Genomic DNA, 123,477 nt, shown 5'->3' on the forward strand with positions numbered 1-123,477 from the left:
GGCATAAGGGGTAGTGGCCAGAGGGTAAAAGATTCCACGAGGGTTCATCAGAGAGAGGCCAGGAGGGTAAAGTGAGCAGGCAGAAACCCGCTAAGACGAATCGAGGGGCTGAAGCGCAATGAATGGGGAGTGAATGCTGGGTAATGGGAAAGGAATGAATGGGCCAAAGATAGAAGCCACAGTGACGCACGGAGCAGACGGCATGATGGGTAGGAAAGGGGGGTTTAAGGCAGCTGTTGGCGTTAAGAGAGCGCGCATTGTGGGTAGCTAGATGCCGGCCAGTTTTCACAGAACTGGTTTGAAACTTTCCCGAGGCACTGTGGGAAGGGGCAGCACTTCCGGTTTTGCAGTGGGAGACCCAGCCTCTCCACCGCGGTGCCTGTTGGGAGGCGAGACCTGACCTTGCTGCCTAGCAGCGTCTGCAGCGCAACGCACCTCTACCAATGTCCTTTGACCCTGGTGCTTTAGCCAATGAGAGAACTATCATAACACGGTCGGCCCATTAGACATACTGTAGCCAATTAGAATGCTTGATGAGCCAAAATCCACCAATGGTCACGGCATTTTCTGGGGCGGGGCTCGCGCCTCCAAGAGGAGGGCGGGGCAATGAGCAAGTAGGCGTTTCAATACGTGTGATATCGACAAATAGCGAACAAGCTCCAGCCCCGCGGCGTCGCGAACCAATGAACACGGGATACACGAGCCAATAGAAAAGTAGAGGAAGCTGCACTGACTGATTTCGACTGATAACCAATAGAAATAAGTGTTTCAACGAGAAGGGTGGAACTTCCTTCCAAATCTCCAATAGAATGTCCTTCTTCTAGGGTGGTGGGCGGACCTCGGAGGACACCGAACCAATAGGTTCCATGGGGCGGGGAAACAGCGGCGGCGGCGGCAGCGGGTTCGGTTGCGCATAGCGCACGGGGTAGGAGCGGAGCCCAGGCCGGGAACAGGCGCCGCAGCCGCCGCCAGTGAGAACCGAGCCCGCGTTGGGTGGGAAGTGCCTGAGGTCGCATCCGGGGGTGTGCGTGTAGCCCCTGACCCCTGCCCTCTGACCTTTCCCCTCGCAGATACCATGGGGAACGTGTTGGCTGCTAGCTCTCCGCCCGCAGGGCCACCGCCGCCTCCTACGCCGTCCCTCGTGGGGCTACCGCCGCCGCCTCCTTCGCCGCCAGGCTTCACGCTGCCGCCGCTCGGGGGCGGCCTGGGCTCTGGGTCAGGTGCTGGCCGCGGTTCGGAACGGACTCCCGGGGCTGCGGCCAGCGGCGCGGCGGCGGCCTCGGACGATGGGAGCTGCGGCTGCCTGCCCAACCCGGGGACGTTCGAGGAGTGCCACCGGAAGTGCAAGGGTGAGGGGCGCCTGGCCCTAATAGCCCCGGGAAAGGGAAAGGACCCCGGAGGATTGGCGCGCATCGTTGCAATCAGTGAACAGAACGTTAGGAGCTGAGGATGGCTTGGGAGGATGGGACCTTGAACTTGGCGCTCACACTGCGATCAGATGATGAACTCCTTGGGGAAGAATGCCACAGCAGGAGAGAGAAGGCTTAGGGTACCGAGGGCCCGGGGACCGACACCACCAAGACTGAATAGTGTGATCAGGAAAGGAATGATTGCCCAAGGTCACGGTGTCAAGAGGTGTCCCCATTCTCCCGAGGGGGTTCAGCCCAAGGATCCTAGCCTAGGATCAGTTTGACACATTGATCGTAAGAGCAGTACGATCATAAGAGCGGTACATTCTTATTCTTGATATCCAAAGTCAGAGTTAACTTACTAAATACTGAGAACAGTTCCGTGTGGTGGGAACTGTAAGCATGAGAAGTTTGGCAAGAAAGGGAGTTTCCCATGTTCAGGTGACTGACTGCAGTGGGTTTAAAACGTTCAAAGGGCCTGGCCCCATTTTGTTCCTCTAGTGGTGGGGTCGGTTAGTTAGTTAGTTAGTGAGATATGGATCTGTGGAGAGAGCTTGGGATGGGAGGAAAAGAATTTGGGGTGTGACACCATCTCTTTTCTGCAGAGCTGTTTCCGGTTCAGATGGAAGGTGTCAAACTTACAGTCAACAAAGGGTTGAGCAACCGTTTCCAGGTGAGCCTTTCTGGTGCCTTGGCCCTCCAGAGGTAACAACAGCAGTACCCCATGCATACAGATCCCCTCACTCTGTGGAAGGCCTGGGCTTTTTGGTAGGTAAAGATTCAGATAGCACTCCAGTGGTGCTGGCCCAAGCAGAGACAGGAAGATCACACTCCCCAGGCCAGCGTGCATGGAAAGACCTTGTATCAAAACATAAAAGGCAAAGTAACACTAAGACTCCCACCTTCCAGGGTGACTACCCAGGGGGGGTGGGAGATCTGGGGGTAGGGGCCCAGAATTCTTACCCTGCAGAGTCAAGCAGGAGTGCAGATGCTGAGTGTGGTGCCCACCCGGGCTCACTTTTCTTACTGGTCACCTTTAATCTTGTCCAGTGCAGCCCTGTGTTTTGTTTGATCCCTGGGCAGTGATGCTGCTAGCCGTGGCCTAACCCAGTGCTCGCTCCCCAGTTCCATGCCAAGACCCCACTGCCCACTCTTCTCTCCCAGGTGACCCACACAGTAGCCCTCGGCACAATTGGGGAGTCCAACTACCACTTCGGGGTCACATACGTGGGGACGAAGCAGCTGAGTCCCACAGAGGTAAGATTTCTTTAGTCATTCTAACATCTGTTAGGAAATCTGGGGGCCAGGTGACAGACAGACGTAAGGGGCTTGGAGGGAGCAAGTAGGGCTGAGGGCTATGGGGTTGGGACTTGGCAACTTCTTCCTGCAGCGATATCCCTAAAATACTGTTCTTTCTCTGATCCTGGGCTGTGTGACACTGTTGACCAGGGCCTGGGGCCGGACAGCTTAGTGATGGCCAGGCTGCTTGAACCAGATGTAGCACTTGGAATGCCAGGCTCTTTGCTTGGGTGCTCGCTAGGGGGCACTAGAGAGCCACAGGAGTTTGCTGAAGGAGATGGTCAGATGGGTGCTTTGGGTGTGTGGGTCAGATTGGTGCTTCGAGTGTGTTCTTCGGGGGATGGGTGGTGGGTGTGGAGCGGGGTGCGAGTGGGAGGTAGAGGTCAGAGCTCTCCTTATGCTGCCTGTGGGTTTTGTTTGTGTTTTTGGAGATACTGAGCTGTGTGGCTGAGGATGATCTTAAGCTGTCAGTCCTCCTGCCTTTACCTCCCACAAGTGCTGGCATTGCAGGCATAAGTCCTCGTCCTCGGTTTCACCTGGTGCCGGAACTCGAACCTGGACACACTAGACAGGCATTCTCACTGACCTCCTTAGCACACAAAGTGTGGAGGGTGTGTGTGTGTGTGTGTGTGTGTGTGTGTGTGTGTGTGTGTGTGTGTAGAGCATGTGTGTGTGGAGAATGCCGTTCGTGTTTGTGTGGAGACTGAGTGGGGGGTGCCTTGGGAAAGCTAGAGGGTGGCATCTGACCCTAAGCTCACTGTTCCGGCGCAGGCCGTCTCCACAGGGTTAGAGGACAGGCATGTGCAGCCATACAAGACGCATGTGGCAGGGATTTGAACATGGGCGCTCACGCTCGCGTGTGGAGTGCTCTTACCTAGTTCCTGCCTAGCCAAGCCCTGGACTCGAGCTCTATGTAAACCAGGCTGGAATCCAGCTCAGGTCTGTTTGTCCTCCTGCCTGTCTCCCAAGTGCTGGGATTAAAATGTGTGCCACCGTGCCTGCTACTTTGTTGTTTTTAAATCTTTCTCCAGTCTTGCACCTCCACTAGCAGGCAGAGCAGCAAGGAAAGAAAGCCTCCTCGGGCGGGCGCTGCGTTAGAGCAGCGAGGGTGCCTGCCTGGCACTGCCCGTCTGTGTACTGTAGGCCTAGTGTTCAAGGGAGGAAAGGCCTTGCCCTTGGAACTGCATTTGCCTGTGTGGTGAGGCGGCCTGTGGAAGACAGAGGACAGCTTCTTTCTCTCTGCCTTGTGCTCTGCGGCTTGAGCTGCTGTCCTCAGGCTTGGTGACAGCACCTCTACCCTCCATGCCATGCGCCGCATCTCAGTAGCCCCTGAGGTGTGTTTTGAAGAGTCTAAGTCCAGGCTGGGCAGTGGCATAGCTTGGAGATGAAGTGTGGGGCGCAGACGACCTCTTAGCAGTTGGAGAGAAAGTCTGCTGTCCTGGCAGGGAAGACAGGCAGCCCACCCGGAGGTCTTATGTTGTCAACCAGGAAGCAGAGCCTGCCCAAACCCAGCGGACTGTCCTGACACACGCCGCACATCCTAACACTAGGGACAGGAGGACGGGGAGCTCCACCCACATAGCGAGACCAAAGAGCAGGCTGATGGCACATACCTGGAACCCAGCTGTGGGTCCGGGCATCCGCCGTGGCCTACCGGGGTGGTGACTAGCTCGCTCGCGCAGCTGATCAGGGTGATACGAGCTGCAGTTACCTGGGCAGAGGAGGCCAAGGGCAGACTTGGGCGGCTTCTGGGTGCCGATGGATGTGGAGAGCCAGACTCACTGTGCGCAGTGCTGCCTGGGCTGCTGGTGGGCGCTGTGAAAAAGACTGAGCAAGCCAGGGTGTCGCACCCTTCCACCGCCTCAGCACAGCCTCCGCGTTCCTGCCGAGTTCCCTCAGGAATGGACTGTAGTGTGCAACTAAGCCGGAGGAAGTCTTTGCCTCCTCAGTTAGCTTTGATCCTATTGTTTATCCTAGCAATAGGAATCGTAGTTAAGACAGATAGTCTGAGGCTACCCAGAGCTACAGGAAGCCTATCTCAAAAGGGGGGGGGGGGCTGAAGAGATCGCTCAGAGGTCAAGAGCACTTCCAGAGGTCCTGAGTTCAATTCCCAGCACCCACATGGTGGCTCACAGCCATCTGTAATGAGATGCCATCTTCTGGGGTGTCTGAAGACAGCTACAGTGTACTTGTATATTTAAATAAAAATTAGGGGTTGGTGAGATGGCTCAGTGGGTAAGAACACCGACTGCTCTTCCAAAGGTCCTGAGTTCAAATCCCAGCAACCATATGGTAGCTCACAACCATCCATAATGAGATCTGATGCCCTCTTCTGGTGTGTCTGAAGACAGCTACAGTGTACTTACGTATAATAAATAAATAAATCCTTTAAAAAAACTAAAATTATTTGCCAGGTGATGGTGGCGCTCGCCTGTAATGCCAGCACTTGGGAGGCAGAGGCAGGCGGATTTCTGAGTTCGAGGCCAGCCTGGTCTACAGAGTGAGTTCCAGGACAGCCAGGGCTACACAGAGAAACCCTGTCTCGGAAAAAAACAAACAAACAAAAATTTAAAAGAAATAGATAAAAATAAAGGTCACTCAGTGTACCTTGACTGTGCCTAGCTGTGGGGTTCCTAACCCCGTAGCTCCAGGGGCAGGTGTGCTGCTCAAACGATGACCCCCCGTGGTGCGAGCACTGAGGAGGCCTCATGGAGGAGGCAATGCCTCTAACCTGCCTTCTGTCTACCCACAGGCGTTCCCCGTGCTGGTGGGTGACATGGACAACAGCGGCAGCCTCAATGCTCAGGTCATCCACCAGCTGAGTCCGGGCCTCAGGTCCAAAATGGCCATCCAGGTGAGTCACAGTGGATATGGCCTGTCACCCCCACAGGCGCTCCCTCCCCGTGATCCTCACACCGCCCCTCCCCACAGACCCAGCAGTCCAAGTTCGTCAACTGGCAGGTGGACGGAGAGTACCGAGGCTCCGACTTCACGGCTGCCGTCACCCTGGGCAACCCAGATGTCTTGGTGGGTTCAGGTAAGAGGTGGGGGCTCACTGGTGCTCGGGAAGCTGTGATCCACACCCCCTTTCCCTCGAGGCACGTGGCTTTGCCTCTGAGTGGTGGCGGCGTAGGAGTGACGCGAGATCCTGGGACTCTGAGGCAAGCTTGTGGTCCCAGCAGTCACAAGGCCGATGCAGGCCACTTGTCAGTTTCCAGCAGCCGGAGCTGTGAAGCCCTCTCAAAAAAGTCAATAAACTAGAAGCCAAACCACAAAGCCAGGTGTGGCCACACCTGTAATCTCAGGACTGGGGAGGGTCAGGGTAGGTGTGTGTGGGTGTGCACATGCGCACACTTGAAGCATCCTGTTGACTTCAGGGCCAGCAGAGTGTGTCCAGTCCCTAGAGCCTGGAATTACAGGCTGCTGTGTGTCACCTTACGGGTGCTGGTGACGTCTAGACCTTGCGACAGTGCTCCTAACCGCTGAGCCATGGCTCTGGCCTGGCAGAACGCGCCTTTAGCCCTAGCACTAGGGCGGCAGGGCACTGGGCCGCTTGAGTTGGAGGCCAGCCTGTCCTTTCAACACTCAGGAAGATGTGTGCGGGAAGGCCAGCCCGCCCTGTGGGGTGTGGTCAGACTCCCTGCCCAGTGCGATGGAGGGAAGGATTGGATTTGTCTGAGCAAATAGATCCAGAGGGATGAGAGTTTGTCCTCGCGGTGGGGCATGACAGCAAGTGGCGGCCCTCGCAGCAGAAACAGGAGGCAAAGCGAGAGAGGCAATGAGAAACGACATTGGCTTTGAAACGTCAGAGTCTGCCCCAGTGCCGTGCCGCCCACTGGGGTGCCAGTGTTCCGATGCCTGAGAGCGAGCGACTATGGGCGTTTCTCATGCAGACCACCATACCTGCACTGTGTAGGCTGGGAAAGGAAAGTGATAAAATGATGGAGTGCAGAGGTAAATAGAGATGACGTGTGGCACCATGGTAAACTTCCTAGGTTCCTATGATGCCATCCGGCAGTAGCCATCACTGGGGACATAGTTCAGCCCTGGGCTGCTGCTGTCTGCCCAGCCATCTGCACCCTAGTGACACTGGTAAGGCCTGGTGACTGTCGCCCTATAGGGTTAGGCCTGGCCTAAGCAGTACTAGGCGATGGAGCTGTGGTACTCTGACTTGGTTTTGTCATGGACCATGGTGTTCCCATGTGCAGAGAGATGAGACAGGCCAAGATGAGCCCACCCTATACGGTGTACTTAAGCTTTGACAATGAGATAGTGGGCAAAAAAACCCCGAGTCACCGGTAGGGAGTGTCTGTCCCATCGCGAACCTCCAGATAAAAAGCACATAGGGATGTTCCTGTACCGGGGTGAGGCTTGGTGCTGCCTGGAGCCGCCAGCCCTCGAGTTGCTCGTGGAGTGATAGGGTCACAGTCCCAGTGCCAGAAAAGATCGTTTTCTTGTTTTGCAAGATAGAATTTCTCTGTGTAGCCATGGCTGTCCTGGAGCTCACTCTGTAAACCAGGCTGGCCTCAAACTAAAACATATCCGCCTGCCTCTCTGCCTCTGGAGTGCTGGGATTAAAGGTGTGTGCAATACCTGGCAATTGTTTGGGTTTTGAGAACTGGCCTAGAACTCAACTGAGTTCTCGCCTGCCTTCCTACTGAGTGGTACGATTAGAGTATACAACTCTACTTGGAAAGTATACATTTTACCCCCCAAAACAAATATGTGTACAGTACACATGTTACCATCAGGATAAGTCACGCATGAAGTAAGTTCAAATGACTTTGTGGGTGGAGATTTTTCCATTCAGGGTTTCTCTGTGTAGCTGTCCTGGAACTCACTCTGTAGACCTAGCTGGCCTCAAATTCAGCGATTTCACCCTCCCTCTGCCTCCCAAATGCCAGAATTAAAGGTGTGCACCACCACTGCCCAGCAACTGACTGCTGTTTTATTTTTTTACTTTGTTTATCACTGTGTGTCACTGTCTGTGGAGGTCAGAGGACAATTTTGAGGAATGGATTCTCCTTTCCCTGTGGGTCCTGGGATGGCGATCAGCTCTGCGGTGTGCACTGCAGACTCTAGTTAATCTCTAGGATGGCTTCCAGCAAGGAGCCACATCTTTACTGGAGTAAGGCAGACAGCTTCTCCAGAATGCCGGTGCCTCACCCAAGAAGTGAGAAGAGGAAGGGTGGCCTTGGGTGGGGTTTTGTTTTGTTTTTTTTTAAAAGGTATCCCCGATGTGTCTGGGATGGGAAGGTCTCTGCTGGAGCACAGAGCTGCCTGACCTCCTGCGCCCCACCCCCACCCCCAGGGGCCAACCTGCACATCTGCAGAGTGACTGCTAGTCAGTCAAGATGCTGTCAGCTAAACAGGTACTGCTGCACTCGCCTTTAGGACAGCCATGGCTACACAGAGAAAACCCTGACTCAGAAAAAAGAATTAACACTGTCAGCCTTGATCAGGCTGGGGGCTGCTTTCCTCCACCATGGCCCAGCCTGCCTGAGGCCTGCTCTTACCAATCTTGTATCCTCAGTTTCGATGGTTCTAGACCTTTTGAGCCACTTAGGTTCATCCATTTGCTTGAAGAACATGATTTTGTTGATCTCTTCTGAAGTGCCAGGCTTTTTGTTATTTGTTTATCTATTAGCAGTGCTAATAGATGGCACCCAAGGCCTCAGTGTACTTGCTGGGCAGTCTCTCCACCACTGAGCCATGCCCCCAGCCCCTCCCTGGGGGATTCTAGGCAGAAGCTCTTCTACCAATGGGCTGCCTCTCCACTACAAATCAATTCAAATGTTTCTGGGCTTTCAGCCGTAGGACATGACTTTGTGGAGACTGTTCTTGGATAGGTGGTATATAGTCATGTGTAGTCAAGACCTGTGGTGCTAAGCATGGTAGAAAAGGCTGGGCATACAGAGCAGCCTGTGACAGGTTAGGATCCAGCTGTCAGCTGCGGTGGCAGTGCACATGGAGGCCGGGACACGTCTCAGGGATAGAGCCCTACCTGCTGACCTGAGTACCTGCCTAGTGAGAGCAGAGGCAGCACGGCCCAGCCCAGCGCTCAGGAGGTGGGGACCAGGAGGGGTTCACCTGCGGGCTCATCCTGGCTAGTGAGCAGAGTCCACCTCAGCTTTCCTTAGAGACTTGTGGCTTAGCCTCGCTGAGCTTGGTGGCTCACAGGGGCAGAAGAATCCCCGCAAGTTCTGAGCTGTCCAGGATTGCAGAGTGAAAACAGCAGTAACAGCACCAGAACAAGGTGGGCGTGCGGCAGGGCTGAGCAGGTCAGGCACTTGCTGCCAAGCCTCACTTCCTAAATTTGATTCCCTGGGACACATGGAAGGGAGCCAGTTGCATGAGTTGTCCCCTGGCCTATGCACACCTACATGCTTGCACAGCACCTCCACGTGGTTGTGCAATGACTGATGGGAGTGGGTGTGCCATCTTGAATAGAAGACAATGGCACACATCAACAATCAGAAGCACTTGGGAGGCCACTGCAGAAGGCTCGCCCCACCTGACACTAGCTAGGGCCCCAGGGCAAGGTCCTTTACTGTTTATTGAAATGGTGTCCTGGCTTTCCTGGAACAAAGATTGTGGAGAAAGTCGGCCCTAGATTCACAAGGTCCACCTCCTCTACCTCATGCTGGGATGAAGGGCTCACCTGGCATAAGAATATATTTTTGAAAAGACTATAAATAGGTCAGGGGGCCTAGAGAGGTGGCTGGGAGCACCAGCTAGTTTTCCAGAGGACCCATGTTTAATTTCAGGTACCTGTATGTCCGCTCATAACTGCCTGTGTCCAGTTCCAGACAATTTCATATCATCATTCGGCCTCTGTGGGCACCAGGCATCACAGAGACAGGTGCAGGCAAAGCACCCATTTCATTACGCATAAATCCGGAGAAAACTTTAAGACATAATAAGATCAAAGTCGGTCTATGGTGGTACTTCTAAACTGGCTATATGTTGTGCTGGGGCAGGGCCACATAGTGGGATGCTGACTCTGAGAAGTCCCACAAACTCCTAAGAGGAACCATTGGAATTCAGAGCCTTCAAATTCAACCCACTTAGGAGAGGGCTGGATGGGCCAGGTTGACCAGGTGTCCCATGTTGGAGCCCACCCTTAGGCTACCACAGTCTATTTGTAAGGAACCTGGATATTCATTAAACACTGGAAAACTATGGGAGTCCTTAGTTTACTCTTCTGTGAGATGCCCTGTGTGGCTGTGAGGTCTGTGGGAGAGGTTTCACCTTTGTGGGAGGTGTGGAGGATGTGGGTAGATACGAGATGCACTTGGGGTCGGCATGGCCCCTGCAGCTGTGAGTGGGGGGAGGGACTTCTGCCTTGTAGTTGCTATCTGTAGGTGGCCACTCAGAGGACTGTGGCTCTCAGTTTCCTCTTAATTAAATGAGTTGACACTGGTGATGAGAGGTTTGCTAGGATTAACGTGATCCTGTTTTGAAGCTCCTGGCCCCCTGCACACTGAGGGGCCATTCACACTGGCCTTTGAACCTATGAACCCAGGGCAGCTGCCTCTGTCCTAGCTGTACACTTCTGGGAAACTCGGCCCTGCAGGGGGCAGGGAGGACTTAGTTCCTTACACAAGATGGTCCGCATGTAGTCAGTCCTACCCACTCTTCTGCCAGACGTGCCTCAGGAAAGTTTCCAGATGTGGTATCATGGTATCCCCGGCTGGCCTGGCACTCGCTGTCTCCCAAATCCTGGGATCACAGGTGTGCATATTCGCTCCAGTTCTGTTGGAGATCCCCCTCTGCCTCCTGAGCAAGCCTGTCCGCCCTCCGGCCTTGGGGCCTCCCCAGCAACTCCCTGCTCTTTGCTGCCCGTGTAGTCCAGTCTTTTGGTTTTTACTTTTCCTTTTTCTCCCCTCTCCATTCTAGGGGTAGAATTCGGAGGCTTCTCCAGGCCAGGCAGCTCTGCTGTCCAGCCATGCCCCTCTCCCCCCCTCCCCCCCAGCTCCCTGCCCTGCCCTTAAACCTGTAGAGGGCCTGCTTCTCCGTGTTCTGCTGAAGGGTGGCTTGCCTCTGTTCCCTCTAAGTGGTGGCAAGTATGTGCTAGCGCTTTGTGGGTCACAGCCCAGGAGACTCGGCAAGGGAGAAGTGCAAGAACTCTTGCGGGTTGTGGACAAGAGTCACCTGCAGAGGTAAGGCCGGCCTGCGCAAGGCCGGCGAGGCTGAGCACCCTCTCCTCCTGCAGGGATCCTCGTGGCCCACTACCTCCAGAGCATCACCCCGTGTCTGGCCCTAGGTGGAGAGCTCGTCTACCACCGGCGGCCTGGAGAGGAGGGCACTGTCATGTCTCTAGCTGGGAAATACACACGTGAGCCTGGGGTGCACTTAGGGAGGTGGCTGTGGCTGTACCTCAGGGTGAGGGAGGAGAGTGGGGTTTTCAGATGTCCACATCCCTTGATCCCTAGTCCTCACCCAACTCTGCTCTCCTAGTGAACAACTGGTTGGCTACAGTAACGCTGGGCCAGGCAGGCATGCATGCGACGTATTACCACAAAGCCAGTGACCAGGTGAGTTGGAGGGAGTGCCTGGCTGTGACCCCGGGCGGAGTCCCAGGCTGGGTTTGCTGGTGGTGTTGGTATGTGCAGGGGTCCTAATGGGCAGCTCACGTGTGCCGGGCCTGCCCTCCCCCAGCTGCAGGTGGGTGTGGAGTTTGAGGCTAGCACCAGGATGCAGGACACCAGTGCCTCCTTTGGGTATCAGCTGGACCTGCCCAAGGCCAACTTCCTCTTCAAAGGTAAGGAAGGCCCCAGTTTCCCTGGGGAACAGCTATGACTGGGCTGTGTCTGTGGTAGAGGCCATGGGAGTGGGGAGGTTGGAAGTGTGGGGGAGGGGTGGGGCTTTATCCACTCCACTCAGGGCAGCTTGGGGGGGGGGGCTCCTACCCTGCCACATGGAGTAGATGTATGGGCCATGCTTTAAGCCCTCTTCCCATTCCCATCTAGCGAGCTCTCTGGCCCTCCCCACTCACTCTTGCCTTACTTGGGGTTCTTCTGTTGCTATGATGAAACACCATTATGGTAAACAGCTTGGGGAGCAGAGTTTCTGTTGGGTTCCAACTCTGAGATCACATGCCTATCTATCACTGAGAAGATAGGGCAGGACTCAGCAGGAGACTGAAGGCCACAGAGGACTTCTGCTTGCTGTTGGCCTGCTCCTCGGGCCTTCCGCAGCCTGCCCCCCCTGCAAACAATAGGGGTGCTTCCACATCAGTCACTAATTAAGAAGATGCCCTACAGGCTTGCCTGCTGCCCTAGCTAACAGAGGCATGTCCGTTGAGGTTCCCTCAGGTGGAGCTCTTGAGTTCGAGGCCAGCCTGGTCTACAGAGCAAGTTCTGGGGCAGCCAGGGCTACACAGAGAAACCCTGTCTTGGAAAAAGAAAAAGGCAGGGAGACGACTAGCTTGTATAAAAGTAGCCAGCACAACTTGGGAAACTGAGGCTGCAGGAGCATGTGGGTAGTGACAGCCAGGTTCAGAACCTCATTCTGGGCAATGATGTGGGTGTGTTAAACCTGGGTGGTGTCTTTTTTTTAAGATTTATTTATTGTTATATGTAAGTACACTGTAGCTATCTTCAGACACAGCAGAAGAGGGGGTCAGATCCCATTACGGATGGTTGTGAGCCACCATGTGGGTGCTGGGATTTGAACTCAGGACCTCGGGAAGAGCAGCCAGTGCCAAGCCGTCTCTGCAGCCCAGTGTTGACACTGCAGGGGCTGCTGTGATGTCTGTAGCAGCCTTCCCTGCGGTTGGACCAGGCGAGGAGCCCAACCCAAGCGACACTAGCCCTGTGTTCATGGAGCCACCACTGCAGGGTCCCCCGAGTTAGAGAGAAACAGGCCCAAGCAGCTGCCTCTCAAGTGACAGCACGTAGACTTCTGTGTGGTGGCCACTGTAGAGGCGGGCGAGCAGGCGCACTGGGCCACCCCGTCTCTCTCTGCCCCACTCTTGGCCCACAGGCTCAGTGAACAGTAACTGGATCGTGGGAGCCACGCTGGAGAAGAAGCTCCCGCCCTTGCCTCTGACACTGTCCCTCTGCGCCTTCCTGAACCACCGCAAGAATAAGTTCCTGTGTGGCTTTGGTCTCACCATCGGCTGAGCCCTCCCGCCCTTCCTCTGCAGACCACCGCTGGGCCGGCTGCCCTCCCCTCCCCTCCTCTCCCTCTCTCTTGGGGTTGGGGCAGTGGGAAGGAGGGGACCTACCCCATGTCCGACGATCCCCAGCGCCAGGGGACAGTGTGCAGGGAGCCTGCGGTCCCGGAGGGAGTTCTGGGATCTGAAGGGCGCCCAGGCAGAGGCGCAGAGGCGGCTACACAGGCTCAGGGAGGAAAGACTTGATGTCCCTGTCCTCCTGAGGGCAGCAGAGGAGCGCCAGGCCGCCTGTCGCTTTCCCCTCCACCCCTCCATAGAAATCATGTTTATAAGTTATGGAAAACGGGACATTTTACAGAAAAAAAAACTTAAAAAACAAAAAATACACATGGAAAAAAATAGGATGTGGGAGGCCTCGGTTTTCTCCAGCTGTTGACACGGTCGCCAGCAGGTGGCGCCCAGGGTCGGAGAGCACGCCTGGCCCAGCTTGGTCACACCCTCTGCTCTTGGGGACACAGCCGGGACATCATAGGCCTGGCCTCACCGGGAGGGTAGCTCCAGGTCATTCGCCCGTGTGGCCCGGCCCTGAGAGCTGGCAGAGGACTTTGTCTCTGCAAACAGGGTGGGGGCAGGGAGTCGGGGATCAGGAGCCTCCCTGTCCCAAAAAGGGCTGACTTTCTCCCAGCGGGAAGGTCAGAGGTCTCAGAACCTTCAGGAAGAAACCAAGTTCCTGGAGGTGGAGCACAATAAGGAAAGTAACTGAGGGGAAGAGGCCTAGGACCTTCCAGCCTGAGACAGGAAACGCAAAGTTTTGTTTTTCATTTTGTTGAAGCTGTGACTTGGCCTCACATGTCAGCAGGTGCTGGATCACTGAAGTGCTTTTCTGTGGGGCAACAGCCTCAGGCTGGGCCCTGCACTCTCACCTGCACCCCAGCACCCCACGGGAAACAAAGACTCACTGTCCCTCTAGACATCAACACTGAAATCTCCTGCTGAGGCTGGAGACGGGGCTGGCCCTTAATACCCGGTGAACATCAGCTCACCACACCCAGTCTTTGCCAGTGTTTTCTGAAGCCAAACCTAACAGGCCTGGGCCTGGCCTGGCCCCCTGTACCCTTGAAACTAGGTGTTCCGCCTCTTCCCATCCTGCACAATCATGTGTGGCATCTGGTTGCCAAACCTTGCTATGTGGCCTTGTCTCCGTCCTCCCCTGCAGCAGGACGCCTTGTGCAGGGCAGGCAGTGCTCCTAGCAAGCCTGCTGTGCTCTGGGAACCCTGTGCCCCACCTGACTTCCAGGGACCGTGGCTTTCCCACTTTTTAGCCTGGACTTTGTTCTATTACTTGAGCTCAGGGGATCCTCCTGCCTCAGCTTTGCAAGTGGCTAGGACTATAGGCACATAAATAGCTTCTGGCTTCTCTCTCTCTCTCTCTCTCTTTTTTTTTTTTTTTACCATGTGCATTGGTGTTTTGCCTGCATGTCTATGTGAGGGTGTCAGATCTTGGTGTTAAGGTTGTGAGCTGCTATGTGGGTGCCGCGATTTGAACCTGGGTCCTGTGGAAAGGCAGTCAGTGCTCTGAGCCATCTCTCCAACCTCTGCTCTTTTGCTTTTATGAAGAAAAAGAAAAGAAATGCTTGAGGAGGGCGAAAGCACACGCAGGGTGCTGCGCGCCTGCGGTCCCAGCATGCCCAGCGGCGGCAGATGAAGGCAGCCTGAGAATCCTATCTCAAAACAACTTTAGAAAATGTGCTCGGTAGGGGTGGGGTGGCCCCTCCCCAAGGTTACACATCTGGCAACCGCCAGAAACAGGACGGAGCATCAACGCCTGGGTTCCCAGGGCCTGGCTTCATGTATGGCTTCGAATGCAGTGGGAGCCACCACTGAACAGCTCCCGAAGAAACGGAGCTTGTCCAGCCCGGGGACGGGGACAGTTCACCGATGGCTGAGGAATCAACACAGAGGGGCCGGGGTTAAAACCCAGGCTTCGCCCCAGAAGCCGAGCCTCTTACCAGCCCCCTACCCAGTCCCATTTAAGCCGCCGGCCCTGTGCCTTACAATGCACCAGAGCCCACGGGGAATGGGAAGAAGCGGTGCCCAGCCCCAGGCCCAAGACCTGGATTATTCTACGCGCTCCCTTTGGGGGGCGGGGGAGGGGGTCACAAGGCATCCAAACTCCACCTCTTTCCTCTGCCCTGCTGTGAAGGGGGGGGAGAGAACATCCCGCCTCGTGACAGGGGGCTGGCCCAGCCCGCCCTAGCCCTGAGGAGGGGGCGGGGCAGGGGGAGCCCTATAATTGGACAGGTCTGGAATCCGGTCCCCTGCTCAGACCCCGGAGGCTAAGGACTTGTTTCGGAAGGAGCTGGTAAGACAAGCGGGGATTCACCCAGGGGCCTTGTTAAGACATGGGCTGGGGACCTCGAGAGCCCCTAGAGTCCAGGAAACAGAATTGGAAAAGTAGGAAGCACGATAGAAGACTTGGGTGACAAACTAAGGACGTGAGGTAACTAGCCTTTGCCAGAGTCAGAACGGATGGAGGGGTCACCTCTGGGAGTACGGGACTGTCGGTGCACGGCGCGCCGGCTCCACTAGGGCCCCTCCTATGGCGAGAGAACCCGGGATGAGCCGTAGGCTGCGTTTATAGAAATACCTACTGATTTCCATCACAGTCCCCAAGTAACCCCGGCTGGTTTCAAACTGGGGATCCTCATGCCTGAGCTACCGAAGTTCTGGGATTGTGGGAGGGTACCACTTCCGCGGGGATGGAAGACGATTAAAAACCGTGTTAAATTAGGGCTTAGCCGGGAAGGTAGAAAGAGGAATGTGAGCTGGACCACCCGCTGTCCCTCTGTGAAGTGGAATTTGAACCCTAGGAAAGGGAGCTGGAATCTTTGGCAGCGGATCTACCCCGGCTTGCCGAGAGAACGAATGCAGGAGAGTGCAGTGCGGGAAACAGACCTTTGGGAAAGGCGGGTGCGCTATTTTAGAGATGTTTGGGATGGCTCACAGATCTGAGAAGGGAGGTCCGGTGGGGCTCTCCGGGTGCCGCGGCTCCCGCAGCCCTGGTGTTCAAAGACAGTTTTTCCTCCGCAGACTGACCAATCACAATTGGGAAGATGAAGGCTCTGTGGGCCGTGCTGTTGGTCACATTGCTGACAGGTATGGGGCAAGGGCTTGCTATGGTGGCTTGTCTGCTCTTCTGTGAACTCCATTCTAGTCCTAGATCTCTTCTGCTGGCGGGTTGGAGCTCTTCTGAGACCTCTCCGAGACTCACCAGCCCCAAGCAGCAGTTTTATATACTCTGTAGGCCCTCATCCCCCCCATCCGTGAGAGTTGACGGCTCAGTGAGTAAAGGAGCTACTCATAAAGCTGAGACCAACATGTGGAAGGAGAGAGCCGAGTCCCTCCAGTTGTCCTCTGACCTCCAAGGGGACACACACATACACACACACCATACACACATGCAAAAAGAAAGTTGAACTGTGTAATTTCTTAGTTGCTTTTAAAAGGGAGGTATTTGTTTTCTAATTCCATACCTGCCTAGTCTCAGCTCTATACTATGTAGGACACAAGACATACTTGTAGTATCTAAACAGACTCCACGGCCTCCAGACCCACTGTTGCTTCAGAGAGACCCAAGAGCACTGTAGGTGACCCAGCCTTAAACTTAAACTTACACAGGATGCCTGGCCGAGGGAGAGCCAGAGGTGACCGATCAGCTCCCTTGGCAAAGCGACCAACCCTGGGAGCAGGCTCTGAACCGCTTCTGGGATTACCTGCGCTGGGTGCAGACGCTGTCTGACCAGGTCCAGGAAGAGCTGCAGACCTCCCAAGTCACACAGGAACTGACGTGAGTGTCCGGTCCCCCCCCCCCCTACCCAGATCCAGGGTCTCTTCCCACCTGGGCACCTACCCACCTCTTGTTTCCTTCCTCGATCAGTGTGTAAGCCAGGTCGACCTTGAACTCGGAATCCTCCTGCCTTCTGGGTGCTGGGATGAACAGGCATTTATTTATATATTTAGTTACTTGGTCAATTGGCTGTTGGCTTTTTGAGACAGGATCCCAATCTGAAACTCAAGCTGGCTTCGAAGGCTCTGCAATTCTCCCTGCCTCAGCTTCTCAACTCCTGGGAATACAAGCGAGCCCCAGCACACCTTGCTCTGTGGTCTCCCTCCCACCCTAGTCTCTGGCCCTTCTGTCTCTGCCTTCATCTCCTTCCCGTGTCTCCTCTGGGCCTGCAGGGTATTGATGGAGGACACTATGACGGAAGTAAAGGCTTACAAAAAGGAGCTGGAGGAACAGCTGGGCCCAGTGGCAGAGGAGACACGGGCCAGGCTGGCCAAAGAGGTGCAGGCGGCACAGGCACGACTCGTGGCCGACATGGAGGATCTACGCAACCGACTCGGCCAGTACCGCAACGAGGTGCACACCATGCTGGGCCAGAGCACGGAGGAGCTGCGGGCGCGCCTCTCTACACACCTGCGCAAGATGCGCAAGCGCTTGATGCGGGATGCCGAGGATCTGCAGAAGCGCCTGGCGGTGTACAAGGCCGGGGCACGCGAGGGCGCCGAGCGCGGTGTGAGTGCCATCCGTGAGCGCCTGGGGCCACTGGTGGAGCAGGGTCGCCAGCGCACAGCCAACCTGGGCGCTGGGGCCGCCCAGCCCCTGCGCGATCGCGCCCAGGCTTTGGGTGACCGCATCCGAGGGCGGCTGGAGGAGGTGGGCAACCAGGCCCGTGACCGCCTAGAGGAGGTGCGTGAGCACATGGAGGAGGTGCGCTCCAAGGTGGAGGAACAGACCCAGCAAATACGCCTGCAGGCCGAGCTCTTCCAGACCCGCCTCAAGGGCTGGTTTGAGCCGCTAGTGGAAGACATGCAGCGCCAGTGGGCAAACCTGATGGAGAAGATACAGGCCTCTGTGGCTACCAACCCTGTCCTCTCCCCCCCAGTGCCCCAGGAGAACCAATGAGTATCCGTCTCCTATCCCCTGCGGCAACATTCACGATCAGCCAGGTGGCTCTGTCCCAAGCACCACTCTGGCCCTCTGGTGGCCTTTGCTTAATAAAGATTCTCCACGCACATGCTGAGTCTCCGTGAGTGATTCCACACAGCTTCAGCCTCTGTTTATTGTTTTTACCTTACATAGCACACATTCCACGCCATGTTACTGTCTGTAAAGGGAGGACCTGATAACGGTTTGATCCTAGGACCTAGCAGTATGAAATGAGAAGGCTCTACCACTGAGCCACGCCCATAGCCCCACCCCCCGGGGATTCTAGGCGGGGCTCTACCACTGAGCCACGCCCCAGCCCCTCACTGGAACAATTCTAATCAGGAGCTTTACCACTGAGCCACGCCCACAACCTCCTCGGGGATTCTAGGCAAGGGCTCTATTTTTTTTTTTTAGATTTACTATTTAGCTATATCCACCCTTCTTTTTAGTCTGAAATGGGTTCTCAACTGATTTTCCTTGCACTTCCTCTAGCCTAGTATGGCCTTGAATATTTGAATCTTTGTCTTCAAATCAATCGCTACAGGAGCTGAGAAGGGTGTGCTCCTTTAGGTCTGTCTGCTGGGCTACTTTTCCCCGACTTAAACGCCTGCTCCGCACTATGCCGTGAATCACCATGTCAGAGAGCAGCGTCGCCAGGCGGTGTTTGCTGTTCTCCTCGCCTTAGCCCTCCCCCGCGCTAGTCTATCTGCACCCTCTCCTCGCTTTGTCCCTCCTCTGTCCTCTGCTCGGACCTCGTTTCTGGCTTCCTGTTTTCCTGCTCCTGTTATCGCGCCCTCCCGCGGTTCCTTTCGCTCTGGGCCTTGGTTGGCTCTCGAGCCTCCCTCCCTCAGCCTGTTCTCCTTACTCTGAAGTCAGCTGGACTTTGGCTCCCTCAGAGTCACGGGGAAAGCCCCATTCCTTCTCTCCCGCCTGTGCTGCGTGCCTTGATTTCCCCAGCAGGTGTATGGGGAGTGAGTTCATGCTGGGGACACAGAGCCATTCCCCCCACGTCCTGGCACTCAAAGGGGTCATGGTAGAAGCTGGAGCCCCTGGCCGGCTTCCCCTCCCACCCCCTCAGTTCTCAGGGACCCAGCAGGGCTCCCAGGAACAGGGCAGGCCAGGGCTTGAGCTGTGTCTTGGGTCAGGCCAATGCTTCAGAACTCAGCTGCCGCTGGGCTGGCGCACCCTGAGCCTGCAACTTTTCCTGGCATCAAACTCAGCATTCTGTGGAGGCAGATGGTTCATCTCCCACAGATGATTCATCAGGCCCAGTGAAAAGATGGGTCAGTGGGCTGAGTGGCAGGGCCGTACACAGCAACACTTCACGCCCAGAGGCTAGGAACACACACACCCCCCAGAGCCTCGTTACCTCAAACATCAACATGCAGAGTCTAGAGGGCATGTCTCCCTCTGAAAACCTCAATTATTGTGCCGTTATTTGAGCCATGCTGGCCTTGAACTCTGAACCCTCCTGAATTTTCCTCAAAGACTGGAATTACAGATTCATTCCACCAGGCCCAGCTGAGAATTCAGTTGTGAATTCTACAGAAAAGGATTTGTTTTCACTGGTTTGAAACAAGGCCTCGGGAACCCAGAGCTGCTCTCCTGCCAACTCACTGTAGAGCCAAGGACGACCTTGAGCCCTGGTCCTCCCAACTCCAAGTCCTCAGTGCTGGGTAGACAATGTGTGATCCTAACCCCCAGTTTTGTTTTATTTATTTATTTATTTATTTATTTATTGTATTTAAGTACACTGTAGCTGTCTTCAGACACCCCAGAAGAGGACATCAGATCCCATGACAGATGTTTGTGAGCCACCATGTGGTTGCTGTGATTTGAACTCACGACCTTCAGAAGAACAGCCGGCGCTCTTAACCACTGAGCCATATCTCCAGCCCAATAAGCCCCTGTTTTATGTGGTGCTAAACAGATGGAGTCTAGGGTCTCCTGCATGCGAGGCAAGTAAGCAACCTGTTGGTATCAGGACCTCTGAGACCTGTGACATAGGCGACAGCGTGACTGATACACCTGTTTCCAAGGCAACAGCCACCATGTTCCCAGAATCCATTGGGTAATACAATTGGAGGGTAATAACATCAGTTTTAAACAGCAACCAATCAATCTAGATAGACATTATGTTTTTCTCACTATCAAATAATTCCCAAGTTCAACAGCCAGTTGGCCTTGGCAAGAGAGTTCATCTGCGGCTGGAAGGTCTCAAGTCTGTAGCGCGTGTCTCTGGATCTCAGCATGTGTCTCGGGAGTCTTCAGTCAGATGAGGCCTCTGGAGGAAGGCAGCTCTGTCGTCTCCTGTAGGTTTCAGGAGGCGGGCGCTGTCTCTGCTGGATCTGTGGCAGCGGGCAAGGTGTAGGTGAAAGGATGCAGACTAACTCTAATGACCCCAAGAAATCAGGAGTTTAAAATGCTATCTCGCTTTGTTAAAAACTAGGTAAAAGGTCACATTCCAGAGCCCGTCCTTTGTTTAGACCTAGCAGAAAGGCCTTGAATAGGTGATCCTGGCCCCCCAAGGTAACTGGAAATGAGCTAAGCTTATCTTGCTTTGGTAAACTTACGCCATTACCCCCTATGCCGGAGTTCACGCAGCTATAGACATTCAAGAAAATAGGAAACTAATTGGTCCACTGAGCTCGGGCTCCCGGTCTCCGATAATTTAAACTGACTGACCTAAAAACTATGGAGTGGTACAAATGGATTGGCTCACATTTCTCGGGCTCTCCATGCTAAGAAATGATTAGTTTGTGATTCGCGGGCTTTGTTGTAAACTTATAAAAGCTGTCCCAATTCTGCACTCGGGATCCACAGTCGTCTACCCCTGCATGGGGTACGGCTATGGAACCCAGAATTCTGGAATAAAGAAATCCTCATGCTATTGCATCGAGACCGTTTCTCACGAGTGATTTGGGTGTCGCCTTCCGGGGCATGGGGTGCTGGGGCACCCTCAGTTTTTGGGGGTCTTACATAGGGATAAACCTGTAGAGGAACAACAGAGGAGCAGAACCCCGGCGGCGGGGGATGTCTGCATAGGTGGATGACAATGCTGAGCCTGTAATAGTCCTGGAAGCCATCTTTACGCCTGCTCTGGGAGGCTAAAAAAGAAAATATTATGTTAGGCCTGAGAAGGGAAACTGGTTGTTATCTAGCGGAATTCATCTGACCTGTGGAAGCATATTAGGTGGCTTTAGGACCTTAAAAGAAATTTTTAAACAAGTTGAAAATTTAGGGCGTGTAACAAGAATGCTAGAAAGAGAAATAAGCATTTAAATAAAGAAGAGAGAAAATCTTAGGTTGAAAAGCATGGTTTAGCCGGGCGGTGGTGGCACACGCCTGTAATCCCAAGCACTCTGGGAGGCAGAGGCAGGAGGATTTCTGAGTTCGAGGCCAGCCTGGTCTACAGAGTGAGTTCCAGGACAGCCAGGGCTACACAGAGAAACCCTGTCTCGGAAAGAAACCAATCCAAAAAAAAGAGAGAGAGAGAGAGAGAGAAGAAAAGCATTATTTAGGCTTTCTCAGCCTTTCTCAGGCTTAGGTGGATTAGATTGGGGAGGGGCCTGCCTTGCCACGAGGCGGCTGCACTCCTAGCAGACAGGTGTCCTTATGTTTTCCCCGTTTATTTTTTCTTGGAAAGGAGTTGAAAGGCCAACCTTAAAAACAAAACAAACAACAACAACAACAACAACAAAAAACTTTAGTCAGGGAAAGGAAAAATGAGAGGCTTCCGAGCAAAAGTAGCGGCAGCTGGACGGCTATTGTAAGAGGCAGAAAGAACTCAGCCCTCTTCAGAGCCAGCACCTGAGGGAGGGCAGGGGAAGAGCCGGCCAGGGCGCAGGACGTGGGGAAATAGGGGGCTGGGGAACCGGTGTCCCGCCAGGGTTCACGGACACGGGAGACTGCAGCGTGACTTCAAGTGGGGTGTCGCTGGATCCCGCCCCAGGGGGTGAAGAGAGTGCAGTTCTGGGGGTTCAGTGAGAAACTGAACGTCTCCCATCCTCAAGGACAACACAGGGGTACCTTCAAGCTCAAGAAATACCTAGGACCATGCCCATGGCTCTAACCAGTGGGGGCGGGGGCTTACCGGCCCAGGGCTAGCGAGCCTGGTTGTAGCTGAAATGGCTTGCGAACCTGCAGAGTTTCTGGATCCGAGTCATGGCGGCAATGTTGTGATCACAAAAAGAGAAAGAGGTTTGAGACTATGTTCTGTGGGGGAAGGGGGTGCCTCAGCGGGCCCATGCTGAGAGACCAGCCACACCCCACACCGGCATGGCACACAACAGAGTTTACTCAGGGCATGGGGAAGGGAGTTAAAGGGGTAGTAGAGGCAGAGAAAGGCAGAGAAGGGGAGAGAGGAGAGAAGCAGAGGCCGGCCATGACCGCGTGGAGAGAGGAGGGAGGGGAGGAGAGCCCAAGAGGGGCAAAAGGGAAGCTGAGAGAGGTAAGAGAGAGAGAAGAGGGGGAAGAGAGCGAGGAGGGGGTGAGCAGACCCCTTTACATTAGGCCAGGCCTGCCTGGCTATTGCCAGGTGACTGTGAGGAGGGGCCTACTGGCTGTTACCAGGTAACTGTGGGAGGGGCCTACTGGCTGTTGCCAGGTAACTGGGGGAAGGGCCTACTGGCTGTTGCCAGGTAACTGGGGGAGGGGGGCCTACTGGCTGTTACCAGGTAACTGTGGGAGGGGCCTACTGGCTGTTGCTAGGTAACTGTGAGGCGGAGCTTAGACAGAACCCTAACTCAGCCCCATCCTCCTGAGCATTTACTTACTTGTTAGTTTTCAATTCAGATCTCATGTAGCCCAGGCTGGCCTCACTCGCACTCTATAATCAAGACTATGCTCGGTCTTGCTGTCTACCTAACAAGTGATGGTGGGATACCAGGACATACAACCAGGAGCAGAACCTCACTTCTAAACAAAGGCAGAGCCCCCCTCCCATGGCCAGACCCAGAGGTGGGGCAGGGGCCACAGAAAGACACTAGACAACCAGGATTGTGAAGGGAGCCGTGGAGCACTGGGCTGACCCTACTAAAAATTAGAGAGTCAGCCAGGAATGGTGGCGCACGCATTTCATCCCAGCACTTGGGAGGCAGAGGCAGGCAGATTTCTGAGTTCGAGGCCAGCCTGGTCTACAGAGTGAGTTCCAGGACAGCCAGGGCTACACAGAGAAACCCTGTCTCGGAAAAAACCAAATCCAAAAAAACAAACAAAGAGGAGGATGAAGTCGGAAGCACCAGGCAGAGAAAGGGGGAAGTCTGAAGTCTGTCACATTGTTCAGATGGGTGCTTGAGGACGGACAGACGGACAGACGGAGCAGGACTCCTTTCAAGAAGGAAAAGGGCCAGGGCTGGCGCCCACGGGGACTGGAAGCTGTGAGTTGGCCCCAGAGATGTCGCAACACAGCCAGGGTCGACTCTGTTTCACCCCTTTCACCACCATGCCCCTGTTGTCCACCCCCACCCCCACCCCGGCTAACACGTGGGTCGCAGGGGCACCAGGCCAGCCAACCTAGAGTCTGGGCCTCTTAGCCACCCGCTGCCAAGGGGTCACTGGCGGTCAGTGACAGCTCTGGGGGAGAGGGAAGGACCTTGGACTCTAGCCTGAGGGAAGGAAAGGATGTGGTGGAAGGAGGGGCAGGCAGAGAGGCGGGCTTGGGGCCTGCAGGGGCCTAGGAGCTAAGCAAGAGCTAATAATGGCGGGTGTGCTGGTCGGGGGCACTGTAGAGCTTTGCAACTGAGAGGCTGCAGTTTTGACTAGCTGAAGAGGCAACTTGTAAAGTAGGGCGATGAGGGGATGTCAGGACCCCAGAGCGCATCAAAGGAGGTCTGAGGGTGTCCAGATGCAAAGGCCTGAGGCGGAGGGAGCCAGAGGGCAGCATCCTGGGCGGAGCGTGAGCTGAGGCTTGTGGGCCACGAGAGGGTAGAGAGGAGGGAACCTGAGGTGTGAGCAAGGGGTGAGGTGGGGAGGGGGTTGTTTGTAAGACCCCCCTAAGGTGGGGCAGCCTCAGAGAGACGGTGAATAGGCGGAGGGGTGAAGATCAATGAGATCTGGGGGTGAGGCTACTGATCAGTAGGGAGCCTTAGGCTAAATAAAATGCCTGGATGTGGGATCTGGCTCCCAGTATCCACCAGTATGGCAGAAGAGACCAGGCTGGTGGTGCTGGTGCATGCTGTCACCCCAGCACTCACTAGAGAAGCAGAGGCAGGAGGATCACAAATTCCAGGCCAACCAAAAATCCTGTGTCAAAAAAATAAAAAAGTAGGTGGGCAGAGACAAGGGGGAGGCCCAGGGGGAGGGCGATCAGTCTGCCCCGCCCCCCCCCCAACCGGTTAAACCTCTGTGCGGGATCCTCCCACCCCTGTGGGCCTCCTGAAAGGTCTTTAGATCCTGAAAGGTCTTTAGATCCAGGTTGGTGCATGGGAAAGTGTTGCCCCACTTCCAACAGCTAAGGGATTGCGGTGGCGGGATGATGGTGGTGGGCGGTGGTGGATACTAGCGACGCCCCCCTAACCCGCCCGCGCGCTTCTGCCTCCAGGGTGCCCCTCCAGCCAGCCAGGATGAGGCTCTTCGTCGCACTTCCTGTCCTGATTGTGGTCGTAGCCATGGCTTTGGAAGGTAAGAAAGAGGCTTGAAGTGTGAGGCTGGTCCTGGGCCCGCGGCCCAGGCTGAGAGGACCCTGGAGGGAAAGCGCTGAGGTCCCTTTCTGTGTCACCATTGCACTACCGCCCTCCGATCGTCCCCCACCCCAGATGCCAGGTGCCTTCCTTTTCTGTCAAGGTGGGTGCTGCAGGAGGCAATTCTGCCAGAAAAGACCTGGTAACCAATGACCTCGGATACCACCCTCTGGGATTGGCTAATCTTCCTAGAAGGGGCGGGGCATAATAACAGGGAGGTGGGCTGTGCGGTGCAAGTGTCCAATGCCCTCCCTGACGCTAACTGGGTGGCTTGCCACCGTCTCGCTGCAGGCCCAGCCCCCGCCCAGGCGGCCCCTGAATTGTCCAGCACACTGGAGAGCTTACCGGATAAAGTGAAGGAGTTTGGGAACACGCTGGAAGACAAGGCCCGGGAAGCCATTGAATATATCAAACAGAAGGAAATTGTGAACAAGACCCGGTTAGGACCTTTCAGGGCACGGACGGGCGTGTGTGTGTGTGTGTGTGTGTGTGTGTGTGTGTGGTGTGTGCACGCGCGTGCGTGTGTGTAAAAGGCCTAGCTGACACAATGGGGAAATTGCAACAGAGTGGTTGACGTTTTTTTCCCTGAAGTCATAGAACTGCATCTTAACGCGCTTGGAGGTTGGGGACAGGCTGTGTCCTTGCAGCCTGCCGACTGTTAGAGGTGTTTCCAGGCAGTGAAGGGCCAGGATTGGCCGCTGACCCTGACCCCTCCCTGTGTACTCTTGAGAGACAGGACATGACCTCGAGTCTCTGGGACAGAGAAAGAATGTAGAAGAGTTGGGTCATCCGAAGCTGTGCAGGTCTGGGCTCTGCAGGTTACACTGGCTACGAAGAGAGATTAGGGCATGCTGGTTTAGGAGCCCAGCAGCTGGCCGGGCAGTGGTGGCCCACACCTTTAATCCCAGCATCCGGGAGGCAGAGACAGGCGGATCTCTTTGAGGCCAGCCTGGTCTATAGAACTAGTTCTAGGAAAGCCAGGATTACACAGAAAAGCCCTGTCTCAACACCCCCCTCCCCCGAAAAGAAAAGGGCCCCAGTGAAATGGGAGGCTAAGAAACACAAATAGGAGTTTGAGACCAGCCTGGGGTACAGGCAAGCTCTCCCTCAAAATGAAAACAACAACAACAAAAAAAGCAGGCGGTGAAGACACCTGGGAGACACCTGGTATGTTGTAAACAGGTTGGTTAGGCAATCTGGCAAGTAGACAAATCATTCATTTAAAGTGAGGTCTGAGTTTAATTACAAATACCCAGCCAGGCCTAAACTTGGCAAAGCAAGCTTCCTGTGGAAAGTGCAAAGGCCCTGGGGCGGGAAGATCTGTAGATAAGAGAGAACAGCCTTCTCCAGGGGGTGGGGGTGGAGGACTTGGGCCAAGGATGGAGGCCAGAGAGCGGTGACAGCTTGGGCAAGCACAGGCTAGAGAGGGGTGGGCAGGAAGCCAGAGACAGCAAGCCCTGTGGGGTGCAGCTGCACAAGGTTTTAACCCCAGCCAGCAAAAAATAAAAACAAACAAGATTTTTTAAAAACTTAAAAAAAAAAAAAGTGCCGGGCAGTAGTGGTGCTCGCCTGTAGTCCCAGCACTTGGGAGGCAGAGGCAGGCGGATTTCTGAGTTCGAGGCCAGCCTGGTCTACAGAGTGAGTTCCAGGACAGCCAGGGCTACACAGAGAAACCCTGTCTCAGAAAACCAAAAAAAAAAGAAAAGTGCCAAGAAGATGGAGGGAGACCGAGGGAAGATTGCGTGGTGCTTAAATGCCTGTGAGGATTCTGAAGTTGATCCAGAATCCCCATCTTTAAAAGCACTTGTGACACCTGCAGAGGACCAGGGGTCTGTCCATCCTGAGGTTGTCCTTCTTCCCCTCTGGTCACCTGCTAGCCACCTCTCGCCCAGTGAGAGCCAGGTCAAGATGAAGTTCTTCGGGTTCTGGTTTCTCGGTTCTCCGCTATGGGCTGGGGAGGTGGCTGGGTGTTGCCTTGGGTGTGCAAAGCCCACGCTGGGTCTCCAGCCCCACATAAACCACCAGCGTTTGGGAGGTGCAGGCAGGGGGATTTGCAAGTTCAAGGTCATCATCCTTTGCTACATATCAGGATTGAGGCTAGCCTGGGCTACATGAGACCCTGTAGCCCTGTAGTCCCAAAACAAGCACACAAATTCTCTGGTCTTATATGAGGGAATTGGGGCAGAGACACACACTGAGCCCCACAACCCAGGGTTTTCATCCCACAGACCGGATGAGGAAAGTGAGGACGGGAACAGGGAGGGAGGGAGAAGCAGACGTCTGGGTCCCTGGGCCGGCACAGCAAGCGCTGACCCTGCCCGTCTCTCTCCACAGGACCTGGTTTTCAGAGATATTCAGCAAAGTGAAGGAGAAAGTGAAAACCACGTTTGCCTGAGCGCCCTGCGGGCAGCCACCTCGCAGCAGCAAGGACGTCCAAGCCAAGGGCCAGGTCCCTCTTCATCACGCAGAAATAAAAATCCTGTAGAGAGCAAACGCTCCCTGAGTGCTGTGGACTGGGGCGGAGGCGGAGGGGTAATGCGAAGACTGGGTCCATTTGTTAGTTGCTTGTTTTTGTATTTGTATGTGTGTGGAATTTTGCCTGCGTGTTCATGTGTGCAGTACCCACAGAAGCCAGAAGCGGGCCTTCTCCTGAAACTGGGGAAGGTTGTGAGCGGCCGGGTGGGTGCTGGGGTGGAACCGGGGTCCTCTGGGAGAGCAGCCAGTGCTCTAAAGTGCTTCACCGTCTCTCCGGCTCCTCCGGCTCCGGGCCGCCTGCACACTCTCCACTTTATAGTTCCCGGAAGAATCTTCACCCCAAGCATCGACGCTCAGAGAAGGAAAGTTATGGGTGCAAGGCACACAGGCAGCCAGCAGGGAGTGGGTTGAATGCCTAGCCTAGCGTGAGGGCTGGCTTACTCTCTCCTGCTGTGGTGTGATCCAGATGAGGCTGGCTTTGGCTTACCAATGCACACAGTAGGCACTCATTAAACTGCACGTGGATAATAACTCAGAAGACTAGCAAACAGGGCGGACGGGATGCGCAGAGGAGGGAACCAGAAAGACAGTACTCACCTGTAGATCGCCATGTCCCCTTCTCCAGGAAGTCCTCCCAGACTGCCTTCTCCACGGCAGCTTTACCACCTCTCGCTACCGACCTTCTTGGAACTGTTACCATGAGCCCCCAGGTCACCAGTGGGTCTATAGCCAGTGCCCAGTTTCGCTGACCACAGTGCCAGTGCCAGTGTTAAATCATTTACTCAAAACAATGATTCCTTAATTTAAACACGTCAGGTTTTTTGGCTTTGGGGTGTTTTGTTTTGTGGTTTGCTTTGGTTTTTTGAGAAGGGGTTTCAATAATTGGCTGTGGATGGCAAACCTCACCCCAGAGCTTCGCGCCTCAGCTTCTCAGCCTCCAGCATGTTGTGTCTGTAGCCACGCACCGCCATGCTGGGCCCGGTTGTCTTCTCGTTACTGTTTAGTTAGTTGGATAGTTATTAAGACAGGGTTTATCTGTGTAGCCCTGGCTGTCCCAGAACGCTCTGTAAACCAGACTGTCCTACACCATATGCCTCTGCCTCTGCCTCTGCCTCCAGAGGACTAGGATTAAAGGGCTGTGCCACCACCACCTGGCGCTAGGCCTACCTTAACATGCGGCATTCACACAGAAGCCAGGGCCTGATACAGGCTAAGCAAATACTCTCCCACTGAGCCACGTCCCCAGCCCCTCACTGGGGGATTCTAGGTGGGGCTCTCCACTGAGCCACGCCCCCAGCCCCTGGTGGGGGGAATTCTAGGCGGGGCTCTACCACTGAGCCACACCCCCCAGCCCCTCACTGGGGGGATTCTAGGCAGGGGCTCTCCCACTGAGCCACGCCCCCAGCCCCTCACTGGGGGATTCTAGGTGGGGCTCTACCACTGAGCCACGCCCCCAGCCCCTGGGGGGGGGAATTCTAGGCGGGGCTCTACCACTGAGCCACACCCCCCAGCCCCTCACTGGGGGATTCTAGGCAGGGGCTCTCCCACTGAGCCACGCCCCCAGCTCCTCATTGGGGGATTCTAGGCGGGGCTCTACCACTGAGCCACGCCCCCAGCCCCTCACTGGGGGATTCTAGGTGGGGCTTTCCCACTGAGCCACGCCCCCAGCCCCCTCACTGGGGGATTCTAGGCAGGGGCTCTCCCACTGAGCCACGCCCCCAGCCCCTCACTGGGGGATTCTTTTTTACTTTATTTCTTCTTTCTGAGGCTGGGTCTTGCTCTGTATTTCCTACATAAACCAGGCTGGCCTGGAACTCACAGAGACACCCACTCCCCCCCCTCAATTCCAACTGCCAGAATTAAAGGTGTGTGCCACTACCTCTCTTTGGAAATACTATCAAAAAAACACTTTATTGCAGTAACTTTTGGGGGAAACTCTGCTAATTAGAGTTGAAGTCCTGGAAGACAAGATAGCCTGCAGGCCCTGTGCGAGTCTCTCCTCCTTAGCCATCGCCCTTCTTTGACCTTGCCTGGGGAATTCTAGGCTCCCATACTCACCCTCCACAGGAAGAATGCCACACAGCCTCAGTTAGATTAGAGGATCAATTTCCTTTTTCCGGACAAAACCTGTTCAGTCAGCACCTGAGATTACTTTTTTCCCCCCTTTGGGATTACAGGCGTGCGCCACCACCACCGGCCTAGATGGCATTTCTGAGCAACCCGGAAATGCTGCTTTGGGTTGTTTTGAAACAGTCTTATTCAGTAGTCCAGGCTGGTTTCTAAGAACCAGCATCCCCCCAGCCCCAGTTTCCTGAGTACTGGGATTAAAAGTGGGTGCCACAGGCTTTGCTTTGTTTTACAGAATCTTTTTTTTTTCTTTTTTCTTTTTTTAGTTTTTTGGATTTGGATTTTCCGAGACAGGGTTTCTCTGTGTAGCCCTGGCTGTCCTGGAACTCACTCTGTAGGCCAGGTTGGCTGCGAACTCAGAAATCTGCCTGCCTCTGCCTCCCAAGTGCTGGGATTAAAGGCGAGCGCCACCACCTGAGGTTCCTGAAATGCTTCCTCATGCTAATGAGGCATTTTGGAAGCCTAAACCAGTGACCTCTGCCCATCCTGGATGTCTCCACCCTCAGTCTCCCAAAACTTTTAAGCCTTCTATCACCCTAAGTGACGGGTCCAGTGCCTACTGACAGCAGGCCTGGCGTGGTCTTTCACCTTCCATACTCACAGGGCTCTTGACCCCTCCCCAGCCCACCCCACCCCTCTCAGCATCTCTACTTCCTTTGACCTTGTGTTGAGGTCAAAGGACAACTTGTCTGAGAACTCAGGCCTTGGCTCTTGGCAGCAGGCACCTTGGGCTGGAGAGATGGCTCAGTGGTTAAGAGCTCACACTGACTTCAGTTCCAAGCATCCATAGCAGCAGTTCCCAACTCTATAACGCCAGCCAGCTTCCACGGGCACACCTGTGTACAACGCCTGGAGGACTTTGAGCACCATTGAAGGACTTTCGGCAGCAGGATGATGAAGGGGCTTAAAGGGGGGAGTATAGGGGCTTAGGTGAGTGTGGCTAGGCGGCGTGGGGGAAGGTGTCCAGGCGGGCCCTTGCCTGGGCACCTCTGCCCCTGAGGGACCACACACACACAGACATGGTATAGAATAGAGTTTATTCAGAATAGGGGATGGGAGTTAGTGGTAGAGAGAGAGAGGTAGAGAGAGAAAGAGAGAGAGAGAGAGCATTTATACATAATTAATTACGTTTGTTTTTTGTTTTTAAAATTAGTTTTCAGTTGTTTTTTTGTTTTGGTTTGTTTTGTGTTTTTCAAGACAGGGTTTCTCTGTGTAGCCCTAGCTGTCCTGGAACTCACTCTGTAGGCCTCGAACTGCAGACTGGCCTCGAACTCAGAAATCTGCCTGCCTCTGCCTCCTAGAGTGCTGGGATTACAGGCGTGCACCACCACTGCCCAACTAGTTTTCAGCTTTAAGACAGGGTTTCGTTTCTCTATGTAGCTCTGGCTGTCCTGAAACTCTGCAAAACAGGCTGGCCTCGAACTCAGAGATTTGCCTGCCTCTGCAAATTCTGCGTGCTGGGATTAAAAGTGTGTGACACCACTGCTTACCTACATAATTAATTTCTGAAAGATTTTTAAAAAAAAATTTTTTTTTTTTGGTTTTTTTCCGAGACAGGGTTTCTCTGTATAGCTCTGGCTGTCCTAGAACTCACTCTGTAGACCAGGCTGGTCTCGAAGTCAGAAATCCACCTGCCTCTGCCTCCCAGAGTGCTGGGATTACAGGCATGCGCCACCACTGCCCGGCTTAAAATTTTAAGATTTCCAAATTTCCTTGCTAGAGCCCCAAACATCCATCTGGAGAAGTGAGCAGTTAGAGACCTGTAGAAGATGGGAGGAGGAGCCGGGACCAGAGGGGGGTGAGGAGGTGGGGGGTGAGGAGGTGGGGGTGGGGTGTGAGGAGGTGGGGTGGGAATGGGGGGGGTGGGGTGTGAGGAGGTGGGGGCAGTGCTGAGCAATGGTTCATCAGCTTGAGCAAGGATTCTCAATCACGGACGACAAGGTAAAGGACCAAGAGGAGAGAGAAGACACCTGGAAGGTTGAGGCCCCAGGATCTCCAGGAACTTGAGACCAGCCTGGCTGTAGTATAACTGTCTCAAAAACAAAAAGAGAGATCAAAGGAGGGTTAGGGCTGATTTTGCTGGCACTGTCTCTTGAAGACAGTTCAGGGCTGTTCCCAAAACCTCAGACATACACTAGGGTGGCAGGATCGCCAGCCCGTCCAGTCCCATTGTCCTTCCGACCCCTCTTCTTTCTCCCCCAGCTCCCTCCCTGGCAAACTTGTTTTTCAGTTGCCCCTGATGTCCACCCTGAACGACCTTCAGCTTGTCCCTGTCCCCAGGAAGAGCAAACATTGCAGGAGCAAATAGCAAACAGCCCATAGCCACCCTGTATGCTGACTTTGGCTTAAGGGCAAAGGACAGAGACCTTCCTCAGCCCCAGCCCCCCCACCTTAGCCTCCCTCTTGGGCTGTAGGCTTTGCATGAGAAAGGTCATAGGCTGTCCCAGCATGGTGCAAGAGTGAAAGGCAGCTAGATTCAGACCCTGACCTCATCACCAACTACTGTCTCAGTTTCTCTCTCTCTCTCTCTCTCTTTTTCTCTCTCTTTTTTAATGTATTTATTTGTTTGTTTGTTTAATGTATATGAGACACAGTAGCTATCTTCAGATATACCAGAAGAGGGCATTGGATCCCTGATGAGTGGTTATGAGCCATCATGTGGTTGCTAGAAACTGAACTCAGTACCTCTGGAAGAACAGTCAGTGGTCTTAACTACTAAGCTATCTTCCAGCCTTCCATTTTCTTTCATTTGAAAAAGAATGTTAGGTAGGCATGTGGCTTAGAGCTCCGCCTAGAATCCCCCAGTGAGGGGCTGGGTGTGTGGCTCAGTGGTAGAGCCCTAGAATCCCCCAGTGAGGGGCTGGGGGTAAGGCTCAGCGGTAGAGCCCCACCTAGAATCCCCCAGTGAGGGGCCGGGGCGTGGCTCAATGGCAGAGCCCTGCCTAGAATCCCCAGTGAGGGGCTGGGGGCGTGGTTCAGTGGTAAGGTTCTTGCTTAGACACAAAGCCCTCTGTTCAATTCCCGTCAATGGGAAAATTTTTTCTAACCTGTGGAGAACACCAAAGCAACTTGCTCTGCGCCTTGAGCACAGTGTGCCTACGGAAGCCCACACCAAATAATGCCCATCCATCACACGTGGCCTCAGCTGATGGAGTACTAGCTAACTTGCCCTTGGTCCTGCTTTCGATCCCCAGCTGTGCGCCGAGAGCAGGAGGCTTAGGGGGTCTTCAAGACAGGGTGTCTTCGTGGCCTCAGTGGCCCAGAACTCGGTAAACCAGGCTGGTTTCAAACTCACAGTGATTCACCTGCCTCTGCCTCCGGAGCACTGGGATTAAAGGTATGTGCCACTACACTTGGCTTAAAAAAATTTTTGTTTTCAAAAAAGAATAAATAAATAGCAACTGAGAGCTATGGTCTGGCTGCACCCCTTCCCTGTCCTGTCTCAGGTCAGCCTACAGGCCGGGAAATGGGGAATCAGCAAGTCACAGTTTAGCTCAGACTGCAGAGACTCCGCGACTCGCACCGAGTCTCAGTGCTGAAAAGAGACGTCTTTGGCTAGAAACCCCACCTCCCTCCTGAGTGTCTGGGGCTTACCGGTTTTCCAAGTCACCTAAACTCAAAGTCACTAATCCTCTTGTTTTAGCTTCTCAAGTTCTGCGGTCTCAAACATGCTCCCCCCGTGACCCTGTCCTGCAAGAGGTCTTTTTTCATAACCAGACATGGGGATCTATGGTTCGGTGGTTTGTGCTTCTGTTTTCCTTTTTCTGATGTGGAAAAACAAAACAAAACCACAGAACATAAAATTTACCACTTCAGCCAGTTTCAGGTGTCTAGGTCAGCAGTGCTGGGAACATCGACACAGTTGTGCAATAGACCCCAAAATCTATTTCTAAAACGTTTGCATCATGGCAAGCAGAAGCTGTGTGTGATTTTTTTTCCTTCTGTCAGCGAGAAACTGACATGTGAGGAGCCTTGTCAGTGTGAGGCTCAGCCTTCTGAGGCGTCTACAGCGGGATCTCTCTGCACAGTTCCTCCGGCTGCAGCTAAAAGACCATCAGAAACATTTTTTAAAGTTTTATTTATTTATTTATTATTTACATGAGTACACTGTTGCTGTCTTTAGACACACCAGAAGGGCGCATTGGATCCCATTACAGATGGTTGTGAGCCACCATGTGTTTGCTGGGATTTGAACTCAGGACCTCTGGAAGAGCAGTCACCGCTCTTAACCACTGAGCTGTTTCTCCAGCCCCAGGACATTTTTTATATGTATAATTTATTTGTATATCATGTGCATTGGTGTTGTGCCTGATGTATGTTTGTGTGAACGTGTCAGATCCTCTAAAACTGGAGGTACAGGCAGTTTCAAGCTGCCTCAGGGTACTGGGAATCGAACCCAGGTTCTTGACCCCTGAGCCATTTCTCCAAGGCCCCCATCAGGGATTAGCTGCGTGGAAACAAGGTCGGCCTGCCATGCGGGCACTGGAGGCCATCCCAGCACTGGGAAGGCAGCGGCAGGAACACCAGAAATCCAAGGCCAGTCAAGGTTGCCCTGAATTTATGTCTCAGTAGAAGATAAGCAAACAGGTAGCCACAGGGGACCCAGTCACATTTCAACCTCAGAGGGGAAGGCACTGTCTAAATATTGATTTGGTAAAATCCCCAAATCTTGTATGGAACATATTTAAATTAATTTTTCCCATTAATGTGGTTTACACTTGAAACTGTAGATCTCGGGGCTGGAGGGATGGCTCAGTGGTTAAGAGCACTGACTGTTCTTCCGAAGGTCCTGAGTTCAAATCCCAGCAACCACATGGGGACTCACAACCATCTGTAATGAGATCTGTCTCCTTCTTCTGCAGTGTCTGAGGACAGCTACAGTGTACTCACATATAATAAATAAATCTTTAAAAAAAAAAAAGACAGAAAGAAACTGTAGATCTCAAGAGCCTGAGGCAAAAGGTTTATGAGTTCATACTATAATGAGCTATTTAAAGAGAGAGAGAGAGAGAGAGAGAGAGAGAGAGAGAGAGAGAGAGAGAGAGAGGAAGGAATGGAGGGAGGAGGAGGAGGAGGAGGAGAGCGGTGGCAGCCACAGGATTGCTTCACAGGTAAATGTACCTGCGGTGAAACCTCGCTACTGGAGTTTGATCCCTGGATCCACAGTAGAAAGACAGAAGCCACTCCTGAAAATGACACAGCCACACACACACACACACACACACACAGACATAGATATACACAGAGAGATACACATACAAACACAGACACACACACACACTAAATAAACATAGTTTGAAAAGCATTCAAGGGCTGGAGAGTGGCTGACAACCATCTGTACAAACATGAGCTAGAAGGGACCTCACACACACCAGTCTCTCAAGTGTAGATTATGGGCTCAATTCTCACAGGAAGAAACTGAGTCCAGGAAAACTCTGGTGGCCTGTGGAGTCAGTACAGGGGCGTCCTGTCTTCCCTGAGGCCGAGCGAGCGAGCGGCACTCTGTGTGGGAGAGGAGGCAGGCACGGGTGGCATGGCCTCTGACTGTCACTGGCTCCATCACTTTGAAGTCCTGCCAAGAGAGGTCACAAGGGGAGGGCTCTTCCCAGTGCTGCCTGTCCCTTCCCCGGCGGAGCGGGGGACAGAGGGACAGAGTCCCCAGAAATGTCCCTGCTGAGATGCAGGCCGCAGACCCTGCCATCACGCTGCCTTTCTGTGCTGTTCCTGGCCTGCTTTGTAGGTGAGGAGTTGGGGGCCTGCTGTGGGTGGGGGTGTTCCCTGGGTGGGGCACGACTGTGGCTTCACCAGTGGGAAAGTAGCTATGTAAGAGGAGCGCAAAACACACACACACACACACACACACACACACACACGCTCACATGCATACACACGTGTGTGAACACACAAGCACACACATACACACATGTGTGCACACACACGTACACACACTCGCATGCACACACTGGGCCTTCGGATGCTAAGCAAACACTACCCCCGGCTTGGTTTTGTTCTTTGGAGATGTGGGCTCATGTACCCCAGGTTGGCTTTGAACTCCAGATACAGCTAAGGATGATCTTGAATCCCGAACGTTCCTTTCTCCATCCTGGATGTGCTCAGATTACAGGCACGCCTCACCACGCCTGGTTTGTGTGATGTTGGCATTGAACTCTGGGCCTTCCATATGCAAGGGAAGAACCCCTTCCACGAAAGCCTTGGCCGCAGCCCTTGGGCCCCAGCTGCAGTTGTGAAAACTGCATATGTCCCACCATGGCCACAAGTGTGTTCTGTTGCTGTTATTTGACACCGTTTATTGTGGGTGTGCTGCTGTTTGTAGTTTTTGGTTTGGTTTGGTTTTGAGACAGGATCTCAGGTGGCCTAGGCTGGTCTTGAACTCCTGATCTTCCTGATTCTGCCTCCTGGTCACTGGAGTCACAAGCATGCAACACTTCCTGGGTGCACACGTGTGTGCTTGCTCTCTCCAGAGTCCATGTATGAAAAGGTCCTAGTGTGTGGCTACAGAGGAGCCTGCCTCTGTGTGTGTGTGCTCACACACAGCTTTATATTTTGTTCGTGCATTCAAAATTGTATCTCAAAAGCAGAATACCTTGGTGTGGATCTTTAATCCCAATTATTCAAAGGCTGAGGCAGGAGGACTGCAGACTGAGGCTCCTCCTGACAGCTTAGCGACACTCAGATTTTTTGTTTATTTGTTTGTTTTGGGGGTTTTTGTGTTTTTTAAGTGTACATGAGTTCACTGTAGCTGTCTTCACACACACACAGAAGGATGCCATTACAGATAGATGGTTGTGAGCTACCATGTGGTCGCTAGGAATTGAACTCGCGATAGCTCAGATAGCTTAATGCTCTTAACCTCTGAGCCATCTCTCTAGCCCACCCCAGCTCTCAGTTTTTAAAAGTACAGGAAACTGGGACCCATGAGGTGACTCGGTGGGTAAAGGTGCGTGCCACACAAACCTGGGTACCCGAGGTTAGTCCCTGGAACCCATACGGTGGAAGGAAAAAACAGGCTTCTGAAGATTGCCCTCTGACCTCCACACGAGGGTCATGAGACACAGAGGATCTCTCACACAGAAATATCACACACACACACACACACACACACACACACACACACAAATATTTTAAAATTTTTTCTTCTTATTTTATTTTATTTTTATTTTCAGAGCATTGGTGTCTGGCCTACACATGTGTCTGCGTGAGTGTGTCAGACCCCCTGGAACTAAGGTCACAGACAGGTGTGAGCTGCCATGTGGGTGCTGGGAACTGAACCCAGGTCCTCTGGGAGAGCACTGAGTCCTCTGAATGAGCAGCCAGCCAATGGTCTACAAAGCTGAGCTATCTCTCCAGCCCTTTTTTCTTTCAATTTTCAGACAGAATGGCCTGGAGTTATAGCTTAGTGTCATAGCACCTGCTAAGTATGCACGAGGCCTTTGGTTCAACATCCACTCCCATTAAAATAAATAAGTTAATTAAAATGCAATCATCTAACGAGCCATGCCTAAAAGGCACATGTATGCCTAAAGTCCCATACTGGGGACACTGAGACAAAGGGGCTTTTTGAGGCCAGTATGGACTACGTGGGAAGACTCATCGACTAAAGAAAAAAATTAGGAAGCTTAACAGTGGTGGCACACGCCTGTAATGCCAGCACTCGGGAGGCAGAGGCAGCCGGATCTCCGTGTGTTCGAGGCCAGCCTGGTCTACAGAGAGAGAGTTCTAGGATCACCGGGGCTACTCAGAGAAACCCTGTCTTGAAAAACAAAACAGGAGGAGGGGAAGGAGCATGGGGAGGAAAGGAAAGAAGGAAGGCAGGAAGGAAGGAGGAAAGATAAATAAATCAGGATAGGCCAGGTTCTTCAGTGGTTAAGAGCACTGGCTGCTCTTGTGAACGAGGGTTCAGTTCCCAGAACCCATATAGTGGCTCAAAAACATACGCAATTCCAGTCCCAGGGGACTCGGTGCTCCCTGACCTCTGTGGGCACTGGCTACATACACGGTGCACAGACAGACAGACAGACAGATAGACAAACTGAGCACTCATACACACAAAATAATGCCAGTAACTCACGCGGCAGAGGCAGGAGGATCTCTGTGAGTTTGAGGCCAGCCTAGTCTACACAGTGAATTCCAGGTGAGCTGGGCTTTTACAGGGAGGTCCTGTGTTAAAGTGCATAGGCATCTCCCAAGGTAGTGCTGGGGGCCTGGCCAGCGCCTTCTGTGTGCCTCTCATGTTAGCCCAGTGCCCCTTTCCACAGAACAGGAAACGACCTCACGGACGAGGCTTCATAAGGGTCTTGGGACTAGAGTTCATGTGCTATGGGCGTGTTTCCTGGAACCTCAGTGTGTGGGAGGTAGAGGCAGGAGGATCAGGAGTTCAAGGCTAGCCTCAGCTATGTAGGAAGTTTCTGGACAAGCAGAGGATGTGGCCCAGCTGGTAGCAAGCTTAGGTAGCATGCCCGCACCTGAGATCCAGCCCTATCCCGTCATAAAACAGGCAGGAGGTTAGACACCCATCAGCCTGACACTTTGGAGGAAGATCAGCAGTTTGAGGTCAGAGGTCATTCTTGGCTACTTGAGGTCAGCTAGGACTGTAAGAGGCCATGTCTCAAAACAATAACAACAACGATAATAATAACAACAACAACAGTGATCCGAGGCTAGAGGGAGGCTCAGTGGTAGCTCAGTAGTTAAGCGCATGCGCTGCTCTTACTGAGGACCAAAGACCGGAGTTCAGTTCCTGGGCTCCCAGCAGCCTGTCGCCCCAGCTCCAGGGAACCCAACGCCTTTGATCTCCACAGGTGGTGCACTTGTTTATGTGCCCACAGACAGAACCTTACACACAACACAAATAAAATAGTGCTGGAGAGACGGCTCAGCGGGTAAAAGCACCAACGGCTCTCTCCTAGAGGTCCTGAGTTCAAATCCCAGCACCCACATGGTGGCTCACAACCATCTGTAATGAGATCTGGTGCCCTCTTTGGTGTGTCTGAAGACAGCAACAGTGTACTCACACATAATAAATAAATAAATCTTTAAAAAAATAAGTAAATAAATAAATCAATTCAAAAAAATGTTTAAAAAACAAACAATGCAAGTAGTCCTTGTGTGCCAGGTAGTATCTGGGCCTGAGTCTCTACCTAGGTGTGTGTGTGTGTGTATGTGTCCACGGTAGAGGATAAAGTTTAGCAGGCTTTTGCTCCTCAGGGCGAGGAGCAGACAGCTGGTTTTGTGGGGCGGCCTGGTAGGCACGGGCTGTTCTGGGCCAGCTGCTGTCCTTGGACAGGAGGGCTAGGTGGTTAGAGGAGGGAGGCACAGGTGGAAAGCGGAGTTGCAGACAGAGCAGGAAAGTCTCAGGAGACCGAGGAACAGGGGAGGGACAGACAGTGAGGAACAGACAGCTCATGGCAGACAGAAGGCTGTGGTGTCTGTCAGAAGGTCAACAGGCCAGCTTGAGCAAGGTTGTGCAATACCCTGGTGCGTTCCTGGTTACTTGCTCCTAAGTTGTACAATGCCCTCCAAAAAGGACATCATTGTGTCCCCTTCTACAGAATGGGAAACTGAGTCCAGGCCAGGTGAAATCAGGCATGGCCTGTAATAAGGGGTGATGTGGGTGTCTAGGTACAAAGATGAGCTACCTGTCCCCAGGAGTCACATGCAGGGAGAGAGGAACAGGGTTGTGAGATCTCAAGCCCCCCTGTGCTTTCCCCCAGCATCCGTGTCTACAGAAAGCTTAAGCCCCACGCCTAGCCCTGAGAGCAGCCGCTGGAGCCTGGTAAGGGCCAGGGTGATGGAGATGGTGGAGCCGCTGGTGACCAGAACCAGGGATAGATGGCAGTGGTTCTGGTGAGAGAGTTCTGGTGATTGGCTGGAAGGGGACACCAGAGTTAGAGGGGAAAGAGAGTCTGTGGCTAGACCCTGGGTCTGAGGGAAGAGGGCTGGGGCCTGGGCTCCTGGGTCTGAGGGAGGAGGGCTGGGGCCTGGACTCCTGTGTCTGAGGGAGGAGGGCTGGGGCCTGGACCCCTCCCTGGGTCTGAGGGAGGAGGTCTGGGGCCTGAACTCCTGGGTCTGAGGGAGGAGTACAAAGACTCTGGAGTCTTGAGTCTGAAGAAGGTCAGAAGTAAAAGGGCTCGAACCCCTGTAGTATCTGTTTTATCACCTGAGATGTCCCCTTTACACAGGGGCCCTGGAGCTGTCCAGGGCTTTGTGCAGACCTACTATGAAGATCACCTGAAAGACCTGGGTCCCCGAACACAGGCCTGGCTGCAGAGCTCCAGAGACCACCTCCTAAACAAGACTCACAGCTTGTGTCCCAGACTGCTCTGCAGGGCCCGGACCCAGGGTTAAAGTGCCAGGCGCCTCCCTCCCCGGCACCCACAATAAAGGTGTTCGTTCTTGATCTGTGCTGCCGGATGCATGACTCCTCTTGAGGCCAGAGGTCAACCTTCGTCATATCTAGGAGTTAATAAGTAGAAAAGTTGTCACCTGGCTGGGAAGGACACAAGGAAAGCTTTAGGGGAAGGGGCCAAAGTGACAACCCTCCTGCTGCCCACAGGGTTCCGGCTGGAAGCCAACAGGAGACTTCCAGGCGCCAGGTCAGATTCTGGCGGCAAAGCCTTGGAGGCCAGTATGGGTCTGATGACCCACATCCTCACAATGTCCCTCTCTTCCTAGAAATGCAGACCTTACACAGTATTCCAACTGGGTTCCACAAATCCAGGAAGCCCTCCACAACACCCAACCACACCTATCTCTCTCAGGAATTAGGGGATTGTCTCTCTTTTGTGGGAGACAGTAGGGGGAGATTTTAGGGATCGAACCCAGGGCCCAACACAAGAGCCCCAGCTCCCGCCCCAACCCAGTCTTCTTTTTAAAATTACATTTATTGAGGGGATGACAAGGTAGCTGAGAGGTTAATGTGACAGAGTGCCAATTATTACTTGTGTGTATGTGCATGTGTGTGTGTGTGTGCACACGCGCGCACGCACATGACATGTATACGGTGTCAGAAGACAACCTTCAAGTGTTTGTTCTCAGCCGGGTGGTGGTAGTGGTGCACGCCTGTAATCCCAGCACTCTGGGAGGCAGAGGCAGGTGGATTTCTGAGTTCGAGGCCATCCTGGTCTACAGAGTGAGTTCCAGGACAGCCAGGGCTACACAGAGAAACCCTGACTCAAAAAACAAACAAACAAACAAAAAACCAAAAAGCAAAACAAAAGAGTTTGTTCTCTCCCGCTACTTGGGGGACAGAACGCAGGTCATCAGCTTTGGTCGCAAGCTCTGTTACAGGACGGGCCAGCTCTCCAGCTGTCCTGGAACCTCTCTGTAGACCAGGCTGGCCGAGGTGGTACGAACCTGCAATCCCAGCACTTGGAAAATCAGGATACCCTCAGCTACACAGAGCATTCTGGGGGTAGCCTGTGCTACATGAAACCCTGTTTGAATAAAACCATAACAAACCCTTTTCATTTTCAGATAAAAATCTTGCTAAGTTGCCCAGTGGTTCCTGGACTCCCTCTGAACTCTTGATCCCCCTGCCTCAGCCTTCTGAAAGAGCTTGAGGTTACAGCCCTGCTCTGTTTATGGGTGACTTCTCAAAGTGGGACTCCCGTGTGGCTTGACCTGATAGGGAATGTCACTGGCCATTACCCTTCCCAGCCTGCCACCCCACCCCCTCTGCGGCTCTGTTGGCCAGGACTTTGGCCTAGGACGTCGGAGCTGCCTGATATGGAAGGAGGGGGCCCTCCAGAGCTATAAAGGCTGCCAGCCCACTGGAGAGAGTCAGGACAGTCCCTTCCTGCCCACTGCCTGAGGTAAGAGGCGGACCGAGGGTGGGGGCAGAGCACAAGGGGGGCGAAGATTCCTACATCAGAAAATCACAGTAACAGTCGCCTCAGATGTCTGTCTGACAACACGGGCGGCTTTTCACTCTTTCTTTCTTTCTTTCTTTCTTTCTTTCTTTCTTTCTTTCTTTCTTTCTTTCTTTCTTTCTTTCTTTCTTTCTTTCTTTCTTTCTTTCTTTCTTTCTGAGACAAGGTCTCACTATGTAGCCCAGGCTAGCCTTGACCTTCCATCCCTCCTTTCTCAGCTAGGCCAGGCACGTTCTCTTTCGTGTGCCTGACTAAAGCTAAAACCAAGTTGGGAGTCGTGCTCTATTTGTTGTACTTGGCTCTTCTCCCCGGTTTCATCTCTACCTCTTTCTGAGACATCTTTTTTACCCACTTATTTATTTTGTGTGAGTGGATATGTTGCCTGCATTGCGTGTCTGTGCACCACATGCGTGCCTGACTCCCTAGAGGAGCCGGAGGGGGGCACTGGACCCCCTGGGACTGTGCTTACAGCTGCTTGTAGGTAGTGGGAATCGAACCCGGGTCCTCTGGAAGGGCAGTGAGTGCTGTCCCAGCCACTGAAACTCCCCTACCCCATTGCTTTCCCACCTGGATTTCTGCCCCTTGCTGTCTCAGTTTCTCATCCCCAAAATATGGATGATGGTTTTGTGCCCTGATTATACAACCCACGGGATATGGGGGAGGACAGGCCAGCAAAGCAGAGACAAGCTGGGGACGCGAGTCAGAAGCGTCTGCTGTGATCCGTGTCCCAGGGTGCCTCTCTCTGACTCTATTTCTCTGTCTGTCTATCTCTCTCTCACTCTTTCTTTCTCTGTCTCTGTTTCTCTCTCCCTGAGACAGACAGGGTTTCTCTGTCTATGCCCTGGCTGTCTAGACCTTGAATTCACAGAAATCTGCCTGCCTCTACCTCCGGAATGCTGGGTTTGAGGTGTGTGCCACCCCACCTGGTGACCTTGGACTTCTGACCCTCCCGCCTCCACCTCTGAAATACTGGGATTATGGGACAGTGCCACCACTACCGGGCTGACTAAATTACCTTTTCTTTTTTTTGTTATTTATTTATTTGTGTGTGTGTGTCTGTGTGTGTGTGTCTGTGTGTGTCTGTGTGTGTATGTCTGTGTGTGTGTGTGTGTCTGTGTGTGTGTGTCTGTGTGTGTGTCTGTGTGTGCCTGTGTGTGTGTGTCTGTGTGTGTGTGTCTGTGTCTTTGTGTCTCTGTGTGTGTGTTTGCGTGTCTGTGGTGTGTGTGTGTGTGTGCACCATGGCACACGTGTAGAAGTCGGAGGACAACTGTCAGGATTTGAACTCAGGTCCCCTGACTTGGTGGCAGACGCACTTACCAGCTGAACCACCTCACACAGTGTGCCCAGGTTTTAAAAAAGAATTTATTTGTTTTTAAAAGATTTGTTTATATTTCCTACTAGTCCAGGACTGTTTAGGCCTCAGGACAGCTTTCCTGAATGAATGAACGAATGAATGAATGAATTAAAAGATGTGTCTCAGTTTCCTTGTCTGCCTTTCACTAGCATATAGGAGACCTGAGTGACATTCCTATCACTTAAAAAAAAATGTCTGCAGGGTGGTGGCACACACCTGTGATCCCAGCACTCTGGGAGGCAGAGGCAGGCAGATTTCTGAGTTTGAGGTCAGCCTGGTCTACAGAATGAGTTCCAGGACAGCCAGGGCTACACAGAGAAACCCTGTCTCAGAAAAAAAAAACAAATCCAAAAAACCAAAAAAAAAAAAAAAAAAAAAAAAAAAAGTCCCCTGCCATTGTATCACATGACTGTCACCTCAGCACCCCAGGGACAAAGGCAGGGGACTGCTGCGAGTTCAACTCCAGCCTGATCAACTTAGAAAGAATCTAGTTTTGGTTTTTTTTTTCTTGTTCTGCTTTTTTCTTTCTTTCTCTTTCTTTCTTTCTTTCTTTCTTTCTTTCTTTCTTTCTTTCTTTCTTTCTTTATTAGAAAGGCAGGCAGGAGCGCAGGGATTGTCAAAATCTGAAGCGCAGGACCGGAGCTCAGGGGGCAGGGTGCTTGCCTGGGGTGGGTGCTCAGGGTTCTAGGTTCAAGTCTCTCAGTTCCACGAGGAACTAGATATGGCGGCACACACCTGTGGTCCCAGCATTCCCAGCGCGGAGGCAGGGCAATCAGGAGCTCAAGGTGAGCCTGGTCTACTTAGTCAGTTTGAGGCCAGCTTCGGCTATAGGAGACTCCGTGGGTTTTGTCTTTTTGGTTTTGTTTTTTTAAGGTGGGGCCCTGAGACACAGCTCCTGGTTAAGAGGGCTTGTTGCTCCTGCAGAGGACCTGGGGTTTAGCTGGGCTCTGGTGGCACTCACTGTTAATCCCAGCACTGTTCGAGGCCAGCCTGGTCCACAGAGCGAGTTCTAGGACAGCCAAGGCTACAGAGAAACCCTGTCAAAAACAAAAAGCAAGCAAACAAACAAACAAACAAAACCTTTGGGTTTGGTTCACTAACACCTCTCATTCCAGTTTCATGGAATCCAACCCGTTTTCTGGCCTCCACAAGGTCTGGGCCTACTGAGTGCATTTATAAACATGAAGGCAAAACAGCCATATACGTTTATTTTATTGTTTTTTTTTAAAGATTTATTTTATTTATTTATTTTATGTCTATGAGTACACTGTAGCTGTACAGATGTTTGTGAGCCTTCATGTGGTTGCTTGGAATTGAACTTAGAACCTCTGCTCGCTCCGGTCAGTCCCTGCCTGCTCAGGCCCAAAGTTTATGTAACCCGTCCCGCGGGTCAGTTATTCCAGGGTTCCGAAGGGGTGCTACCTGCGGGTCAAAAGGGGTGGGGAGGGAGACGGAGGCCAAGCGCCAAGAAAGACAGAGTCAATCTGGGTTTTGTCAAAGCCTCGTTTAATGTTCTGGGGTACCCAAGTTATAAGGCCTTCAGGAGGGGCGTACCCCAAGGTAGGGACAAAGAGGGGCAGAGGTATTCCTGGCATTTACGACAGGAGATGAGAAGGTCATCTGATGAAGATACCCGGAGTCGGCGATGTTGACGCAGGCAGGATCATTCTGCAGTAATCTCGAGACAATGGCTAAACAAATACCCATTGGAGAGGCTCTTGTTTGCTTTTCTCAGGGCCTTAGCCCTGTCAGCCAAAGTGAGGGTCTCTAATGGCTTCCTACAACTCCTCCTTTTTTCTTTCTTAAGTTGAGGGGTGGCTATGGAAAGAGGGTCGGTGGAGAGCCTGTCTTAGGCTATGTGGTTTTGCCCCCACGTCCAGCACCGCAGTAACTAGGCCTTTTTAGATCCTAGTAGGGCAGGGCCTCTGTCTTAGGCTATGTAAGTTGCATCCACTCCTGGCATCACATCCTACTCCAATGGCTTAATCAGGCCCTTGGTGGGTGTGACGGGCATCCAGGTAGCAGACTCACAATAATCCCGTCATGGAGTCACCCTGCAGCCAAGAGGCGGTGTGCATCTGGCTCGTGGCACCACAATATTTCCCGTCATTGGCTACTCCACAGCTTATGGCCCTCAGCCACTATTAGGAGCTGGAGGTCACCCTCTCTGGCATTGACGTTTCTACTGCTTAGGAACCAAGAAAGCTCTGTGCCTGCAGCAAGGGTAGAAAACTAAAGGCCGATGGTTGCTACCTCCACGTCTGTCAAGGCAGAATCAATCTGTGATTTAACAAAACTGGTTAATCTGTTAAAGGCCCAGGGGCCAAATGACAAAAGAAACAAAAGACCCAGGAGGGGCCCCAAAAGGCTGGAGAGCAAGGTGGAAAGCCAGGGTGAAATCTCAGCATCAGCATACTCTGGCAGCTAGCATGTTCCTTCAGCATCCTGTAGAAAGAACACAAACATACCTCTTCTCTACACTTAGAGTTCCCTGGCATTAAAATTTAAAATTTTTTATGGTATATAGAGATGTTATTCTCCCCTCTTTTATTATAAAAATATTGTAAAGTTATTTTTATTATAAAAATATTGTAAAGTTCTATGGGCTTGTTCTATAATATCTTGTCTTTGCGAATTATGAGGAATCTCAGTAATATGACTAATATCAAATTGTTAATAAGACATCTTAAATGACTGGTTATAATAATCAGTTATAATATTTGTCTTAATCTGATTTGGAACATTTAGTATAAAAAATAACATATGTAATGACTAATTTTATTTTTGTTTCTTATGTTAAAACAGTTATAACTAGAAAGCCTGAAAAGCTGTCAATAGTCGTATGTATATTTTTGATTAATTTTTTGAATTGTATTTGTACAAACAATTGTAAAAGTTAAGAATTAGTATCATTAAAAGGAAACAACTTTAAGCAATTGTAAGCCATGAGCTATATATGTATATTATTAATATAAAAATCAAGTTTGATTTTTAACATTTTAAAAGAACAGCTACAGCACCCAGTTCAATTATCTGTGCTGAAGCAAGGGGACACTCAAAAGAATAAACATGTGATCTAATTATATGAGCTTTACTCCCATAGTAGATGTATTTTTAGGATGTATGTATAAATCTATAACAATATAAAAACATGTATAGAGGCAAATTTTTAACAATTTATCTTTTAGATAACAATTATTAATTTTGTCAAAAAGGCTTGTCATGTAATAGATTAACAATTAATAATAATCAATTTGATTGTTGTTTAAAATAAGGAACAAACATTTTATCATGCTCTTAAAACATTCTTTTTAAAATATTTTTTTTTATTTTATTTTGTAACATTTTATTATTATATCAAATCTTTATTGGAGGATGTCAAAATCGTATTTGGAGAGATTTTACATTAATGTTCTCTTTGTTAAGGAATGGAAGTGAGCATATATCATAAACTGTTGACAAATACTTATGGTAGCTTTCTCCAAGTTATGTCTCTCAGTATTTGTTTTGCATCTATCTTGAGAACATCAGAGACTTAAATGACAAACTTAAAGCAGTGTCTTAGGCAAAATATTTATCTTAACATCTTTTGAAAATCATTTTCTTAAAAAATTTAAAAGCCCAATGTTAAGAGCAAACCATTTCTTGAGGAATAACCTTCTAATGAAAATCTTAAATCTATAATAATTTTGTATGTAGTAGGCAGGCCAAAATTTTAGATCTAAGTTTGAACTTCATTTTGAACCACATCTGTATGGATCTGTTAAAAATGTTCTTTTGGCCAGAAACTCTCTAAGTGAGGCCTGCAAGACAAAACTGCATCTCTCAAGCCTCTGTAGCTTTGAGCAGCTTTGAGGCAGCTCTGAGCTTTGTATTAACTCAAATGTAAAACTCCTGATTTGAGTTTGTTATCTCTAAGGCCAGACCTACACCCACCAGGTCCTGTAAAGAGTAACCTGTAATCAGACCCTATTGTATAGAGGTCAAATAACAAAAGGAACCTGTAATATCAAAACATAACTACAATTTGTTGAAAGCAAAACCCAGTTTTAAACAATCTTTTCTCCTTAAAATTAATGGCAAATATATTTTTATATTGTAAAGTTTGTGCATCATCTTGTGTTTGAATGTATGACTTTGTAACTTATTGAAGAGACATTATTTTAAATCATATTTCTTATAAGTCTAATCTCCAGGCCAAGATTTACACAAAACACCATGTCAATTTAGAAGCATCTTAAACGCCTGTATTTCCTGGGTTGCGTCATGCCACATGTAGCTAGTTAAGATGGCTCTAACGCTGAATCAGCAGTTTTAAACTAACCTTTTTTTTTTTTTTTGTAACATTATACCTTTTAAATCATAACCAATTAATTTATAACTCTATAGTCAAGATATGTAAAACATTTATACCTTTAAGACTAATTAGAAATAAAAATGAAGCGATCATACAAATCTCATAAATTTAAACCAAATATATATTTTTTTCTAGCTGTAACTTCAGAGGAATAAAGCACTTTGAACCCAATCATCATCATGATAGAAATTTTTCTAGGAGAATTAACCATTTCCACTTGTCCAGCTCCTGGCCCTTTAAGAAGCAGCTTTTTTTCCAGCTGTCTTTGACTCTTACCTTAGAATGTGAGGCACCTCAAATTAGCCTCCTCTGTGTAAACTGCAATTGGCAGGACTGCCAGCAAGATAACGCCTTTTTACCATTTTTTTTTTTTTTTTTACATAAAACATAAAAAACAACCAATCATTCAGCCAAACAAAACAATAGACAACATGAATTGACACACATATAGACAAGTTTTGGTGCACCAAAGACGTACAATAGACAGAGAGGGAACTTGATGTCCCCAAAAGATCCAAATATCTTAACCTGAACTAAGGAGATCTCCAGTAGGTTTCAGAGAGAAAACAGGACGTCTCCCATTTTCTTCTCCTTTCCAGGAGAGTTTTGAAATAGCTTCTAACCATTATTATTATTTCTTTTTTTTTTTTTTTGATACCACGTCCTACACATGGAAAAACTGCTTTTCTGTAACCTGCTTTTTCTCTTGTTTAAGATTTAACAAGGGGGAAGGAGGATGCCTAGTTGAACACACACACCTGTGGAGAGGGATGGGAGGAGAGTCCAGGTCTTACATGCTGTCCATGAGCAGTTTTTCTCTGGCCGCCTCAGCAGCAGTCTCTGACTTCTACCTGCATGGGTCTCCCCTGTTCATTTTTGCCTAGTCCCTGTCCATGGAGATAGCCCTGGGAGAGCATTTGTTGAGCAATAACCTCATTGGGACCACACATAAGGACTTTCATTTGAGAGAGAATGTCTCTTCCCTAGAGGTTAACAGGCAGACTAGAGACCATGAAAGGCTGAGTAGAGCCAGTATTTCCCTCACTGTCCTCCCAAGTCAGCAACTGTGAGCTCTGGAGAGTATTTTTTTATTGTCCAATCCCCTGCAGATGGGTCAGAGAGGCTTGCAAAGGCCAAGCAGGGGGCCAAGCACATTGCGAGATCACAGTAGAATCGGCACCTGAGTCTAAGATGCCCTCAAAGCTTTTACCATTTATTTTAAGGCTGAGTATAGGACGATCTCTGGTGATTGCCTGGACCCAGTTAAGGTCTGAGGGATCTGGCTGAGAGGAGCCACGCTGCATGCCTATCACAGGGTATAGGGTGGCAGGCCACGTGGAGGGGCTTGTTTTGGCTCTGGCTTTTTCTAGGCATTTGACTTTGAAATAAATCTTGAAGTTAGAATGACCATTTGTCCCTCGTAGCTCCTTTAAGAGGACTGCTTGCTCTCTGCAGCTTTTCTCCTCCAAGTTGGCTTTCTCCCCAGGGGTTCTCTAAACTTAATGACATATCAGCAAGGGATGGGTCCCTCAGGAGCGGAGGATAAAGAGAAGTTACAGGAGCGGATGACGGGGACTCAGACCTGTCTTTAACGACCAAGGAAGGTTTTGGAGAGTTCTTTTTAGGGGAAAGTGAGGTCACAGAAGCTGCCTGAGACAAAGGGCGGAGGCAATATTCAGCAGGGTCCTCGTTCTCACTCTGAATGAGCCTCCAGTAACTAAAGAATGTATCAAACATTGGCTCACCTGTACCTGTTTTAAAATCTTATTAATTTCTTTACCAACCTTATCTCGTTAGTGGGTGAATATCAGGTCCACTTAAAATTAACCAAGGACATTTCTCATGATAAAACAAAAACACTTAATTAAATCTTTTTTCTTAACTCTTACTCTTCTCTCCCTGAATGATTGCTTGATTTCTCCTATGAATCAAGCCTCTTTAGCCTCTTTTTTTATTTCCCCAATGACAATCGGACAACAATGTTTGGCCACTCACCTGCCCCTCCAGCGACGCACGAGCGATGCGGTCTGTGGGGTCCTTCATTCCTTTTCCCGGGATTTCTCCTCCGTCGTCCGGTAGTTGACCGTACTTCAGGTCCCTGTTCGGGCGCCACTGTAACCCGTCCCGCGGGTCAGTTATTCCAGGGTTCCGAAGGGGTGCTACCTGCGGGTCAAAAGGGGTGGGGAGGGAGACGGAGGCCAAGCGCCAAGAAAGACAGAGTCAATCTGGGTTTTGTCAAAGCCTCGTTTAATGTTCTGGGGTACCCAAGTTATAAGGCCTTCAGGAGGGGCGTACCCCAAGGTAGGGACAAAGAGGGGCAGAGGTATTCCTGGCATTTACGACAGGAGATGAGAAGGTCATCTGATGAAGATACCCGGAGTCGGCGATGTTGACGCAGGCAGGATCATTCTGCAGTAATCTCGAGACAATGGCTAAACAAATACCCATTGGAGAGGCTCTTGTTTGCTTTTCTCAGGGCCTTAGCCCTGTCAGCCAAAGTGAGGGTCTCTAATGGCTTCCTACAAGTTTAATTTATTATTAATGTGAGTACACTGTCGCTGTTTTCAGACACACTAGAAGAGGGCGTCAGATCTCATTACAGATTGTTGTGAGCCACCAAGTGGTTGCTGGGATTTGAACTCAGGACCTTCGGAAGAGCATTCAGTGCTCTTAACTGCTGAGCCATCTCACCAGCCCTATTATTATTATTATTATTATCATTTTGTTATTGTTTTCTCCAGAGTATCACACACACACACACACACACACACACACACACACACACACAGGTGTAATGAATGGCACACACCATCAACTCTAGTGCTTGAGAGCTCAAGGCAGGTGACTCTGAGTTGGAGGCCAGCCTGGTCTACACAGTGAGCTCCGGGCCAATCAGTGCTACACAGTGAGACCTTGCGTTGTCCCGCTCCCCTTTGCCACCCCTCCCTCCTAAAAAAAGACCCACGAGAGAGGAATTCCGGGAGAGAACTCATCTGAATTAACAGGTTTCGAATCATTGTTGGGCAGGGCCCCGTGGTCCCACACCCTGGCGGTGACACAACCCTGTCCTCAGTGCTCTAGGTCGCGGACAGCATGGGGTCCCGGTTCTTCCTGGCTTTCTTCTTGGTCCTCCTGGTGTTAGGAAAAGGTAAGTGGGTGGGGCGGCAAGGTGGTGGGGAGGGGCAGGTCAGGAGGGGAAGGGGTGGGGCCTCAAGCACCTCTCTGCCTTCCCCAGCCACTCCTTTATCTTCCTCACCTGCTCCCACTCAACCAAGTCCCCTCGGCGCCTCCACTCTAACGACCATGCTTCCCACAGAGGTCCAGGGGACCCAGGAAGATGACCCGGGCAGCCCGGCTCTGCTGGACACGGTGCAGGAGTCCCTCTTAAGCTACTGGAGCACGGCCAAGGCGGCTGCCCAAGGCCTGTACCACAAGACATACCCCAGCAGCGTGGATGAGAAACTCAGGTGTGTCCCTCCCACTGGGGACAGATCCTGGCATACGGCATCTTGTCCTATCCCTCCTCCCTCAGACCCAGGGAGGGGTCCAGGCCCCAGTCCTCCTCCCTCAGACCTAGGGGTCCAGGCCCCAGTCCTCCTCCCTCAGACCCAGGGATCCAGGCCCCAGTCCTCCTCCCTCAGACCCAGGGTTCTAGGCCCCAGCCTCCTCCCTCAGACCCAGTAGTCCAGGCCCCAGCCTCCTCCCTCAGACCCAGGAGTCCAGGCCCCAGTCCTCCTCCCTCAGACCCAGGGTTCCAGGCCCCAGCCTCCTCCCTCAGACCCAGGAGTCCAGGCCCCAGCCTCCTCCCTCAGACCCAGGAGTCCAGGCCCCAGCCCTCTTCTCTCAGACCCTTCTTCCTTAGACTCATAAGTCTAACTAAACTCTAGCCCTCCTACCCCAAAACCTAGAAATCCAGACACTGGCCTCCCCCCTCAGACCCCCAGCTTCCTTTTTCAGGCTCAGGGTCCCAGCCCTTAGACTCAGGGGTCCAGTCCCTTGCCTTCCTCCCTCACACCAAGGGGCTTGGACCCCAGCATCCCTCTCAGACTAAAGAATATGGCTCTCATCTCTTTTCTTTCACATGCAGAGGCCCCAAACCTAGCTTTTCTCCCTCGGGCCCAGGCTCCTGCCTCTAGGCCCTTCTTCCAAGCTGTCCCCTGCTTTCTTCTCTCCAGGGACATGTACAGCAAGAGCTCGGCCGCCATGAGCACGTACGCGGGCATCTTCACGGACCAGCTCCTTACTCTCCTGAAAGGAGAGTAGTTACTATGCGAGCCCCAAGTTAGGGGAGAGGAAAACCGGACAGCCCACCTCTTTGCTCTCTCTTGCCACCTCACCAGGACGGTCCTCCATCCCTCTGTCCCAGCAGCTCCCGGCTCCCAACTCTAGACCAAAGTCCTTCAATGAAAGAATAACTGAGTCCAGGCATGTTGGTGTCACTGTGGCTTCTTTTCCCTCCTTTGGTGACCCCCAAAGGTCTGTGGCTTCTTCTTAACTTGTCCATTGGAACGGACGGGAGGGCGGGCCAGGTGTTTGGGCTCACACAGGTCACTGAGTACTTGAGAGCGGAGGCAAAGGATCGTAGCGATTCGAAGCCCAGCCTGGCACACATAGTGAGTTTTAGTTTTCTTTTTAAAATCTCTCTCTCTCTCTCTCTCTCTCTCTCTCTCTCTCTCTCTCTCTCTCTCTCTTTCTCTTTGAGACAGGGTTTCTCTGTGTAGCCCTGTCTGTTCTGGAACTCACTCTGTAGACCAGGCTGGCCTCCAACTCAGAGGCCTGCCTCTGCCTCCCAAGTGCTGAGATTACAGGCGTCACCACCGCCCAGCCTTTCTTTTTTTCTTTTTTTTTTTTTTTTTACACAGCAGAATTTTAAAGGCCAGCCTGGTTGGAAGAATAAGATCTATCACTAGGGGCTGGAGAGATGGCTCAGTGGGTAAGAACACAGACTGTTCTTCCAAAAGGTCATGAGTTCAAATCCTAGCACCCACATGGTGGCTCGCAACCATCCGAAAAGAGAAAAGACATCTGATGCTTTCTTCTAGTGTCTGAAGACAGTTACAGTGTACTCACATATAATAAATAAATAAATCTTTAAAAAAAAAAAGATCTATCACTAAACAAAATACACACAACAACACACACGCAATTTAAGAATTATATATATATATGTTTTACAAGTCAGGGGTTCCCTGTGTAACTTTGATTGTCCTGGAACTTACTCTGTAGGTCAGGCTAGCCTTGAACACACAGATCTGCCTGCCTTTGCCTCCTGTATTCTGGGATTAAAGGTGTACACACCACAACCTCCTCAATAAATAATTTTTAACCCCTCCAAAATACCCATATGTGGCAGCTGGAGCCTATATTTACAGCACTTTCAAAGTCCTGGGGCAGACAGAGGCAGGAAAACCAGGAGTTCAGGCTTTCTCAACTGTGTAGCAAGTTCAAAACCAGCCTGGCTACAAGAGACCCTGTCTCAAACCCAGACAAATCCAAGCAGACAAGCAAATACAGGTGGCTCAGTGAGCACAGGTGACCTGTCCCCAGAACACACGTAAAGATAGAAGGGGAGACCCACGCCACAAAGTTGTACTCCAGCCTCCACATTTATGCTGTGTGTGGCACATGCGCATATGCGTACCAGCATATACACACACCAATAACTCAGGGCTGCTGGGTGGTGGTGGCGCTCGCCTGTAATCCCAGCACTCTGGGAGGCAGAAGCAGGCGGATTTCTGAGTTCGAGGCCAGCCTGGTCTACAGAGTGAGCTCCAGGACAGCCAGGGCTACACAGAGAAACCCTGTCTCGAAAAATAAAAACGAAAAAAAGAACAAAAACCAAAACCAACCAAACAAACAAACACCTCAGAGCTGGGGCTCTTGCTTTGCCCATGCGAGTGTCCTCAGTCCAAATCAGACAAAGCAGGGAATGAGTTGTCTAACAGATGCCACAGAGGAAAACCCTGATGGGGCTGCTAAAGCTAAGAAGTTCATGCTAAGGTTGCCAGGGGCGCAGGAGGACACACACTGGAACCTGGCCTCTTGGACAATTCCAACCTATTAACCTCATTTGCATTTTACCAGAAATCTTGCTGGACAGGGGGACAGGACACAGCAGAGAAAAAGCCAGTCAGGCTTCCACAAAGCCTGTGACAAAGAGCCAATGGCGGTGGGCATGGTGGCACACATTTATGATCCCGTTACCTGGGAGGGAAAAGTCAGCCGATCTCAGTGAGGTCTGATTGGTCTCCGGAGCAAATTCCAGGATGGGTGGGTGGGGCAGAAAAGAGATACCCTGTGCCCCCCCCCCCCCCCAAAAGGACAACCGTACCCTTTCCCTCCTGATGATTAGAGTTCTTTTTGTTTATCCAAGATGGGGACTTAAGTGCAGCTCGCCCTGTGCGCCTCGCTCCTGTGTCCTATAGGTGGCGCTGTAGGTCCCCCGGAGGACTCGGCCTGAATTTCTCCTAAACTGTTTGGCATTAGCCTCCAGCCAGTCTTTCAGTGCTCCTGGGGCGATTTTCCCGGGTCCCGAGGCTGAGCAGCTGTGAGTCCAGTAGAAAACAGGGCCTGGGAAGGAGGGGCAGTGGGAAGTGTTCCCAAGACTCCGGGGCCTGGGAAGAACTGAGGCTGCCAAGCTCTAGGGGTGCCGGGGAGGGGGGACGCCTGGGGAACAATCCCCGCTCTGTCCCGTGTTTCCCACAGACTCCAGCCAAAGGGAACCACTGCCCAGGCAAGTTCTGCTCCCAGCAAATCCCAGTGCCATCCCCCAAAGACTTTTTTTTCTCAGATCCCCACCATCTCCGTTTAGGTCCAGGTGCCCAGATTCTGCCTAAGACTGAGTGATCTGAACCCTGGATTTCTCTTCTCTCAGACTTCAGACCCTGAGTCCTGTCTCTCGAAGCTTTAGAAGATGGATGTGCCAGCCCACTTCTTTAGAGACTAAGAACACAGTTCTCGATGGTGTCGGGAGCCCCCTAACGGTGGGTATAGTGAGTCTGTTCTGTGACCCACTTAACACTTTGGGCTGGCACCGAGGGAAGGAACGCACAGACAGATCTGTAGTCTCCCTGCGATGTTGCCTGGCCCGCATCCGGCCCACAGTGAGGACTTGTTTGAGCAACAATAGCCTGGCTGTTCTTGTTTTGTTTTTTTCGATGTTTTGTTTTATTTGTTTTTGTTTTTTGAGACAGGGTTTCTCTGTATAACAACAGTAGCTGTCCTGGAACTCACTCTGTAAACCAGGCTGGTCTCGAACTCAGAGATCTGCCTCTGTCTGCTTCTCAAGTACTGGGATGAAACGTGTCCAAAACCCCTGGCTTTGGGCTGGTGAGATGGCTCAGTGGGTAAGAGCACTGACTGTTTTTCTGAAGGTCCTGAGTTCAAATCCCAGCAACCACATGGTGGCTCACAACCATCCATAATGAGATCTGATGCCCTCTTCTGGAGTGTCTGAAAAGAGCTACAGTGTACTTACATATAATAAATAAATCTTAAAAAAAAAAAAAAACAAAAAACCTGGTTTTATGCAATGCTGGATATCACAGCCCGGACACCATGCATGCTAGACAAGCACTCTACCCCAACATTTTAGCTTAATTTTCTGTGTATGAGTGATTTGCCTATATATAGGTGAGTGCCTGGCAACAAGGTCAGAAGAGGGAACTCAGTCTCTTAGAACTGGAGTTCTAGATGTTTGTGCACTGCCATTCGGGTGCTGAAAATTGAACCTGAAACCTGGTTCTCTGGAAGAGCATCCAGTACTCTAAACCACTGGGCTAGCGCTCCAACCTTCCTCCTCATCTCTCTGTGTGTTTAATTTTATTTAACTAATGTGTAAGTGCTCTGATCTGCAGGTCAGAAGAGTGCATCAGATCCCCTTGTAGATGGTTGTGAGCCTCCACGTGGTTGCTGGGAATTGAACCCAGGACTTCAGGTAGATCAGCCAGTGCTCTTAACCACGGAGCCATCTCACCAGCCCCCCTCTGTGTGTGTGTGTGTGTGTATATATATATATATATATATTTGTTTGTTTTGAGACAGTGTTTCTCCGTGTAGCCCTGGCTGTCCTGGAACTCACTCTGTAGACCAGGCTGGCCTCAAACTCAAAAATTCACCTGCCTCTGTCTCCCAACTGCTGGGATTACAGGTGTGAGCCACCACCACCCGGCTCTTCAGTGTGTGTGTGTGTGTGTGTGTATGTGTGTGTATGTGTGTGTGTGGTGTGTGTGTGTGTATATGTGTGTGTATATATATATATATATATATATATATATATATATATATATATATATATATATATATATTGGTTTTTTTGAGACAGGGTTTCTCTGTGTAGCCCTGGCTGTCCTGGAACTCACTCTGTAGACCAGGCTGGCCTCGAACACAGAAATCTGCCTGCCTCTGCCTCCCAAGTGCTAGGATTACAGGCGTGCGCCACCACTGCCCTGCTCTTCTGTATATTTTTAGTGGTTCCTTCTTGCCATTGTGCTGATCCTCAGGTAAGTCACCTTCTGTACTCAGAGAGCTTGGTTCTTTAATTCAGCAGTGATGATCCCTAAGTCAGTGCTGGGGACACATCAAGGGCCACAGCAGTCCTAAGCGTGGCCTGTAAAATGCAGGTAGACATACTCAACAGTGGAGATATTGGCACTCGGTGGGCATAGGTGGGGCAAGACAGGAGACTAGAGGGCCTGGAGGACTTCCTCGAGGAAGAGGTACTACCACAGAATGGACATCTAAAGGACAGGAGCTTACTTTTCCCATTTTCTTGTGTTGGGGTTGGGCACGTGCAGGGCACACCTGTGGAGGTCAGAGAGCATCTCTCAGGAGTTGCTTCTGTCATCTCATCACCTTTTGAGCAATCATGTTGGGTGTGGGGCAAGTAATAAGATTCTGAGCTCGGAGGAGGAAGACGGTGAGGTGAAGGAGAGGCTACTGGTGAAGTAAGACCTGTCAAGAGTCAGATCCAGATCAATCTTGTTTGTTTGTCTTTTCTTTTTTAAAGATTTATTTATTTATATGAGTCCACTGTAGCTGTGTTCAGACACACAAGAGGGCATCAGACCTTCTTACAGATGGCTGGGAGCCATGCATGATTGCAGGGAATTGAACTCAGGACCTCTGGAAGAGCAGTCAGTTCTCCTAACCCCAGAGTCATCTCTCCAGCCCCTTTTTTGTCTTTTCAAGACAGAGTTTCTCTGTGCTAACAGTCCTCACTATCCTGAAACTCACTTTGTAACTTTGTAGACCAGGCTGGCCTGGAACTCACAGAGATTCACCAGCTTCTGCCTCCCCAGTGCTGGGATTAAAGGCTTGTACAACCACTGTTAGGTTCAAAGCCCAGGGCCTCCTACACAGGCAGAAGCTCTGCTTAATTTCATCCCCGGCCATAACCTGGTGTAAACCTTGGGGAAACTGAGGCAGGATAGGAAGATGGTAAGTTAAGGGGGTGCATGCAGGAAAATGGGAAGAAGAAAAGGCCTCTGGGGTCAGAAACATAAGAACTCAAAGAGGAAGTGAATACTGCCTACAGAGGGGATTGTCCTACAGTATAATTGTTTGAATGGGAGTGGCCCCCGTAGACTCAGAGGTAAGGACTCGTGGTCTTCAGTTGGTTGTACTATTTGGGGACACTTAGAAGGTGAGGCCTTACTGGAGGAAGTATGTCATTCGAAGTGGGCTTTGGGAGTTAAAAACCTCCTGACTTTCCCCCTCCCTCTCCCTCTCGTTTCTTGCTCCAACCAGCATACCCGCTGCTCCCCGCCCCTCCCCCCCTTGCTATAGCTTTCTTGTGACCTATAGGTTAAAATAAACTCTTTCTTCTAAAACCTGCTTTTGGTCATGGTGTTCTGTCACGGCAACAGGAAAGTAACTAATACAGACTTCATTGGGAACTATGTAACGCAGGCTGGCCTTGAACTCAGTGCTGGGATTAAAGACCTGTACCACCACCCTGCGTTGGCGTTTTGCCTGCATGTGTGTCTGTGTGAGGGTGTCAGGAACCTGTGTCCTCAGGAAAGCAGCCAGTGCTCTTAACCACTGAGACATCTTTCTAGGCCCTTATGTTAAAGATTTTTTAGTTGGAGCTGCTGAGATGGCTTAGCTGTTCTTCTAGAGCACCTGGGTTCCATTTCCAGGATCTACACCACTATGCACTGGAGTCTGTAACTCCAGTTCCAGGGATCTGGCGCCCTCTCCTGGCACATAGAGCACATAAATGGCGCACATCTATACATGAAGACATAAAATAATGAATCTATTTTTTTTAAGAGTGTTTTTTAGTAGGGATATAGACACTCTCACCAATTAAGGGAGCTTGTTTCCAGAGGACCAGTGTTCAGTTCCCAGCCTTCCCGTTCGGCATCTTACAATTGCTTATTGAAACAGGGTGTAGCTATGTAGCTCTGGCTAGCCTTGAATTTAGAAATTCACTGGCTTCTGCCTTCCCAGTGTTGGAACTAAAATCAAGAACCAACACATCCAGTCCTTGGTTGTGGTCTAACAATCTTTGCTAGTACAAAATTTGAGAGGTTTTAAAAACTGATGTAATTCACTAACTACGTAGCCAATAAAATCGAGAGATTTTGTACCTAATGTAAAATCATGATGTTCTTGTGTTGTGCCATGAAGCATTTGTGAACCCCCAAAAGACCCCAAGGAGCCAAATCCAGTGCAATCGCATTAGGGTCTCTTTATTCCAGCTCTTGCTGAGGTGTAGACTAGAAACTGGTGCGAGTTACTGGATTGTTAACTTGAGTTCAGCCTTAGGTCAGGTTCTCTAAGATGGAGTTTGAACCCAAAAGATTTGGTCTCTCACTTGTTTAATGTGCTGGGACATAAACTATAATCCCAGATAGCACGCCTGAGGATGAGGTCGGAAGATGTCCCAAATTCTATACCTGCCACAGCCCGGGCTTCATTTCAAGAACTTTACCCATCAAAACGAGCAAACAGAAAGAGAAAATAGGGTTATTAAGCTCATGACTGTCTTTTTTTTTTTTTTTTTTTTTTTTTTTTGTCATTTTTGTCTGTTTTATCCTCAGTATTCCGGAGGCTGAGGCAGGAGGATTAGGAGTTGAGGCTGGCCTAGGCTACAGAATGAGATCCTATCTTTGTGTTTCTTTATGTTTAAAGATTCGAGGTTCGCAGGAAAGCACAGACCCCTACTGAAGTGCTACCTAAGCTGCCTAAAAGCGGCTAGGGTCCAGGCTGGAGAGATGGTTCTGCGGTTAAGAGCATGGACAGCTCTTCCAGAGGTCCTGAGTTTACTTTCAAGTAACCACTCGGTGGCTCACAACCATCTATAAGGCGATCTGGATCTGATGTCCTCTCCTGACACATAGAGTGCTCATATGAATAAAATAAATAAACGATTATTTATTTATTTGAGACAGGGTTTCTCTGTGTAGCCCTGGCTGTCCTGGAACTCACTCTGTAAACCAGGCTGGCCTCGAACTCAGAAATCCACCTGCCTCTGCCTCCCAAGTGCTGGGATTACAGGCGTGCGCCACCACTGCCCGGCAAATAAAGGAATCTTTATTTTGAAAAGGTGAAGAGGGTCCCACTTCCAGGTGCTATGTCCGTAAGAAAGCAGATGCGGCCTAAGGATGAACTACAGTCCGAGGCTTTTTGATGACGAAAGCTTAAGACAGACGTGAAAAGAACAAGGCAACGACGACCCCGTCGGTGGAAAAGCTGCAGCCCGAGCGGGGTTCTCCCAGCGAGAGGACGCGGCTCCAGCGGGTTGCCACGAATCGCTACGGTGGCCGGAAAAGCTCCGAAAGCATCGACTGTGTAAAACCCGCGAAGGAGCGGCGACCCGCACCGCGGTACAACTGCTTGGAACGACCATACAGTCAGAAAGAACCACCCAGCTTGGCCGAGTGTACAAAGCAGAACCCAGGAAAAGGGCGTCTGAGACTAGAAAGTTCAAGCCCTCGGAGAAGTCACTCCCCGCTAGACCAAAACAAATATCCTGCGGCGAAAAGGGGCGGAAGTCGAGTACGGTGGCCGAGCCGGTTCTTCAAAAGGGCGTGGCCTGAGGCGCTCCATTCTATTAAGGAAGCCCAGTGGGGCGAGCTAATGTGAAATCTCGCGCGATCGCGCTGGCGCCGTCGCGGACGGGGCGGGGCTGGCGGCGGGGGCGGGGACCCGGAGCAGGAAGATGGCGGCGGCGCAGGAGGCGGACGGGGCCGGCAGCGCCGTGGTGGCGGCCGGGGGAGGCAGCTCTGGTCAGGTACGGAGGCCGAGAGGTGCCTGGGGGGGGCTCTTCCCCAGCGGGGGGCACGCCTGCAGGGAGTGTCTTGTCCTTGTTGGAGGAATCGGGTGCACCGGGGGCTCCGTGCCCCAGAGGGACCTTGAATGTTGGGCCCTGGCGGCGCCCGGCCGCCCGGGAGGCCGGACGGTGGCGGGAACCCGGCCCTGTTGCGCGCCAGGTCTCTTGCAGGCTCGTGCCGGGCGTCCAGCGGACTCCTTGCTCGAGCTGAGGAGACGGTGGCGCGGAGGGGCGCAGACTTGTAAACCCAAGCGTCCTGGTCCTCGACTGTGCAGTTCCCGGCTCCGGCACTGTTCCTAGAGAGGTCTGGTGTTCCGGGTCCGCTCCGCAGTGCCTGACATGGGGACACTGGCTGGTTAATCGGGAGTTTTCAAGCTCAGGGCAAAGACGGTGATTGCGGTGGATAGAGGGCATGGGCTGCGGAGGCCGACCGACCCATTTCACAGACAAGGATCCGAGGGACAAAGACGAAGGCGCTCATAGAAGGTCACCCAGGTTAGCTTTGGCATCCGTTCTATGAAGAAGCTGAGGGTGGATGGGGCGCTTTTAGGCGAAGCTGATCAAATAGAGAAATTGGTCCAGGAGCGTTTGCCTTCTAACCTATTACCACCCAAACTAAACTGAGACCTCAGAGCATACCAGTTCACTCCGACACGGTGCAGGCTTCTGCTGGAATTGACGGAGTGACAGCAAGGCGCTGTCGACCCACCCACTGGGATGTCACTGACTTGTAGGAGGCAGCTCAGGGGTGAGGAGTACCGACTGGGACGGAGGGGTGCATGAGGATGACTGGATGTGACCTTGGGTCTTTATTTCCCCAGTGGTTAATGGAGGAGTTGGGCCAGAGGGCCAGCATTATGGCTGTAAAGATGTCTCCAGCCATGTCCCTGCAGTCAGGGGTCTGGGAGAGGAGACAGTAGTGTAAACAGACTAGGGAAGTGACAGAAGCGGGGATGAGGAGATGAGGGGCTGGAGGATGTCAGAGGAGGGGCAGATACACTCACTTGAGGGAAGATACCAGGCTACAGTGATGAGGTAGGACCCAGCTTTTCTGGACTGAGTCTTTCTGGCGTTTCCAACCAGACCTTGGGTGCAAGCAGCTCAGGAAATTGTTGGTTTACCCCTGTTGTGGTGAATACACTCGCTGGGTCTGCAGGGACTTCTAGCCTCTAGAAGTCCTTGGACTGGCTCCTTTAAGTTTCTGTTGATTATGGGTGTCAGTGGCATGACAGACCTTGAACTTCCAGTCACATGTGAGCCTCCTCTCTGCTTCCCATCTCTGCCCTGAGTCTTTTGTCTGTGACTTCTGTCAGGGTCTTCCTGTGATGCTGGGGCTGGTGGTGACCCTTCTGCTTCAGCCTCTCAAGTACTGGAATGGCCGTCACATGCTTCTAACCCTAGCTCATGCTTGAAAGGTTTTAATACTCATCCTTTAGCCTTCAGGATAAAGTACACTTTTTTTTCTTTTTCTTTTCCTCTTTTTTTTTTAAAGCAGATCAAGATCTGGCATGAACTGTTTTCTTTCTTTAGACTAGACTAGGCTTTCTTTGTTCTTTTTCTTTCTTTTGCTTTTCTCTCTTTTTTAATTTTTGAGGCTTTCTTTGTAGCCATCTCAAGTTTTTGTAGCGCTGGCTGGTCTAGAGCTCATAGAGTTATGCCTGCCTCGGTCTTCCAAGGGCTAGAATTAAAGGTGTGCCCGTTATACCCAGGTTTGTTTGTTTTGTAGTTCTGGAACTCAGAGATCCACCTGCTTTTGCCTCCTGAGTGCTGGGTGTAAAGGTGTGAGCCACCATTGTCCAGTTTAAGTACACTCTTGCTTACTGACATTTTCAATTGGCAAATTCTTCAGTGTGGGGCTGCCCGGGCACCTTAGCATGCTTAGCACTGCCCCTGGTATTTGCAGACTGTGTCAGCAGCATGTGCACCCTTTCCTGGTTTGATAATCAAAAATGTCTGTAGAAGTTTCTAAAGTTCTTGGGTTGGGGCAGGGGCGGTGGAGGCAGCATCACCTGAGCTGGAGAGCCAGCTGACTGGAAGAACGTTATCTGCTGTGACCCTCATCTCCTAAAGGGCTTCCAGGCTTGGCGTCTTCGCCTGTCTTCCCTCTCGGGTCTTCTTGTCTGCTCTCTCACAGTCCTCAGGAACATCCATCCACTAAGGAGCTCACCCCGGAGGCAGCTATAAAGTCATGTGCAGGGTCACATAAGGCTGGCCAGTTTTTGGTTTTGTTTGATTGAAGACAAGAGTCTCACCATGGAAGCCTCCAGCCTCAGCCTCCTCTTCCCTGGGATTCCTGACATGGCACGCCCCACTACCTGGATGAGCCTCAGTCCTCAGAGAGATGCTCTCAGGCTGGGTTAGCGTGCTCTTTGGGCTCCCTGTGGGTTCTGATGGCCCAGCTGCCCACTGTGTGTTGTGACTGCCTCCTCCACTGGACTTTAGGGCTGGGCAGGGGAGATGGGAAGTTGGGGGAAGTTAGCTTTGTTCTGTTAATGGTATAGGCAGTGAATTCCCAGGATTCCCGCATGCCTATCAAACCCTGCTCGGAGCTACAGCCCTAGCCCATCACTGACAGGTGCTCTACGCTGCACCTGTCTCTGCACTCACATCTCTGCAGCAGTGGTGGTTGTTGAACCGGAGGCCGTGCTGAGACAGAGCCTGAGGTGGTCATGGTCCATACGTGGTCATAACTTTACCAGGCTGGTGGGTGGGTGTGGGAGAGGGGCTTGGTGCTCCAGCAAACCAAGGCAGGAGCAGGCAGGAGCTGTGCGTCCTCCCTACTGCCTTCACATTCTCTGCACCCTCCCCAGCCTTCCGGCATAGCGTGGAGCCTGCAGACCCTTCCCTTGCCCGTCCCAGTAGCCTGCTCCTCTTCAGGCTCTCCCCGCAGTCAGTCCTTAGCTGATACAGGCAGTGTGTAGAACAGGCTCTGCTTTCTTGGACCTCATGTGTCTCCAGTAAGAAGTGGGGAAGCATAGATGGGGACACAGTAACAAAAATATACCTGGCCGCAGATGGCAGAGCCTTAGCTATATAGCTGGCGTGTGTAGGGAGTGGGCAGTGGCTGTGTGGGAGAGTTGTCATTCAAACAGGGTCTTGGGGAGACGTCCCAGAGAAGGCGGCACTCTACAAAGATCTGAAGGAGTCACAGCCCTGTAAAGGAAAGGCCATTGATATAATGGAACTCCACGGTGCACAGGCCCTGAGGTAGAAGACGCCTGGTGTGAGGAAGGACATCGGCCGGTCTAAGCATATGGCCAGGGGAGCAGGGCAGCAACTGTGTACCAGGCTCTGCTGAGGAGTAGGCTTAGACTGTGAAGGCAGGGGGAGCTCCAGGAGGGTCACCTCTCTGTCGAGGTAGGGTAGAGTGTGGTGGCTTTTGATACACTCTGCAGTGAGTGTATCAGTTTGGTATAAGTAAATTTGTCTCTGGGGGCTGATTCCAGGGTTCCCTTCTGTCAGTTTCAAAATCTCAGATGCCCAAGTCCCTCTTGTAGAATACTGTTTGCATGTAACCTGCATGCCCCACGTCCCATGCCCAGCGGGGTGGAAATGCTGTAGAAGTCACTGCTAGGTTGTGTTGGTTAGAAGGGTTGCCAGTAAAAAGTCTGTAAATGCAGGATAGAAGCAGTTTGGTTTTGAATTTTCTTTTTTGTGTATGAGTGTTTTGCCTTCATGTATGTATGTGTACTACATGTTTGCCTGGTGCCTGCAAAAGGTCAGGTCCCGTGGAATGGATCATAGATGTTAGTAAGCCATTGTGTGTGCTGAGAATCAAGCTGGTCCTCTGCAAGGGCAGCAAGGCTCACGACAGTGCCACCGTCTCTCCAGCCTGTTTGTTGGTGTTTGTTTTGAGACAGAGTCTCTTATGTAGCTCTCAGTGTTCTGGAACTATGTAGACAAGGCTGGCCTGGAACTCACAGATCCAACCACTTCCCACGTACTGGGTTAAAGGCATAAGTCACCATTCAGCTTTACTGTTTTGTAGAGAGGATGTCATATGTAAGCTAGGATGGCCGGTCCTTCCCAAGTCGGCGTTACAGGTGTGCACAGTTGAGAGCACAGGGTCGGAAAGGCCACTGAGATAGATGAGTAGATGACACGGTGACCAGATACGCCCGGCAGCCCGTGTCTGATCCCTGGAACCTGTATAAAGGTTGAGGGAGAACTTCACAGATGATGGAGCACATACGTTCACACATATATACGTATATACAGTGATAATAAGTAATCACTTATGTACTTCTTTGAGACAGAGTCTCTGTATGGAGCCTTAACTGACTCAGAACTCCACATGCAGTCCAGGCTGGCTTCAAACCCACAGATGCTTGGATGGCAGGAGTAGGCCAGCACATCAGCTAAACCTTTTTTTTTTTCAGAGCCTGGAGAGTTGGCTCAGGCATTAAGAGGCTGGACTGCTCTTCCAGAGCTCCGTAGTTCAGTCCCCACGACCCACAAGTCACTGCCTGTGACCCCAGCTCAGGGGCCTAGCAGTCTCTCCTGACATCCAGGGCACCTGCATTCCAATGTGTGTACCATGTGCCTGTGCACAATTCAGAAGAAATCCTGGACAGTGGTGGCGCATGCCTGTAATCCAGCACTGGGTGGGCAGAAGCAGGAGGATTTTTGAGTTGGAGACCAGCCTGGTTTGCATAGAGAGTTCCAGGACAGCCAGGGCTACATAGACGCTAACTCAAAAAACAAAGCATTTGCCGATAGATAGATAGATAGATAGATAGATAGATAGATAGATAGACAGACAGACAGACAGACAGACAGACAGATAGATAGATAGATAAGAGTCTTTGGATGGCTCAGCAGATAGGAGCACTGACTGCTCTTGCAGAGGACCAGGATTTGATTCCCAGCACCCACATGTGGCTCATAAGCCTCTGTAACTCCAGTTCATGGAGTCCCATGACCTCGTCTGGCCTGTGCAGGCACTGGGCATGTGCATGATGCACAGACACATGTGTAGGTACAACACCCATGTCCATAAATATGTTTAAAAGGGCACTTGTTCTTGTCCATTCCCACAGGAAAATGGTTTGGGACCGGTGCGATGGGGCGGTGCGCAGAGGTGCACACTGCCAGCCTGAGTTTGATTCCACTTGGCAGAAGTACAGAGCAGCCTCCCAAACTCCTCTGACCGCCACACATGCTGTGGCGTGTGTCCCCACCTCCCCGTAAAATAAAACATTAAGAAAAAGAGAAAGCCGCGCGGTGGTGGCGCACGCCTGTAATCCCAGCACTCGGGAGGCAGAGGCAGGCGGATTTCTGAGTTTGAAACCATCCTGGTCTACAGAGTGAGTTCCAGGACAGCCAGGGCTACACAGAGAAACCCTGTCTCGAAAACAAAACAAAAAAAGAAGAAAGAAATGCTTATCCTTACTTCTTTCCTTGTATGTGAGTATTGCCCACATGTAAGTGTATGAGTCACATGCATGCCTGGTGCATGTGGAGGCCGACGGAAGGGCCCAGACCCCTGGAACCGGGCTTACAGATAGTGAGCTACTGCGCAGTTCTCCTTCCTGTCTCTTGACGCAGGACTCTTCCTTGCCACCCAGTACTGGGAATGGGACCCAGGGTCTGGTGTATCCTGAATTTTGGGAGTACTGAGCCATGCGCCCCACCCCTGTGCTGACATCTAGGTGGGCAGTAGCCCAGAGCCACCCGTGTCCTCACATGCCAGCAGCACTTGGACGGCCTTTCTGACTGGCCATGCTCCTGTGTGTGAGGAGCGTACCTCAGGGGTCTGCTCTGCTTGTCTGTGGACGTCTTCCCAGCTGGATTGCCCATCACTGTGGGGACAAGACCTAGAAGCAGCTAGCTGTGATTTCAAATCCTGGCCTAGTCCCCACCTCTCTTCCTGACTCTGAGTCTATCTAGACTTGCTAGAGACCTGACCGCTGAGCATCCTAGAGTGAGGAGCTGACAGCGGGGCGTGTCTGCTGGCCCTTGGACTAAAACCCTTTTCCCTGGGTTCCCCGTGTTACTGTGCAGCCTGAGACTCACTGAGATGTCAGTCCAGGCGTCAAGGGTTCCTGCTTTTGTCCTGGTGGCTGTCACCTTCTGCTTATTTCTCCAAAACATTTGTGCTTATCTTATTTTAGGAAAAACATCGAGTATACCATACGAACGGCTGGGCAGTCACTGGAATACTGCCTGTATGTTTACCTTAAAACAAACAGATAAGGCCAGGTGTAGTGGCACATGTGCTAGATGTGGCCAACTAGATGTGCTCTGTAGACCAAGTCCAGGACAACTAGACTTTTACTGGCTATTACACAGATGAATCCTGTCCTGAAAAAACACAAACAACCCCCCCCCAAAAAGTACAGAACCAAAAGAGAGAGAGAGAGAGAGAGAGAGAGAGAGAGAGAGAGAGGAAAAAAAAGAATAGAGTGGTGGTGCACAGTTTTAATCTTAGCACTTGGGAGGCAGAGGCAGGTGGATCTCTGAGTTTGAGGCCAGCCTGGTCTACAGAGTGAGTTCCAGAATAGCCAAGGCTACACACAGAGACCCTGTCTTGTAAAAACAAAAATGTTGTGTACAAACAAAATCAGGCAGATAGATGATAGGTTGATGGTTGATAGGTAAGTAGGTGGGTGATAGAGGACTAGCTAGGTGAATCGTTGATTTTGCTTTGTCTTTTTCTCTCCCTCTTCCTCCTGAGGGCTGGGTTGGGGCGTCTGCCCTGTACATGCCGTCTTTACTATTTGATGTTCTGTAGGAGTGTTTCCCTTTTGACGCTGCAGCTCCTGAGCTTAATGCCTGCCACCTAGCTCAGGTGCACAGTAGGTATGCTTGGCACACAGTAGGTATGCAGAACAGTCCTGGGAACCCATGGAGGAGAGCATTTCTGTTCATTCTGTACCAGTGTTTTCACAAGTCTGTTCTCGGGGCAGAAGGGGTGACAGGCCTAATGACACGCTAAGGTGTCTCAGGCGAGAACCGTGGGGAGGACTACAACTAAGATCTACTGGATCCGGGAGTCATCCCTCCCTGTCGCCTTGCTGGTGCTGTGCTGCACTTTGGGACATAACTAGGAGGAGCTCTTGCAGAATGAGGCTGAGAGGTAACAAGCGACACCTGCCCTGCTCAGGATTGGGGTTCAGGGTCCTGGGGGAGAGGGCTGGGCGGTGGAGCCTGGGAACAGTGGGTATGGGTGGCCCAGGGGCAGGGAGGCCCTGTATGTGCTGATTTTACAAGCGTGGCTCAGGTGTCCTCTGCTATGCCCATGGTGGTGTGAACCACCCCGCTTTTTAAAAAGATTATTTTGCCGGGCATGGTGGCACACACCTGTAATCCCAGAACTTGGGAGGCAGAGGCAGGCGGATTTCTGAGTTTGAGGCCAGCCTGGGCTACAGAGTGAGTTCCAGGACAGCCAGGGCTATACAGAGAAACCCTGTCTCGAAAAAAACAAACCAAAAAAGATTATTTTATTTTATTTATGCATATGAGGGTTTTGCCTGCATGTATATATGTGTACTATATGCATGCCCAGTGCCTGTGGAGGTCAGAAAAGGATATTAGATCCCCTGGAACTGGAGTTACAGATGTTTGTGAGCCACATGTGTGCTGGGAACTGGACCTCAGGCTTCAGGAAGAGGGGCCTGTGCTCCGGGCTACTGAGCCTTCTCTACAGTCCTACCTTTTGAAGGCTGACAGGATGGGGCAGCCAATGGGAGAGACTAACACAGGACTGGAGCCAGCAGTGGCCAAAGAGAGGCTTCCAAATGGCCCTGCCCTGGACTCTCCTTCCTGGTCATCAGAGTGAGTGTCTGCTTCTGAGAGATGGACGGCCTATGTTGTCTCGGGTTCTAAGACATAACTTTGGAGCCTTGCTCCTCCTGGTGTTACCTCTGAAGTGCTGAGATTATAGGCACGTGGCACTCTGCCTGCTGAGATGATTTCTTTCCACCTGATTCCTTCTGTGTGGTGTCTTGCTCCTGAGTGACCCAGACAGGTGTCTCAGTCTCTCTGAGCCCTCATTTGCTCCGTTGCAGAGTGCAGCTATATTCAGAGCTTGGTGCTCCACACGGTGTACAGGATGGATGTTAGATACCCGCTCACAGTAGTGAAGGTCTGCGCCAGTCTGTCTGTCTCCCTGTTGGACTGCTGGAGAGCTGGAGAGCAGGGCTCAGAGCCCTCGTGCCCAGGGAAGGATCTGTGGGGCACCCGGCTTTCCACAGTAGCCACCTTCTTCCATGGTAGCCGGCTGCACGGCCCTCCATGGACAGGGCTCAGCTCACCAGCAGCGCTGCTGCCTGCAGCTGTGCCCGCAGCTGTGCCTGCTCCCTGACCCAGTCTTCTGTGATTTAATTCTTAGCACCTGAGTCTGGCCTGGCCACAGCGCCTTCTTAGCACCTGTCTCTCAGTGCTGCCCCCGCTGGATGGGCGCTGATAGACAGGTCCCCAGAGACTGGAAGGCAGCTCAGGACTGTCCCCAGCATCTGTATCCTTCGGGAGCAGTTTCCTCTGGAGTCCTTTCTCCCTGGGGACTACTGGTTGTACCTTCTCTGAAGTCTCAACCTCTGAACTCAGGGTAACCTAATCAGCCCCCTTACCCTACTCTCTTTTCCCCCACAGGTGACCAGCAATGGCAGCATTGGGAGGGACACGCCAGCCGAGACCCAGCCTCAGAACCCTCCACCCCAGCCAGCCCCCAACGCCTGGCAGGTCATCAAAGGCGTTCTGTTCAGGTGAGCATGTAGGTTTGGGGTTCCCACTTGGCAGAAAGTGAGGCCTGCATAGCACATCTCTACATTGGGGGGGGGCGGGGGGAGGTTGCACACACAGGCCTTAGGACCTGTGTGCCAGAGAGGACCTTGTGGGTCAGCCTTAGCCTCTGTAAGTCTCCCCCAGGAGCCACCTTCTTTAATGGTCCTCCTGGACAATATTTAGATTAAAATGGATTTGTTTTATTTATCTATTTACTTTTGTTTTGTTTTGTGTGAGATAGTATTTTTCTATTATGTAGCCCTGGCTATTCTGGAACTCACTAGACAGGGCCTCACTACCCACCAGGCTGCATTGGACTCACTGTGTAGTCCACACAGGCCTTGAGCTTTTATATCACATTGAGTTATTAATTTTATGGGGTGTAAAAGGTCCACACAGGCCTTGAGCTTTTATATCACATTGAGTTATTAATTTTATGGGGTGTAAAAGGATGCACATGTGGACGTTAGAGGACAGCCCCTACCGTGTGGTCCTGGGGATGACGACACTCCTCTGGCTGCTCAGGCTTAGCACATGCCTGTACTCTCTGAGCCAGCTCACCGCCCAAGTCCTCGAACCTGGATCCCCCTGCTGTGGCCTCCCAGAGACTGAAAGGCCGAGAGCTGGCTGGAAACTCGGTGTGTGTCCTGGGGGCTGCAGGCTCAGTAGCACTGCAGGGAGAAGCAGTTAGAGAATCTGCCTTAGTAGATTTCCCCTTAAACTTGGGAATTCTTTGTATCCGCTACAACACAGCTGTGCTGAGTGGCTGTTGAGCATATGACATAAGATGACATTCTAAGTGTACGGGCACACCTGTGTCCTCTGTCGGCAGTGGCCATAGGCTCGTGTCCTGTTGATTAGAGACAGCCGCCACCTCCGCTGGCCGGGTGGCTCACGAGACTCATCGTAGCACAGTGTATACTTCGTCGGTGGGGATGCAGGCATTTACTGTTGGTGGTCTCGCCCTCTAGTCCAGTGTTAAACATGACAGCCTTCCTGTCTCAGCCCCGTGGTGCCGGGCTTATCGTGTGAGCTGCCAGGTGCGGCAGATGTACTACATGTTTACAGACATTGGGAACAGCCAGCATTTTGTCTAAAACAAAGCTTGACTGACAATGTTGAGGGAGTCGGGGTGCAGCTAATTTGTGGGAACATTATTCACTAACATCTCATTAAAGGCACACACCGCCTCTCCTGGCTATGTGTGTTTTTGTTTTGTCTTTTTTGTAGCAAGGTTTGAGACAGGGTTATTCTGTTTATCCTTGGCTATCCTGAGACTCACTTATAGACTAGTCTGGTTTCCAAGTCAAGATGTCCTTCTGCCTCTGCCTCCCAAGTGCTAGGATTAAACGTGCGTGCCACCACCACTTGATTATATTTTAAAACTTAATTTGGGTACTTGAGTGTGCGTGCATGTGCGTGTGTGGAGTGAGGGGGTGTTGGCATGTGTAAGTGTGCACTCAGAGGTCAGTCAGACAGTTTTCAGAACTCAGTTTTCTTCATCTAAGACCTGGAGATCAGACTCAGGCGCAGGCTCGGCAGCAAGTGTCTTTACGCACTGAGCCATCTTGCTGGCCCTTTTTTTTATTATTGTTGTGTTGTGTTGTTTTTGACAGGTGTTAACCAGGCTGGCCTTGAACTTGGACAGTCCTCCCGCCCAAGCACCTTGAGCGCTGGTGTTCCAGGCCTGCGCGGCCATGGCCAGCTTTATTAGCATTCTTTCTTTTGTTTAAAGCATGGTCTCAGGTAGTTTGAGCTAGCCTTAGATTTATAACTGAGGATGGCCCCCATTTTCTATCCCCCTGCCTCCACCTCTTACCGTTTTCTTACATGGCAGTTACAGGCATGTGTTGTACTGGGACTGCCCCCCAGAGCACCAGGCATGCAGGCAGCCGCCCTGCCAACCACACTCCACTCCTCTCCTAGCCCCTTGTTCCCCTCCCCTGCTGCAGTCCCCACTCCAAGTGGAAGTCCTCCGCTGAGCTCACCCTAGGGAGTCCCTGAAAACCTGTCCCCAGAGGGAGGTGTGTGACAGAAAGGGGAATGACCGCCCTTTTAGAAGTCTGCAGTGGGCACAGGCGCTAGAGCACTCATCCAGCATGCTTGAACTAACTTCCGGGGTATCCTCCCAGCACTGAAAAGAAAAGAAAGGAAAAGAAAAGCTCTCGTGACCTCCACTTCCATCCCCAGGCACATTCTGGTAGGGGACAGAACTCCCTGCCTGTGGCTCCCGGTGTGAAGCTATGGAGGAGGGATGGGTGCTCCTCACTGCCCGGCCCCAGACCTGGGTGGCCTGCCATTCATGCCAGGCCTCAGCCATGGAGCCCAGTTACTTACCCTGTCTCCCGCCCTGCCCTGAGCTTTTGGGTTCTCTCTTTATTTCCGTGTGTGCCGTGTACGCTCATTTATTTATTGTATGGGAGTGCATGCCATTGATGCACAGGTAACTAGCACAGCATGTGTGGAGGTAGCACCACTGTGAGTCTGTTCTGCTTTCTGCCGTGGAGTTGAGTCCGTAAGCTTCGTGGTCAGTGCCCGGCTGGCAGAGCCACCCCTGGGCCCTATTCTTTAGTTTTTAAAAAAGTTGCCAGGCATTTGGGAGGCAGAGGCAGACAGAGCTCTGTGTTTGAGGCCAGCCTGGTCTAACAGAGTGAGTTCCAGGGCTGTTGCAGAGAAATCCTGTCTCAAAAAAACAAAACCAAACTGTTATAAATCCACGTATTGATTGACTGAGCACATTCACATATGCTGTGCTCTGCATGCGGAGATGGGAGGAGACCCTGGATCAGCGCTTTCCCACCACCATGCAGATCCTGACGCGGGAACTCAGCTGTGAAGATGGCTAAGTCATTTTACCAGCTCCCTCTTAAGATTCACTTATTTATTTTGAGACGAGCCTGAAACTCACTATGTAGATCAAGCTGGTCTCGAACTCCTAGAGATCCCCCTGCATCTGCTTCCTAGGTGTTGGGGTTAAAGTTATTATTAGCATATATCATTTTTATACACGAGAGTGACACCCCTTCCCCTCCCGGTTTACACAGTGCTGTGGAGCACATGCAGAGCCCTGTGTGTGCTGAGCAGGCACTCTGTCAGCTGAGCCTCACGCAGTCCTCAGGCCCCCTTTGAACTGAGAGAGTGGCTCAGTATGTAGTCTACTGTAGCGTGGGACTGCCTGCACTTGCTGAATGCTACATCACAGACTTGCACCGTCACGTCTGGGTCACTTTGTTTTCACGCTCCAAGCGACAGGGCAGTCAGCTCTCTCAGGCCCATGCCTTCATTTCCTCTCGGCCTGCAGCACCCGCCCAGTGCTTTTCATTAGCTGCATATCTGGACGGCTGCACGTGGGTGCTGAGGGCGCTTCTTTCTCAGGGGCTCTGATCCAGCCTCAGCAGGCTCACTTCCTTCCTTAGAGCTAGTGGGACATCGGCTGCCCATACTGCCTCCTCTGGAGTCCTGTGTGCTGTGGGTGGAGCGAGAGGCCCGGTGGCCTAGGATTGGCTTCTCCGTACTTCTTACACTGTGTGTGTGTGAGGCTGGGGTGCGCGCACGCCGCTGAGGACAGCTACATGGCATTCGCTTTCTCTACTTTACATGGTGCAATGGTGTGTATGTGCTCTGCCCAGGGAGAGCACTGTCAGAGGTGTGGCCCTGTTGGAGTGGGTGTGTCACTGGATGTGGACTCTAAGACCCTCAGCCTAGCTGCCTGGAAGCCAGTACTCTGCTAGCAGCCTTCAGATGAGGATGCAGAACTCTCAGCTCCTCCTGCACCATGCCTGCCCGAATGCTGCCACGCCCCCACCTTGATGATAATGGATCCTGTAAGCCAGCCTCGATTAAATGCTGTCCTTAGAAGAGTTGCCTTGGCCATGGTGCCTGTTCACAGAAATAAAACCCTGACTAAGACACATGGTCACCAGGCCTGTGGGAATCCATGTTGCAGTATGTAGCTCAGGCTGACCTGGAATATGCTGTGGTCCTCCTACCTCTCTCCAGGACTGTGATTGCCAGAGTGTATGTCTGCTCGGTGCCTGCCTGCCTTCCTTCCTTCCTTCCTTCCTTCCTTCCTTCCTTCCTTCCTTCCTTCCTTCCTTCCTTCCATTCATTCTAAGATGGCTTTATGTGTAGAAGTATTTATTTTGCGTGTGTGTGTGTGTGTGTGTGTGTGTGTGTGTGTGTATCCTTGTACCCTAGGTGTGCCTGGAGACTTTAGAAGTCAGAAAGGGCATCAGATTCCCTAGAGGTGGAGTACTGATAGCTGTGGGTCCCTATGTGGGTATCAGGAATTGAACCCCAGGATTTAAGGAGAGGAACTAGTGGGGCCCTCTCTTCAGTCCCAAGGCTGGGGACGGAGGCACACGCCTTTCGTCCCAGCACTTGGAAGCAGGCTGAGCGGCTCTGTAGAGTGAGTGCTAGGACAGCTACACACGCACACAAATACGAGATCCAGGCATTTATGCTTTGATACAGAGTCTTGTGCAGTCAAGAAGACTTTTTTGTCTGGGCACAGTGGCTTTATTAGCGGGGCAGGATGGCAACAGGTCTTAGGATTTAGCACTGGAGCCCTTCTTGCCAAAGGTGGGCACAGCATGGACAGAGCACTGCTTGTACTGCATTCGCCTCTGGGCTGCTTGCCCGGCTTCTTCCTCTTCTTCTTCTTCCCCTGTTTGGCCACCTGCGGAGTCTGACCTCTCACTTTCCCAGCTCGAGCCAGGGAACCATGAACCTTACCTCCCGGCATGCGGCCAGCTGCTTCCAGAGTGGTCAGGGCCTCTGCACCACACTGCCTAGGGTGGCCTCATCCTCCAGCGGCGAGCCTGCCAAAAGCACGAGCTTTGGGGGCAGTGCCTTCCAGAGAGGCCACATGGGCTTTGATCTAGGAACCTCCTTTTCGGTCACCTCGGGAGTGTAGTTCCTGGGCGGGGATAAAGAACTGCATGTTGGGTAACCTGCAGGTGCCTGGCGTCCAAGAACACATTTTTATTTATTTATTTTTTTGTTTTCCAAGACAGGGTTTCTCTGTGTAGCCCTGGCTGCCCTGGAAATTGCTCAGTAGACCAGGCTGGCCTCGAACTCATACAGATCCGCCTTTGTCTGCCTCCCGAGTGCCACTATATACCCAGCCAGTTTTAGAGTTTTATGTCTTATTTTTTTCATTTTATTTCTATGTGCGTATGTTGGATCCCTTGATGAGCTCCCCTGTGGGTGAGGGGAATTGAACTCACGACCTGAGCAAGCAGCTCTCAACCACTGAGCCATCTCCCCAGCTCTGAGTGCCAGATTTATAGATGAGTACTCAGATTCTGGGTAATTAAGCAATGCATAAAGGTCCCCCGGGGGGCAGATTATGTGACTGTGGCCCTCTCTGTCAGCCACTGACCAGTGGGATGATGCCCACAGGTTTGGGCTTCCCTTTCACCTGCATTGGTATTTCCTGGAGTTGGAGGACAGGGGCGTGGGAAGGAGTGGAGAGAGGATTCTTTCCAGATTGTGTGCGGGAGCATGCGTGCGTGTGTGCGGGAGCATGCGTGCGTGTGTACGTGCACGCCTGTGCATTCATGCATGTTTTTTGTTTTTTGTTTTTTTGGGGGGGATTGTTTTTTGGTTTTTCTGAGACAGGGTTTCTCTGTGTAGCCCTGGCTGTCCTGGAACTCACTCTGTAGACCAGGCTGACCTCAAACACAGAAATCCTCTGCCTGCCTCTGCCTCCCAAGTGCTGGGATTACAGGTATACGCTACCACCACCTGGCCCATGTTTTTTGTTTTTTGAGATACCAATTTATATACATCCCTGACTAGCATTAATCACTGTAACCCAAGCTAGGTTTAAGCTTTCAATGAGCTGCCTCCTGGGTGCTGGATTAACAGTTGTGAGCTGTCATACCCACATTTTGTCTATAAGCTTTCTGAACTTCTTTCTGACTGTAAAAGTACCTATTGGACTGTCTGGGTGGTGGTGGTGCACACTTTGATCCCGGCACTCAGAAGACAGAGGCAGGTGGATCTCTCAGTTGGTGCTAGTCTACAAGAGCTGGTTCCAAGACAGCCAGGGCTGCACCTACACAGAGATAACCTGTCTTGAACCCAACCCCCCATTCCTGCCACAAAGGCTGTTTGGAATGGGGTAGAAAATTTAGTACATACTTTTTTTCTTTTTTAAGCAAGTTTTTCCTTTGTTGTGTTGTGTTATGTTTTTGAGACATTGTCACAATCCATAGTCCAGTCTGACCTGAAACTTGAGTAGCCCTCTGACCTATCAAGTGTTGGAATCTCAGGCATGAGCCTCCGGGCTGCCTCTACTCCCGGCGTCTGGGAAGCCTTGGGGCAGTCTCTTCCATGTAGGCTTGGGTGCACAGGAGAAGAGGTTTCTTTAAAAGTCCCAAAGCTCAGCCGAGCAGTGGTGGCGCACATCTGTAATCCCAGCACTCTGGGAGGCAGTGGCAGGCGGATTTCTGAGTTCGAGGCCAGCCTGGTCTACAGAGTGAGTTCCAGGACAGCCAGGGCTACACAGAGAAACCCTGTCTCGAAAAAGCCAAATCCAAAAAAAAAAAACCAAAAAAGTCCCAAAGCTCCTGAGAGGGCTCCTGAGGTGATGCACAGCTGTCCTCACATGCGCTGCAGATGGCTGGGACCCACAGAAGGCTAGAGGGCCGAGCATCCCCGGCCCCGCCTCTGAGCGGGCAGCGCTGCTCCCACACTCCTTGGAGTAGTCACCAAAGTGGGAGCTTCCCGTGAAGGCAGCAGGGCCCCAGAGAGCTCTGGTTCCAGGCCTTTGTCAGCTGTGTGCATCGGGGAGCATAGGGCTCAGCTGGGCTGCAGCCCCTGAGACCCCAGACCCAGGGCTCCTTGGTTTCAACAGGTAGAGGCACGTTCTTGTGCCCAGTCCTGCCCTAACAGGGCTCAGCCGGGAGGAGCCAACCCACCCACCGAGCGAGTGAGCACGCTCAGTACTTTTCCACTTGAGTGCCTTTTAATTTTTTGCAGTTTGAAACCCAGGCCCTTGCACATGCCAGGACAGTGCTGTGTCTGAGCTCCGCCCTGAGAATTGCACATGCCTACTAGGAGCAGCGAACACAGGGGAAGCAGGCATGGGGTGGGGGCCAGGCTCCTGTGCTGGGTATGCCATCACAACTCAGTGGAGCCGGCTCTAGGCTCTTCACACCCCAGAACGTCAGAGTCTGTCCTGAAGCTGGGTGGTGGTGGTGCACATCTTTAATCCGGGCACAGGGAGGCACGGGAAGGTAATCTCTGAGTCCAGGGCCAGCCTGGTCTACAGAGGGAGGTCTACAGCCGGGCTACACAGAGAAACCCTGTCTTGAAAGAAAAGAGTCTTGCCTGAGTGCGAGTGTTGGCAACACACACAGGCCCGGCAGTAGAGAGCCTGACGCAGAGGGTTTTAAGCTCCAGGTAACCCCAGCTACAGACTGAGACTGCCTCAGAAAGCCAGCCCAGGGCTCAGTAGACGGCCCAGTGCACAGCATGAGAACCGTAGCGCGGTCCCAGGACCCGTGTGTGCCTGAAGGAATCTGAGTCAGGATGATCGTGGGGCTCGTTGCCCAGCCTAAAGTCCAAGCCGCTCTGTCTCAGAAGATGGTGTGAGAACTGCCCCAGCTAGGCCTGCCTCCCAGCCTCTCAGGGTCCTCCTCCAGACTGCCGAGCTACAGGCCTCCGCCAGCCCGCTTATCTGCTGCCCTTAGTATGTTTAACCTACTGCTGCTTATCTCTCCTGATGGACACAGGGACAGCCCACTGTGGCCTTGCTATGACAGTGTTACTGCAAATACAGAACGCATTGATACCGTGTCTGTGTGTGTGTGTGTGTGTGTGTGTGTGTGTGTGTGTGTGTGTGTGTGAGAGAGAGAGAGAGAGAGAGAGAGAGAGAGAGAGAGAGAGAGAGACACGGGAGTAGGACCTTGCACACTGCATGTGCTAGGCAGACTCCTGACTGACCCATGTGCTGTTCCCATGACTCTTTTACTATAGTCATTAATTTTGTAAAAAAAAAAAAAAAAATTTAGCTCTATTGACTGATTGTAGTTTTTTTGTTTGTTTCATCTTAGTTTAAAAAGAAAATTGGCCAGTGATGGTATATGCTTTTATTCCCAGCATTTCGGAGGCAGAGACAGGCAGATCTCTGTGTTTGAGGCCAGCCTGGTCTACAAAGCAAGTTCCAGAGCAGTTATCCAGAAAAACCTTGTCTTGAAAAAGCCAAAATAAATAAATAAATAAGCAAACATAAATAAGGTGAAATGAAAATTGTGGGAGAAAGTGCGTGTGTGCACGCGTGCGTATATGTGGTCCATGTGGCTATGTGTGTGCTGGGATCAGCGGAGGGCGTCTTCCTTTAGAGCTGGAGTTATAAGTGGGATTTGTTTTCTGTTGCTGAGATGGAATACTCTGGTAAAAGGAACTCAAGGTAGAAAGGGTTGCTTTGGCTTATATTTCCAGGTTACTTTGAGGGAGCCACAGTGTGAAAATAGAGCCAAAACTGTGTGGGGACACTTCCTGTTGGCTGACCCACAGAGCTGTGCTTGGATACAGCTTTTACATAGCCCAGGCCCACCAGCCTAGGGACGATCCCACCCACAGTGGGCCTCCTGTATCATTTAATAATGAAGACAGTCCTCCACAAACATTCATAGGCCAATCCGTGTTAGTTCCTTTGTCTGAGTCCTGTTTTGTTTTGTTGTTGTTTATTTGCAGTTGTATTTTATTTTGTTGGGTTTATTGTGTTGTTTTGGAGACTGCTCTGGCTGGCCTTGAGGTCACAGTGTAGGGGAGATGACTTTCAATTCTTGTTTCTCTTGTTTCCACTTCTCAAGGTGTGAACCACACATGGTAATTAGCTTTCTCAAACCTTTTTGGTTCTTTTGCTTGGGACAGGAAGTCCTTTTCAGATTCCAAGCTATATGGTTCAAGGTAAAGAAATCTTAACTTCAAGGCCAGCTCAGACAACTTAATAAAATTAAACTGGCTTGCCTAGTTTATTGCCCTTTAAACCCAATGCTTGGGATGCAGAGACAGGCAAATCTCTGTGAGTTCCAGGACAGCCAGGGCTACACAGAGAAACCCTTTCTAAAAAGTAAAAAGGACCCTGGCTGCAAAGGAAAAGATAATAAAATGTTTGGGGGATACTGTTAAGTGTTAAAGTCCAGAATCACCTAGTGAGGGGCTAGGGGTGTGGCTCAGTGGTAGAGCCCCCTCTAGAATCCCCCAGTGAGGGGCTGGGGGCGTGGCTCAGTGGTAGAGCCCCCTCTAGAATCCCCCAGTGAGGGGCTGGGGGCGTGGCTCAGTGGTAGAGACCCCCCCTAGAATCCCCCAGTGAGGGGCTGGGGGCGTGGCTCAGTGGTAGAACCCTGCCTAGAATCCCCCAGTGAGGGGCTGGGGGCGTGGCTCAGTGGTAGAGCCCCGCCTAGAATCCCCCAGTGAGGGGCTGGGGACTAGGCTTAGTGGTAGAGCCCCGCCTAGAATCCCCCAGTGAGGGGCTGGGGACGAGGCTTAGTGGTAGAGCCCCACCTAGAATCCCCCAGTGAGGGACTGGGGGCGAGGCTTAGTGGTAGAGCCCCGCCTAGAATCCCCCAGTGAGGGGCTGGGGGCGTGGCTCAGTGGTAGAGCCCCGCCTAGAATCCCCCAGTGAGGGGCTGGGGGCATGGCTCAGTGGTAGAGCCCTGCCTAGAATCCCCAGTGAAGTGCTGGGGGTGTGGTTCAGTGGTAGAACACTTGGCTAACATGTGAAAAGCCTTAGTCCACTTTGTACTAGCACAAAAAAAAAAAAAAAAAAAAAACAAAAACAATCACTACCACCAAAACCTTTTTTTTATGGCTGAAAGGCTAACCTATGGCCTCCAGCTTCTTTAATCTTCAATTGAAATTGGCAAGTAATTACACTAAGGTTCCTACAGTACAGTAGGAAGATTCTAGATCTTTCGGATACTCATTAGCGGCCAAAGCCTGGGGCACCTTGACTGCCTTAGATCTCCCGACTCTGAGTGTGAGTGGCTAAGGCCGATGGCCCATGCATGCCATGAGACCCTGGAGGGGACAAGGGGGCTCTGTGCTTGTCTGGGGTTCCTTGAGCCTCTGTCCTGCAAGGGCGCTGAGTCTTCACCAGCTCCACCACTGCTTTCCCGGCCTCCTCAGACCTCAGTGGGGCTGGGCTTGGAGGCCGACAAGATGGACTCCAGCCCAGGCGCAGGGCTTACTTACCCATGCTTCCTTCCTCAGGATCTTCATCATCTGGGCCATCAGCAGCTGGTTCCGCCGAGGACCATCCCCTCAGGACCAGTCAGGCCCTGGAGGGGCCCCACGTGTCGCCAGCCGAAACCTATTCCCCAAAGACACTCTAATGGTAATGCTGGGTGGAGGGCGAGCAGAGGGCTGGGACATGACAGTGACGTGGGGAGGACAGGCAGGGTGGGGCAGGTCCTGGCCGCATCAGCTCTGTACACACATGGTTCCCAGGTGCTCTCGCCCATCAGTGCAGGTGACTTGGGCCACCCGAGGGACACTGAGGAAACAGGACCTTTGGGAGCTCATACAGTAGACTTCCCGCTTGTTGGGTACCTATTGCAACAGGGTCCCCGGGTGCTTTCTTTCAGAAACATGTTTGGCTTTGTGGCTGTGGGTGACAGGGTGACTGGAATCAGTTCAGGTTCCCGAGCTAACAGCACATGCAGACTCCTCCCCTCAGGCTGTTCCACGGCATGCTCTGCCTAGCTCAGCCTGTCAGCAGGCCGCTGTCTATGGATGGACGGACCCTCGGGATGGGGACGGTTGGTGGGAGCCTTGGGCTGAGGAGGAGGAGGAGGCTCCCCAAGCTGCCTCCCCCCTGAGGCACTTGCCTTCCTTGTCCAGATCTGTCCATTCCAACCGGGAGGCCATCATGGAGGCCCTGCTTCCCCTCGTCCTTAGTCCATCGTTGGTAGTCTGGGGCTCTTGGTGTCACAGTTCAGGGCAGAGCCGGCATATAACAAAAGCCAAAGTTGAGTTGGCCAGCTTCTGTCAGGCATTGTCCACAGACAGCACTGCCAGCGTCTGAGCAGCGCCCACCCTGCCTGCCTTTCACAGAACCTGCACGTGTACATCTCCGAGCACGAGCACTTCACAGACTTCAACGCCACCTCAGCGCTCTTCTGGGAGCAGCACGACCTGGTGTATGGGGACTGGACCAGCGGGGAGAACTCGGACGGCTGCTATGAGCACTTTGCAGAGCTGGACATCCCACAGGTGGGCCTTCCACAGTCCCCTGCCTCTGCCCGGTCCCGTAGGCTAGCTAGTGTCGCGTATTCCCAGCGTTAGCCAGCCCGCCGTCGGTGCCTGTCCCTGACGGGTCCACTCAGCACAGTGATGGCAAAGGTAGAGTGTCCAGGTGATATGATGAACAGTGACGGGCATCTCCTGTTGAGCACCCCCAGCAGATGATGTGTGGGAGTGCCTGTACCCGGACATTTGAGAGGCGTCGCAGCTGAGCGTGATAGCACTCCTCTGTAGCCTCCCAGCACGTAGACAGCTGAGGCAGGGTTACCATGAGTGCAAAACCAGGCTGTGAATTAGGGGAAGATGTGTCTTAAAACAAAAAGAAGCTTTACTGCCCCACGTAACTGTTACTGCCCCGTGTAACTGCTGCCTGTGCTGTGTGTGATAGATGAGCTGGGCTGAGCAGCAGCGGGCGGCCTCAGTCAGGGCAGCCGCTCCTGAGAGATTCCTTTTGTTCCCTGGCTCTGCCTCCTCGGCCTGTTCAGTATGTTCTCCATTCTCACAGCCACTTGAGCTCCGTGGTCCAGATGAGGCGTGCTGGGGCCTCTGTGGGCACAGCTGTCTCGCCAGCCTTGAGCTCAGGAGCATGAGGCCGGGCTCTGCATCTCCATCCGGTCACTGAGCCGCAGACTGGCACACAAGCACTCAGCAGCTTGGTTGTGTTTGTTTGTTTGTTTGTTTTCCTCAGTTGTTGGCAGTTGGGTGTAAAGCATCTATTTTGTGTGCTACATAAGTACTGTACAACTGAGCCACAGCCCTGCCCTGGGGTTTTATCTTTGAATCTTTTTGTTTTGTTTGTTTCTAGATAGGGTCTTTGTGTAGCTCTGGCTGTCCTGGAACGCACTCTGTAGACCAGGCTGGCCTCAAACTCAGAAATCCACCTGCTTCTGCCTCCCAAGTGCTGGGACTTATTGTGCCACGACTTCCTGGTGGATTTTTTTTCCTTTATTTTTTTTAAAGAGTTATTTATTTTATGTATATATGAGTAGAGAGGGCATCAGATCCCATTACAGATGGTTGTGAGCCACCATGTGGTTGCTCAGATTTAAACTCTGGACCTCTGGAAGAACAGTCAGTGCTCTTAACTGCTGAGCCATCTCTCCAGCCCCAAGGATTTTTTTTTTTTTTTTTTGAGACAGCCTCATGTAGCTCAGGCTAGTCTTGCTGTGTAGCAGAAACTGGTTTAGAACCTTCATTCAGCTGCTTGGATTATAGGAGTGTGCTGTCGCACCTGACCTCAGCCCCTCCCCTGATAGGGACCCTGAATGCCCAGGCTGTGAACCCTGAGCACACTCCAGAAGTCTCAGTCTCCCGAGTGACTGACACTGAACGCCGGCCTGGGCCCCGGACGGCCACTGCAGCCAGTGTGCACATGTTGACTGTGGCGGAGGAGAGATGCCCGCCTCTGAGGCTGGATCTGCATGGCAGCCCTGGTCTGTGGCTCCAGCCATGCTATGGCTGTGCTGTCAAGCTCTGGTCCTTCCTGGAGGTTCAGGAAACGATGGGGACCAGCAAGCTGGTCTTCAGAGCTCAGGTTTCACCCTCAGGAAGCAGCTGGTGAGCTCAGCTCAGATCCTCCTTGCCTTCCCTAGTCCTAGGAAGGTGGGAGTGAGGAAGGCTTTGTCCAGAAGGGCAGTGGGGCGTGGCACACGGCGTGGAAGGTGGAAAAATGGGTCAGGAGCTCATAGACTGATTATTTTCTGTTTTCTTTTGTTTCTCACAATATGGTCTTCCTTGTGCCTAAGCTTGAAATCCTCCGGCCTCAGCTGGAATTAGAGGCATGCACTGCCACAACTGGTTTTCAGAAAACTGAGTTCTGACTCCCTTGCAGCCTGTCTGTAACCCTTGGTGTGAGTGAGCCCTGAGCCTCACCAGCACAGCAGGGTCATATTGTGAGCTGTGGTGATGCAGGGCTCAAGTGCCTTTCCTGTGAACTCACTAGTGTAGACGTGTGCTTCGCGGCCTGTTAGTGCAGGGCTGGGCGGTTCTTGCTGTGAACTCACTAGTGTAGACGTGTGCTTCGCGGCCTGTTAGTGCAGGGCTGGGCGGTTCTTGCTGTGAACTCACTAGTGTAGACGTGTGCTTCGCGGCCTGTTAGTGCAGGGCTGGGTGGTTCTTGCTGTGAACTCATTAGTGTAGACATAGACGTGTGCTTCGCGGCCTGTTAGTGCAGGGCTGGGTGGTTCTTGCTGTGAACTCATTAGTGTAGACATAGACGTGTGCTTCGTGGCCTGTTAGCGCAGGGCTGGGCGGTCCTTGCTGCAGTGCTGGATAGCCTACATCCGGTTGAGCTGCACCCAGTCTTCAGTCTTACTCCAGCACTGGGGACAGAGCCAGTCCGCTGACCTCTGTGTCTTGAGTCCTCAGTAAGCTGCTAGAGAGTTGGTAGTAAGTGGAAGCCACTGTCGGCGGGTGACATGTGGCTTTGGATTCTCTCTGCCTCCCTCACCAGTCACCTTCTTTTGCAGAGTGTACAGCAGAATGGCTCCATCTATATCCATGTCTACTTCACCAAGAGTGGCTTCCACCCAGACCCCCGGCAGAAGGCCCTGTACCGCCGCCTCGCCACGGTCCACATGTCCCGGAGTAAGTGACTTCCCTTCTGCTCTTGGCATGCTGGCTCAGGTCTTGTGGAGCAGGCAGGAGCCCTGTGCTCTGGACTCAGGACTGATGAGACAGGCCCTGGCCCCACTCATGTCACCTGCTCCAGGACACCCAGGAGCCCGCTAGCGAGAGCAGAGTCTGGGTACGAGGCAAGCTGGGGTCCTAGCTAGGGCGCTGAGGGCCTGAGGCGGAGGCAGATCCTGAGTTTGAAGCCAGCCTGGGCTTCTTAGAGCAAATAGGTAAGAAAGCAGTTGGAGCTTAGCTCACCGAGTGGAAGGTGTTAGTCACAGAGCTCGCTGGCTCGGAGAAGCAGCTGAGGAGAATTTGATATAGAGCCGTGGGTCTGACAGAGTGGGCAAACTGCCCGATTGCCATGCAGGAAGCCCCGGCTTGGACCCCTAAGCAGCGAACCAGTTAGGTGATACACACCTGTGATCCCAGCATTGGCGGGGTGGAGGACGACATGACGTTCAAGGTCATCCTTGGTCTCTGATCAGGGAATTCAGGGCCAGCTGGACTGTGTGATCCCGTCTCCAAAAAAGAAAAGAAAGAAGAGAGAAAGACCACAAAAAGCAGCCCTCTTTTCTCTAACGGCCCGTGATGTATGCAGCACCGTCCATGGGGCGGGGCCTATAGCTGCTGCTGCACAGTCTTAGTGGGGAGGTAAAGAAGATGCTTGGTTAATTATAGTAATGGCAAGGCGTGTGCTGAGCTTCGTCGGGCAGTAAGTGCCTGATCCCAGCACTTGTCGGTGGAGGCAAGAGGATGGTGAGCTCAGGGCTGTCCTAGGATACAGAGGAGACTCCAGGCCGTATACAGAGAAAAGCAGCCGATGTCTCTCAGGCCTCCACACCCCACACTCACGCTCCACTCTGTGAGAGGCATGTGCGTCTCACAGAGAGAAAGGCAAAGCAAAGTAATAATCCGCAGGTCATGATCGCAGCGTGGGGTTCAGTACGGCGTTTCACGTTGTTTGGGGAGACACGTGTCAGAGTGGACTGTGTATCTCACTCAAGGCTTCTGTGACTCCATGCTGCATGGGGCAGCTTTCTTTACAAGCTTGGTCTCCCAGAACAGGGCATCTCTGCTCCCATAGGGCAAGGGCAGTTCCTATTAGAGTCTGTCTGTCTGTCTGTCCGTCTAATTTTATGTGCGTACGTGTTATACCTACATATATGTGTGTGCACTATATACATTGCTGGTGATGGCAGGGTCAGAGGACGTCGGATCCTCTGAAAGTGGAGCTATGAAGGGTTGTAGGTTATTGTGTGGGTGCTGTTTTGTGCGTGTGACCATGTCTGTGTCCCGTCTTCATCAGCCCTGGCTGGTGCTTGCTTGTAGTCTGAAGGTTGACAGTGCGTCTCTTCTCGGAGGCTGTCTCCGGAGCTTACTCTCTGAGATAGGCAGCTCTCGGTGCCTGCTACCCCAGCCGCACAAGGTGGGCTAGGTGCCAGGTAAGTCACCGAGAACAGTGGGATGACGGTGATGCTGTGGGCCGTGAGGAAGTGTGGGCTTTATCCCCATTCTCCACAGCACTTACTGAGGTTCCAGGAAGTGGCATCAATTCCCTGGCCTCCCTTCACTTGTAGGAGACAAGAGCTATGATCTTAGCTCAGAGCTCGGTGTTGGCCAGTTCCCTGTTCCCTTGTAGGGGTGGATAGGGCAGCTCGGCAGCACAGACCATTTCGGTTTTGTTTGCCTCTTGGTGGAACCCAAGGCTTTTCACACAGGAGACTGTGCTTTCATCTGTGCTCAGGCCTCTTACAGGGACATTGTAGGCGGGGTGAGACACGCCCCCAGCCCCTCACTGGGAGATTCTAGGCGGGGCTCTACCATTGAGCCACGCTCCAGGCCGTCCCCTGGGGATTCTAGGCGGGGCTCTACCACTGAGCCACGCCCCCAGCCCCTCACTGGGGGATTCTAGGCAGGGGCTCTACCACTGAGCCATGCCCCCAGGCCCTCACTGGGGGATTCTAGGCGGGGCTGTACCACTGAGCCACGCCCCCAGCCCCTCACTGGGGGATTCTAGGCAGGGGCTCTACCACTGAGTCACGCCCCCAGCCCCTCACTGGGGGATTCTAGGCAGGGGCTCTACCACTGAGCCACGCCCCCAGCCCCTCATTGGGGGATTCTAGGCAGGGGCTCTACCACTGAGCCACGCTCCAGGCCGTCCCCCGGGGATTCTAGGCGGGGCTCTACCACTGAGCCACGCCCCCAGCCCCTCACTGGGGGATTCTAGGCAGGGCTCTACCACTGAGCCACGCTCCGGCCTGTCCCCGGGGGATTCTAGGTGGGGCTCTACCACTGAGCCACGCCCCCAGCCCCTCACTGGGGGATTCTAGGCAGGGCTCTACCACTGAGCCACGCTCCGGCCTGTCCCCGGGGGATTCTAGGTGGGGCTCTACCACTGAGCCATACCCCTGACACCTGGGGAGGTGATTCTAGGCCATACCCCAAGCTCCTCAGTGAGGGAATTCTAAGTAGGAGCTCTGTCTACCAACAATCCTAAATTCATTTTATCATTATTTTAATTGTTTTTTATTTTTTGAGAAAGGGTGTCTGCTTTCCTGGCTGTCCTGTATAACTCACCAGGCTGGTCTTGAACTCACACAGATATTTCTGCCTCCGCCTCTTGAATACTGGGATTAAGAGCTTGTGCCATCTTCCCAAGCTACTTTGTTTTGTTAGAGTATTTGATTTTATGTGTTTTGAGTGTTTGCCTGTATGTTAGTACTTGTATCCATTAGCTACTTGGGATTACTGGCTTTTGCAGAAGTAGGTTCAGCAAGGGAGGCAGTTTTCCTTCTTAACATGAATAAGAGCTAGTGACATTCACGTTGGGAGGCGTGGCCAACTTTTTGCTCTTGTCTCAGGCACTGTAGTGGGAACCCTGGCTAGCCTGACCTTAGCAAGGGGAAGTCAGCCCACTTGTGGCTGGGGGTTCACAGAGTCGGTTCCCGTGCTGGCTTCTCACGGGATTGGCACCAGACCTCCTTTGGAACTGCTTTCTAATCCCATATGTGGCTGTCCCTGCCTGGGGTTCAGAGCACGTAGGTGAATTTGGAGTCAGGTGGGTGTGTGTTGCAATGGCATTCAACTGTCCAGGAGAGGGCCTGTGTCCTCCTTGGGGAGGCAAGCTCCAGTGAGGTGGCCCATGCCTGTAGTCCAGCCTAAGTTGTAGAGTGAGGTGCAGTTTCAGAAAAGCCGTGGTCACGGCCATGCAGGAAGGGAGCAATGTTGGGGTGTGGGTTCCAGGTGAATGTGTGTCCTTGGCTGTCTTAGGGAGTGGCCAAGCAAGTTTTAGAAATGAGAGTCTTTGCCTTCTGCCTGGATAAATCTAGAAGTGGTGCGTCTACAAAAAGGTGGGGTGGCAGTTCCTTGAAATTTAGGGGTGGTTGAGGCTTCTCCAGTGATGTAATCATCAGAGGGAAGCCGGGACAGCCACGATGAGATGGCAGTGTTCACAGACCTCCCCCTCCCTCTGCCCACAGTGATCAACAAATACAAGCGTAGGCGATTTCAGAAAACCAAGAACCTACTGACAGGAGAGACAGAAGCTGACCCGGAAATGATTAAGGTAAACAGAAGTGGGGTTGTTGGCTCATGGTATTACCTCGTTGGCACAAGTTTTGGTCAGGTCAAGTGACTGCCACTCGTGTGTACTTCCATTGTGTGGGACAAGAACACCGTGGCAGGAAGACTGCAGACAGGTCAGCCCAGGCTGCCCTGGGGAGCCCATTTCACATGGGACCCTGGCTCTAAGTTCCAGAGGCAGCCGGTGGAGAGGCTGGCTGGACACCATGTAGCGGGCACAGAGCTGGAGCAGTGGCTTGGAGCAGTGGGAGGCTTGGTCGGCTCTGCGCCTCCTGTGGGCTGAGCAGACCAGGGCGTTCTCTAAGGACCACGAGCTCACCTCTCTCCGTGGCGATGGGCAGGAGGCGTGGTCCTAGGGTGAGCTGGGGCCACTCAGAGGGGTGCCAGGTGCTTTCTCGGCCTCCACAAGCCTGTCCTTATTTCAGATGAGGAGGTGGGGATGGTCGAGTCCCAGGCTCATCTCCGGCTTAGTAGGTGATGGCTCTCAGCGTGCGCCTCCCGGCCATAGCTGCAGTGGCTGGTCTTCTGCCTCAGTCTTCCTCAGTCTTCATGGAGGGTGTAGGCAGCAGTATTTATGGGGTCTGTACCCGCCTTAGGCCTACTGCTCATTTCCATCTCCCCACAGAGGGCTGAGGACTATGGCCCTGTAGAAGTAATCTCGCACTGGCACCCTAACATCACCATCAACATCGTGGATGACCACACGCCATGGGTGAAGGGCAGTGTACCACCCCCACTGGACCAATGTAAGTGGAGCCAGAACCTCAGAGCCTGGGACCTGGTCCCCCAGCCCCATCTGTGAGAGACCCTGCTAGTTCCACACCCCCCTAACCACCCTCGTCCTGTCCTCTCTCCCCACACTCTTCCTGAGCCAAGGACTGGCCACTGTGGTGGGAATGGCTGCATCTGGCGTCAGCTCACACCTGGGTCCTCACTGGCTCCTGTAGAGCTGGGGTGTGAGCAGAGTGCTGTGCTGGGGACGAGCTTCAGCGGCCACTCCCTTTGCCGTCCACGGAGTCCTCTCCATTGAGGGCCTGGGACCCTTCTGCTCCTCACGGCACAGTCAAGAAATGCTGTGTGGTGTCTTGGCCAGGCTGAGCAGTGTCCGCCCCGTATGCCCACAGATGTGAAGTTCGATGCCGTGAGTGGCGACTACTATCCCATCATCTATTTCAATGACTACTGGAACCTGCAGAAGGATTACTACCCTATTAACGAGAGCCTGGCCAGCCTGCCACTACGTGTGTCCTTCTGCCCACTGTCACTATGGCGCTGGCAACTCTATGCCGCACAGAGTACCAAGTCACCCTGGAACTTCTTAGGTGACGAGCTGTACGAGCAATCGGACGAGGAGCAGGACTCAGTGAAGGTGTGTGGGCGGCCGCGGGCTGAGGGACATGGGAGACCACCCAACGCTCCACAGGCTGAGGGGCGTGGGGACCACCCAACACTCCTCCAGACACTTCCACAGCTGCCTGGTTCATCCCCCCAAGCAGTGGACAGGAAGTGAGTCCCTAACCCTAGCTCACCGTGGGGACCTGGCTCCTGACGTGACTCCTTTACTGTCTCCTGTTTGCCTCTTGCCTGTGACACACACACTCCCTCTCTGACGGTCACTAGAGCAGTCTGTAGAGGCCTTACCAGATCCTGCTTGGTATTCCAAGGGACATTAGGAAAAATGGCTCTTGGAAATGCGGTGCCACAGCAGGGCCCGAGCAGTGCTCACAGGCTCTCTCCCCAGGTCGCCCTGCTGGAGACCAGCCCGTATCTTCTGGCCCTCACCATCATCGTCTCCATTGTCCACAGTGTCTTCGAGTTCCTGGCTTTCAAAAATGGTAGGCATGGCGGCCTGGGACACTGAGGCAACCAGTGGAGGAAATAATCTGTTCCCTACTTCCTCTCCGTGCCTGGGGTCTCTGTACTCTAGAGGCCTGGAGGCCTGAGGAGGGACAGTGACCCCCACTGGGCACAGAACTGAGGGAGGTGCTGGGCCGAGGCCAGGCTGGCACCACCAGGAAGCAGGGTGGGGAACTCCAGAGCCAGAGAAAGGGAAGCCCCGGGGCCGCTCCAGCTCCTGCCTGATGGGAGGCCCCAGCTGCAGCTGCCCAGTTCTGCTACAACCCATGGCTGCATTCAGCTCCAGGACTGAGGTAGAGGCAGGCCTGCAACTGTGCAGCTCTGCTACTGCAGTCCTTCCGACTGTGCTGTCAGCCTCCAGGCTGCTGGCCCTTCCTGAGGGGTTTGGAAGGCTCCCTGAAGCTCCTGGAATTGGCAGGAGTGATGGACACCTCTGTCATGCTGATACTGAATGGAGGCTGCATTCAGAAGAGAAGCCTTGAGGGGTCCTCAGTGTGGCCCTCCTAGAAAGCCATGCTCTGCTGAGCTGGCTTCCCTTGTGTGGGGTGCTGGGTCTGTTCCCAGCCAGAGATTAGTGAGGAGCAAGTCTTGCCACACATGAAAGCCAGCAAGTGTGAGCTGGGCTTTGCCCCTATGCCAGGCCCCCCACCCCCATCCAGGAAGGGATTCTGTCCACTAGGCTTCCAGAGTCCCGTCTACAGACCCTTCCCCACCATCTTGGGGCTTGGATGACAACCTTGTGAGTGGGGTGTGCTAAGGCCGCGCCGCAGGTTGGCGCGTGTGGGCCAGGGCCCATGCTCCTGAGCCTGAATGCTTGTGGGACAGCTTGACCTCCGGAAGTCAGGGCCAGGGAGACCAGAAAATAGCAGGGTCCCCGGGGTAATGCACATGGAGACCAAAGACCAGGGCTTGTCTGCACCCCATGGAGAGCTCACAGTTTGAGTAGGAGGCCAGAAGAAAGGTCCCCAAGCACACACCCTGGGTCCTCCTGTCTAGGGGAGGTAGGATGGCATTGTGATGCTGATCTGGTGTGTGCCCAGGCTCTGTCAGGCAAAGCTGTACAGCCCAACTGTGCCCTAGCTAAGCTGCTTCCCCAGCACCTGCTGACCCTCAGTGCCCAAGTGACCAGCCCAGGGAACTGGTGTCCCTGTCTCATATGACCATGGACAAGGGCCTGTGTGCCCTCTGCTTTTGTGGGAGAAAGTGCAGCCCAGGAAAAGCTGCTGACCACCTGTGCCCACATCCTCTGCAGACATTCAGTTCTGGAACAGCCGTCAGTCCCTGGAGGGGTTGTCTGTGCGCTCCGTCTTCTTTGGCGTTTTCCAGTCCTTTGTGGTTCTTCTTTACATCCTGGACAATGAGACCAACTTTGTGGTACAGGTCAGCGTCTTCATTGGGGTCCTCATCGACCTCTGGAAGATTACCAAGGTCATGGACGTCCGGGTGAGTCAAGCACTGTGTCGCTGTGGGACTTGCAGGGTGGGAAGGGGGTCGCTTGCTTAGCCAGGACCTGCCTTGGTCTCTGGGGGTTTCCCAATGCCTGCCTAGCTCTCAGGACCTAGGGGATTTTCACAGTAGGGGATTTTTTGGGGTCACATTAGGGCAGGGGAACTGGGAAGAGTGAGGAAGGGCAGGGGCTGGTTCTGGCTGGGGAGTGGCAGGAGCCGGGTCCCAGCTGACCTTGGCTTTCCCTTTACAGCTGGACCGGGAGCATAGAGTGGCAGGAATCTTCCCTTACCCAACCTTCAAAGACAAATCCACCTACATTGAGTCTTCGACGAAAGTATATGATGACGTGAGTGACCCCCATGGCCCTGGGGTGGTCTCCAAACACCCAAACTCATCAGGACAGGCTGGGCCATGGGCCTTGTCTGCCAGTATTCCTGTCAGACCCGTGTCACACCCTGTGTTCTCCGCCTGCCGTATCTACTTCCTGGCCAAGTCCAGAGTTCTCAGAGCCACCTGGAAATTCCCCTGACCTAGCCCACTGGTCCAGGTGTGGGTGGATGGGGACAAGGAGGAGAAACAGAACAGGGCCTGCAGAACCGGCCTGTTCTGTGACCCCCAACCCACCCCGCCCGGCCCCACAGATGGCGTTCCGGTACCTGTCCTGGATCCTCTTTCCCCTGCTGGGCTGCTATGCCGTCTACAGCCTTCTGTACCTGGAGCACAAGGGCTGGTACTCCTGGGTGCTCGGCATGCTCTACGGGTTCCTGCTGACCTTCGGTGAGTGTCCAGCTCCCCGCCGGGGGACACACCCACTGTTCCAGGCCCAGGCCACAGCCTTGGGGCTGGCTGCCCGGCCTGGCCTTGCCCCGCCTTGAGGGCCTGTGCCCGCAGACCCCCCGAGGCCCATGCTCTGTGCCTCAGCGGGCACAGCAGCCTAGCCCTGTCCAGGGACTCGCCAGCTTCCAGACAGTGCCCACCCAGAGTGAGTGGCCATGGGGACAGGGAGCAGGAAGGGTGCTCTGGCCAGGTCTACAGAAGGAAGGCATGTGTTGTGGAGATCCTGAAGTGCAGAGAGAAGGCAGGCGCTCAGTGAGGACAGAGTGCAGGCGGGGCAGAGCAGTAGAGGCGCACTGAGATGGGGTTCAGGAGCCATTCTGAGCACAGGCACTTGGCCGTCAGTCCCCAGACCTGACCAGGAGACACAACATGGAGATCTGGGGATGCTTGAAACTGGGAATCTGGGATTGGATATCTGAGATCACGGCCATCCGGAGCTATAGCATAACAGTGGGACCAGAATGCAGAGATCCGTGGTGGGCTGGGCCAGAGGAGCAGCGTGAGCCGGGCAGCTGGTCACGGTACCCTTGTCTTCCCGAAGGCTTCATCACCATGACACCGCAGCTCTTCATCAACTACAAGCTCAAGTCCGTGGCGCATCTGCCATGGCGAATGCTCACCTACAAGGCCCTCAACACGTTCATTGACGACTTGTTTGCCTTTGTCATCAAGATGCCTGTCATGTACCGGATTGGCTGCCTGCGGGACGGTAAGGCCCAGAGGACTTGGGCACAGTGGGCCGGGAGGAGCCTCATCTCACAGGTGGGCCATCTCCCTCACACGGTCCCTTCCCCCAGATGTGGTTTTCTTCATCTACCTCTACCAACGGTGGATCTACCGCGTCGACCCCACCCGTGTGAACGAGTTCGGTATGAGTGGAGAGGATGTCGCAGCAGCGGCGTCCGGGGCCCAGGCGTCCACTGCAGCAGGGGCTCTCACACTTGCGCCCAGCACAGCTGTTACCGGAGAGGATGCCTCCACAGTCCCAGAGGCCACGCCTGGGGCCTGCACTGCCAGCCAGCCCCAGGAAGCCCCTCCAAAGCCAGCAGAGGACAAGAAAAAGGATTAGCCACTGCAGTCCTCCTTATCTGCTCCTGGTGACTGACCACCACCCACCTCCCGGGCCCCTCCCTTACCCTTCCTGTCGCCCTCTTCCTGGACAGATCAGGCCGGGGCGGCAGGAGGCCCCCAGGGCCAGGGCCCAGTGTGTGAGATGGGGCCAGGCAGGCCGGGGCTGGCTGTGTATGTGGAGGCCCCGTCTGTCGTCTGTTTATCCGTCTGTCCTTACGTGTTCGCAGACATCTCGCCCTGCCAGCCCAGTACCATCGGGAATCATGGTGAAGCCAATATGGCGCCGAGGGTGGGCCAGGCGGGGAAGGGGCCAGGGCTCCCCTGTGGGATGCCTGTGGTCCTCCATCATCTTGTCCCTCATCCCCTGACCACCCTGCTCCCAGACCGCCGCCCTTTAACACAGTCTGGATTTAATAAATTCATATGGGTGTTTAACTTAGGCTCAGCCACCGCGCCTCCTCTGCCTGCCTGGCGCACTGCGCAGCTGCCTTGGGGCTTCAAGAGACCTGCCTGGAGGTGATGACGGGAGTGGAGTCTTGGGTGGTTCAGCATTTAATACCCTGGACTAACCCTGGGCTGCATAAAACCATTAGTGGGGTGCATGCCTACAAGTCAGAAGAGCTAACTTAGAGAGATGGCAGAGGCTTGCAAGGTGGCTCAGTGGGTGAAGGTATTTGCCGCGCAACCCTGACAACCTGACTTTGCACTTCGGTTGTGCTACAAGGCCACACAACCTGAGTTGATCACCAAACCACACACAGAGGCAGGAGAGAAGCAACTATAGTGTTGTCTGACCTCCCCCAGCACACTCTGGCACACATCCCCAAACATAACTGCCTCAAAAGTGGCCTCCCAAAGCACTTCCATCATCTTAGACTCCTACGGGGCTGTTGGGTGAAAGCAACTGGGGTTTCTGTGCAGCTACCTGCCACGAGGCAGGGCCTGAAACACCAGACACTGCCCAATCTGCCCTTGAGTCCCCAGGCTACCTCTAAGGACACACCCTGCTTAGACTCCTCAGTGGAGAAGTGGGGCCTGTGTGCACTTAGCTGGGCCACAGGGAGCAGAAAAGCCTTGGGTGCCATTGCGCCCCTCTACAGTGCTGGTCTCCAGCCCAACCAGCTGTCACTACCAGGGGCAGGGGCTGCTTACATACTCTAGGAGAGAGACGGCCATTGGGCTACTCACGATGCCGTCCCAGACTGGGGTCAGCCATGCTGCGAGGGGGAGGCACTGGGCCACCCAGGGTTCCTGCAGGTGCCACCTACTTCTTCCCACTGAGTCAAGCAGGGGTAGTGCCTCACAGGGTGGGTGTTGTGTCTGACCTGCTCTCCATGATGGGCTCCCCTCCACCTGCTGCCCAGTGTTCTCAGAAGAGTAGACAGCTAACTGGTAATCCCCAGGGAGCTGCTGCCGTCCCCAAAGCTTTTGTCTCCTGCTCTGCCACAGCCTCCGCTCTAGCCCCAGTCTCTCAAGTCCTTCCTGGGACCCAGTCCCTGGAGGATACAGTTGAAGTTTCCCAGGCAGCCCTCACCTAGTCCTGAGGCTCTGCCCACTGGAACATCACGGAAGGACACTGGACCCCCTGGACCAAGGCCTGTGAAAGCATGGCTCTCGTCTTCCCAGCGGTTGTGTCCTAGCCACTGTGGTGCCGTTGGCTTTCACACACATCCGGACATAGCCAGAGCCCTCGCTGGATGCTAGCGGATGGTCAGTACAGGCAGACAGCACAGCACAGGACAGTTTGCGTGCACAGCAGGCTGACATTCCGTAGCAGCCATACGGAACTCACAGCCTGGCAGAACTCCAGGCACTGTTGGGCACAGTGGCCATACCTCATGCTTGGTGTTGAAAGGGCAGTACAGGAGATTTTAAAACTTTCAGCTAGCCTGGGCTACCAAACAAGACTTGGCATACTGGCGCACACTTGTAATCCTGGCACCTCGCAGGTGGCTGCAGAAGGATCAGGACATCAAGGTCATCTTCATGGCTAGAGGCTATTTAACACCTTGTTTGAAAGAATAAAAATGGAAAACACCATGAATGCATCGTGTACCATCCCCAACTTTAAGAACAGTGTCCAGCACCATTGCACTCTGTGTGTGTGTGTGAGTGTGTGTGTGTGTGTGTGTTCACAACAGCTCTTTGAAGTTTGTGATGTTTTTCTGTACCTCAAGATGAGAAACTCAGATTTTTTTTCTAGCTGGCCACGGGATCACACATTTAATCATGGTCCTCAGGAGTCAGAGGCCAGCCTGGTCTATGTAGCCAGCTAACAGTGTTTGAGTAGTGCAGGTGCATGGAAGAAAAGTCAGGGAGCCCACCTCCCGTGTCCTCAGGGCCGTCCTGTTAAGGTTCCTGTCAGGGGAAACAGATCCAGAGTGGGGAAATCAGTCTCCTGGGATTGCATAGCTGTCCCAAGAACCTAGGATTTGAACACAGGATATCTGATTCAGGACCTCCCAGTTACAACTCTCTTGAGAGAGAGTGCTAGTCTTTTGAGGCAGGGTCTTGCTATAAGTAGTCTAGACTGGCCTAGAACTCAATGGTGATCTCCTGCCTCAGCTTTTCAAGTGTTGAAGTTACTGGTGTGAGCCATCATGCCTGGCTTTCAGGTTTGCTTTTGAGTTCATAGTCCTGTCTCAGACCCCGGCCATCAACCTGGTGCTCTTACATGCTAGGCGGCTGCTTTACCGCTAAGCCACACACACATCCCTCATTTTTTTCTTGTTTTCCCCCTGTTTTGTTTTGTTTTGTTTGTATTGAGACAAGGGCCTGCTATATAGTGGAACTCACCACTCGTCAGTGAATCTCCTGCCTCTGCTTCTCCAGAACAGGCATATTGTGGCTACGACATCTTTTGTGTGCTGCTGAGAATACAACCTGGAATCTCATAGGTGCTGCACACACAACTCTATCACAAGCCACATCCTCAGCACTACAGTCGGGAAGTCTAAAGGGAAGCAGTGACTGGCACATGTGTGCCTGGTGAGCCTGGTGAGGAGGTTTATTCTGTGGGAGATGTCTACTCTCGGACTTGCCTACTACACTGGCACAGTACCAATCTGGTACAAAATGAAAAAATATATGGCTCAGTGTGAAATTTACATGATATTCCCATTCCCATATTTATCAAATTATGTTCTAATAGAACACAGCCACACCTTGTTTCTGGTCCTTGGCTGTTTATGTAAGATGGCACATTTGAAAATTAAGACCATTTAATTTTCAGAGCCTGAGCCTAATGTCTTTCGTTGCAAGAAAAGGTTTGCTCTGTGGTGCATGCCTTTAATCCCAGCACTTGGGAGGCAGAGGCAAGCGGATCTCTGAGTTCGAGGCCAGCCTGATCTACAGAGTGAGTTCCAGGACAGCCAGGGCTACACAGAGAAACCCTGTCTACAAACAAACAAACAAAAGGTTTGCTCTGAGCTGGGCATGATGGTAGGTGCCTGAGATCCCCAACATTCCGAAGACTGAGGCAGGTGGATAGTCAGGAATTTAATGCCAGCCAGAGCTACATAGCAAAACCAAAACAATGCTTTTTGCTGTGTAATAGTAGTTACTGGAAAAGCAGGGTGGTGGTGGTGCACGCCTGTAATCCCAGCACTTGGGAGGCAGAGACACTCGGATTTCTGAGTTCGAGGCCAGCCTGGTCTACAGAGTGAGCTCCAGGACAGCCAGGGCTACACAGAGAAACCCTATCTCGAACAAAACAAATCCAAAAAAAAAAAACAAAAAAACAAAAAAAACAAAACAGTAGTTACTGGTGCCACTCCTTCCTTCCTTCCTTCCTTCCTTCCTTCCTTCCTTCCTTCCTTCCCTCCTTCCTTCCTTCCTTCCTCTGTCTGTCTGTTTCTCTCTTTTTCTTTCTTTTTCTTTCTTTCTTTTTTTTTTTTTTTTTTTTTTTTTGTCTTTTTGTTTTTTGGAGACAGCATTTCTCTGTGTAGCCCCGGCTGTCCTGGAACTCACTCTGTAGACCAGCTGGCCTCAAACTCAGAAATCCTCCTGCCTTCCAAGTGCTAGGATTAAAGGTGTGCACTACCACTGACCGGCTACCGGTGCCACTTCATTCACTGCTGCAGTTTTCTGCCTCTGGAGTAAAAAGTGGGCCTGTTTTTAGGAGTGCCGTACCCTAGTTTTCATTACAGGCTACAGCATTCAGCAAGTGCTTAATTATGCATAGTTTGCTTGACTCATTGATCACACTTGCGAAGATAGAAGTGGAATGGAACATATAGATTTCTATAAGTGTCATGTATTACCAAGCGGCTGGGACTGTAGCTCCGTTGGTAGTGTTTCCCTAACATGCATGAAGAACTGAATAGACCAGGTGGAGGTTCATGCTTGGTGTCCCAGCACTGAAGGGACGAATCTAAAGGATCCGTGGGGGCAAAAGGATCTGCGGTTCAAGATCATCAGTCTGGGCAAGATGAGACGCTATCTAAATTTTACTTCAAACAAATTGTCAATGGCTGCTAACTTCTCGCTCCTGGCTTCATTTGCCTGCCTGAAAGATAGCAGGTTCAAGCCCTGATAGTGGAAAAGGAGTGCCCGTTTCTCAGCTTGTTCTGTGGGTAGGGCGCGAGTGGACCCGGAGAGACGTCAGTGGTCTTGGCCAGTGCAATGGGCAGAGACTCGCACCCAGTCCCTGCAAAGTGCCAAGCCTTCTCTTCCCGGCCGGCCCCGCCCCCGCAGTCACGTGAGCAGCGGGGGTTTTCCCATTCCCTTTGGCGTGACGTCACGGAGGGTTGCGAGCCAATGGGAACGCAGGCCGGCAGCGCCGGGGAATTCCGCCGCCCCGCCCCCGCCCGCCGCCCGCTCGGCCCGGCGCCCCCCGCAGCCCCGGGCGCCGTGCGTCCAGCCCGGCCTTCGGCCCTATCCTTGCACCGCTCGCCCGGCCGGCGATCGTCCCAGCAGACCGGGCTGTCCGGCTGCCCGGCTTGCCCTCGTGCGCGCTTCGCCCTGAGCTGGCCTTCGGGCTGTCGGTCCTTACGGGCCGGGCCATGCCGAGTCGCCGCGCTGCCAGAGAGTCCGCGCCCGAGCTAGGGGCCTTGGGTAAGCAGAGTGGAACCTCTGGGGCGGGGCTCGGGCTGGGGGAGTTCGGGGCGCTCGGGGTCATCTGCGGGTTCCCGCAGGATTCGCGCTTCGGTGCGGAGAGTACGAGGGTGGCGGGGACACTGCGTGAGGGACGAGGCAGAAGGTAGAGGATGGTGAAGGGTCCTGCCGGGGAGATACAGGCTAGGCGTCCCGCTAAGGAGTGAGAAGGGGGCGGGGCCTGAGCCTGAGGCAAAGAAGGGGGCGGGCCCGCCTGCGGTGGGGGGGAAGGGGGCGGGGCATAACTCTCAAGGGGAGGGGCCGGACACATAGGGGCTGGGCAAACTCCTGGAGGAGGCTTCTGGTTTACCGAGTGGGTGAGGCTGCTCTGAGGAGTAAGGGGCGGGGCCTAATTCGAGGAAGTGGTTTTATACTTTCCAAACAAGGGGGACCCTCCTCCCGCAAGGCCTAAAAGCAAAGAGGCGGGGCCCACCTTCAAGATTTAAAGAGAAGGGGTGCCTGACCTCGAGGAGGAGGAGGATCCAGCACTATGCTTGACAGGAAATAAGGGCGGGTCAGGCTCAAGAGCAAGAAGAGGTGTGTGGCTCAGTGAGTGGGGGGACTTACCCTGGGGTCCCGAGAGGAGAAGTGGGGCGTGGTGGCAGGCCTAGGGAAGGGGCAGGGCCTGGTCAGAAAGCGAAGAGCGGGGCCTGACTCTGGGCTTGAAAGGGGCGGGGCCTGCAGTGAGATGGGGCGAGGAAAGTTCTCCAGGAAAGTTCTCCAGTGACAAAGTATTAGGGCTCGGATTTCTCCCTGAGGGAAGAAAGGAGCCGGGGGTTTTCCTGAGGCATCAGGAGTCCTCCAAGTTCCACCTTAATGGGGAAAGTAGCGGTGTTGAGTGGTGATTGGCCGGGTCAAGGGCAGAAATGGAAAGGCAGAACTTTGTCAAGAGTTAGAGAAGGCTGGCCTCACCTGAGCTCGGTAAGGAGGAGGGACTTTATTCAAAGGACCACGCCAGAGAGAGGAGCAGGCTTGTCCAAGTCTCTGGTCCTGCATTGTTTGTTGATCCAGGTCTCCATCTCACAGGTTCCAGTGACCTCTCTCCGCTGTCACTAACTGTCTCCAGGACCACAGGTGAGCAACAACCGCTCCCCTCCCCACAGCGCCTGTCCACCTGCTTGTAGGAATGGGATTGGAGGAGCCCTTGTGGAGAGGGAATGAGTGTACCCACTCTACAAGCTTTCTCCCTCCCTTGGGACAAATTTTATCTTGGACTTTGGAACTGAATTTCAGAAATGATGTTACCATCCCCTCACATGATTTCCCTAAAACTACCTCAGTTTTATTCATCTGTGTGATGGGTTTCATATCCATTTGTTCCTTTGTGAGGATGGAGAAAGTTAGATGAGTTGATGCTTACAAATTCACAAGCTTCCGGTTTGTAGTAACTGTTAGTGGCACGGTCATGTTAATGAGTAGTAATGGCTGTTTCTTAGACTGTCATGGTTCTCAGACTACGTGCATTCAAATTATCCAGACCCTTGGTGAAGCAGGAGCAGGAGTGGGCATATCTTTAATCCCAGCACTCAGGCAGATCTCTGTGAGGCCAGCCTGGTCTACATAGTGAGGCAGGCAGATCTCAGTGAGGTCAGCCAGGTTTACAGAGAGAAACCTTGTCTCAGCAAGAACAAACAACAACAACAAAAAGAACTATTGCCAGTCACAGCAGTACATGCCTATACCACACTGCAATGCTCCCAGCACAGGGGCAGCTGCAACAGGGGGATGGGTATGAATTTGAGGCTTATAGTGGGACCCTGTATCAAAACATAAAACAAAGACAAACAACCCACAAACAAGGTGAACAGAAGATGTAACTCAGTTGAGAGTTTACCCAGCATGTGGGAGGCGCTGGGTTTGATCCTAGCACTCTGTAAAACAGGGCCTATTGGTTCACAGCTGTGATTCCAGTACCTAGGGGGTGGGAACGGGAAGACAGGGGTCTAAGGCCACCCTCAGCTACACGGCATGGTCAGGGCCTCTCTGAGGGTCTGAGACTTACAGTTCTGGAGGGCAGGCCACTGACCTTGTTAGCAGGGAGACTAACTGGGGGCAGGCGGACAGGCTGGCGGGCATGGGCTATGGGGCCAGCAGAGAGCTCTCCTCCTGACCCCTAATCATAAGGCAGAGGGCCACAGAGAGAGAGGGGGAGAGAGGCAGGGAGAGATGGAGGCCAAGAGGTAGGAATGGCGCGAGCTTTTGAATCTTCAAAAGTCCATGTCTGGTGACACACCTCCAACAAGGCCACACTTATTAACTCTTTCCAAAATGTTCCATCAACTGGAGATCAAGTATTCAAACGTATGAGCCCCTGGGAGCCATTCTCATCCAAAATGCCATACTAGGTAACTTAAGAGCGTGTTTCAAAGTGAACTAAACAAACAAACAAACAAAAAAACAAGACACATAAAAGAAACCTCAGGGGCTAGTGGTATTGCCAAGTGGTAAAACATTTCTTTAGCAAGTACAAGGCCCTGGGTTCCACTCTGTCTTAGTTAGGGTTTGTATTGCTGTGAAGGGACACCGTGACCATGCCAACTTTGATAAAAACACTTAATTGTGTTTGGCTTGTAGTTCAGAGGTGTAGTTCATTACTGTCATGGCAGAGCCCACAGTGGCACGCAGGGAACGTGGTGCAGGCAGGCATGGTGCTGGAGACGGAGCTGAGAGTCTACATCTTATCCACAGGCAGCAAGAGACTGTGTGCCACACTGGGTATAGCTTGGGAATATGAAAACTTAAAGCCCATCCCCACAATGACAGGCTTCCTCTAGCAAGGCCACCTTCTAACTGTGCTAATCCTTATAGGCCTGTGGAGGCTAATTATATTCAAACTACCACACCTTGGCTGGCCTAGAACTCGTCCTATAGACCAGGCTGGCCTAGAACTCAGAGATGTGTGCATTTCTGCCTCTCATGTACTGAGATTAAATGTGTGCACTGCTGTTGACACACAGTTTACTGTGGCAGCTGTGGCAAACTCACAGTTCAGAGGTGTAGCCCACCGCCACTGCAGGAAGTGTGGCGATGGCGGCACAGGCAGACATGATGCTGGAGAGTGACTGGGATTGCTATATCCAGATCAGCAGGCAGGAGGAAGAGGCAGTGATACTGGGCCTGCCTTGACCGTCTGAAACTTCCAAGCCCACCCGCAGTGACACACTTCCTCCAAGGCCACACCTACTCCAGTGAGGTCACACACGCAGAGTGCCACTAGTAAGCTCAAAACCACACCACTTTGCTCAGTAAAACAAATCAAAGCAAATAAAGCACTCTAAACAAATATTAACGGATGATACAGTATTTCCGCTGTCTCCTGTCCCCTCAGGAGATCTGAATTACCTCACATCTCTGTGTACTACAGGCACGGGCCTCTTTCCAGGATCTCTCTGTATAATTCTCCAGGCCTAGATTTCTACTGTCTGAGATAGGCTAGGTGACCTACCCCTGCCTTCCATCTCATTTTTTAAGATCAAATGCCTCAATATTTTATTATCTATGTCTACTTACTGCGCGAGCCTCTTTCCAGGCTCTGTCTTTCTGTCCTGTCAGGCATAGAAAGGCCATAGGTCCCCTGAGGACACCGTGTTCAAAGACCCTGGGAAATCGTCCTGGCAACACTTTTTCAGATCTTCTCTAGAACAGTTTTTCATTCAGTCTCCCTAACGTCTCTCTTCTTTGGAGCTTAATATTTGCTGCATCTACCAACTGGCTCTCTGCGTGCGCACGCGTGCATCTTAAGCTCTTTGTATCACTTCCAAACCATAGGTAGAAATCCCACTGTGGCTCAGGAAAAATCTGTATTCCCTTCTAGTCTTTTTTTTTTTTTTTTTTTTTTTTTTTTAATTTATTTTTCGAGACAGGGTTTCTCTGTGTAGCCCTGGCTGTCCTGGAACTCACTCTGTAGACCAGGCTGGCCTCAAACTCAGAAATCTGCCTGCCTCTGCCTCCCAAGTGCTGGGATTAAAGGCCTACCCCACCACCGCCTGGCCCCTTGTAGTCTTAAAAGTAAACAAATTTTAAAAATCTATCCTCCAGTAACCTGCTTGTAGGAGGCTTTTACTGTCTGGCTCCGCCTCAGAGCAGCCATCCTGTCTCTGCCCAGCAGGGGATCCCAGCCGCTCTGAGCTGAAGCTCTCTCTCCCTGTGCACCTTTATTCCAGTTTTCCTTTCTCCCACCCCCATGCAAGCCTGCTTAGCCACTAGAATCACTCTGCTCTGCTCTCTAAGAAACCAATTCTCCCCTTTCTAGACTTTTCTCACTGTGTGTGTGAGATCCATCCAAGAATTCTTTTTGTTTGTTTGTTTTTTTGTTTTTTTGTTTTTTGGATTTGTTTTTTTCAAGACAGGGTTTCTCTGGATAGCCCTGGCTGTCCTGGAACTCACTCTGTAGACCAGGCTGGCCTCAAACTCAGAAATCCGCCTGCCTCTGCCTCCCAGAGTGCTGGGATTACAGGCGTGCGCCACCACTACCCGGCCATCCAAGAATTCTTAAGTTAATAGTGGATTCTCGCCTTCCATTTTGGCATCTACCTGCCCTTCCCAGAACTCCCTGCTCAGCACCTCGAATGACCTTCACCTTCATTTGCTCAGCCACCGTCAGTTGCAGCTCAGCACCCCCAACCTCCCACCCGAAGAAGCGGCCACCCTGTGGCTGCTCTCCCCGGGATTTCACATGGCTGTTTGACATTTCTCCCTCCGGAGCGTGGGGAAGGGACCCGGGAGTCCCGCCTATTCTTTCTGTCCAGTAATTGGCCCATGGCATCTTTATTGATAGATCAATAATCTTTATTGATCAAGAAACAGGACTTTAGCATTACAACCATTACATGCCTGGAGTCTCCATATTTGGGGATGTTGAGGCAGGAAGATCTCTACTTCGAAGTCATCCTGTTTACATAGTGAGAGTCTGTCTACCTCAAACAAACGAGCAAAAAAAAGAGAAACATCACCTATGTCCTGAGATTTGGAAGACAGAGCCCGCCGGATCTTATCCTTGTGAGAGCTCTGTAGCTTCAGTGGGTGTCTAGGCCTATTTCTCTCAGGGAGGACACAGAGGCCCTGTTGCAAGCACAGGAAATGGGAGTTTTCAGAGGTGTAGAAAGGCAGGCTGGCCTTGGAGACAGGAGTGACCCAAATGCTGGTTCAGGACAGGAGCAAGCTGAGCCTTTGTGGTCTGAGTCACAGCACTGAGGTCCCCAACAAGTCGATCCTGATAGCATCTGTTTGGTTATTTTTTATTGAGTGCCATTCATACATTAGATTCAGTGCTGATCATTGCTAGGGATACAGCGGTGACCAAGAAAGTCCTAGCCCTGTCCTTACAGGACTCTCTACCCAGACAAGGAAGCAGGTCAATAAACCAAGGTGAGATTACAAAAGGCAGTGATGGCTGTGAAGAGATCATGGAGGTCAGTGACATTCAAAAGTAGGGTGGGGACAGGTTGAAGGAGCAGGGCAGGTAGAAGGACAAATTCCTTCCTTCTGATGTGCCAGACACAAGCTGAACTCTGAGTAAAGTGAGAATGTGACAGGCACGGTCCCCAAGGTTCAGTTCTCAAGCTGAGTGTATCTCAGTGACACATAGGACAGGCAAGCTTGGATCTTCTGGACTCCGCCCACATGCGCGGCCTAGAAGCCATGTTTTCCCGCTAGCCCTGAAGAGCCACAGCCCTCGTCCACAACATTCCAAGGGCTAGGATGGCACCAGTGTGCCTCCACACCCAGCTCCCAACTCCCAGGAGTCAGTTGAGGACCCCCAAGTAGAATTTCCTGAGTTTAGGTTGGGTCTGATTTAGACCAGATCTCACCCTTTAGCCTAGGTTACCCTGAAGCTCACTGTGTAGCCCAGATTGGCCTCAAACTAGTGGCAGTCCTCCTGCCTCATGATCTTAGTGCTGGGATTACAGTCACGTGCCACAGTACCCGGAAGTTCAAATTTGTCTCTGCATCCCCGGGTTCATCCAGCATGGCTATCTCAGAAGGGTTTTCTGAGTGTTCCGAGGTTGGCCCTGTCAGGTCCCCTCTGTTCTCAAGGCCTCAGCATTCCCTGTCTCACTGGAAGGGAACTTGGCATCTACCAATGTCACAGATCAGATGAGATAAGGGCACACGAAAGCTTCCTTCTCAGAGGCAAAGTGCAGGCCGCCAGGAGCCACTCCCAGGAGTGCGCAGAAAGGAAGGGCAGTGGGTGGGCGGGGGAGGAGGAGCAGCCTGGCAGACAGCGGGACACTGTGACCGGTCCCTGGCCAGTAGCATTCACAGTCACTCTGATCAGTTGGGCGGCCCTCCCAGCTGCGTGACTTCTGGACCCATTCATATCCTCCCGCTTCCCCTAGTCGTCTGGGGAGTGATGGGAGGTTGGCTTCCCCTACTTCATTGTTGATTTTTACTGGGAAGTGATGGGGTCGCAGTGGGTGTATAGCATGGCTGCTACCCTTTCCTCCCCACCCACTCTGCAAAGTCAGGTGAGCCTGACATCCTGGGAGCTAGGCTAGGGTGCAGAGTGGGCAGCGCCCTGGGCTTGATCAGTTTCTTCCGGCCCAGAGTGGACTTTCAGGATGGAACCTGGACACAATTTCTTTTCAGCTACATACATACACACCCCAAATCCACTCACAGCATCCCCTTTCCCCCTGTTCCACAAGTTCTTGGTGACACTATCGTCCCTGGTCTGAGGGCTTTAGTGGATGGCAGGTGTTGAGGGGTGCTCTTGAGTTCCTTTGGGGAAACCTTGATACTGGGCCCCCACCATTAAGAACTGAAGGAGAACCCAGGAGGATTAAGGAGATTGGGGTGTCTGCCCTGGGGACCGGGCGGGGAGCCAGTGTTGGAGATCATGTCTGATGCTGTCTGACCGTCACCTCTCTTTTCTTCCTTCCACAGATGAATTGGGTGAGTATCAGACGGCAGGTGTGGGGGCTGAGGGCCCTGGCTTTGGGAAAGCAGCTGGGACACACGTGTCTGACGGGAGCAGGTTCTGGTGTGATCTGAGGAGTCACGGGGGTCTGAGCCCCAGCACTCTCAGCAGGCGTGTGTGTGTGTTCTCTGTGGCCGGCGCCCACGCATGGCTGGCAGTGGTTAGGACGAGGCTTGGCAGAAGGAAGTGCCCGGGAGGACAGGCTGCAGCCAGGCATGCCGGGATCTCATGCCCGGAGCTCTGCAGTCATAGGCAGAAGCAGGAAGAGCTGACCCCATGCCAGAACCTCCCTCCACGCGCAGCCTGAGGCGGGAGATCTAAGAGAATCTGAGCCAAGGGCCAGTGGCGCCTGTAATCCCAGCACTCTGGGAGGCAGAGGCAGGTGGATTTCTGAGTTGGAGGCCAGCCTAGTCTACAGAGTGAGTTCCAGGACAGCCAGGGCTACACAGAGAAACCCTGTCTCGAAAAACAAACAAACAAACAAACCCAAGTGAAGAAGATGAACAAGAAGAAAGAAAGAAAGAAAGAAAGAAAGAAAGAAAGAAAGAAAGAAAGAAAGAAAGAAAGAAAGAAAGGACAATGAGAGACAGAGAATTTGAGCTACATAGTGAGTTTTAGGCTAACCTGGGCTACAAAGTAAAAAAGGAGAGAGATGAAGGGGCAGGGGAGAACCAGGGAGCTAGGTAGAGCCGCGCGGCTCTCACAGAAGGAGGCGGCAGCATGGGGTGCCTTGTGGGCTCAATGGAGGGAAAGCTGGGCGCCAGGAAACAGGAAGAACACAGTCAGGGTCCTGGCGGTCACCACGCTAGGTGGGTACAAGAAACGGAAGGGGTGCAGCTGGTTTTGTTTTTGTTTTTGTTTCTGAGAGAATGGGACGTTGAGGGTTTTGTTTAGTTTCGAGCCGGTTTCAAGTAGCTCAGGTTGAAGTTGGACAGCTCCTTTGATCCTAGCACTTGGGAGGCCGAGGCAGGCAGATCTCTGTGAGTTTGAGGACATCCTGATCTACAGAGTGAGTTCCAGACAGCTAAGGCTACACACACACACAAAAAAAAACATGACTTGAAAAATCAAGAAAAAAAAAAGTAGCCCAGGTTGGCCTTAAAATAACCATTTAGCAGAGGATGACCTTAGCTGAGGTGGAAACCAGGGCTTTATCCCTGTGCATGCTGGGCCAGCACTCTACCGATTGAGCTACAGCCCTCTGCTTATTTGTGTATCTTGCCATGTAGGCCATGGGAAGGCTCAAATCTGGGCCCCCATGCTAAGCAATGTTATACCGCTGAGCCACGCCCCCAGCCCCCCACTGAGGGATTCTAGGGGGGGGCTCTACCACTGAGCCACGCCCCCAGCCCCTCACTGGGGGATCCAAGGCGGGGCTCTACCACTGAGCCACGCCCCCAGCCCCTCACTGGGGGATTCTAGGGGGGGCTCTACCACTGAGCCAAGCCCCCAGCCCCCCACTGAGGGATTCTAGGCGGGGCTTTCCCACTGAGCCACGCCCCCAGCTCCTCACTGCGGGATTCTAGGGGGGGGCTCTACCACTGAGCCACGCCCCCAGCCCCTCACTGGGGGATCCAAGGCGGGGCTCTACCACTGACCCACGCCCCCAGCCCCTCACTGGGGGATTCTAGGGGGGGCTCTACCACTGAGCCAAGCCTCCAGCCCCCTCACTGGGGGTTTCTAGGGGGGGGGCTCTACCACTGAGCCAAGCCCCCAGCTCCTCACTGGGGGATTCTAGGGGGGGGGCTCTACCACTGAGCCACGCCCCCAGCCCTCTCACTGGGGATTCTAGGCGGGGCTCTACCACTGAGCCAAGCCCCCAGCCCCCTCACTGGGGGAGTCTAGGCAGATTCTACTAATGAACTCTATCCATATTCGAGGCAAGTTTTCTGTGGGGATATTGTGGATCTTTACTGCCAAGGAATTAGGAGCCATGGGAGTCTTCTAGGCAAAAGAGGGATGGGTTGGTACTAGCAAAATCCCTTTGGCTGTGTAAAATGCTCAAATACAAACTGGCACCCGCCTTGGTCCAATCGGCAGATAGATGGTGTGTGGAGCAACAGTGGGAGAAGGCAACTCACGGAAAGGTAACGCTGGCTTTGACGTAGAGCACAGCGCTGTGAGTTCAGCGTGGCGTTCCTTCTGGCACGTGTCCGGATTCGCAGCACTAGAGAGGCAGAGGCAAGAGGCGCTCGCGTTGGAGAACTCGCTGCAGTGAGGCCCTGTGTCCACTGCCAGGGAGGGCGGGAGAGCCGGCTCAGTGGTAAGAGTGTGGGCGCTCGTTCTCCAGCGCTAATGCTGAGAGACTCACAGCCGCCTGTCACCCAGCTCCAGGCCACCCTCTGACACCGTCTTCAGGCCTCTGCCTGGGCATACCCCTGTGTCGGCAGATGCACTGTGTAGTGTCTACAGCTCTTCAGAGGATAGGACAGCTAGCTCCGAGGTGGAGAGCACTGGCTGCTCTTCCAGAGGACGGTAGTTTGATTCCCAGCACCAGCATGGCTGCTCACAACCAGTTTTAACTTCAGTTCTAAGGGTTCTCACGCCCTCTTCTGGCTCCTGAGGGCGCTGGACCTTCCGAGTGATGCACAGACATATGCAGGCAAAACACACACACACACACACACACACACACACACACACACACACAAATTAAGTAAAAAAATCTTTTAAGGAAAGGTTGAGCGTGAGCACACCTTTCATCTCAATATTCTTTTTTTTTTAAGATTTATTTATTGTTATATGTAAGTACCTTGCAGCTGTCTTCAGACACACCAGAAGAGGGCGTCAGATCCCATTACAGATGATGGCTGAGAGCCACCATGTGATTGGTGGGATTTGAACTCAGGACCTCTGGAAGAGCAGTCAGTGCTCTAACCGCTGAGCCATCTCTCCAGCCCTCATCTCAGTGTTCTTAGGCAGAGGCAGGCAGGTCTCTGTGGGTTCCAGACTTCACAGAGAATGAGGCTTGGGAGCCAGGGCTTCCGAGAGAAACCATGCCCCCAGAAAAACAACCACCAACAACACCAAAATAAATCAAGCGGAAAATAAGGGTTAAGTACAGTACAGGGTGTGGCGTATATGGTGAGGGTGGGTCTTTGTGAGTTCAAGACCGGCCTAGTTCCAGGCCAGCCACAGCTACACAAGGAGGCCCTGTCTCAGAAAACCAAAAACAAATCAACCACCAGCAAAAACAAAAGATATAAAGAGGGCTGGAGAGATGGCTCAGCGGTTAGAGCACTGACTGCTTTTTCCAGAGGTCCTGAGTTCAAATCCCAGCTCACGTGGTGGCTCACAGATCATCTGTAATGAGATCTTCTGGGGCATCTGAAGACAGCTATAGTGTAGTTACGTATAATAAAGAAAGAAAGAAAAGAAAAAAGAATAAAAAGGCAGGGACAGCGTGGGAAGGCAGGAGAGGAGCGCAGCCCTGTGGGCCTCACGGCTCTCCTGTGCTCGCCCGCAGAAATCATCGACGAGTACATTAAGGAGAACGGCTTCGGCCTGGACGGGGCCCCGCTGAGTGAGATGCCTCGCCTGGTGCCCCGCGGCCCCGCGTCGCTGAGCAGCGTCACGCTCGGACCAGCAGCACCGCCCCCGGCCACGCCGGCCTGGACCTGCACCCTGGGCAGGCTGGTGTCGCCCGGCCCGTGCCCTCGGCCACACCTGGTCATCACAGAGCAGCCAAAGCAGCGCGGCATGCGCTTCCGCTACGAGTGCGAGGGCCGCTCGGCCGGCAGCATCCTCGGGGAGAGCAGCACGGAGGCCAGCAAGACCCTGCCCGCCATCGAGGTGCGTGTTGCGCTGCGGTCGGTGCCCTTGCTGCGTGCGGCGCGTGGGAATAGGAGTGCCAGGCTGCAAACCTCGCAAGGGCCTGGGGTGCTGCCTCATACTTATAGCCCCCGGCGCTTCCCGAGGCTGGGGCACAGGATAGAGGGGCGTCCCGGATTACAGTGTGGCCCTTTCTTTAATACAACGAGGACAACAGCAGGCTCTATGATACTGTGTGCGAGGCCGTCCCAATGACAAATTAGCATCTGGATCCCAAAGGCGAGCTGTCCAAAGTCACCCGCAACCTCCCATTTCGCCACTAGAGGGAAGCACTCACTCAAACTCCTCACAGCCTAGGCCTTGCAGGCCAGCAGAGCCTGGACACAGATCAGAGCAAGATGGAGAGTGGGGCAGTGTTCTGGGGCCGGTGATTGTCTCCCCCAACACCTGTGGCTACTGGATGAGAAACCAGTTTTTCTATTGAGTTTTTTTCGGCAATGGGGATTGAACCTAGGTTTTGTATTTGTTGGGCAGCAGAGGGGCTCTACCACTGGGCCATGCCCCCAGCCTTCTGATTTTAAGTTTTATTTTGAGTCACATACTTGGTGTCCAGGTTGGCACTTAACTTTTTATCGTTCTTTAGTTTGTGAGTCGCTAGAATCACACGCTTATACCGTCAGGCCTGTTTTTTGTTGTGGTTGCTTGTTTTTTGAACTGAAGTCTTCAAATGTTTCCCAGGCCGACCCCAAACACTGCTACTCACGAAGGAATCCTCCTGTCTCAGCCTCCAAAGTTAGGCGGAACTACAGGCGTATGCCGTCCTGCCCGGATAGCTTGTCTCTGTCTCTGTCTGTGTGTCCATCTTTCTCTCTGAGTTATGTTTGCTCTGCTCTTAGAACTACATCTGCATGCTTGGTGACACAGGCCTTTCCTCCAAGCACATAGGAGGCAGAGGCAGCCATATCTCTATGAGTTTGAGGCCAGCCTGGTCGACATAATGAGACCCTGTTTCAAAAAAAAACATTTTTTTATGTGCTGAATGTAGTGGTATAGGCCCATCAGCGCTCTGGAGGTGGAGGCGGGGGATCAGGGGCTCGAGTTCACTCATCAGCTATACAGTGAGTTCAGTACTACCTTGGATTACATGAGTCCTACCTCAGAAATCCAAGGAAGAGTGGGACATGGTGACTCATACCTGTAATACAGCATCTGGAAGGCCAAGCCAGAAAAATCAGGAGTTCAAGGCCAGCCTGGCTACTTAGCAAATAAGAGGAAACTTGGTTTACCTGAGTACATGAGATACTGTCTCAAAAACTGTATGTTCAAAGAAAAATCCAGGGGGCTGCAGAGATGGCTCAGCGGTTGAGAGCACTGGCTGCTCTTCCAGAGGTCCTGAGTTCAAATCCCAGCACCCACACGGTGGCTCACACCGTAATGGGATCTGACGCCCTCTTCTGGAGTGTCTGAAGACAGCTACAGTACACTCACATATAACAATAAGTAAATCTTTAAGAAAAGAGAAAGGAAAGAGAAAAATCCAGCAGAACAGGTGCAGGTAGGGAAGGAGGAGACAAGGGGGAGGAGGAGGAGGACATGGCGCATGGCAAGGTCGCCTGGCCACCGTGCGCATGTTTCTGGCGTCGCATAGGCTGGAGAGCTTCAGCGGGGCCTGTCCCTGGTTTTCTAGGGAGAAGAGGTGGGGTTAGCGACAGGGAGGCCCAGGGAGCCTGAGGGGCAGGGGTCCACTAAATTCCCAACAAGCCCATGTCTTCCTGCAGCTTCGAGACTGTGGCGGGCTGCGGGAGGTGGAGGTGACAGCGTGCCTGGTGTGGAAGGACTGGCCACACCGGGTGCACCCACACAGCCTCGTGGGGAAAGACTGCACGGACGGCGTCTGCAGGGTGCGGCTGCGGCCTCATGTGAGCCCCCGGCACAGGTACCAGACCCCACCTGACCTTTGACCCCAGCTTCTCACCTCTGCTCATGGAGATTCCAAAGGTGAACATCAGCCCCTGGGAAAGCCCAGGTCACTGGTGCCTCACCCAGACCCTCCCTGTTGTTCCTCGTGGACGATGGGGAAAGTTAGGTGTGGATGCTGGAGTGTGCACCGCACGGGTCTGAAAACCGGCCACACACACTCACACCCGTTCCATATTTGCTTTTTGTTTTGCCTTGCGAGACAGAGCCTTGCCACGTAGTCAAAAGTAACGTAGAATCTGAGATCCTCCTGCCTCGGTCTCCAGAGGCAGGTACCGCCAGATGGACTCAGACCTATTCTATGTCTGTTCTGTAGAGGAAGAGACGGAGGGTCATCAGCGCTGCCTGTGACCCAGACCCAACCTAACTGAGGCGTCCATAGCAGGGGACAGCTGGTGGGACTTGGAGACAAGAAACCACATAGGCCAGGCTAGCCTCTGAATTCACTGTCGTAGCTGAGGATGGCCTTCATTTTTTTTTTGACAGTCTCACTGTATAGCCCAGGCTGGCCTGAAACTTGTTGCCTAGAACAGAGATCTTCCTGCCTCTGTCTCCCTAGTACTGGGATTAAAGAGTAGCCCACTGTGCACGGACTTTGAGTTTCTGACCCTCCTGCCTCTGCCTCTGCCTCCTGAGGGCCAAGAGCACAACCACAACCATTTTTTGAGGTTCTATTTTATTTTATTGTTTGTTTTTTTAGGACAGGGTTTTTCTGTGTAATAGCCCTGGCTGTCCTGGACTCAATTTGTAGACCAGGCTGGCCTCAGATTCACAGAGATCTGCCTGCCTCTGCCTCCTGGGATTAAAAGCATGGGCCACCATGCCCGGCTGACGGAGTCTTTTAATTACTTAGTTTAGAGTGAGTGTCTTCTAGGGAACACTGGGTAGTTTCACACTCAGGACGCCCCTGTGTCAGCTTCCTGAGGGCAGGGACTGCAGGCTTTCTTTGCATTTCTACATGGTAAAGTACGGCAAGTTCTTGGTCTCCCTGCACTACGACTCCTGGCGGCCTGTGAGAGCTCGAGGGCCCAGGTGCTGCCCATGCCCCTCCTTACCCGGTGCCCACAGTGCAGCGTCTGTGCAGCCTGCCCAGAGCATGCCCCTCACAGCCTGCCCTGTCTCCTGTAGCTTTAACAACCTGGGCATCCAGTGTGTGAGGAAGAAGGAGATCGAAGCTGCCACTGAGCGGAAGATCCAGCTGGGAATTGACCCCTATAATGGTAGGTGCCCACGCGCCCCCGGCCGGCCTGGCTCTTCACCTGCTTTTTGTTTTGTTAGTTTGTTTGGTTTTGGATTTTCGTGGTTTTGTTTTTGTTTGGTTTGGTTTTCTTGGTCCCCTCCACCCCCAGGAGACAGGGTTTCTCTGTGTAGCCCTGGCTGTCCTGGAACTCACTCTGTAGACCAGGCTGGCCTCGAACTCAGAAATCCGCCTGCCTCTGCCTCCCAAGTGCTGGGATTACAGGCGAGCGCCACCACCGCCCGGCTTAGCACTGGTCTTAAAGGCATGAGCCACCACCTCTCAACTCCGTTTCTTTTTTAAGAAATTAAAAGATATTACATGTATTTCTTTTGTGTGCATATGTGTGGGTTTCGCCTGTGTGGGCACTCCTTTGGAGTTCCAAGGGCACTGTGCGGGAGTCAGTTTTCTCCCTCGTGGGCTCCAGCAATGAAATCAGGCTCTGAGGGTCTTTCACTGCTGAGCCAGCTCACTGACCCCTTTATTTGAGTTTTCATTTTGGTTTTCAAGACAAGGTCGCAACGTAGACCAGGATGTCCTTGGACTTATCATGTAGCTGAGGATAGCCTTGAACACCGCATCTTCTAACCTCCACCTCCCCAAGCATCCATCGCCCTGCCTTAGTGCCCTTCCCCGTGGCCACCGTGCCCGCCGCGGCCCGGCTGCCTGCAGCCTCCCTCTCCTCTCTCTGCAGCCGGCTCCCTGAAGAACCATCAGGAGGTGGACATGAACGTTGTCCGGATCTGCTTCCAGGCCTCCTACCGCGACCAGCAGGGGCATCTGCACCGCATGGAGCCCATTCTCTCTGAGCCTGTGTATGACAAAAGTGAGTCCAGGGTGCCATGTCCCTTGGGATTGAGGCATCACAGGCATGGGAGGCACTCGGGACTGTGGCCTGGACGAGCAGGGCACCACTGCGGGGCTTCATTTGTTTCCTGTCCCTTCTGGCTTGCCACCTTTCCACAGCGGCTTGTGCCCACAGTCTCAGGGGAGCTGGGTCTCCACTTCCCTTTCTCGTTTTCCCTACTGGGCACATGGTGAGCGCCATAGTCCTACATCCGAAGCTCGGGGCGGGCAGTGCCACCCCAGGGCCTTGTGCCGTTCGAACCCGTCCGTGCCTGTCTTCTCTTTGTGTGGCACTGCTCGCTGGTGGATTTTGTTGCTTGACAACTCTGTATACATATATGTCATGGTTCCTCACTGACCCCGCCGCCGTCTCTCCCGCCCACAGGACCCTTCTACAGTCACAGCTTTGGGTTTTATTTTGTAGTTCACTGATTCTTAATTGAGACCCCTGGCCGGCGGTGGTGGCGCACGCCTGTAATCCCAGCACTTGGGAGGCAGAGGCAGGCAGATTTCTGAGTTCGAGGCCAGCCTGGTCTAAAGAGTGAGTTCCAGGACAGCCAGGGCTACACAGAGAAACCCTGTCTCAAAAAACCAAAAAGCCGAGAGAGAGAGAGAGAGAGAGAGAGAGAGAGACCCCTGTATGCCCACAGCTTGGGAACTGTCCACCTGAGCCTGGTGGGCTCCTGTTCTCTTGCCTCCTCACGTCCTAAGAGCTGAGATGACCAGCAGGAGTGACTATAACCACGGTACTGGGACGAAGGATCAGACCCAGGATTTCATGCATAGTAGTGAAGCACTAGAGCAAATTAGCAATCCTCCTGCCTCCACATCTTCAGGGATAGAGTTACAAGCAAACACCACCATGGCTGACAATATGCAGTTTTTGCTCACAGCCTCTGCATGCCCTCTCATTGGTGGGGAGAGTTTGATCATTTAGTCTTCTAACGAGTCAGCAGTGGCCATTGCGGGTGGTGGGGGTCTGCCTAGGATCCCCCCAGTGAGGGGCTGGGGTGTGGAGGCAGCTCAGTGGTAGAATTTTTATCTAGCCAGTACAAGATCCTATGTTCAATCACTTCCACTTTCAGAAACAAACGAACAAACGTAGTATTGCAGGTTGCCAACGCTCATCTGGGGGCCTTGTGTCACCCTCAACATGCCAAGTCTCCCTGAGTCTAAGGGTCTCCATTTTGGATAGACACTGAGCGGACTTGAGAGTAGAGTTCTGGCCATTGTCCATCGCACCCTCCTGCCTAAACAGCCTGTGTGCCCCCGAGATGAGCGTCCTTCACTGTCCGCTCACTGCCGGAAGCACCTTGGTGCGACGACTCACTGGTCGCCTTTCCTTCCGCACTTCTTTCTAGAGTCCACTAACACGTCGGAGCTGCGCATTTGCCGAATCAACAAAGAGAGCGGGCCGTGCACAGGCGGTGAGGAGCTGTACTTGCTCTGTGACAAGGTGCAGAAAGGTGAGGGTCCACAAGCCATGTGTAGTCCGGGGGTGGAGGGAGGGTGGCTTAGGCGGGGCGGCGCTCTGGATGGAGGCAACCCAGCTGCAGGGCCAGGCAACGGGCTGTGAGCCAGCTCAGGTCTGCCAGATATGGAGACCTGTCAGCTAGCCAGGGCTGTGCAGTGCTCCCTCAGGATGCTGCTGTGCTGGAGATGCAACTGCACAGTTGCACTAAGAGGGGCTGGGGGCGTGGCTCAGCAGGAGAGCCCCTGCCAAGAATCCCCCAATGAGGGGTGCTACTACCACTGAGCCACGCCCTCAGCCCCCCCCCCCCACTGAGGGATTCTAGGCAGGAGCTCTACCACTGAGCCACGCCCCCAGCCCCTCACTGGGGGATTCTAGGCGGGGCTCTACCACTGAGCCACGCCCCCAGCCCCTCCCTGGTGGATTCTAGGCGGGGCTCTACCACTGAGCCACGCCCCCAGCTCCCTCACTGGGGATTCTAGGCAGGGGCTCTACCACTGAGCCACACCCCTCACTGGGGGATTCTAGGCAGGGGCTTTACCACTGAGCCACGCCCCTCACTGGGGGATTCTAGGCAGGGGCTCTACCACTGAGCCACGCCCCCAGCCCTTCACTGGGGGATTCTAGGCAGGGGCTCTACCCTGATTCAAGTCCCTGGCTCTCACTGGGGGATTTTGTACAAGCTCTGTACCACTGACCTATGTCCCTAGGACTTTTATACCAAATTTTTAGAGTCTCATTTAGTCTTCCAGGTTTTACTTTGAATTCACAATTCTGCCACCCCAGTTTCTCTCCTGATTACAGGAGGCAGGAGGATTGCTGATTTGCTCAGCTACTGTAGTGTGAGATTGCATGATCTTATCATCATACCTATGTTACTCGCTTTTGTGAAGAGGAGCTGGGTAGCTGGGTTTGTTTGTTTGTTCTTTTGTTTTAGACAAATGTATTCCTGGCTGGCCTGAAATTCACTATGTAGGCCAGGCTGTCTTACAGTTATTAAGAATGTCCAGCCTCTACCCTCTGAGTGCTGGCATTAAAGGGGTGCCCTCCCCCGGGCCCTTTGATTGTTTGCAGTCCCGTTGGATTTGGGTAGAATGAGCGATGGGGCTCTGTGGACTACCTCAGTCCCTTGGCTTAGCTGTGTTCTCCCCCGACCCACCTGCCAGAGGACATATCCGTGGTGTTCAGCACAGCTTCCTGGGAGGGCCGTGCCGACTTCTCTCAAGCCGACGTGCACCGGCAGATCGCCATTGTGTTCAAGACGCCACCCTACGAGGACCTGGAGATCTCCGAGCCCGTGACTGTCAATGTCTTCCTGCAGCGGCTCACGGACGGCGTGTGCAGCGAGCCTCTGCCCTTCACCTATCTGCCTCGGGACCACGGTAAGCACCCGCCGCGGCCGCGCCCACCCTGGACACCAGACAGCAGCTCAGTCAGCTTAGGGCTTGCCTTGCGAGCATGAGGACCCGAGTTCAAGTCCCAGCACCCCTGTAGAAAGCCAGGCAGGGCAGGGCGGCAGGTCCCGACTAGCACTGGCAAGATGGTGTCAGCTGGATTCCTGAGGCTCTCTGGCTAGCCTAGTCTAACCAGCAAGTCCCAGGTTGGCCAGCAAACCACAAGCCACTAAGAAACTATCTCCAAACGAACATAACGAAAGAGAAAGTAAGATGACAAATGAGGAATGAGAACCAAGATTGACAGTTGGTCTCCACAGGTGTGTGTAGCTGTGCACAGGGGGAAGGAGAGAGACAGGGCGAACGCAGCTGGACTAGCCAGTGCAAAGGTCCTGAGGCAGGATCCAGAGAGAACTGTGCTGAGCTTTTATCCTGTAGGATATAGATATCTCCTTGCATAGGTGTGGCCGACTGTCATAGTGACCTCTGTGTTTAACTGATGTGTGGCTTTTGGATGTCTCTGTTCTCCTGGACAGACAGCTACGGCGTGGACAAGAAGCGAAAGCGGGGACTGCCTGACGTCCTTGGAGAGCTGAGCAGCTCGGGTGTGTCCCTTTGCCCCTGAACACACCCATCCCCAGGTGCCTGGGAGGGGACGGGCAACCTGCTCGGGTGGGCGGGTGGTCAGGGTATAGAGCCCTACCCTTCACATCCCCCAGATCCACACGGAATCGAAAGCAAACGCCGGAAAAAGAAACCTGTGTTCTTGGACCACTTCCTGCCTGGCCACAGCTCAGGTGAGTGTGGAAGCTGCAGCCCCTCCTTCCCCGCGTGCTAACAGGGAGCCCCCTCCCCTCCATTGTTGTTCCGGTTTTCTTTCTTTTTTTTTTTTTCATAGTTTTAAAAGAATATTTTATTTTCTTTGTGTAGGTGTTTTGCTTACACATGTGTCTATGTGCCATATGCAGGCCTGGTGCTTACAGAGGCCAGAAGAGGGGGTCTGGTCCTCTAGAACTGGACTTACCGTGGAGGGAGGGTTGTGAGCCGCCGTGTGGAACGCTGGGAACAGGACCTGGGCCCTGAGCAAGAGCCGCCAGTGCTCTCAACCACTGAGCCGTCCTGAGCCCCCTCCTGGTTTCTTTACATCCCCTGAATGCTTGCCCAAGGTCACAGTAAAAAGAATAAGGGGTCAAGAAGTCTGGCACTGTCTCTCATATATGATCCCGGCACTCAGGAGGCTGAGGCAGGGGAATTACCAAGAGTTAAGGGCCAACATAGTCTACGTAAAGTCCCAAGACACACTGGGAGGGCTACACTGAGAGACCCTGGGTCAAACATCTCTTCCCACAGAGGAGCACTCAGAGGCTTTGGAGTCAGAGTGGGGAGGCTGTGCTCTCTGAAGGCCACAGTTCCTGAGTTGCTGCTCCACGGCTCTGAGCCTCAGGGCTCCTTACAAAGTCTTTTTTAAAATACCTTTTAAATTTGTTTTATTGTTTTATTTGTCACTGTGATGACATGTGTATGATATGGGTGCATGTGTGTCACAGTGGATGTACAGGTGGCTGCATGGGGTAGTGCACACCTTCGCTCTCAGCACCGGGAGGCAGAGGCAGGTGCATCTTTGTGAGTTCAGGGCTAGCCAAGACTGACTACACAGTCTCAAAAAAAAAAAAAATAATCAGAGCAAAACACAAAAGCCAACTTTTTCTGTTCTTTCATTCCATTGCTGAAAAAGGATTCCGTAGGTTGAACTCAGGGCATTAGACATTCACAGCAAGCATTTACCTGCCAAACTATCTCACCAGACCTGGAAGGGTCTTTTGTGTTTTGGTTTTTTGAGACAGGGTTTCTCTGTGTAGCCCTGGCTGTCCTGGAACTCACTCTGTAGACCAGGCTGGCCTCGAACTCAGAAATCCGCCTGCCTCTGCCTCCCAGAGTGCTGGGATTACAGGCGTGCGCCACGGCTATTTAATCTCATTTTAAAGGTTTCTCTCCCAGGCTAATAGTGGAGGATTGGCATTGAACTTCTGGTCTTTCTTCCTGTGCCTTCCAAGTGCTGTGGTTATAGGTTCGTTCTGTCACTCTGGGTTCATGTGGTCCTGGGATTGAACCCAGGGCTTCATATCTGCTGGCAAGGACTCTCCCAACTGAGCCATAGCCCCAGACCTAAATTCTACCGACATCCGGTGGCAGACGCCCCTAAGCCGGATTCCTGCTTATTCCTCGCTCCTGCTTGCTCACACATTTCCACGAGGTGGTGCTTCGCTTTTCGCAGGCTTAAAAAACCAGAGATTCGCCGGACGGTGGTGGCGCACGCCTGTAATCCCAGCACTCTGGGAGGCAGAGACAGGCGGATTTCTGAGTTTGAGGCCAGCCTGGTCTACAGAGCAAGTTCCAGGATAGTCAGGGATACACAGAGAAACCCTGTCTCTAAAAAACAACAACAACAACAACAACAACAACAACAAAAAACAAAAAAAACCCCAGAGATTCAGAGAGGTGACATGTCTTGTCCAAGGTCTCAGGGTAGGGGATCTGCAGGGGCCAGAAAGCTGGCCATGCGGGACATCTGTGTGGAGAAGCAGGGATGTGTGTGACCCTGACAGCAGCAAGCACAAGGGTAGGATCAGCTCAGCTCCAGTTCAGAGCCTTTCCCAACATAGCCTGGCCAGTTCTGACTACACACACACACACACACACACACACACACACACGCACACACACACTCTCTCGTGTGCGCACGCGCGCGCACACACACACGCACATGCACACGCACATGCACACATGTACACACATGCACACACACACACACATGAACGCACATGCACATGCATTTGCACACACGCGCACACACGCACACACGCATGCACACACACAATGCACACATGTACACGCACGCACACATGCACGCACACACATGTACACGTGTGTGCACACACATGTGCGCGCACACATGTGCACACACACGCACACGCACACACACATGCACTCATGTGCACATACATACACCAGAAAGAAAAAGAAATGGAAGAAAGTAATTCCTCCCTACTCAACTTGCCCAGAGCACCCAGTCCCACCCAGCCAGTCTCCAGTCACCGCAGCCTACCCACGCCCAGGGTTTGCTGTCCCTTTGCCCTCTGGTGTCCATCGCTCTGTGACTTCTCCCCTAGCACCCATTCTTGCCTGGCTCCTCCAGCTGCCATCAAGTTGTCAAGTCTTGTAGCCCCGCCCTCCTTCCCGAAGCCAAAGGCACTTTGAAGCCTACATTGTGATAATTAGACAACAACCTTGGAAAACAGTGCAGGGATCCGGAGTGTGTGGTTTTTGTGTGTCTCAAGCAGAGTTTCAAGCAGCCCAGGCTGATCTTAAACTCCCAGAGATCCACAGGCTACTGCCGGGATTAAAGGCCCGGGCCACCAGACCAGGCCAGACTGAGGTCATTTCATTTTTATTTGCATTTACATCAAATTCCAGACAGCAAGCTGGAACATTGTTTCTCCTTTTACAAAAGCCAGGGGAGAGGTAACTGCTCCAGGAAGGGTCTAGTGGCCACGTGAGCATCAGAGAGAGCCATTGCCCTTTTCACTGTGTAGGTCCCCACCCCACCCTCCCCACCCTCCCCACCCAGGTGAAAGGTAGCTGCTTTGGGACCCCGTGGCTTGCTTAGCACAACACTAGAGGCAGTCTAGTTCCATTTTGCTGCTTTGAGAATCACCAAGATCAGATCGCAGCGATGTGGGAGGAGGAGGTGTTTATTCCAGCTTTAGATCCCAGTCGATCACTAAGGGAGGTCGAGGCAGGATCGTAGAGACCATGGAGGAACATTGTGGCTGGCTTGCTCACTGCCATACCCATGCCTAGCTTTTTGTTGTTGTTGTTGTTGTTTTTGGTTTTTGGATTTGGTTTTGTTGTTGTTGTTTTTCAAGACAGGGTTTCTCTGTGTAGCCCTGGCTGTCCTGGAACTCACTCTGTAGACCAGGCTGGCCTCAAACTCAGAAATCCGCCTGCCTCTGCCTCCCAGAGTGCTGGGATTACAGGCGTGCGCCACCACCACCCGGCCTTAAGTAGCTTTTTTAGATTTATTTATTTATTTATTTATTTTTTAAAGATTTATTCATTTATTGTTATATCTAAGTACACTGTAGCTGTTTTCAGACATACCAGTAGAGGGCATCAGACTCCACTACAGATGGTTGTGAGCCACCATATGGTTGCTGGGATTTGAACCCAGGACCTTCGGAAGAGCAATCAGTGCTCTTAACCGCTGAGCCATCTCTCCAGCCCTTAGATTTATTTTTTTTTATTCAGTTTACATCCTGATCTCTGTCCTCAGTTCTTGTCCTGTTCCCCCCTCCCACACTCCTTACCTCCTCCCCTTCTTCTCTGAGAGGGTGTGGTTCCCTGGGTCTCCCCGACCCTGGCACACCAGGTCTCTGCAGGGCACATCCTCTCCCACTGAGGCCAGACAAGGCCGCCCAGCTAGGGGAAACGTGCTCCAGACAGGCAATAGTCTTGGGGACAGTCTCTGCTCCAGTTGTTTGGGACCTACATGAACACTGAGCTGCACATCTGGGCAAGCTCACATCTGTGTGGGGAGTGAAGGGGGTTCCGGGTGGAGCCCAGGTAACTTTTTATTGAGCCCAAGACTTCCTGCTGAGGGACCTTTGCTGCTCACAGTAGGAAGGACCTTCCTGTACCAGTTTACAGTCAAAGGTGGTCCCGTCCTCCTGGGCCAGCCTGTCCAGGGAGCTCCTCAATCCCTGTTCATATGATCACATTAAACTATAAGAGATGGGGGGAGGGGGAAGGGGGGAGCGGCCGGCGTGGGGGTACCCAGCAGCTGGGAGGCTGAGGTAGAAGTGTGGGGCGTTCCACAGTGGCTTCGAGGGAGACTCAGTCTCTCTGTGTCCCTCTCTCTGTGTCCTGGTCTCTGTCTCTGTCTCTCTTTCTCTCTCCTTCTCTCTGTGTCCCTGTCTCTGTCTCCCCCTCCCTCCCCACCCCCACCCTGCTCTCCCCCTGGCTTCCATACCCAGTCAGCCACAGCCCTGCCCCCTGCGGGAGCTCTGCTTCTGTGAATAGACAGCTGAGAGCGCCGCTTACTGCCTCACTCTGCTTGTTAAAGGAGAACCGTGAGCCTGGGGGCAGAGTTGTGCGCAAAGCCTTGGGTTGACCCTTAGCACCACATAAATCAGATGTGGTGGCACTTGGGAGGTGGATGGGGAGAATCTGGAGTTCAAAGTCACTATTGGGCATATTTGAGGTCAGCCAGGTTAATAAGAGACTGTGTCTTGTTTTTAAGTTTTATTAAAAAAATGTATTTAGTTTGCATGTGTGTGGGTGCATACACGCTACACGCAGATTGCATGTAGAGATCAGAGTCAGTTTTCTGCTTTCACCACAGGGGTTCCAGGTCTGAAGTGGTCTGGACGGCCCAAGACCCCGCCTTTATTCCCCTTCCTTCTGCATATGTGTATGCGTCAGTGTGAGTGTGTCACAGTGTGAGTGTGTCACAGTGTGAGTGTGTCACAGTGTGAGTGTGCCACAGTGTGAGTGTGTCACAGTGTGTGTCACAGTGTAAGTGTGTCACAGTGTGAGTGTGTCACAGTGTGTGTCACAGTGTGAGTGTGTCACAGTGTGTGTCACAGTGTGAGTGTGTCACAGTGTGAGTGTGTCACAGTGTGAGTGTGCCACAGTGTGAGTGTGAAACAGTGTGAGTGTGCCACAGTGTGAGTGTGCCACAGTGTGAGTGCGTCACAGTGTGAGTGCGCCACAGTGTGAGTGCGTCACAGTGTGAGTGCGCCACAGTGTGAGTGCGCCACAGTGTGAGTATGCCACAGTGTGAGTGCGCCACAGTGTGAGTGCGCCACAGTGTGAGTGCGTCACAGTGTGAGTGCGTCACAGTGTGAGTGCGTCACAGTGTGAATGCGTCACAGTGTGAGTGTGCCACAGTGTGAGTGTGCCACAGTGTGAGTGCGTCACAGTGTGAGTGCGCCACAGTGTGAGTGCGTCACAGTGTGAGTGTGTCACAGTGTGAGTGTGTCACAGTGTGAGTGTGTCACAGTGTGACTGTGTCACAGTGTGACTGTGTCACAGTGTGCGTGTATCACAGCTTGGAGGACAGAAGAAGGCGTCAGATCCCTCTGGATCTGGACTCAGGCAGATCTGAGCTGCAGGAAGTGAGCGTTGAGAGCCCGACCCTGGTCCTTTGCCAGAGCAGGAAGTGTCCTTAACCACTAAGCCATCCCTCCAGTCCTCCCAGTCTTAAAGACAGGGTGTTGGGAAACTCACATGTGTAATACATGTATATAGTATACACAAAGGCAAACACTCATGCATATTAAAAAATGTGGTCTAGTGTGCTGGCTCGGTGCATACAGGCACCTTCCACACAAGCTCGGAGTTTTATCTCCATATAAAGGTAGCAGGAATGGAATGACTCCAGAAAGTTGACATAGACACAGATACAGACACACACGCACTAAAAATTAAGAGAGTGGTGCCCGGCAGTGGTGGCACACACCTGTAATCCCAGCACCTTGGGAGGCAGAGCAGGCGGATTTCTGAGTTCGAGGCCTGCCTGGTCTACAGAGTGAGTCCCAGGACAGCCAGGGCTACACAGAGAAACCCTGTCTCGAAAAAATAAATAAATAAATAAATAAATAAATAAATAAATAAATAAATAAATAAATAAATAAATAAATAAATTTAAGAGAGTGATGACACTTCCTTTCTGCTTTGGTTAGGGTTAAAGGCCCAAGATAGACTACACCTAGTTCAACTGAGTCACAACTGAGTCACGTTAGCTACTGGCCGGCCAGTAGGCCCTCAACCCAGCCCTTCTTCTCTCCTCATCAGGCCTGTTCCTCCCGCCGTCAGCTCTGCAGCCGGCGGACACGGATTTCTTCCCCGGTACCGTATCCCTTCCGGGGTTGGAGCCTCCTGGCGGCCCTGAGCTCCTGGACGACGGCTTTGTCTACGATCCTTCTGCCCCCACGCTCTTCACTATGTTGGACCTGCTGCCCCCAGCACCACCCCTTGCCAGTGCTGTGGTGGGTAGCGGGGGTGCGGGGGCCACCGTCGTGGAGTCTCCTGGCCCAGAGCCCCTGTCGCTGGACTCTTTTACAGCTCCGGGCCCCGGGGATGTTGGCACCGCCAGCCTTGTGGGCAGCAACATGTTTCCCAACCAGTACCGGGAGGCGGCCTTTGGGGGCGGCCTCCTGTCCCCAGGGCCGGAAGCCACGTAGCCTCTGATGTGGCAGGAGGCACTGGTGAGGCGTGTGGTCCAGTGCTCCATCGAAGCCAACCGCGATGCGATCAGTCTTCCAGCTTCCTCATCCTGAATCGGACATCTGCAGTGCTGCCAAGAAGGTGGGGGGAGCTGCGGTTCTCCTCGAGCCCATTTTACAGAATGTTGAGTCCGAAGAGGAAAAGGGGCTCCTGCAGGTGCACCCCTTCTCAGGACAGATTCTCAGAGATTGTACATAGGGGAGGAGGGAGTGGATCCCCAGCCTTCTTCCCCAATCCTGAAGAAGGGAGTAGGCTGTTTGTTCAGTTTTCCCAATAAAAATTAGTTTTTTGAGCCTTTGGGGGTTTCCTCTCTTTTTTGCCTGGGAAACGCTAGGTTTGTTTGGAACAAAACAGTCGTAGTTGAGAGGCTGGCCTGAAGATGTAGCTTCCATCGCAGCATCCACGCGGGAGCTCACAATGTGTGGTGACTGTTCTTGATTGTCCACCTGCCTACATCTGAACCTAAAACCCCCAAATGAGGGGCATGCATGTGGGAGGTTGTTGCTTAATTCTAAGTAGGAAGATCCACTTCTAATGAGGATGGTGAGATGGGAAGACACACTTTAGTCCAGACCTCGTCTGGGCCACACCTTCTGCTGGAAGGCTATTACGGATGTGGAGGAAGGAAGCTTTAGGTCTTTGCCTGCTTGCCATTGTCTTGCTAGAATTCCATTCCTTCACGGGCATTAGCGCCTTCTTCTCTGGGATTCCGGTGTATACTGAAGACCAGTTGAGACATCCAGCCTTGTAGACTGAGCATCTACTGTGTTCTTTGACTTTCTGTTCATAGCCTGTTATTGTTGTATTAACTGACCGCAGCCTATAAATAATTTTAATCCCATGTATATGTATATCTGTGGTTATACATACATACACACACACATGTATATTGAAAGAATAGAAAATACAGCCTAACTCCAGCCTTCTAAGGAGCCCCAAACACTTCATATTCCAGAGCCCACTCTTTGTGCTCTTTGTTAGAAACTAGGTAAAAGGTCATATTCCAGAGTCTGCCCTTTAAGACCTAGGCAAAAGGCCTTGAATAGGGGATCCTGGCCCCACAAGGTAACTGAAAATGGGCTAAGCTTATCTTGCTTCTGTAAACTGCTTACGCCATTACCCCTATGCAGGAGTTCTCGCAGCTGTAGACATTCAAGAAAATAGGAAACTAATTGGTCCACTGAGTGTGGGGTCCGATAATTTAAACTGATTGGCCTAAAACCATGGAGTGGTACAAATGGATTGGCTCACATTTCGTGGGCTCTGATGCTAAGGAAAGATTGGTTGGTGATTCGCAGGCTCCGTTGTGAACTTATAAAAGCTGTCCCAATTCTGCACTCGGGATCCACAGTCCTCTAACCCTGCGTGGTGTACGGCTGTGGAACCCAGAATTCTGGAATAAAGAAATCCTCATGCTATTGCATCGAGACCATTTCTCGCGAGTGATTTGGGTGTCACCTTCCAAGGCGTGGGGTGCTGGGGGCACCCTCGGTTTTGGGGGGGGGGTCTTACATTTCTTGGTGCATTGGCTGAGAAGTGCGACTTTCCTTCATATGCGAGAACCAACTCGGAGGTAAAGGGGATCCCCTCTGGAATGTGTGTGTGCCGGCTGGTGTCTGTGTCCTGAGTGTCTGTCCTGCTCTGTTTTCTGAATCTGAATCTTAGGAGAGGCACGTTTTTTGTTTTTGGTGGGCAGTTGTTCTCTGGCTCGTGAGACCAGAGGACCATGGTGAGTGGACATGCTCTGTACCGCAGGCTGTGGCCCGGGGAGATGTTCCTGGGCATTTGGGGGGAACTCCAGGGACCCTGGAAGATTCCCGTCTGAACGTCGGAGAGGACACGGTAGTTCTACTGAATTGGAGAACTTATACGCCCTCCCGGCCGTCTGGTTTTCTGATCTGGTTCTGTCCGTCTCAGTGGAGGCGAATACTTGTCAGGGTACCGCGGTTTGTTTTCTGTCTGTCTCACCGTTTGTCAAAGTCTGAGTCTATAAGCCTTTCTGAAATTTTCGGTTTGCTTGTAAGCTTCTAAGGCTCGGAGAGCCTGTCTGGTGCGGTGCATTCGACTGGCAGCTGCTAGAGTCGAGACCGCGGGGGTCTGGAAGAAGCTGGACCCTGGAGAGAGCTGAATAAGGCTCTCCTCCATCTGTAAACAGCAAGACAGTAACAGCGGGAGCCATTTTGTTTTGCTGAATCTGGTCCCTGCAGTGTGTGCAGGTATGCCTGGTGTCTGAAACTGGGCCCCTCTAGGGGCAAATTGTGTGATTTTCCTTGCTCTGTGTTCTTGAATCTAGAGGCCTGACGGTGGCAGGGTCAGGCTGTCTATGTGGTGTTGTTTTGTATCGTGTTCTGTGTTCTTGGACTTAGACGGACGATATTATTTGGACTTTAGACTGATTTACAGCAACTCTGTGGGGCCAAAATCAGGTACATGACTCAAGCGTGCCAACTTAGAACAAAAGGAGAGACAAAATACTTGGACTCTGACGCCCCCTGGTGGGGAAAATAAGTCTTGACAAGACGCTCAATGTGGCAGGTGCGAGTATTCTGGTATTTTAAGTTGGTACAGATGGTTTATTTCTTTTATTTTAACTTGTTTAAATTGTTATAATCGATGTGATGTTAAACTTTGTGGTTATATTGTTCCTCTGGGAGAGAGGTCAAAATAAGGGAGACCTCCAGAAGGCTACATTCTAAAATATTAAGTGGAAAAAAATCTGACTTTGTGATACTAAAATCTTTATAATTGGTATTAAGTTCAAGGCATAAGTTCTTATTTGATACAGGGTTTATTTTGATACAAAATCAAGGTTTTCATCTGTATAAATACTAAAAATACGAAAGTACAGGATTTACACCCAGTTCTTTCTTTATTATTATTACCGATCTGAGATGTTTAAGCCTATGAGTTTAGGGCTAAATAGAAATATAAGGCTCTGAGTTTATTGTTAGGGTGTTTTCTAGGTTTTAATCAGAAAAAGCTGAAGATAGCTCACATTACTTTACGTAGTTGGTTTTCAAAAACGTCAAAAAATCCATGAAATATGATGTTTATGTCTTAAAAGCTATGTTAAGCTTTCTATATATTTTCAGTGAATATTGGTCACTCTT

At 52.5% G+C, this 123,477-nt stretch overlaps 7 protein-coding genes and 1 pseudogene across 11 annotated transcripts; 7 read left to right on the plus strand and 1 right to left on the minus strand.

Moving 5' to 3' along the window:
* Positions 1-865: 865 nt before the first annotated feature.
* On the plus strand, positions 866-13,232 carry Tomm40 (translocase of outer mitochondrial membrane 40). The gene is made up of 10 exons (XM_052171350.1): positions 866-971; positions 1,071-1,349; positions 2,015-2,082; positions 2,574-2,666; positions 5,461-5,562; positions 5,640-5,745; positions 10,924-11,046; positions 11,169-11,245; positions 11,370-11,472; positions 12,696-13,232. Exons 2-10 carry the CDS (start codon positions 1,076-1,078, stop codon positions 12,833-12,835), a joined length of 1,086 nt encoding a protein of 361 aa, XP_052027310.1. The 5' UTR covers positions 866-971; positions 1,071-1,075; the 3' UTR covers positions 12,836-13,232.
* A 1,850-nt stretch (positions 13,233-15,082) lies between these two features.
* Apoe (apolipoprotein E) lies at positions 15,083-17,904 on the plus strand. The gene is made up of 4 exons (XM_052171360.1): positions 15,083-15,190; positions 15,919-15,984; positions 16,507-16,675; positions 17,068-17,904. Exons 2-4 carry the CDS (start codon positions 15,942-15,944, stop codon positions 17,792-17,794), a joined length of 939 nt encoding a protein of 312 aa, XP_052027320.1. The 5' UTR covers positions 15,083-15,190; positions 15,919-15,941; the 3' UTR covers positions 17,795-17,904.
* A 5,267-nt stretch (positions 17,905-23,171) lies between these two features.
* Apoc1 (apolipoprotein C1) lies at positions 23,172-26,991 on the plus strand. Of its 2 annotated transcripts, none has more exons than XM_052171379.1 (4): positions 23,172-23,196; positions 24,360-24,439; positions 24,790-24,937; positions 26,833-26,991. In XM_052171379.1, the coding sequence occupies exons 2-4, from the start codon at positions 24,382-24,384 to the stop codon at positions 26,891-26,893; spliced, it is 267 nt and encodes an 88-aa protein (XP_052027339.1). In that variant the 5' UTR covers positions 23,172-23,196; positions 24,360-24,381; the 3' UTR covers positions 26,894-26,991. The 2 variants fall into 2 exon arrangements, with proteins under 2 accessions (XP_052027339.1, XP_052027331.1); XM_052171371.1 differs by lacking the exon at positions 23,172-23,196 and adding an exon at positions 24,134-24,232.
* A 7,564-nt stretch (positions 26,992-34,555) lies between these two features.
* On the plus strand, positions 34,556-39,525 carry Apoc4 (apolipoprotein C4). The gene is made up of 3 exons (XM_052180991.1): positions 34,556-34,840; positions 38,832-38,964; positions 39,300-39,525. Exons 1-3 carry the CDS (start codon positions 34,765-34,767, stop codon positions 39,463-39,465), a joined length of 375 nt encoding a protein of 124 aa, XP_052036951.1. The 5' UTR covers positions 34,556-34,764; the 3' UTR covers positions 39,466-39,525.
* Positions 39,526-40,607: 1,082 nt separating this feature from the next.
* Positions 40,608-51,172, plus strand: Apoc2 (apolipoprotein C2). Of its 2 annotated transcripts, XM_052171392.1 has the most exons (4): positions 40,608-40,931; positions 49,773-49,847; positions 50,016-50,166; positions 50,875-51,170. In XM_052171392.1, exons 2-4 carry the CDS (start codon positions 49,793-49,795, stop codon positions 50,960-50,962), a joined length of 294 nt encoding a protein of 97 aa, XP_052027352.1. In that variant the 5' UTR covers positions 40,608-40,931; positions 49,773-49,792; the 3' UTR covers positions 50,963-51,170. The 2 variants fall into 2 exon arrangements, with proteins under 2 accessions (XP_052027352.1, XP_052027362.1); XM_052171402.1 differs by lacking the exon at positions 40,608-40,931 and having other exon boundaries at positions 49,734-49,847; positions 50,875-51,172.
* Positions 51,173-58,843: 7,671 nt separating this feature from the next.
* Positions 58,844-90,810, plus strand: Clptm1 (CLPTM1 regulator of GABA type A receptor forward trafficking). Its single transcript, XM_052171416.1, has 14 exons — positions 58,844-58,937; positions 67,569-67,681; positions 77,928-78,051; positions 78,771-78,929; positions 81,428-81,545; positions 85,055-85,140; positions 85,783-85,903; positions 86,282-86,526; positions 86,899-86,992; positions 88,267-88,457; positions 88,714-88,809; positions 89,105-89,240; positions 89,842-90,009; positions 90,098-90,810. Exons 1-14 carry the CDS (start codon positions 58,866-58,868, stop codon positions 90,367-90,369), a joined length of 1,995 nt encoding a protein of 664 aa, XP_052027376.1. The 5' UTR covers positions 58,844-58,865; the 3' UTR covers positions 90,370-90,810.
* LOC127675324 (FAU ubiquitin-like and ribosomal protein S30) lies at positions 72,027-72,642 on the minus strand (annotated as a pseudogene).
* Positions 90,811-95,174: 4,364 nt separating the features above from the next.
* Positions 95,175-120,659, plus strand: Relb (RELB proto-oncogene, NF-kB subunit). 3 transcript variants are annotated; one of them, XM_052171439.1, is made up of 12 exons: positions 95,175-95,426; positions 96,492-96,539; positions 102,351-102,359; positions 105,851-106,176; positions 107,934-108,091; positions 109,261-109,352; positions 110,064-110,195; positions 111,577-111,681; positions 112,853-113,068; positions 113,617-113,685; positions 113,800-113,877; positions 119,936-120,659. In XM_052171439.1, the coding sequence occupies exons 1-12, from the start codon at positions 95,375-95,377 to the stop codon at positions 120,322-120,324; spliced, it is 1,674 nt and encodes a 557-aa protein (XP_052027399.1). In that variant the 5' UTR covers positions 95,175-95,374; the 3' UTR covers positions 120,325-120,659. The 3 variants fall into 3 exon arrangements, with proteins under 3 accessions (XP_052027399.1, XP_052027406.1, XP_052027393.1); XM_052171446.1 differs by lacking the exon at positions 102,351-102,359; XM_052171433.1 differs by lacking the exons at positions 95,175-95,426; positions 96,492-96,539; positions 102,351-102,359 and adding an exon at positions 102,988-103,193.
* The last annotated feature ends 2,818 nt before the right edge of the window (positions 120,660-123,477 follow it).

The sequence above is a fragment of the Apodemus sylvaticus genome, chromosome 1 (genome assembly GCF_947179515.1).
Source record: "Apodemus sylvaticus chromosome 1, mApoSyl1.1, whole genome shotgun sequence".
NCBI lineage: Eukaryota > Metazoa > Chordata > Mammalia > Rodentia > Muridae > Apodemus > Apodemus sylvaticus.

What these genes read in the sequence shown, in the direction of transcription:
- Apoc1 (XM_052171379.1), top strand. Translation starts at nt 24,382, where the DNA reads ATGAGGCTCTTCGTCGCACTTCCTGTCCTGATTGTGGTCGTAGCCATG. An exon ending in CGTAGCCATGGCTTTGGAAG is followed by an intron (nt 24,440 to 24,789) that starts GTAAGAAAGAGG and finishes GTCTCGCTGCAG; the next exon opens with GCCCAGCCCCCGCCCAGGCG. An exon ending in GAAATTGTGAACAAGACCCG is followed by an intron (nt 24,938 to 26,832) that starts GTTAGGACCTTT and finishes CTCTCTCCACAG; the next exon opens with GACCTGGTTTTCAGAGATAT.
- Apoc4 (XM_052180991.1), top strand. Translation starts at nt 34,765, where the DNA reads ATGTCCCTGCTGAGATGCAGGCCGCAGACCCTGCCATCACGCTGCCTT. An exon ending in GTTCCTGGCCTGCTTTGTAG is followed by an intron (nt 34,841 to 38,831) that starts GTGAGGAGTTGG and finishes GCTTTCCCCCAG; the next exon opens with CATCCGTGTCTACAGAAAGC. An exon ending in GATAGATGGCAGTGGTTCTG is followed by an intron (nt 38,965 to 39,299) that starts GTGAGAGAGTTC and finishes CCCTTTACACAG; the next exon opens with GGGCCCTGGAGCTGTCCAGG.
- Relb (XM_052171433.1), top strand. Translation starts at nt 103,037, where the DNA reads ATGAAGGGGCAGGGGAGAACCAGGGAGCTAGGTAGAGCCGCGCGGCTC. An exon ending in CCTGGCGGTCACCACGCTAG is followed by an intron (nt 103,194 to 105,850) that starts GTGGGTACAAGA and finishes GCTCGCCCGCAG; the next exon opens with AAATCATCGACGAGTACATT. An exon ending in CTGTGACAAGGTGCAGAAAG is followed by an intron (nt 111,682 to 112,852) that starts GTGAGGGTCCAC and finishes CCCACCTGCCAG; the next exon opens with AGGACATATCCGTGGTGTTC.
- Clptm1 (XM_052171416.1), top strand. Translation starts at nt 58,866, where the DNA reads ATGGCGGCGGCGCAGGAGGCGGACGGGGCCGGCAGCGCCGTGGTGGCG. An exon ending in ATCAAAGGCGTTCTGTTCAG is followed by an intron (nt 67,682 to 77,927) that starts GTGAGCATGTAG and finishes TTCCTTCCTCAG; the next exon opens with GATCTTCATCATCTGGGCCA. An exon ending in CAGAGCTGGACATCCCACAG is followed by an intron (nt 78,930 to 81,427) that starts GTGGGCCTTCCA and finishes CTTCTTTTGCAG; the next exon opens with AGTGTACAGCAGAATGGCTC.
- Apoe (XM_052171360.1), top strand. Translation starts at nt 15,942, where the DNA reads ATGAAGGCTCTGTGGGCCGTGCTGTTGGTCACATTGCTGACAG. An exon ending in GTTGGTCACATTGCTGACAG is followed by an intron (nt 15,985 to 16,506) that starts GTATGGGGCAAG and finishes AAACTTACACAG; the next exon opens with GATGCCTGGCCGAGGGAGAG. An exon ending in CAAGTCACACAGGAACTGAC is followed by an intron (nt 16,676 to 17,067) that starts GTGAGTGTCCGG and finishes CTGGGCCTGCAG; the next exon opens with GGTATTGATGGAGGACACTA.
- Apoc2 (XM_052171392.1), top strand. Translation starts at nt 49,793, where the DNA reads ATGGGGTCCCGGTTCTTCCTGGCTTTCTTCTTGGTCCTCCTGGTGTTA. An exon ending in CCTCCTGGTGTTAGGAAAAG is followed by an intron (nt 49,848 to 50,015) that starts GTAAGTGGGTGG and finishes TGCTTCCCACAG; the next exon opens with AGGTCCAGGGGACCCAGGAA. An exon ending in AGCGTGGATGAGAAACTCAG is followed by an intron (nt 50,167 to 50,874) that starts GTGTGTCCCTCC and finishes TCTTCTCTCCAG; the next exon opens with GGACATGTACAGCAAGAGCT.
- Tomm40 (XM_052171350.1), top strand. Translation starts at nt 1,076, where the DNA reads ATGGGGAACGTGTTGGCTGCTAGCTCTCCGCCCGCAGGGCCACCGCCG. An exon ending in GTGCCACCGGAAGTGCAAGG is followed by an intron (nt 1,350 to 2,014) that starts GTGAGGGGCGCC and finishes TCTTTTCTGCAG; the next exon opens with AGCTGTTTCCGGTTCAGATG. An exon ending in AGATGTCTTGGTGGGTTCAG is followed by an intron (nt 5,746 to 10,923) that starts GTAAGAGGTGGG and finishes CTCCTCCTGCAG; the next exon opens with GGATCCTCGTGGCCCACTAC.